The sequence below is a fragment of the Amblyomma maculatum genome, chromosome 9, assembly GCF_055883805.1.
Source record: "Amblyomma maculatum isolate TAMU_Amacu chromosome 9, ASM5588380v1, whole genome shotgun sequence".
Lineage (NCBI taxonomy): Eukaryota > Metazoa > Arthropoda > Arachnida > Ixodida > Ixodidae > Amblyomma > Amblyomma maculatum.
The window spans coordinates 93702722-93846900 of record NC_139352.1 but is presented as its reverse complement, the minus strand read 5'-3'; the positions used below and the strand labels follow the sequence as shown (position 1 = coordinate 93846900).

General features: G+C 46.1%; 2 protein-coding genes across 2 annotated transcripts; one reads left to right on the top strand and one right to left on the bottom strand.

Moving 5' to 3' along the window:
- Window positions 1-27162: 27162 nt before the first annotated feature.
- LOC146179756 (ATP-binding cassette sub-family C member 3-like) lies at window positions 27163-136325 on the top strand. Its single transcript, XM_084579330.1, has 21 exons — window positions 27163-27284; window positions 28929-29060; window positions 32739-32901; window positions 33029-33286; window positions 37280-37483; window positions 38858-39004; window positions 50087-50183; window positions 54501-54703; window positions 55658-55834; window positions 61700-61867; window positions 64368-64543; window positions 65915-65990; window positions 68763-68979; window positions 69818-70128; window positions 74259-74591; window positions 84951-85052; window positions 86094-86261; window positions 89246-89404; window positions 118391-118557; window positions 131781-131975; window positions 135812-136325. Exons 1-21 carry the CDS (start codon window positions 27235-27237, stop codon window positions 135960-135962), a joined length of 3654 nt encoding a protein of 1217 aa, XP_084435456.1. The 5' UTR covers window positions 27163-27234; the 3' UTR covers window positions 135963-136325.
- On the bottom strand, window positions 42348-44673 carry LOC146179757 (uncharacterized). The gene has a single exon (XM_084579613.1). It carries the CDS (start codon window positions 44671-44673, stop codon window positions 43042-43044), a length of 1632 nt encoding a protein of 543 aa, XP_084435739.1. The 3' UTR covers window positions 42348-43041.
- Window positions 136326-144179: the final 7854 nt, after the last annotated feature.

Here is a 144179-nt window from a genome sequence, read left to right as displayed (position 1 = left end):
CCACCTATTGCGGGTTCTATTGTACTATTCGTTGGTTTAATATTTATCGTTGTATGTCTCCTTTACCTAATGGCATTTTATACCTTTACTGATTTCTTAATAAATGAAAAAGAAGGCAGAAGTCTATTTTATATCTAAGGCACTCGGCAAAAAAAAAAAGCTTTTGTTTGCTTGGGGGTTATACAATAGCTTGCACGCTTTGCTTAGGAGCCACGAAGGAGCCACGAGGTCTGCAACATTTTTACTCAATTGCTGCTCGAACTTAAGCTAAAAATGTACTAGAAAACGCTGACGACCAATTGGTGTAATGGTCTGAACATGCGCTTAAATGCAAAGTTTATAGAAAATAATGAATGGATTGACGATAATTCTGCATGGATACACTCGGAATGCAGGAGTTTCGAAGAGTGACATTGCAGATGGACGCCCTGGTTTCAGAGTACAAGCTCTTTCTGGGCAACAATTTCTGCCTAACGCTGCTTGAAAATGCGCAGACTTAATTTTTGGGGGTGATATGGCTATAAACAACCTCAGTCAACACGGCAGTGAGCTGAAAGGTCAGTGAGATAGGCAGCTTTGTGCGTGGAAACAAAATAATTAGATTTTTTTTATTCTCGTAATGAAATTAGTTTACATCTACGGCGGGTCTAACAAACTTCAGGTTACATGACAATGAGAATGCTGCTGCAGTTTTATTTGTGTGTATGAGAGACTACATTTCTATTTGAATTAAGCCTAAATGGGAAACAGTCAAAGGATTTCAAATCTAATTTTGGATACAACCGCACATTGCGTGATTATGTAGGCAACAAGCGCGGTTGGGCAAACACGCTGCCCAGCCACAACAAATACCTATGACCAACTTGGAATCATCCATTTGGTTTATTCGCTTTAACGTCACAAATCAAATCAGGATAGGAGACATGCGGTGGCGGAGGCTTTCGGAAAATTTTCACCCCCTGGGGTTCTTTAAGCTTTTCTGGCTTCAGACGATGACACTTGGCGTTTTAAATTACGCCGAAAACATCTCATCTATCACAAACCGTAGCTATTTCGGATGTACACACTCCCCGCTATGCAATGTTCAGCTTTCGTATCTTTCATTGTGTTCTTGAATAGAAATGTGCAGTCTTTCCCAAACGTACCGAGTGAAGCAATGTCGTTTTGTAACGTATCGCAGGGCTCAGTGACTTTAAGCGCCAAAACCAAATCTTTCCATTTTAACTCCCATCTTCCTCCCTTCCCTTATGGCGCGGTTCAGGTGTCCACAGACTCAAGTGTGACAGATACTGCGCCTTTCCCTTCCTGTGAACCAATTATTATTATTATTATTACTAATTATCATACTGTTTAGAACTGATCACTTCATTAAATATTCGCGCTCTCTCCGACAAAATTAGCGCCGGCTGAAGCGAAGACGGCATCTGCACTGCGGGAAGTAAACGGGGCACTAGCTCGAGTGATGTTTTGCAACAGATATTGCTTTCCCCAGGAAGCAAAGGTCGACAGGTGGCGACCTCATTCATTTTACGCGGACTGCTATGGCGTTTACAAGGGGAAAAGCTGATTTTTTTACTCTGCAGGAGGCCTCAACCACCTTGAGTACAGAGTTGTAAAACACGGCTAGGGGCGGAAAAAGAAGTGTTCGGCGACACCGATAGAGAAAAGGGTTAATGCCTTGACCCTGTTCGGTACGCTAGATCAAAATGTGTCCTTTATGACACATTAGGTTCATTTCAAAGTGGCTGAAATGGAAACATACTGGATCCGGACAAAGGAGGTATTTTGCAGCAAAAGTAGGCATACGTGGCGTTTAGAAAGAAGACGCTGAACGTGCTATTAAAGTGCACTTTTTTCAGAAGACAATCGGTAAATGGTTGGTTTGTGGGGATTAACGTCTCAAAGCAACTCAGGCTATGAGAGACGCCGTAGTGGAGCGCTCCGGAAATTTCGACCACCTGGGGTTCTTTAACGTGCACTGACATCGCACAGCACACGGACGCCTTGCTTTTCGCCTCCATCGAAAAGCTGCCGCCGAGGCCGGTATTCGATCCTGCGTCCTTGGGAACAGTTGTCGAGCGTCATAACCACCGTGCCACCCCGGCGGGGTGACAATCGGTAAATAAACGTAGGCTGCCAGGTTTGTCTAACAGTCTATATCGCACCCTCTAAGCATTGTTTGCCCGCCGATTGAAATGCTTGCGTGAAGTTATTGCACGTAAAACGCCATTTTCCTCGAATAATGAAAATTACAGTTCATCGCATATCTCGATCGTTTATCTACGGGTTAGTTATTTGTGTAGCCTTAAGAGATCCAACACCAAAACAGAGCGCACACAGTAAGACAGGGCAGGCGCAACTTGCAGCTGTTTATTCACAGCGGAGGAAAGTGAATATAAGGAAAAAAATCCAGAGAGGAGGAACCAAAACATGCACGCGAAGGGCACGTAATATGATCAGCGCACAAAATTTTTGCACGCACGTGTCTCACCACGTTTTATCAAGAACGCCCTTTCATTATTATACTGTATATTGGAGTACGCAGATGGTTTTGCTTGCACAATCAATACCTTTTGCATTGATATAGCATGCCTCCAGCTGTTACCGGGCTGTCTAATACCTACTCCTTTTTAATATTTTGTTTCCATCAGTCTTGCTTCGCGCAAGTTCTTTTCCCCCGTAGGCTTTACAACGGCGCTGTGAATGGGATTCTATCCTATTCTTCAAATCGCTGTTATGCTTTGCTAAGCCACTATTAATACATCGAACAGTCTGGTCATTGTAAACTGAAGCAGTTAGTATTAGACACCTTTAGCAAAAGACCATGCTGCGCTTTGCCTTCTGCGTTACTGCATTTACAGGATCCCTGCCACCGGAAATGCGTGCACGCTCTTCATTGGTCCCGAAGCATGGCAGCGAACCTTGAGGGCGCCAGATGGCGCTAGTTGCCCGCCAGCTTAGCCATGACCACTCCGTCGGGACCAATCAGTGCGGGAGCATTGCTGGTGGGAGGGATCTCGCAACTACAATAACGCAGACGGTAACACGCAACACGGTCTGCTAAAGGTGTCTGTTGTTATTACAATGCTGTTAAATTTTTACATGAAAGTGCCCACTCCGCTAAAAAAATTGGCATGGCGTTGTAATTGGAGTGAGCAAAAAAATTATCAACGTGCCTCGGCAGGCGGTATTTGGCAAAATGTTACATGGGCAATGATTGGTCGACGGGGTTTGTGACGTCCCGAGACTGCGTGAAGTATGTCACCGAGGTGGCAGGAGGTGCAACTTGGGCAGCTGCTTTGAGATGTAAATTGAAACCTTAGAAACCCACAAATCCTGAGTCACGCACGTTCTGAAATGCCACGCAAGGACGTTCGCACGGATCGGTTAAGGCAAGGCGTCATATTTTTTACCAAATGGTCTTGCACCCAACGTGATTGCTTGGACCGAGCATTGGTGACCCTCAAATGCTCGCTCACGACAGTTCGACGTGTTTGGCACTCTACATTGAGTTGAGTACCTTCTGAAGTAGAGACAATCGGCGATAGCGCTCGATAACATGACGGATGTGAAGCATTTCAGCATGCTCAGAGCATGTTGACATATTCAAGTAAAGACCAGGCCAGATATTGAGGCTACGATAAAAACTTGTTTTTGGAAAGTGTAATTTAAAACTTCAAAATTTGTTATTTAAATGAACACGCCTAATCTGTGGATAAAAAGATGACGTCAAGTGTAGTGATATGCAGGCGCAATGACGCTGAAAATGTCGAGCGTTTCATTCTTATCTTGTGAAGCGCAAGTTTTATTTATTGTTGAGGGGCATAATGATTGAAGTAAAATGTAATCTCTGTTTTTATTTCATTCTTTCAGGATATAACGCTATCAGTAATCCCGCTTGAAAACAGCAGAATGATTGTGACTCTTCTCGTCGCTGCTACTCTGGCTGGAAACTTCGCTGCAGCTGAGCTGCAAGACTTAGTCTTAAAGAAGCCGGCTCCGAGAGCGGTGAGTTGCTGCTAGAACACAACGTTTTACTGCACACAAAAGATAGGGTTTTATGAGTATTTTGGGGCAGTTTTTAAATATGAAAAGTCCAATTCTAAAATTTAGCTATAAGGCGTGACTGAGGCAGACTGGTATACGAAATTGTGCTGTGCCAAACGACGGTGTGATGGGTTATCTTTTATATAATAGCATAATAGGCCTCGTAAAGCTGTAGCCGTATCAAAATAGCGGCACAACCGTTCTTGGTGCAGCGTTCAGGATGGCGTCACAGCATTTCGATTGCTAGTTAGCAACCTCCTAGTAAAATTGGAGGCTAGGTTGCTTTACAGATTCGAACCGACAAAAATGTACCTTAAAATGTTTGCGATTCATTTTAAGGCGTCACCTAGAAGTGAGGCATATACTTCGTGTTCATTTCCCCAACAATCAAACCGACTAAAAAAAAAAAGATCACTGTATGAAAAGTCAGTGTTGAATCCGCTATCACGTCTATAGTCTTAAGCGAAACTTAAGCGCCCTCTTAATTTTAAGACGAAATCCTTTACATTCTCATGAGTCTGCGCTGAAGTGTCCGTCCGCAGAGGGTTTCACACCGTCCTTGTCGAAGAATGACGTGATTTTATTACTAAAAAATGGCTGTATGAGGTAGAGCGTGAAAATATATCTATATATGCAAAATTTCTCTGATGTGGAATAATTAGGTAATTAAAGCTAAAACGTCAATTGTGCATCGAAATATCCATGGATGTCGATATAGTGTGCAGACGTCAAAAGAAGCACGAACGTCAAAATTGCGTAAAAAACACGCAAAATTGTCGCAAAGCTTTAATGTCAGGCCTCGTCAAAAGTAGAAAGAGTAAAGCAGAAAAACGAGAACAACAGAAGGAAAAGAAAACAGCGAGAAAGAATTAAGAAAGCAAATGAGTGAAAAAGCGGCAAATGATTGCATAGAGCCGCAGGGAAGGCTTCTCCCTTACCGCACGTAATAGAGATTGAAGTGACACCAACGCATTTTTTTTTACCATCTCGACCTGAACGTAAACAGCTGTTTCTGACAAAATTTTTTGTAATGGGACTAATAAAGTAGCAAGAGTAAAATGAGTCATAGAAAACAGTACAGAGCGTGTTTGACTTGGTGAGCTACCGATTGTATGTAGCCAAAAGAACAGCAAAGCGATAAGCCCAGCGCTGCCTTCTAGCATACACTCCTCAAGGTTTTGTTTACGCTTCAGTAACGCAGCGACGGGAACCAAGGTAGAAACTTTTCCGCATACATTTCTAGTGCTGTGCAATAACAGCAAGTAACTTGTAGGCGAATATGTCCACTTAGTACAGGTGGTATCCGCAGATCCGGACCATGAAAGGGAAATAACAAGAAGAATAAGATTGGGATGGAGCGCATTTGGCAAGCACTCGCAGATTATGACTAGCAGCTTACCGGTATCGCTCAAGAGGAAAGTATACAACAGTTGCATCTTGCCTGTACTCACCTATGGGGCTCAAACGTGGAGGCTAACCAAGAGAGTTCTACTTAAGATGAGGGCAATCCAGAGGGCTATGGAACGAAAAATGGTAGGGGTAATATTAAGAGATAGGAAGCGTGCAGACTGGGTCAGAGAAATAACTCAGGTTACCGACATTCTAGTGGAAATTAAGAAGAAGAAATGGGCATGGGCAGGACATGTAGTGCGAAGAGAGGATAACCGATGGTCGCGTAGGGTAATAAACTGGATTCCAAAAGAAGGAAAGCGTATCAGGGGGCGGCAGAAAGTTAGGTGGGCGGATGAGGTTAAGAAGTTCGCAGGGGTCAAGTGGATGCAGCTAGCACAGAACCGGGTTAAGTGGAGAAATATGGGAGAGGCCTTCGCCCTGCAGTGGGTATAATCAGGCTGATGATGATGATGAACTTGTTTTTATCAACGTACACACTTCCAAACTTGTACCAATGTCATATGTTGCATCGCTACACACATGTATAATATTATGCAATTTATACAGGTTGCTTGCCTTTACAAGTGTTGAACGCATGACGTGGTACATCTCTTTACTGTAATAGCATATACGGTGGAGTAGGTAACTGCTCGAGCTAGTAAACTGATGATTAAAATCGGAATCCTCTGCAGTGACAGAGTTTTCATTCATCTGGCTTACTCTTGGCAAACGACAGCACTAAAGGGCTAGTGGCGGTGACTTCCTTGAAGGAGAACGTCGTTCAGAGCTGATAGGCCTCAAAAATCAGTTTGGCGTATGCTGCTTTTTGGATTTTTGACGCAGTATACTATGAATATTTTTAAATGTTTTATCACTGAAGTTTTATCACTGAATCAGGCAAGTTTCATGATAATATAGGAAAGAGATCATTCGGTGCCACGTCATGCGTTAAAAAACTGCACGAGTTAGCAAACGGTGTAGCTGAGGGAAGCAATTCATACGCTGCATTTAAAATCAGCACCTGATGTTTATAATTAAAAAAAGCCTTAGAAACGCTTATTCTCTAAGAGTTCATACAATACGTAAGAATTTTGTTCTATTTTCATTTTTAATATTCATTTTTATTCAGTTCTTTACCTGTACGCACCACTGTAAGTTGACGGGTGCGGAATCGAATTCCGCCTCGGCGGCCGCTTTTCGATGGAGGCGAAAAGCAAGGCGCCCGTGTGCTGTGCGATGTCAGTGCACGTTAAAGAACCCCAGGTGGTCGAATTTTCCGGAGCTCTCCACTACGGCGTCTCTCATAGCCTGAGCCGCTTTGGGACGGTAAACCCCACAAACCAAACCAAACCGTCTGACAATATTGGTACCAACTACCCTTCCTAAGTGCAAAATGCCGGGCTAGTTGGTACTGCATAATGAAATAAAACAGCGCAAAGAACGGGACGTAACACGAAGAAAGGATAGACAAAGACACAGTTGTTAGTCAGCGCCTGTGTCTTTGTCTCCCTTTCTTCGTGTTACGTCCCGTTCGTTGCGCTGTTTTATTTCATTACCCTTCGTAGCCTATTTGTAGGGCTGAATTACTGGTATACGGCGACCTCAAGTTATGCAGCCAGGCGATTTGAGGCATGGACCCTTAGGGTTTTTTTGGGGAGACTCTCCTGGCCAGCTCCACTGCCACAGAGTAGCGCTGGGTCATCACCAACACCCTGAATCGAATAGTCCTCCAAGGGCTGTCTTTTGGTCTGTAAATGCGGCCACCCAAGTAATAGGTTTCACTGCCACCACCCTTCGGGTTTCTATTTACGATAGTTTTCGCATGCAATACATAAAAAAAAATAGACGTCTCTTAGATGTCTCTCAAGAGGGTGGTGGTGGTAAAAACATTTATTGTACACTTTGAAGGAGGTTTGTTTGGCGCGGAGCATTAAGGGCCTCGGCCTTACAATACTGGGTGTAGTCCCTAGTCAGGAACTCCATTGGCAGTTGCCGCCGCCCGCGCACACCGCGTTAAGGCCCTTTGGGCCTTTAGGTCGCAGCAGCCGAGCAGGGTCGCCTCGTGGGAAGGGTTAGGGATGGGGGAAGGGATGGGTTTTGTTGGCAGGCCCATACCATGTGGTAGGTGTCAGCCACCTCCCCACAGTACTGGCACTGGCCAGTGAATTGGGAGTCAAAATGTTGAAGTACTGCCGGGTACAGCATCGTGTTGGTGAAGAGGCTGCTCGCTTTTCCTAACCCTTTGCAGGGGTAAGGGTAGTTGCGATGCGAGTTTTGATAGAAAATTACAATGTCTTTGAATGAGTAAGCCGGATGGAATCGATGTCCAATTCGAGTTCCCAGGAAACTGGCCGGAGAGGAAGCGTGCGGGCGGCCGCGTCAGCTGCCTCGTTCCCTGCAAGACCGTGGTGGCTAGGAGCTCACAGGAGATATCGGCACGCGGTTTCCGTGTCCCGACTGCAATTTTGATATATTCTATAGGCTAAAGGGGTAGTCAGCCCTTGCCCGACGTTCCGACAAGCCCCTCGTGAGTCGGTGACGATATAGAGGCAGCGAGTGTAATTACTACCTCTTCAGCGTGTGTTATAGATTTGGCCTTGTTTCCGCTGTGTTTCCGTTGTGAACGACTGCGGCCGTATGCCAACCCCTTGGATGGGGGCCCGAGGCATCCACGTAGAACACATCTGATTTGTTGCCATAATGGCGGGCCAAGCCTGCCGCCCGCGCCGGGCGCCGCCCATTATTGTCTTTTCTTGACATGTTGGCAGGGAGAGGCCGCACTCTGAGGGCGCGTCTCCAGAGTTATGGGATGTGAAACTTCTCCTGTGTCAACTGTTTATGTTGAGTGTCTAGCCGGACAAGGAGGCGGTGACCCGACACTGTCTGTGTGAGGTGGGTATATTGGTTCATCAAATGTGCTTCCCGAAGCTTCCTTAAGGTGTTCACCAATCCTAGGGCCATGAGCCGACAGTTAGAGGTGGAGATTGGGAGGTCGAAGGCACGTTCATGATTTTGCGGAGGATCACCTCGAGGGTTTCCTCCTGGTGCTTCCGCAAGTGAAGGTAAGGAGTCGAATACAGGATTCGACTGGTTACGAAGGCGTTTCCCAGCCACCAGGCATCCTTATTTCGTAGCCCCCCGCGTTTGGTATACACCCGGTGGAACATAAGAGCCACCTGGTCCCCCACCTGCCGGATCTTGGCTAGTGTTGTGCCAGGACGTCTTTGCTGATGGATGAAGAGACAGAGTACTCTGATCTCTTTTGATCTATGAATGAGACCGCTCGCAGGCGAGAGCGAGATTTGTGTGGTTCATCTTGGAGAGAGGTGGAGACGCTTAAACTGCCCTTTCTGGGAGGAACATTGAAGAACACTACGCCGGGCATAGCGGTCCACTATGCTTGCCGCTGTTTGCAGGCAGGTTTCAATGTCGCCCACGTTTCCCTGCATGTCGTCGGCGTAGAGCGCGTGCTGCACGCCTTCGACCTCATAGCTGGGCTGGCAGACGCATCATGGCAATTTTAAAAAGCAGTGGGGAGAGAACTGCGCCTTGAGGTGTGCCCCGCATTCCGAGCATGAATGGTCTGTGCTCCTTGTCTTGTATTTTGATGTAGGATTGTGTCTGTAAGGAATTGTCTTATATAATTCAACGTATTGCTGGCACAGTGGGTTTGACTTAGCTGGGCCAGTATGACTTCGTGTGTGTGACGTTATCGAAAGCGCCTTAAAAGTCTCGGATGAGTACAACCCGGTCATTGGGGGGGGGGGGGGGGTTCGAATGGGTTTAGAATTTCTCTGTTAAGTTGGAGGACAGCTTGTGCGGATCTCTGAGGGCGAAATCCGAACATGGTGTCCGCGGAAGTGTGCCTGTGTTCAAGGTACTCGGATAGCCGGTTGCACACCGTAGTCTCCATAAGTTTGCTAATACAGGAGGTGAGAGAGATGCGGCGGAGGTTATCCGTACCGATTGGTTTGCCAGTTTTCGGGATGAAAGTCACAAGTGCCGTTTTCCAATCAATGGGTAACAGGGATTCCCCTGTCCAGATTGCGTTAATGTATTCGAGTAGGCATTGGTATGAAGAGTCAGACAGGTTCGCCAAAAGTTTGACGGTGACTTTGTCCCGACCCGGTGCGGTGCCTCTCTTCATTTTGACTAGACTGGCCCGAAGATCATGAAGCTGGAAAGGTTTGTCCACCTCCGAGTTCTCCTTGCCTGTCTAGGAGTAGACCGATCCTCAGGGGTCTTGAGCTCTCCACAAGTAGCGGTCCCGAAGCGATTGTGCCAGCTTTATAGTGTTGCCTTTAAAGGAATGGAATGCTCGGGTTAATGTTTTTAGGTTTCGCGGCGGCTGCCTTGGATTGATGAGAGCTCGGAAGAGCCTCCATGTATTACGGCTAGACATTTGTCGGGCCGCTGCATTGCAACGATCCATCCAGTTCGAGTCCGCGAGCTGGGCCGCGTACTCGGCGGCTCGGTGGCTGATGTCGGCAATACGTTCCTTACGGTTGTGTTTTTGGTGGCGCCAGCGGCGTGTAAGGCTGCGGCGAGCTTCCCAGAGGTAAATCAGATGGTTATCCACGTCCGTTATCAACTCTGTGAGTTGGATCTGCATTTCATGTGTGCGAAGGTGTGACATAGTGATCGGGACCAGTTGGTGCACCCTTGCTCTGCTATGAGCGAGTTGGTAGTGGCGGGAAAAATTTGCCGCAAGGCAATCCAACTAGAGATGTGGGCTTGCGTGGTAGGACGCTTGAGGGGGCGTGTGTAGATCGGGGTATGGAGAAGGCAGTGGTCGCTGTCGAGGGTTTCCTAGAGTTAACCCAGTCTGCGTGTCGTATGTTGCGAGTGAAGGTAAGATCCGGACATGTGCCCGGAGTTACCTACGCGTGTTGGGTAAATGGGGTCGGTGTGGAGGGTGAGGCCCAGTATGGACACAAGCTCTGCCAGTTTGCGTCCTCGCGCCTCCTCGTTACGATACCCACACAGCTGACTGGGGATTGAAGTCACCCGAAGTCAGGAGGGATGTCGACCCGCTGTCTTCAGCGCGCGGCTAAAGATGTCTGCGAACGTCACTCGCTTTAGTTTGAGGGAGTAGTATATGTTCAGTATGTGCATGGGAGGATCTGAGTGGCGGAGGGGTAAGATCGTCACCATGACATACGAATAGGGGAGTATTAGGTCTAGATCCACTTCTGTAGCCGTGTATGATTTGTGTACGAACAGACAGGACGAGGGGTCTTGCTGGTACGTCGTGTAGTCTGTTAATTTGGCCGCCGCTCCTGGCTCCTGGAGGGCGACCACGCCGGGCAAGGTTTCGAATGGTTCTGAGTAGAGGCGCAGATTCGAGCGTTTTTGGCGGCTCCTGGAGTCCCTAGAATTTCATTGCGTTACCAATATTTAATGACATGATTTGGGAGAGGGACGGCTGGTTAGGCTGTCCCGCCATGAGTGATATTTAGGGAGACTGGTGCAGACGCCGCCCAGACGCAGTTTCAGCGCACTCTCCGTGGTGTCTACGCTCTGAAGACTCGACGCGGCTGTGAGTTTAGCTTCCGAAGTTTGAATTTTAGCGTGAAAATACTCGTTCTGCGCCCTGAGCAGCTCGATTTGTTTGCGGCTCTCGCTGTCTACGCCGGGGACCGCGGGAGGGAAGGGAGGTGAGAAGGGTATAGGAAAGGAGGTAACCTCTGCCTAGCTACTCACTTACTTATGTTGCGGCGCGGAGGCATGGGCACCGGCAGCGCCGTCTGTCTGATGAAGCAAGGAGGTTGTCTGAAGGGCCGGGAAGTATCTGTCATCCTTGCCGCTTGGAGGCGGTGGAGTGCCTTCTTCTTGTCTTTCGATCACGTCAGGTTGCGGAAGGAAGAATCGTTGACGTCACTGTCACGTGAGCTGGCGGCGCGTTTGCCGCGTTCCGCGCTATCATTGGCTCCGCGAGTCCGCAGATTACATACGATGGTTTACATTCATGTGGAGCTGGGCCTACTGGAGTTAGTTCCACACATTGCCCACACAGGCCGCACTTTGAGGGGTACGGGGCAGGACACGTGTCCTCCCGATGCCCGTTAGTACCGCATCTCACACACGCCGGAACAGTAGCCTTGTATTCACGCACGACAGATTGTTTCGAATAGTAATGCACAAAACGCGGCACCACCTTCCCCACAAAAGTGAGAACCGAACGTCTTTCCCAGCTTGCGTACTACTGCGAGCTCGCCAGCCCACCACTGCAATTTGTCTTTCAGGATGGTGCTTTCCCTTGATTGGCCACAGAGATCACACCTCGGCAGATTTCGCCGGTCTGTTTCAAATGTCGGCGGTCGGCGGAATTATGCGGTCCACTGTGGGTGGGTCCTGGGTGCCTACTACGACAAGGGTTTGGTCCCATGCTGGGATGATGTTGAGAGGGGCTGCCGCCTGCTTGCCAAGGTAGGCGGTGAGAGCCGCTCCCAGTTCATGTTGGAACACACTCCGCAAGTTCGCCATGACGCGGGGCTTGAGGATTACAATAATGTCTTGGGGTGCGGGTGTGGCATGAGTCGTGGACGCCATTGCTAGCCTGCTGCAGTTTTTGTTGGTCGGTTGTTTGGACAAGACGGGCGTGGGGCTGCGCGGCAGCTTCCTTGTTGGCTTGAGGTTGGGAGGCCGCTGACGTGTGGGCCGCCACCTTGCATCCGCTTCTGGACTGGAAGCGGCGTTGTACACGTTTGAAAAAGTTCTCGTTCTCAAGGGGCAGTGTGACCGAAGAACCATATCTTGGGCCGTCGAAATGGTGGACCATGTCATTTCGGGCAGGTCATAGCCGCGTTGCAAAGTACAAGTCATATTGGATCAAGAGGGGTGAGCAACCAAACGGTGGGTAGCGGCGCAGTGGTTAGGCTTAGCGCCGCTGCCGCGATGCGTCGGTGAAACTCAGTCCCTAATCGGTAAAATTCGGGCCCATCAGGATAGACCTAATAGTTCCAGATGTTTTGTCACTTGCGTTATGCAGTAGCTCTGGTTTCGTCGAGGTTCGAGTTGATGTGACACGATCACGAAACACGCCACGCCTGAGTCCCTGCTGCCCCAAACGTCTCTAAAGAGGAGATCGGCGGAAGCCTACCCTTCCTCTCCTATTGTTTGCCTCTCATCGCTTGCCTCCTATCGGCGTTCGTTGCAGTGATAAATATAATTATAATCGGTTTAGAGGAAAGGAAAGGCCCAGTACCTATCAGTTTTTTTCTCGACAGGTGTGTTTGGACGGTACACCATGGCTCCTTTCGCATGGCTTTCCTTGGCGCGCGTTCAAGTGGGGCATTGCAGATGGCAGGAGCGCTACACAAGAACTAATCCCTTGCACCTTAACCTGACTAGCCCGCAAGGTCTCGTACAAAAACAGACTATACCGCCCGGATGGTCAGACTCGTTCATAGCCAATCCCCTACCCCGCAATATGCATCCTCTGTTCCACCAAGGGCGCCGGAAGGCGCGGGCCAAATACATCCAGGAAAAGTACGGGACGGACACTGAATCCTACTACGTAGACGCAGCAAAGTCAGAAGCGGGGTACACGGTAGCGGTTGTGATTCACCAACAACAACTGGTTGATGCCCTCACCATCTGCGATGACAATATAGAAATGGCGGAGGAGGTGGCGATTGCTTTAGCCGCCACGCATACCACCTGCGCCTATATAATAACAGACTCTATGGCTGCCTACCGCAACTACATCAAAGGGCGAATATGTCCCCAGGCTGCCAGAATATTGAAAAATTATGGACACCCCGAACAAGACAAATGCTTCGTCTGGACACCGGGACATCAAGGCGTGGAAGGGAACGAGTGCGCCCATGCCGCTGCCCGAGCTCTCCTCCCCCGGGACTCGACCCCTCTATCCTCCACACCGCCCTATCCCGGCCCTCTGGCGGCGTATGCGGAGAGGTTACAGCACTGCAGACTCTCTCGCAGAAAATATCCACCCCCAGCCAAGGGGCTCTCCAAAGCGGAGGAAGTCAGATGGCGACGCCTACAGACAGGTACATATAACACACCAGCCCGTTTAAACACAATACACCCCGGGTTCTGCGACCCCAAATGCAAATGTTGCGGGGAAAAGGCAGGCCTGCACCACATGGTGTGGACCTGCCCACACAATCCCCCAGATGATCCGAATGCAGTGCCAACAATTGAGGGGTGGGAGGCTGCCCTATCCAGCTCTGGACTAGAGGCCCAACGGGCCCTCGTGACACGTGCGCGGGTAGCAGCGGCAGCCGCTGGAGTCCCGGACTAGGGACCCCACCTACACATCCCACTTCCTTAAATATACTTAATAAAGTTTTTCACTCCCTCACTCCCTTGCAATCTCGCGGGGTATGACAGATCTCGCGCACAACTCTCGCGCACGGGATTTCGTTCCATGAGCCTGGTAAGGTTCTCGCCTTAAAAAGACCACTCGAGGCCTATGACATCGTTGCCCACGTGACAAGCATAAGGTCTGTGCTCAAACCCCGCTGAAATGTAATCGAGTTTATCGACTTACAGGGTTTCTATGAATTATCACCATCAGAGAAACCTCCTCGTCAATTTTGGCTTTGTTCGGACTTTCTCCAAAGTTACTAGCTCTATTTGGATGTGCGATGTTTCAAATTCTCACGCAAGGTCATGTGGCTGTGAGGTCATTATATTGCCACACCGCTGACCATCTTCTGGCGCCACCAAGTGGCCGAATGTCTTGGCACGTGGCTAAGCGTCATCCTCGTCTCTCTCGAGTTTTCGCTTGATTAAAAAGGGCCAGCTCGGTTGTTGTGCTGCTTGCTACATGTGTTAGTGACATTTGGTGGAGGTGCGGGGTAAGATCCCATGTACGTTGCCCCCGAAGACGTCAGTGACGCTGCTCATCAACGCGTGGACGCGACTTCTGTCCATAAAGCCAGCCGTCGCCTGCGAGGCCTACAACCTGAGTTTGGACCGCTGTCCACCCCGCTACGAACCATGACATCCACGACGAGCAGCCAGACAAGTCAGCCTTCCAGCAACGCCCCACCGTTCGTCATTCTCGCACCGCGATCACCGCCATCATTTCATGGTGACCGGTTAGAGGATGTGGAAGACTGGTTGGCCAGTTTTGACCGTGTGGCTGCATTTAACCAATGAGACGACGAGCGGAAGCTAATGAATGTGTACTTCGCGCTGCAAGACTCGGCCAAGACGTGGTTTGAGAACCACGAGGCGTCCTTTGTCAACTGGGCAGCCTTTCGCCGTGAGTTACAACATTCAGCTCGAGTGCGCGCAAAGAAAATTCAGGGATTGCAATTTGTTCAAGGTCTCAACAGTCAAATGAGAGTGTGGCCATGTTTATCGAGGACATGACGCGGCTTTTCAATCGGGCCGACCCTACCATGCCTGAGGCAACGAAGGTACGGCACCTCATGCGCGGGGTGAAGGAGCAGTTGTTCGCTGGCCTCATTCGCGATCCCCCAAGAACTGTCGCAGATTTCGCGAGAGAGGCGACCAGCATGGAACGTTCCCTGCAGGAACAGAGTGCCCAATACGGCCGCCAGGCAAGCGTAGCGGCCAAACCCTGCTGCGCGTCCGTGCCAACAGCCAGGGACGATGCGTTGAGGGAGCTTGTGAGGAGCATTGTCCGCGAAGAGCTGCAAAACCTCCACTTGAATGCTCCCTCTGCAAAGAATTGTTTTACCGTGGACGTCATCCGTGATGAAATTCGGCGAGCGGTGCAGCCACCACCACCACCAGCACCACAACCGGAGCCATGCATCATGACTTATAGTGATGTCTTACGTCGACCTGCTCCCGAGCCAAATCCATTCCGTTACGTTGTCGGACCACCGCCTCGCTACATGCGCCCCGTCGAGCAGCAACAAGATCTGCGCCCCGTCGACCCACCGCAATACCAGCGTCCCGCTATCAGCAAGGCGCACTTATGGCGCACGCCCAACAGACGGCCGCTTTGTTATCACTGCGGCGAACCTGGTCACATTCTTCGCAATTGCCCATACCGGAGAATAGGCTTGAGAGGATTTCCACCAAACGCGCCTCGACTCCGCTATGGCCAAATACCACAGGAGATTGAGGAGTACCTGGCTGCTAACGAGATGCAGCCAACGTCACCACAACGGCGGTCGCGATCGACATCTCCGAAGCGTTTTGTTTCGCCCCCTCGGTACTCTTCCTCTGGGCAATTCAGAGGCACGTCCCCTCACCGGGAAAACTAAACACGGCGACCTCCGGGGGTGGGGCCGCCGCTACGTTTCAGATTAAGCAGCCTCCACCCAACGATTTGATGCGACGGCCCGAGCGGCGACGACCGGATCCGATGAACTTACCGACGTGCTGCGAACGCATTGTTTCCGGGGAAATTTTTGTAACCGCCGACAGTTGTGATGTGACCGCACTTGTGGATACCGGCGCCGATTTCTCCGTCATGAGCAGGCAGCTAGCCACGGCACTCCGTAAGGTTCTGACGCCTTGGTCTGGGCCAATGATGCGTACCGCCGGTGGTCATGTAAAAACGCCGATTGGCATGTGCACTTGCCGCATAGAGATCTGCGGTTTTACTTTCACTGGCACATTTGCCGTATTACAAGAGTGCTGCAAAGATCTGATTCTCGGCATGGATTTTCTTCAAGAGTATGGTGCGGTCATAGACCTTCGGGAGCAGCTCATGGTATCGTTTTCAACCAAGCGAGCCGTTGATAGCAACACGGACTTCCGGAAAACGATGTTGCGCGTCTGTGACGACCACATAACGATCCCTCCGCGTGCGAGCAAGTTCGTCACAGTCGAATGTGATCACAGCACCGGCACGTGTGGCATTGCTGAAGCTAACATGTCACTGCTTCTAACTCGACAAGTTTGTGTAGCTCGGGGCCTTGTCAAACTTGTCTGTGGCCAAGCCAACGTGCTAGTGACAAACTTCACATGTGAACCCCAACATTTGACGGCGAACACGACGGTCGCTTATTTTGAAGAACTTGGAGAATGTACAGGCCAGTACTCTTTATCCAACACGTCAGACCCCGACAATGCGACGCCTACAGCCATTCAGACTGATGTGAACCCGCACCTCTTGCCCAGTGAGAAACGCTGCATAGAGAATCTTGTCAATTCGTTCCGAGATTGTTTTGCATCAACCTCCAAGGTCCGACAGACGCCACTAACCAAGCACCGAATTATAGTTGCCGATGACCAACGTCCACTATGTCAGCGTCCTTACCGGGTGTCTTCAAAAGAACGTGATGCCATCCGCCGCCAAGTAACAGAAATGCTCCAGGACGACGTTATCCAACCGTCGACGAGCCCCTGGTCTTCGCCTGTTGTCCTCGTCGCAAAGAAGGATGGAACCTTGAGGTTTTGCGTGGATTACAGACGCCTCAACAACGTCACGAAAAAGGATGTGTACCCCCTGCCACGCATTGACGATTCCCTCGATCGCCTTCGCCATGCCACTTACTTTTCGTCCCTTGACCACCGCAGTGGATATTGGCAAATAGAGGTTGACGAGCGAGACCGTGAGAAGACCGCTTTTATTACGCCGGACGGTTTGTATGAATTTAAAGTGCTCCCGTTTGGCCTGTGTTCGGCCCCTGCCACATTTCAGCGAATGATGGACACTGTACTCTCTGGTCTGAAGTGGCAGTCATGCCTCGCATATCTCGACGACGTTGTGATTTTCTCGGACACGTTCGACGAGCACCTGAAACGTTTGCGCGCTGTCTTCGAGGCCATCCGATCTGCCGGTCTCTCTCTAAAACCCGAAAAATGCCACTTTGCTTTTAACGAGCTGAAATTTCTCGGCCACATTGTCAGCGCTCGAGGTGTTAGCCCGGACCCAGAGAAGACGGCCGCTGTCTCTTCATTCCCCAAACCAGCGGATAAACGAAGCTTGCGTCGATTTCTCGGCCTCTGCGCGTACTATCGTCGCTTTGTTAACCGCGTTTTGTAGGCAAGTGATTAAAGGAGTATAGACACGTACATTTTCTGTTCCGGTAATTTTGCTTTAATCGATCCACAGTGATCCAAAACAGAGGGACTGCGACCCAAAAAGCCCTAGCACAGATCAATGAATTTGTTATCAGTGCATTTATCAGGGCCAGTTTCGGTTTCGATCTCTCCGGACACGAGCGCGCGATGACGTCAAAGGTACGAGAACGCCACACGAGCGCCCCCTACTGGCAAGGTTGGTAATCGCGTAAACACAAAATCTGATGACGCATTCGGGTCGCGTTTTTGGTCTGCTTGCTGTCGCACGTGCAAGAAAATATCGTCGTCGAGCAGCGCTTCAGCGTAGCATAATTAGTACTGCGACGTTGTTTCGCCCAATAGCGTGGATGTTACTAACATTGATTACTAACAGTGGATGTTACTAACATCAAGCAGGGTTTCGGAAACGCTACTCTACTATCGATCATATCCATACCATCAATCAGGTGATAGAAAAATGCTCGGAATATAACCAGCCCTTATACGTAGCATTCATTGATTACGAAAAAGCATTTGACTCAGTTGAAACCTCGGCGGTGATGCAGGCATTGCGAAATCAGGGAGTAGACGAGCCGTACGTGAAAGTGCTGGAAGATATATATAGTGGCTGCACAGCAACTATAGTTCCGCATAAAGAAAGTAACAAAATTCCCATAAAGAAAGGTGTTAGGCAAGGAGACACAATCTCCCCAGTACTATTCACAGCTTGCTTAGAGGAAGTATTCAGAGACTTGGAATGGGAGCAGTTAGTGATAAGGGTAGATGGAGAATACCTCAGTAATCTGCGATTTGCTGATGACATTGCCTTGCTAAGCAACTCAGGAGATGAACTGCAAATAATGATTGATGATCTAGACAGGAAAAGTAGAAAGGTAGGCATGAAAATTAATATGCAGAAGACTAAGGTAATGTTCAACAGCCTCGGGAAGGAACAGCAGTTTACATTAGGTAGCGAAATACTGGAAGTAGTAGGCGAATATGTCTACTTAGGCCAGGTAGTAACCGCAGATCCGGACCATGAAACGGAAATAACAAGAAGAATAAGATTGGGATGGAGCGCATTTGGCAAGCACTCGCAGATTATGTCTAGCAGCTAACCGGTATCGCTAAAGAGGAAAGTATATAACAGTTGCATCTTACCTGTACTCACCTATGGCGCTGAAACGTGGAGGCTAACCAAGAGAGTTCTACTTAAGTTGAGGACAACCCAGAGGGCTATGGAACGAAAAATGGTAGGGGTAACATTAAGAGATAGGAAGCGTGCAGAGTGAGTCGAGAAATAACTCAAGTTACCGACATTCTAGTGGAAATTAAGACGAGGAAATGGACATGGGCAAGACATGTTGTGCGAAGAGAGGATAACCGATGGTCGCTTAGGGTAACAAACTGGATTCCAAGGGAAGGAAAGCGTAGCAGGGGGCGGCAGAAAGTTAGGTGGGCGGATGAGATTAAGAAGTTCGCAGGGGTCAAGTGGATGCAGCTAGCACAGAACCGGGTTAAGTGGAGAAATATGGGAGAGGCCTTTGCCCTGCAGTGGGTATAGTCAGGCTGATGATGATACTAACATTGCCGGGCACTTTCATACCGACCTGTTAGCCTGCGACTCAAGCGACGAAGCAGAAATCAGCAGCAGCCAAGAAAGCTTGGTGGGTTGACGCGCAGGAAATGTCAACTGGTAGGAATGTTGAACAAAGGAACCGTGAAGATGCTGCTTTATTAGTCCGGTTGGCCAACGCTGTGAGCCAAGCTGTTCTAAAAAAATGTTTTAGTAATGACACGATCAGCCATCGTAACCCGTAAGCTCTCCCAATGGCTCCCGTGCTCACGCCTGTTCACGCGCTGATTGGTCTCGACGCGGCAGACCTGCGTGCCGCTGTCCAAGCATGTGCGCCATCTGGCGCAGTCAAGGAAATCTGGGTGCGTAAAGCCATGGCCTCCGAGATCACGCGTGGAGGTGATCTCGGAGGCAATGGTAAAGCCGTGGCTGGCGCGACCGCTCCCAAGTCATAGCTGCCTCACAGCATCCGCTATCGGTAATCTAGCTATCGCCTATCGCTGTTGATTCGCTTACATAGCTATTTGTACAAAGGACTATCAGTCACGATTAAATTGCGAGGATTATTCGGCCAATACGGAGGTCCTGGTAGAAGTAATTGCAGTGATATAAGCGTTTTTTTTTTCCTACAGCTGCTGCCCGGTGCGACGCACTGGATGTCTACTAGTTCCGCTGCTGAAGGCGTCGCGCAAAGCAAGAAATTATTTTACGAGATGGGCTTGCCAGTACAGCGGCGCTAAACTCCGACGTTTATTGCAGCGTCAGCCCGTTCCGAAGCGCCTTTCGCTGGCGCTTCGATGTGAAACCAGCTAGGGCTAGCGACGTCTAAGGTAGGCGGGGAGCGGCGCAGTATGTTCCCGGCGCGCCATCGACAGGCACCGTTGCCGTAAGCCCTGCACTTGTGCAGGCATGCTGTTGGGGCCTGAGTTTAGCAGGCAGTCTCCATACGTACACCGGTGAGGTAATTGTAACATGCACCAACGAAGAAGCCATCGAGAAAAGCGAGCAGAAGCGGAGTTCTTTCTTAGGGCACGGCCGGAAGCTGCGGCGGCGCTGTTCGAGTCCGGCCATCTGTCGTCACTGCTCTTTGCTTTGCCGACTCACGTCACAGTTATTTGAAGACGTCATGTTGTTTTACCTATGTACACGTTTTCGTCACAGAGATGTCGATGCCAATGGGTTTTGAAAAACGGAGTACTTGCCTGGCTTGTTTTTCAAATCAAATTAAAATATCTTCGCGGAAACGTGCGAGGTTGGGATTGCTTGGGGAGTATCTCTGTATAACCAGGAAAGCAATCGTATTCCTTCCGACGCTTCAAAAAATGGTGTCTATACTCCTTTAAGAAAACGTATATTAGCAAGACAGACAGGTTTAGATTCCAGTAAAAAATTTTGAATTGCAAAACAGTCTTTCGACAGTGCCCAATCATGTTGGTGTCAAATGACAAAAACATCGGGGTGCTCAAACTAAGACACATTTATTATTACATATTTACTAGCACCGCTCATTTTGCGTACACTAGCGTGGCTTCTTCGTCATCGGCGGGCGCCATACTAAGTACACCGCGAGGGACGCTATAGGCTTCAGCATCACGTCCGCGACGTGTAAAGGACGCACAAGACACTCTTAATGTTCAGTAGAACGTGATACCTGATTCTGCATGCATAAAAAGTAAAAACGAACATCGATGTCACAAAGAAACAGAAAAGGGACGCACTCTTTCGTTTCCATGCCAGTGTAGCGCCCACTCGAAAAAAAAAAAAACAAACACTACACAACCATGTAAAAAATACAACATATTCTGTAGTTCCGTCGTAAACGCAAGGTTTTTCTTTAGTTCTGTAGCAATTTTGTGTAGTTCTGTAGTAGTTTTTTGCTTGTTGTTCTGTAGTACTTTTCTGTTGTAGCTACAGAGAAGCCTTATGCTATACTACAGAAATTTCTGTTATCACAACAGGTGTCCTTGCAAAAACCACACAGAAGTTCTGTTGCAACAACAGAAAGCTTTCTGTAGTTTTTCGCGACTAGATGCGCCTTTCTTCTTTCAAGCTTATTATGTTACTGAAGACATTTTCTCCACCACAGCATTGAAACGCTTCTGTTGATTGTATTGAAGTACTATTGGCATAAGAACGAGATGTGGTGGGTGGGGAATACGCTCATATTACGTACTGCTGCGGCAAGTCCACATTTCTCTTAGAAAAGTGTTGTGCGTTAAAGAAAGACCTGATTGTGCAACTCACCAAATATTTTAGGTGGCAGAAAGTGCAATGTACTAAATGCTGCATTCGAAGAATGTAGGCACTATTCAATGTTGCATCGTTGTTAAATTTTTACTAATAGTTATTATTGCGTGCTCGCAATGTCGGAAGTTGTTGGTTGGCTTCGATTCAAGAGGCCTGTTGTGGCTCAAAAAGCCGACAGAGCAGCTTTTGACATTTTATTGTATGTGCCGATAATTAATAGATTGTGTAATCATCTTCAGAAACATAGGTTGGGAAATATTGCGTAAGGGAACGTTAGAGATAAATTTATTCCTTCAATAGCTGTACGGTATCTTGTTTACGTTAATGCACATTGGCTATCTCTGCAATACAAGATTCGCTTTTCGAGCCACTCAAGTACGGGATGATTGAGTGTGCTCTGCGATCAGTCTACTTGAAGAAATAATTTAAATCTTTGAAGGATGTGTAGCGACATTTAAATACAACTATCTTCATTTCTTTTACAGGCGTTAGTCGACGAAGACTCATCTTCATTGCTTGCCAGACAAGCCTGCACGGTTCTCATGCCGTACGTACAATGATCGTATTTCTTCCACATAACAGAGGTTTTACAAAAGTTAGCGCCATCTAGTGAAAGAAACAGAAACTGTGCGTGGCGGCCATGTTTTGCTCAGTCCGCCCGCGCCTCCCATCGAGTACGCTGTCAACGTGCGCCTTCGTAGAACCCGTGCATGCACCGAAAGGTGCATTGGAATGCTCACAAGCGATTGTTTCATTTTTTAACATCACAGCAGTCGCTATTAGCTCCAAGATCTATTCGGAATGATGCCAGCATGTTGTTGCGTGCCCTTCTGCAGCCAGCGCACCGTCGTAGACGCGCACGGAATCAAGGTATACGCGTGTATGCGACCGTTCGTTTGCAGTCCTAATCGGCTTTACAAGGGTCATGTCACGTCCCTCTGACTGGGAGCTAGCTCACAGAATGTGCTATCACCTAAAACAGCAAGGTTGTTTTGCGCGCTATGGAGCCTTGTGAACTTGAAGGATAAGCTTATGCTGCGATGGAAGACACGGGAGAAGGAGCAATCCATGTATAACGAACGCTATTGTGCAAATACGTTCTTTGAAACATTTTGTACGTAGGTGGCATTTACCATTGTGTATTGGATTTAAGACACGGGCATGATTACCGAAACTACTTTTCACAGTCGTACGAAATGGTAGAGCTTGATGCAGAGAACAATACGGTTGTCTAGTGTGCCCGATGTGCGTGTTTCACGCTGCAAAAGCAAGCGGCTGCCAAACCCGCGGCGTCTAGAAAAGCAGGAAAAGATGACATCCCACTAGTGTGTTGTAATATGCTCACGTGCAGCCCGTTTCGACCGGTCCACGTCCAGAGCGCGCAGCTCAGGTTTTGTACCTGCCAGCGCGGCCGATAAAATAACGAAGCGCGCGCTTCACTTTTGTGTAGCTACCTGAAATTCACTGGAATTTAAGAAGCGGGCAGTGGCGCGGGCAGGAGCGCTCGCGCTAGGCCAGCGAACATTCATTAAACGTCATCTACCATCGTCATCGGTCATGTTCTGTCTCCTGTCTTCATCGGCTTGCCGTATCGTAACATTTGGTTGGAGGTGCGGCGTACGACATCCCCATCCTCGCCTTGGAGCATCGAGGCCATCTTCAAGCCGGGACCATCACCGAGGGCCCAGGGACATCGCCGAGCAGCTTCGCCCCAGCCCTTCAAGCCCAGACCTGAACAACTACCACCGCCCAGCCCCCAGGCCGGACCTGAAGACAAGGAGAACAGACTAATCAGAACCGAGATGAAGGACCCGAAAGACCCGGATGACCCGAAGGAACCGATGGACACGAACGCGCAACCCCCGCCCAAGCTGCCCGACGTGACCTCGAGCCATCGGTCCCATGGACTCTGGTGACGGATGGTTGACAGCTCCAAGGGCGGCGGATCACCCACGCATCAGACATCGTACCGGCGAGCAGTTCTATTCTTCCTTCTTCCTCTTCTTCTTCAAGCATCCAGACACGCCCATCATCACGCCATAAAATCATTAACATCGCTAAACTTCCTCGTCCACGATCGGGACGATCGCTCGATGGCCCCGGGTCATGTTACGGACGACAAGGAAGAAGAAGCGGGCAGTGGCGCGGGCAGGAGCGCTCGCGCTAGGCCAGCGAACATTCATTAAACGTCATCTACCATCGTCATCGGTCATGTTCTGTCTCCTGTCTTCATCGGCTTGCCGTATCGTAACAATATGTAGATTTCTTGTTTATTCCTTCTGTCAGAAAGTAAACATTTGAAGCCGTAATCTCATATGAAAGCGCTGACATTGGAAGCTTCGAGGAACTCGGAGGATGAGGAACTCGGCTGAAACGAAAAGAAATTTGAAAAGTCAACTCACATTACTGCGAAGTGTTTGTGCCTTGTGCAACTGGCTGTGTTTATAAAATCAGATTTAAATTATATCATATCGTTATAGAAAAACTAGGGGGTCTCTTAAGCTCCGCCGTTAAAGGTATAACGCGATAGTGTCTCTCTCATACACACACACGCACGATGTTTTCTTTGTTGACGTGTTATATTTTAGCTCTCTTATTTATTTATTTTATTTACCAAATACTGCAGGTCCTAACTGACCCTAGCAGGAGGGGCGAAAAGAATACAATGCAGTGAAATATGAATTCATCAAAAGTAACATACTACACATAAGTGTAGTATGTTATATGTTGTTATGTATGCTATATTTCTATGTTATGTATGTTATGTTATATTTCAATCATTTCTTTCTTTATTTTTATTTTATTTGACGTTTTATATTTTTATACACCAATACGCATGTGTCAGTAACAATCGGCTTTCCATTCTGAGCAATTTGACACTTTTGAACACATTCTTCAATTATTTCAATTAATAAATTACACATTCTAAATTTTCTTCCTTAGCATCACCAAGCACTGGTTTTTCATTCTGTCACCTTTAAAGCGTTACTTTCCAATTTTTCCTTTCTTTGGTTTCTTTATTTCATCAATTAATCAATTATTTACAAATATTTTATTAACTCGTCATCGCCTATCGCACACCAATCAATATTCAATCACTGGAAGCACAAATTACCATGGCATTTTTTTTTTACGCAGACCCCGATTATTTCCGAGACTAATGCCAACTACTGCGTCGACGGCATTGGAAGGAAAGTGCTAAGCGCCAGTCCAACTTACGTCAAATTACGCACGATCCTTTTATCATAAAATAAAATGCATCCTCGCTCATTTCACCAACCAAGTATCTTCCAGTGGGATGAGCGACGGTGATTGCGCAAACAAAGCAAACATACTCGCGATGATCTCTCATAGGCGATTAAGTAAACAGCAAAGGCGCACAGATAAAAAAAAATCCACATTACAGAACTCTGGATACTGTACCTGGATAGGGATGACGCTGCGGATTGCCGAGGGGCTCATACACGACTCATAGAGCAATTTGTAACTGCGCTCGGCAGCGTGGCTGGTGGGTCCCGCCACGTCTCGGCTGTCAAAATACGCTTCTAGGCGTTGCTAACAGAAACCGAAGAGAGGTCCAAGCACAGCACACTAGGTTAAAACGTGAAAAGCGCGAACAGAATGGCGAGCGCTGACGGACGGACTAGAAGCGAACGGATGAAGCGAACAAAATATGGCGACCAGAGCGGGATCAGCGTGCCGCTCATGGTTGGCAGACGTACTTTTGTAAACCCTCTACTGCAGCGCGAAAAAAGAGAGCACAATGGAAGGAAAACAACACACACGACATGAAAATTCGCTGTGTGGAAACTAAGTAACCAAATTGGCCATAAGCTCGTTTTACTACAATATGATTGTATACTTTTTGCTGAATTTGTGAACTGGCTGTCGCTAGTTAGAAATGGACTGCCCAATCTTCAGAATCTCACATTCTACACACCCACACTAGCTCGTTCTTTCCTTATTCTGAAATCTGAAATGAGAATCTTGAGTTAGCAGCTACCGTCAATTCGGATAACTCCTTTTTGTAGAACATTTTGTACACAGTTTGTATAGATGCTTTTTGCACGACCACCCTGTTATTGCTAACACATTAATTCTACAGTTCACACGTTGATGACACTTCGTGTACGAGTGCACGTTCTCTTTTTATTTCGTTTTGTTCAGGTTATCACCGCGGCCAAAATAATAAAAGTAAACAAAAGCGTGCTTGTAAAAAAAAATCTAAGAACTTTTGTTCTGGTCGTGTTTACAAAGAGGACATTTATAGTGCACCAGGTTTTAGCACTAAAGATATCTTGTTGTAACGCGGTATGTTCTTCTCGAGCAGGAACAGGCATTACTTAAAATTGAGGAATCGACTGTGGGGTGTTTATGTCCTGATCCAAGTCAGGCTTTCAGCTGTCCATGCGGCCCCATCTGGAAAGCGCAGCGTCAAGTGGCAGAGGTTACACTGTGGCATCTGGCGCAACGACGTGCTTGATGATGGCTGCCATTGGTATACCTATCCCTACTTGTAGCGCGATGCGGCATAAGCTTCATGAAATGGGGGATGTTTAACCCCGCCTAAACAACGAGCGAAAGCACCCGTCGCAGTGGTTCAGCCATCACGGGGGGATGCGGTACTAAATCCAAGAATTACGTATACGCACAAAAAATTGTTTTGAAATGTCTGCTGTTTTGGATTCCGCCTGTATGAAAGAAGCTTATCACCAGGTTGCTTGTCGTGTCCGCAGCGGAAAAATTACAATTGATTTTTCTGTGAGATGGAATTCACTAACTACCGAAAGCGCCTATAAACGCTGATTTCAAGACGCAGCCTCATAGTGGGAAAGAAACTGGACGTGGAGTGTATCCCCAAGTTAGAATGCTTGTTTTTAGCGTTCTCATTTTTAAAGGCTTATATTTTTACTAAACTATCATTAGGAACACGCAACTGGCCTTATTCTGCACAACTAACTATCTAGAATTTATCTAAGCACAAAAAGTTGGTACATATTCATGACTTTTGAAATGATAGTTTTCCTAAGCTGACACACTTAATTACTTATTATCGCAGCTACATGTTTTTTCTTTTTGCGCTAAGGTGATGAAACTTAGAACATATTCTAATAAGAGGAAGATAAGAAATCTGTGAAGAGTTTATCGAAATGTGTGCAGCGGTTCAAACGTTGACTGTCCGCCCTTTTGACGCTAGTCTACTGAATCCAAGTCACCGGGTTCGCACCCGAGCATTTCGAATCCGCTTCGACTAGTTGCTTCGTGATGGGAAACTTACGGTACGAACAAGAAAGAATGGAACAAAAATTCTTGGTCGCCGGCGGTGAGCGTATTAGTGCTTAAACGCTAATACGGCCATCACGTCCGGGATCGAACCTGGGATATTTGGGTCAGGAGCCTAGTGTCAAAGGAACCAGTCGCATTTAGGATTTTTTTTCTTATGAGGGGTGGGGGGGGAGCTATGAAGGTAAAATATGCAAAATTCGAGCTCAACTCTCTAGTGGCGATTCACAGGCGGTACCACATATCCAGATAGCACTTACAGACGTCTGGGTCTTTTTATTTAAGGAAATACTAAAATATTGTTGCGAAAGCAACATTACGCCAGTCGTCGAGCCATTTCGCGTGGCACAGCGTGGGCCAAGCTGCGCATGCGCGAGGAGCCGTGTGATGTCAGAGGCAGCAGCTGGTGCGCCGGAGCTGCCGTCGCGGCAGCGCACTCCGCCGGTGCCGGAAGAGTGACATCATAACCACAGCCGGCGTTAGCTGCGCATCACTAAGCCTAAGCTATGCCTAAGCGTAGCTATGCAGCTGTTGCTTTCGCAACTCAAATAGATTTAACCGGAGCTAAACCACTGCTAAGTTTTCAGGCACCAATGTACACTAGCACCACCAATTGCATTATTACTTGCAATGCATTATTGCCGTTATTTCATGACTGCAGGTTGTTCAAAGAAACGTTTAATAAAGATGCATCAGCCACGGCTGAACTGCCAGTGCTGCGTAGAGGAATGCGTTGCAAGGAACTGGTCCGAACTCTCGCTACCTGCCTTTCAGCGAGGTAAGTATACTGCACAGACGGTATGGTCGTACCAAATAAGATCGCCATCATTTTATGTTTCAAATATTTTGACATGAGTGCTGCTGCTGTCACCTCATGTTTGCTGACAGCTTCGCTGAATTGTGCATCATTTTGGATAAACATGGCATCGCGTAGTCAAGCAACGCCTGTGACATCGCACGGTTATACTAGAAGACGCTGGCTAAATGAGATTACACAGATTTAGCCATTTAGATTGACGCTAATTATTATAGGCACTGATAGCAAATATGCATGGCTAGTCTCCCACGAGTTATAGTTAGGCTTTGAGCCTTTGAACTTTGTACCCTACTTGATCTTTAGCGACGACAGTGAATGAAGACTATCGCAAATGATTAACGCTAGAGAAATTAATCGTAACTTTAGCTCTAAAGATATTGTTACAGTAAACATTAACGAAGTTGGCAGGCAAAATAGGCCCTCAAGGCAAGGCAGCAGCGGAAATACCAAATGCGCGCTGCTGCGCTTTGCCGTTCTGATTTTTCAATCGTTGCTTTAGGCATTAAAATATACCTCATAACACAGTATTTAATTCGGAGTACGTAAAGCGCTTCTAGCCTGTTGTTTTGTCTACAAGTATTTTAGACAAAAGTTGTTTTGTCTAAAACAACTTTTGTCTACAAGTTGTTTTGTCTACAAGTATTTTCAGCAAGACAAGAAAACTATTTATTCCTCAGAACCTACAGTTGATAGTTCCTGTGTTCATACGATTCGGATTCTTGTACCCAGTTACGTCGGTTCACTCTCCTTGAGCATGGATTTATTCACTGGTTCGGATATTCACATTTCCTAGCCGGTTAGATTATCAATAACAAACGCAGGGGTGGAACAAAATATATGTAAATTTAGTTTAAGTTATTAATTACCCTCAGAACAAGCAGCAGCTGGCCACAGTAAACACATGTGATGCGTGACACGGAAAAACAGAGCGTAAACTTTCAATTGACGACCATTTGAAACGGTAACGACCAGGTTGTGTAACAAGATTAATAGAAAAACTCGGGAGGTGGTTCCTGCAGCGTTAAGAAATAATGACTAGTGCATATTAAACATTCAGTTTCCTTTCTGCAGAGGTTAAGAAATTCAACGCCTAATAATGACGAGTAAAAAAAGGCACGTCTTTATGAATCCTCTGATGTGTCCATATATTGTGTGATGTAGCATTTTCTTTCTTTCTTTCTTTCTTTCTTTCTTTCTTTCTTTCTTTCTTTCTTTCTTTCTTTCTTTCTTTCTTTCTTTCTTTCTTTCTTTCTTTCTTTCTTTCTTTCTTTCTTTCTTTCTTTCTTTCTTTCTTTCTCTGTGGTTATTTATGGTGTGGTTATTTCCCTATGTGGTTATTTCTCTCTTGTGCTAGGCGCAAAATCCCAGTATGTAAACTTTATTTGGCAAATGGCTGGAGAAATTCTGTAGTCACTTGCTCCGTGTCATTGCGCGGATCGTGTGTAGTTACGTAGTTTCGATTTCGTGCAGTGCTACAAATGAATGCCCCATAAAGGGTATTCTTTTTGAAGAATCACGTATTTTAAAACATAGGTGTCAAAGGCAGATGCCTCCTTAATAATGCCATAATGTATGTTGAGTCGAGTTTCAAATCGCTTTTCCAAGCCGAAGTGCACCAGGAAGCCGCACAGCGTTCATGCTCACCCTCTTCAAAGTACTCAGGATGGACATCTTGCGAATAGTGTTGTCAACTGTGGCATATTACGCCTGCCTGTTCGCAAAGATACCTGCGATCGAGTAAGTAAGCACTCTATGCTCGATTTCCCTTTTGCATCGCTTTGTAGCGTTCTTTGTCGCGGTCCTCTGAACTTCATGTGCCTCAGTAGTGGAAGCAGCCTGAGAGTTGATCATTCCACAAATGCTTTTACTCCTCCCTTCGTAAGCGATGACCGGTACGGTTTAAGTAGTGGAGGACTTTGCATATGTTGGTGACAGACAGTCGCCTTGCTTTATTTCTGTGGAGTTCCTCGAGAGTAAGTATAGGGAACGAGAGGAGCGGAAGAGAAGAGGAGCATAGGAGCTTATAGGAAGTATTCGGAGAGTTGGAATGAGAACAGTTAGAGCTAAGGGTTGATTGAGAGTACCTCAGTAATCTGCGATTCGCTCATGGCATTGCCTTGCTAGGTAAATCAAGGATGAAAAACAAACAATGATTGATGAACTAAACAGGAAAAGCAGACAGGTAGGCCTGAAATTAATATGCTGAAGGCTAAAGCAATGTTCATCAGCCTCGGGAAAGAGCAAAAATTTACAATAGTTAACTCACTGGAAGTAGTAACTGCGGATCAAAGGGAAATAACTAGGAAAACAAGATTGAGATGGAGCATATTTGGCAAATACTCGCACAATATGACTAGCAGCTAAACGGTATCGCCCAAGAGAATATTACAGCCGCATCTTACCTGTACGCACCTATGAGGTTGAAACGTGGAGGCTAACAGAAAGGGTTCTACTTAAGCTGAGTATAACGCACAGAGCAATGAAACGGAAAATTGCAGAATTAACTTTAGCGATGGGAAGCGTGCAGAGTGGGTCAGAGAAATAACTCGAGTTAATGACGTTCTACTGGACATCTAGAAGAAGAGATGGGCATAGGCAGGGCATGTAGCGCGAAGAAAGGTCGCGTAAGGTAACAAATTGAATTCCATGGGAAGGAAAGCGTAGCAGGGGACGGCAAAAGGTTAGGTGGGCGGATGAGGTTAAGAAGTTTGCAGGGGTCAAGTGGATGCATCTCGTTCTTTCATGTACTGTGTATTTCCAGAAAAGGACTCATTCTGAATGACACTTTTATTCCCTATATAACGCCGCACAAGAAATGTGGCGCTTCATGAAGGAAACTAAACTGATTTGGAAATGACATTAAATTTGCCCATTTTACCCCGTGATGATCGCGGAAAATGAGATCGTCAATAAAACATTGAGACAGCTTTTTCCGTGCTCGCTGTTACATCATAAGGCGATATTGGCTGAGGTAGCTACAAGGTAGACACTGCTGAGTTAATCAGATTAGGAATGAAAAACTCAAACTGGTTTACTTGTTTTCACTGCTATACCTGAATTTAGTGAGCACCAGGCTAGGTATATGGCACACACACCAATAAGTTAATCACAGCAATTGAGGTGAAGAATCGAACAATGAAGCAGTTTTTGTAGTGCTGGCTGCTGTACCTGAATGCAGTCGGAACTGAGCCAGAGATACGACATACATACGACGCTGAGCAAATGGGGTCAGGAATAAAACACAGAGCAGCATTTTTCGTGTTCAGTGCTCTATCTGAAGGCAATCTTGCAGAACCAGCTAGACATCACACACTACTGAATCAAGGACAGCAAATTAGAGCGATATTTTTTCAACAGTAAGACGATCAGCACTGGGACAATGGAGTTCCAGTACTTTTAGGACACTGGTGAATAGGTGCTAGCCTTACAAATCGTCTAGGGGCTCTACATCGAATGTACCACTCGGGAGAACATGTCATCTTCATCGAGACAGATGCTGATGGGCTGCACATGTGCACTGCCACTGCTCTCTTTCATAAACTCATTTTAATATCGATCACATGCCTTACAACACTTGTCGAGTGTTTTGCTGTCACCTTGGAGGCTTCTTTTCTCAGGGAAACTTGTAAATATGTCACGTTAAATGTGGCATTTCTGGCTTCCACTCCACGCTTATATGATAACCATGAATTGAGCTCACAGTGTTAAGGCGGAAGCGTCAGCATAATGCACCCTACTCATTCGTCTGTGATGTAAACACAATACTTTATGCATGGCGGCTTTACAGAAGCCACATGGTTCTGGAGATCCTTTTTCAGCATTTTTTGATGCTAAATAACCCATTTCGTTGTTAACCAGTCATGTACTATTTTCTTGCGAGAAGCCCGTCGTAGGCATTGCTTCTTCCAAGCGGTAATCTCTTCAGAACAGCATAAACGTACCTCTTGAAGCGGGTGCTGCCAATGCCCGCATGGTAGTCGCTGGTTGTTTTGCCGCCGAAGATGTCTAAGCAACCGTCGACGAGGCCGTCCTCGTTACCGTTGTGCAGCACAATCAGGCGGTTCCGCTTTGCTGACAGCTGCTTCAGATCCGTCGTCAGACCACGCGTGAAGGCGTCGTGGTGGGAAGCAACAGTCGTGTTCACCCGCACCGGCGTGAGAGTGTGTCTCGAAGTCACACACTTTTCGTCCAGGTAATAAAAAAATTGGCGATTATTATGGTACTTCCTAATGAGAAATTTGATCTTTTCGACAGGTTTAGACAAAGAATTCGAGCAAGAGATGTATGTACAATTACAGAAAACTACTTACTATGGACAACGGCGACGTAGACGACGACACGAAACCCAGGAACGGGCGCCAAACAGCTTATGCTGAAACGAGGCCATTCGAGACATTTTTTGAAAAGCTAATTTTTAGTGCGTAGCACTACTAGCCGCAATCACGGATTTCGCCGGTGTTTATCCGAAGCCGCTCACTCTCTCTCTCTCTTCGTGAACGTGAAGCGGAGAAAGAGAAGGTGGCTACGCGCGCGTCTCAGCATTGAGGAGGTGGAGCAGCCGCGGAGCTGTAGTAGAAGCTTTTCTCTTTTTTTGTCCATCCATCTCTCCGTGAACTTGAGAGGAGGAAGGGAAAGTGGCGAAGCCTACATCCCGCGATCTAACACTGAGGGGCCGGAGCGACAACATGATGCACCCAGTTAGAAAGTAAGACAGTGAGAAAGGGGCGTGTCAGTTGCGGTCGTGGCGGCCGTCCCAGGGCAGCATTGCACAAGCGTATGTTGCTTCGCGTCGCAAGAAGAGCAACGTCAAAACTTCCATTGCAGTGGTTAAACGCTTTCTATAATTACTAATTAAATGAAACAAATATTATTTGAGAATGAATATGGTTCTGTTTCCAAAGTATAGCATTCCGTATAGTAATTGGTGAAACTCTATCCGAGGGCTTGTGAGAACACCATGCCCCTGTTAAGAACTTCGCTAAATGACATGCTACTCCCTTTTTACTCCCTTATAGGCTTAATCGTGTTTATAGCGTGATCTCAGAATCAACATTCCACGACTCTTACCTTCTGTGTCAGGCACGCTGCTCTAGGGCTCAGAGGCACATTCATACGGTTTGGTTAGGCGATGCTTTATATCTACGCTAGGTGTCTTTCCCCAGACGACTGTGTGTTAAAGGTATGCGTGAGATATAAGCGAAGAAATTCTAGATCAGTAATTATATGTGTAGCAGGATACTAGCACGGAAAGAAGTATAAGAGAGGAGAGTTGGCAGTCCGGAGCAATGAACGCTGTCGCCTAAATGGCGCAGTATAATTGAAGACCAAATTGTTTTACTTCTTTTTTACTCCCAGAATTCCATGGTTAGAATGAAAGCTTGAACTTTCATTAGTTTTTTACCTCGTAATTTGCAGGTTGCTGATAGAGAGCAGCAGCAAAGCGGAAATAATGACCGCTGTGCTGCTGTTTTCTGCTACAAGTACCTTTGAGTTTCTGGTCTCGACCTACCAGATGGACCTACTGATCACCTTTGGAGCCCGAGCACGCGGTATGCTTCAGGGGCTTCTCTTCACAAAGGTTCGTAGTGATCGCGTATCGCTGGTGCGACGCTGCAGAGCAGCACGCGGACTTTGGCGTTTGGTTGCCCCTGACGAATCAGTTGTGCAGAATTCCCGAGAGATGAGAGTGTCACGGTGTGTTCCAGGTGACCACCATGTCGGCCCAAAGCAAAGCTCGTTATCCGGTTGGTCAGGTGACATCGTTGCTCAGCGTGGACTGCTGGATGATCTGCAGCTTTTGCTTCGTGTTTCCGGTGCCCCTCTTCGGAGTGCTGTCCCTTCCGTTCCTGTACTGGATGCTGGCCGTGCGCATCGGTACCGGGCCTGCCTTGTGCTGCGCCGCGTGGAATCTTGGTGTGCTCTTAATGCCCTTCTTAGCCTCGTTGCTTCAGAAGCACATTTGGGTAAGTTGAGCATGCGATCTCATTTATAGTAGGTAACTAGGAATATGGACCTCAGTTAAGAACGCAGGGAGAAATGTTCTGTAATCAAAATTGCACTTTCAAAAGGTGCTTTGTGTCTATATAGCTAACTACCCCCAGAAAGTTCTAAAAAGGGTACGTTCTGGCACTGATGCACCCTTTTTTCTGTCGTCAATAGATTGGTGCACGGATACCTCAATGCACCCTCTCTAGAGGGACGGAATTGTAGACACGGAAAGGGTGCGTTTTGGTTTCTCTGCGTATGCCCTGTGTTGCCCTCAGACCGTTTTCTATCTCCCGGCCTCACTATCATTTTGGAAAACGTACTGCCCTCTTTACACCAGCACTAAGCCTCAGCAATTTTACTATTCGCTATATTTTGACACCGACAAACATTGTCAACATTACCGACAGGTAGGTGCTTATACTTTGACTTCAACACGCTGTGTGGTTGTATTTTAAATGAAACGGGCAACAGTCTAACAGACATCTTTTTGTAGACTGATGAGACACATTTATTGATGGACCCCGCCGGGGTGGCGCAGTGGTTACGGCGCTCGACTACTGCTCCCAAGGACGCGAGATCGAATCCCGGCCTCGTTGGCCGCTTTTCGATGGAGGCGAAAAGCAAGGCGCCCGTGTGCTGTGCAATGTCAGTGCACGTTAAAGAACCCCAGATGGTCGAAATTTCCGGAGTCCTCCACTACGGCGTCTCTCATAGCCTGAGTCGCTTTGGGACGTTAAACCCCACAAACCAAACCAGACCAAACATTTATTGGTAGCGAGTGCAGCCATTGTACTGTCCGCCTCCTTTATTTCTTTTCATATGTGTCACTTTGCGTACATATGCATGAGAATAATTACAAATGAAGAAGCTGTCCCCGCATAAGTGCTGTCCTGCGCTTGCTGCCGAGATCAATTTCATTTCGCAACCGCACGACTGAGAGAGAATTTAGAAGGAACCTGCTTGGTGCTCCGGTTTAAATTTCCTTATGCGTTCCGACATAAGACTACCCTTGACATTACGATTCATTTATATTGGGCCCTTTTCAACTAACAGCTGAGAGGGAGAAAAAGAGTAAAAAGTGCTTAATTTCTAGCGCAATTAGGTTTTTGGGAACTTTTTTTGCGTGTCGGATTGTCGCCGGTTGATAATTCCGTTTAGCTGATGCAACCATGACACTGCAGACGGATGGGAACATAATAAAACTGAAAATTTAACGGGGACAGTCAGTCGGGGAGAATACTGCTCCACTTTAGGCTATTGAGAAAGTGTTTCGACGCTACAAGGGTGTGAACGAAGGCATTACAGAGATATGCTGGGGATATTATTGTTTTTGTCTAAATGTCTGGAGAAATTTGAGACTGTGGAACATCAAGTTCGGGATATGGTGCAGGCAGGTGAGTAAGGAGCTGGCAATAAGCTGCGTTTGCCGTAGCTCCGCTTTCAGTCCAATACAGAAGCCTACGCTTCAGCCGTGAATGATCTCAGATGCTTTTCAGAACTTGCGCTAGCCAATGCTGGTAGGAAAGGTTACTATAACGGAGTGATTGTCCTTCATCAAAAATAGAAGGAATAATACCTCGCACTCGATAGCCCATACGTTCAAAGCATAATTGCCTGTGAGGCGAAACCAGTGCTACATAGGGGCTGATAAGGGAGCTGAATAATGACGCCCGAATCAAAATCAAAAAGAAAACTTCACGTTATAAAGGTGTGTGGTTTCGCGGCGAAAAGTATGCTCGACTATTTCTACCTTCAGCGCAACATACCGGACAAGCAGGAAAAAGACACGACGAGTACCGAATACCTAGTCAGGTTTTAAGCCGTTAAATCAGTTTGCGTCTACTCTCCTCGCACTTTCATGTGCGGTGCTGAGTTGCGAAGCGTTAACGTGCCGGAGAGCCCAGCAGCCTGCCTTAATGTCGGAACGATATATCTGTAGATGAAAAACTATCGTTGGGACCGGAACAGCTAAATATTGCAGCAGTCAGCTGCGTCTGTATCTTGTTGATCAAGTTTCTCGCACACGAAAATAAAAACAACAGAAAATTTCCATTATAATAAATTGGCATTAAACATCGCAGAGCATAACTCAGGCTCAACTTGAAACAACAAGTTGATAACGTAGCGCCTGCGATTTGTAAAAGATCCACGCACGCTGAGCATAAGTAGGCTGTTACCTGTTCATAAATGACACTTCAGTGAGCAGCGCTGCCCTTTCATAGTGATATGAGGGCTCCTTTTTATCTCGTATGGAGGACGCATATTTTCACTATTACAATGCAAACCTAGGCATGCAAACAATGTAAATAAAATGATTTATTTATTTATTTATTAGAACTTCAAGGGCCCCCAGATGGGACATTACATGAGGGGTTACACAGGATTAGGAATACACAAAATGTATGGATAAATGAGGAAACCACAATATTCAGCTTGTTTGGTTTAGTTTGGTGGGTTGAACGTCCCAAAGCGACTCAGACTATGATAGACGCCGTAGGGGAGGACTCCGGAAATTTCGACCACCTGGGGTTCTTTAACGTGCACTGACATCGCACAGCACACGGGCGCCTTGCTTTTCGCCTCTATCGAAAAGCAGCAGCCGTGGCCGGGATTTGATCCCGCATCCTTGGGCACAGTAGTAGAGCGCCATAATCACTGCACCACCACGGCGGGGCGAATATCCAACGTGTATAGCCATGCAATGAATGTAGAGCAATGCACGGCAGTGCATTGATATAAGTGATATGTGTAGTTTATGTACAGCTTCGGCTTCTGCTTATGAGCCGCATAGTGACGCTGATTCAGCATTAGCGGAGGTCTTTCGCGTTGGAGAGGGTATGACAAAGATCATCCTACCATGAAGAGGTTAGAAACAGTGAAAATGCCTTCTAAGCCGCATGAAGGGGCTCAAAAGTAAACCCCGTGGCCGCTACACTTTTCACAAAGACTGAACATACATGATGCGACCATTATAAGAACTCTTGCATGTGCTAGGACTAACTATGTCAGTGGTGCGCGTGTGTGCAATTGTAATCCAGAGGCTTGCTTTTTGTTCTCTTGCATCAGCATGTGCAGCATATATCCGTAGATAATGCCCGCCATCATGAGAATATTGCTTGTCTACCGGTTCTCGTCTCGTTGAGACCTAACCAGTTATATAACATCGGACTAACAAAGGAAAAAAAGAAAGGCTTTATTCCCGAATACAAGTCCCAGTCCAAGCCTTTGAGGCTCTCGTGAAACGAGACTGACGTGCTAACAAGTCCAACTATCTAGAGACTCCTTACTGCGGGGTAACAGAGGTATATTGTGAGATACCGTCATGCACATGTTGATTGCCATGGTCTGAGCTTGCGGTGCTTAATAAAACTTTGGTTTTAAAGTATGGGCCTGTGCTCGTGCACAGTAGAGAAAGTTGGAAATCAGTACGAGCGGACAGCGTTCGAAAATTTTGAAAATAATTGTCGGGTACGTGGGGATTATCTATACTTTATTGAATTTTATATTTAAGAAGATGGCCTAAGTTTCCAAGAAACTGAAAAGTGTTCTCAAGTTTATTTGACATGCGCTCCTGAAGAGTAATTAAGACGGCCATAGAAAAGCAATGGGTGTGTTTTTTCAAAATAGCTACAAACTACAAACTTGATGCGGTTGGATTTTCTGACGTATTGTTGTTATGGAGCAGTTGTAGAATATGGGAAAATACTTTGTTCAAAGCCCTTTTCAAGAATTTTTTCAAAAAATCTTTATATCTTCACTGGCAGCGCAGCAAAGAGCCTATATTTTGTGCAGGAGCTGCACATAGGGTCGGTTGCAAATTACCTCTCGTGCATTATTTCTAATGGACTTGCTGCTACCGGAAGTAAAGCATAAAGACGCAATTTTGCGCTACTATTAAATGGCAATGCATGCAAGCCGATATAACAAACAGCACCGAATAGCGAAGAGCAAACTTAAATACCTTACAGGTGCACGCAGTTCAGGCTCGTGACGAACGTCTCAAGGCCACCACGGACCTGATTTCCACAATTCGCGTGGTGAAGATGTACGCCTGGGAAGACGCTCTGCTGAAGAACGTGATGCGTTACAGGGACCTGGAGCTGAAGTGGATTCTACGTGCCAACATGCTGGATGCCGTCATGGACTGCATCTACTCTTCTACAAGCTCAGTGGTTTGTTTCAAGCGCAGTCGGCGACTAATACGTATTCGATCCACGGCTGCTAATTTTTACACATTTTCTTTGCACGCTCGAAAAAAATTGTCCTCGAAAGAGATGAGTGGCACCGTTATGTATATATACGAAAGAAATCAAACAGTAATTAGTAAAGAACGAAGACCGCGACGCTTTTTTGTAATGCTCGAAAAATAGCGTAATCCCATACCGTCAAATATTCTTCGTATTCACTAAAAAGGAGAAACAAAACAAGCACATCGCCTGGAATCCATAGCCATGACATTCGCTCAACACCTACTATTACCCACTAATGTGCAGCAGCCGTAGCTTTGTCTCCCTGTACTTTATTAGACATGTGTATTGGATATCTAATATTAAGAGCCCTCACACCGCCAGATAAGCAGTAATCCAAGGAATTTATAAAAAGCTGCTGGAGTGGAAGGCGCGCCCATCGAATGAAACCTCCATGGTGCCATCTTAAAAGGGACGGGGGCATAAAAGCGAGCCAAGAGCCGCAGAGCACGCCTTTGAGTGCACGGAGAAGTGGAGCTTGTCCAAGTGCGCCGCATATAACATGATCGGGCAAACATTGTTGGCTCATGCGTTGCTTACGGTTGTCCAAACCATGTAAAAGTGACACTAGGAGTCACATTTTACAAATTGTGCTCGTTATTGGTCATTCCGAACTGGCCATGCTCATTGCAATGAAAGGTGGATGAGAGGGATTCTGGAGGATGAGCAGTGCATCAGCGGAAAAGGGCAGTACGGGAGCTTGAAGGGAGAGTGGCAGAAGAGCTTACGTCGGGGTTAGGTTAGAGGTATTGCGCTGCAGCTAGCGGCAGATGATGCAAATAAGCCGCGATGTGTAACGATCGCGCCGAAGAGAACTGTGAATGCGCGCCGCTCCAGACGAGGTCTACGTGCGCAAAGGAGGTGTTAGCAGGTGTCTTGCCGGCGTCTACTTTAGAGTTATAGCCATCAAGACCATGAAAAGGAGTGGAAGTTTTGGTTTCGGTTTCGTTTTGTAGGGTCTATACGTCCCGAAGCGACTCATGCTATTAGTGACGCAGAAGTGAAGAGCGCCGGATCATTTCGACCACCTGGGGCACCTCAACTTGCATTGACATTGCACAGCACATGGGTGTATTACTTTCTGCCTAGAGGCCGGGATCAAAACTGCGTCCTTGAGATCAGCATGCGTTCGCGTTACGTTCAAGCATTCGAAGCTGTCAGTATGCGCTAAACAGCACACCTGTAATAGTGCGGCGGGGTCATCGATTGCTAGCAGTGTTAGGTCATTCCGGTTGAAAATCAAAATGAAAGAAAGGTGAATTTTGGTATAAATCAAACATTATTGTTGCTTCTTCACAGCTCATGATCGTCATGTTCTCAACTCTGTCCTTGCTGGCACCCGACGTAATGCTGACACCGGTGCTATCATTCTCTTGCGTGTCGCTACTCTACATGACGGACCTACCTATGAGCACCAGTGCGTCGGCACTCAGGTTAGCAAGCCAGGTAAGGCGTACCTTTTCAGGGCGGGTGTACAACGAAGGGAGGGGGGAGGGGGGTAGAAATAAAAAAGACGTATCTTTCTTTGCTTTGGTGCGTTGCTGCATTTGAAGCGCACGTTTTTGTCTATAAAATATCCCGAAATAGTGATGCTATGGCGGCTGAACCGCCTGCAGGAATGATGGCCTATTTAGGGTGGTTAGGGCGAAATGAAAATTAGGTGCGGGAGCACTGGTTTTTCACTTCGGTACCGTTTTCGTGTCGTATACATGCAAATTAGCACACAGTCGCAATCTTCTACACCGCATAAAAACAACCCCACATATAGAAGAAGTGTCGTTTTATGTATGTATGTATAACTTTATTAGGGAGCCGGCAAACGACGGGTTAACGCGTCGTGACGCTGGCCAAGCGTCTACCCGGGGTTAAGCCCTACTCTGCACTACCTCATTTGACCCGTTTGTGGTGGGTGTGAGGCTTGTGCTTTTCGAGCGCACCCCGGGCCTGCTGGACGGCCCATAGTTGCATGTCCTTGTCTGTATTCTGCACAGCATCTTGAAGTTCCGGCGGGTATGTCCTGGATGCAGCTTCTGTCGGGAACCTGGCACAGTCCCACATGATGTGCCATTGGTCCGCCGGACCCACTTGACATACACTGCACATATCACTCGTGTAGATGTCTGGGTGGAGGACGTGTAGCATTGCCGGGGCTAGGAGTGACCCGGTTTGCATTTGCCTTAGGATGACCGCCTCCTCCCGACTAAGTGCCGGGTGAGGCGGCGGCATTGTCCGTCGAGCTAGGCGGTAAAATTTTGTCACTTCCTCGTAACTGGTCATTCTGTCTTTTGTTTCGAACCACCATTCGGAACGGTCCTTCTCGGGGGCGCGGAAGGTAAGCGCTCGCGCCGCCGAATGGGCCGTCTCGTTGTGATTCGGTAAGGATGCACAATCTCCCGCGTGCGCCGGGAACCACTTGATGCGGATAGTGTTGCCGCGGTCTTGAAGCTGGAGCTTACTGATGATGGCGGCCGCCGGCGCGCACACTCGCCCCTTGGCAAAGTTGCGCACAGCGTTCCTCGAGTCGCTGAGCACGGTGCGACACTCGGCCTCCGAGATCGCCAGAGCGATGGCAACCTCCTCGGCGTCTGTGGCGTCCGTGCACCGCACGCTCGCTGCCGTTGTTTTGATGCCGGTAGCCGCCGCGACGGCCACTGCCACGAATCCTTCTCGCTTGTATTCCGCAGCGTCCACGAACCGGGCGTGCGGGTCCTGGGCGTGTTGCTCGACGAGGACTTTGGCCCGCGCCTGCCGCCGTTCTTGGTTGTACTCGGGGTGCATGTTTTTCGGGATGGGGTCCACGTGGATGTGGGCCCACGCCTCATCGCTGATATCGCACGATTGCCGACTGGGAGCTCGGGGATTGTAACCCAGGGACGTCAGTATGCTGCGGCCTGTCTTGGTGGTAGAGAGGCGCTCCATTTGCGCCGTGAGCTGCGCCTCGGCTATTTCTTCTAAGGTGTTATGGACGCCGAGCTGCAGGAGCCGAGCCGTACTCGTGGTCCCCATTAATCCCAGCGCCGTCTTGTAAACCCGTCTGATCAGCGTGTTTATCTTTGTCCGGTCAGCGGCCTGCCAGTTGAGGTAGGCCGCAACGTAGGCGATGTGACTGATCACGAACGACTGGACGAGGCGCAGAAGACTGTCTTCACGCATGCCTGCCCATCGTGTCGAGACTCGGTGTATGAGCCGGATAGCGTCCATTGCCTTGGTGGTGATCTTGTTGATGGTCTCGTCGTTGCGGCCGTTCTTGTTTAGTAGCAGGCCCAGGACCCTGATCTTGGGAACTTCGGGGATGCGCTGCCCCGATGCAGCCACGATCTTTATGTGATCGCACTCCCGAGGGGGAGCGCGTTTCCGTCCCCGTTGTAATGGTGTGAGGACGAACAGCTGGGATTTGGCGGGCGAGCACACTATAGCCTGTGCCGTTAAGGTGTTGCTCGATGGCAGTAACAGCCTCTTGGAGCTGCTGCTCAATGCTGGCGTCGGTGCCGCCTGCCGCCCACAGGGTAATGTCGTCGGCGTAGATCGTATGCCGGACGCCGGTCCCCTCTACTGCCCTCGCTACCCCGATCATGACAAGGTTGAAGAGCAACGGCGAGATGACTGAACCTTGCGGGGTACCCGTGCTTCCGAGCTTGTGTTCGGGGAACTTAAGGTCTCCGGCGTGCAGTCCCACCGTGCGGTTGGTCAAGAAGTCTTGGATGTAATTGTAGCTCGCTACCCCCATGTTGAGTCTCGATACTTGTGCTAATATGGCTGAGTGTTTGACTTTGTCGAATGCGCTTTGTAAATCAAGTCCCAGAATTACTTTGCTGTCTCGTGTCTTGTTGTCGATTATTTCTTGTTTAAGTTGTAGCATGGCATCTTGTGTGCTGAGTCTGCGCCTGAAGCCGATCATCGTATCCGGATATAGGTTTTCCTTTTCCAGGTACTCCTGCCATCGGTTGGAAAGCACGTGCTCAAGCACCTTGCCCACGCAGGACGTGAGCGAGATGGGACGCAAGTTGCCGATATCCGATGGCTTGCCCGGTTTCGGGATTAGGATTGTTCTTGCCGTTTTCCACTGTCGGGGGAGCTTGCCCGAACGCCAGCATTCGTTATAGTAGCGGGTTAGGGCCTCGATCGATGCATAGTCAAGGTTACGTAGCATCTTGTTGGTAATAAGATCGGGGCCGGCTGCTGAGCGGGCGTTGAGCTCGTGCAGCGCTGCCCGTACCTCTGACATGGTAATGTCTCGGTCGAGCCACGCGTTCGGCAGCCCCCGTATGGCGGGTGGGTTTCCGTTGGCGTGTGTGGCAGATACTTGGCTTCCAGGGCCTTGATAACGGAGTCTTTTCCTCGTTGTTGTGTGGCGGTGTGTATGAGGCAGGCCAGGCGATCGCGCTGGTGTGACTTGGTCTTAGTTTCGTTTAGGAGGTGCCGAAATAGATTCCATGTGCAACCACGATGTAGTTGCCCGTCAGCTCGGTTGCAGACTTCGTTCCACTGCTGACGGCACAGGACCTTGCAGTGATGTTGAATGGCCCTGTTTAAGTCGGCCACCTTCTTTCTCAATTTGCGATTCAGCCGTTGCCGCTTCCAGCGCGCCTGTATCGAACGTTTGGCCTCGATGAGATGGGCCAGACGACTGTCCATAGCTATGATGTCCTCGTCCGTTTCAATGGTCTTGGTGGCCGAGTGCACTGCATCGCGGAGCTCTGCCGACCAGGTTTCAATGTTTGTGATGTCTTGCGGTGTGGTCGGTCGTCCCTTACGGAAACCGTCCCAATCCGTCAATTTGTGTGTAATGGTGTTGCCCCGGAATTGATTGGGAATCGTAATTTCGAGGATGTAGTGGTCACTGCCCAGGTCAACGCCGGTGTTGCGCCATGTTACTTTGCCAGTGTGGTCGTTCTTGATGAATGTAAGGTCTGGTGTGGTGTCTCGTGCTACGGAATTGCCGATTCGGGTAGGATGATTGGGATCCGTAATCAGGGTGCAGTCGTGGTCCAGGGTATCCTGTAGTAGGTCCCGTCCCTTTGCCGTGTCTTTCACGTAACCCCACGCTCGATGGGAGGCGTTGAAGTCTCCTCCAATCAGCAAAGTGTTGCCTTTAGCTTGGGTGCTGGCTGTGTGTAGCAGGGTCTTGAATTTTTGTGTTTGGTGCTTGGGGTTACTGTATATGTTAGCTATGAACAGGCTGTTTTTCCGTTGTTTGCTTGGAATGATTTCGGTGAAGGTGTATTCCACCCTGCTGCGGCCGTGTCCGAGCTGATGTTCAATGAACGGGAGCCCTTTGCGGACGAATGTGCAGACGCCTCGTCCCTCCGCTGGGCTAACGTGAGCGCGATACCCAGCGAGGGTTGGGTTCGCCGTCACCGTTTCTTGCAGCAGAATGATGTCAGGTTTCTTGGTTACCGTGGCGATGTGTTGTTGCAGCACTGCTCTCTTGTTGTTGTAACTGTGGCAGTTCCACTGCCAGACCGTAAGGCCCGGTAGCGATCCTATTGTGGCTTGGGGCTGGGACATGGTTGTGATGGAGTTGAGGCTTGCGTCTGTTTTTGGAGATATGGGTGGTTTGCGAATTGCGCAGCAAAGATGGGGCTGCATACTATGGGCTTGAGGGTTTGTTCAATGAAGTCGAAGCGCTCCTGTATGGTTCCGTAGGACGTGGTGATTAGCTCCTCCAGCCGCGCCAGGCGTTGGTCCGTGACGGCAGCCGTGTCGGCATAGGTGCTGGTGAGCGCTTCAATTTTGGTTTCGAGCTGAGTTTCCAATTGGGTTAGGTCCTTATGTTGTCGTGATGAGGTGCGCGCTCGTTTCTTGGGGGTTGGGTCAGTGATTTTCTCCCCTTCGGGCTCGTCTTGCGATATGTCCATTGATTGTGTACCACCTTGATGGGATGGCGTGTCGGTGTTCTCGGGGATAACGGAGGGTGTAAGTGTCTCGGGTGACTGAGCTGGGCCAATGGTTGGCTGAAATCGCTGTGCTTGTAGTTCTTTCTTGACGTCGGCTAGCTCTTGGGTAAGCCGGCGCGTGGTTTCCAACAGAGTCGCGTTGGCGACACGGAGTTGTTCGAGTTCCTTGTAGTAGGGGCTGGTAGTCCATTCCTGCCAGCTGCTCTGTGTGCTTCGGCCAGTAGTGGCGCTGTTAGAGCTTGCGTTGCTGCTTTTAACTTCGCCCTTTGCTGCGTCCGCCCAACTGATTCTGTCACGGGAGCGCGAACGCTTAGCGTCGCGTTTGTTCCTGTGAGATGAGTCACGGTCACGCGACGCGCTGCGCGACGCCCTTCGGGATCCGTTACGGTAAGCACTGCGCGAGTGAGAGCGTCCGAGACGAGGAAACGCGCTTGAGTCGAGTGCATGCTTGTGATGTTCTTCGGCGTTACTGCGTTCGACTGCTTCCTTTTGCTGTTCTTCGGCGTTACGGCGTTCCCATCTCCGTCGCCGCACGACATATGGAATTTTGTATTTGGCTTTGCAGACGCGGTCCCCGGTGGGGTGTTGCTCACCGCAGAGCTTGCATTTGGGGACACATGTGTGGCCCTCTCTTGGATTAGAAGCACCGCATGCAAGGCACACACGTGCGTTTGGTGTAGGACACACGTCGCGCCTATGGCCGATTTTGCCGCATACCTTGCAAACTTCTATTTGCTTTTTGTAGAGACTGCATGGGTACAGCGTGGATCCGTATCGCACATACTTAGGAACCTTGATACCATTGAACACTACGATGACTGTCGTCGTATTTCCGATACGCTTCGCACCCGCGGCGAGGGGGTTGTACTTGGTTACGACCTGCTGCATTATTTCAGCTTCGCTGTCTTTGAGTGATATGCCCCTGATCACGCCCTTGACTGTGTCGTGGGCGGCCGTTCCATAAGCACTCACTTGGTACGTGTTGCCTTGCACATTAATAGCTTGAATTCGAGCATACTTTTCCGCCCGCTCTTCGCTCGGAGTGCTGATCACCATTATGTTCTGTTGCGCATTGGGACACGCTGTATCCTCAGCTCGATGTGGCACCTCAATTCCTGCTGCCACCATGATGGCAGTAGTGACGCATGCAGCTCCTGCCTTGTAAATATCGAGCCCTCCGCGGGGACGCACGACGATCTTAATTTCTTCGGCTGGCATGGGGGGCATGCGAGCCGCCCGAATAACTGCGGCCCTAACGCTCTTGATGAATTTAGGGTTTTTCTGCGAGCTCGGTGTATCAGGTTGAGAAGAGCTCAATGTATCAGGTTGAGAAGCAGACTCACTCGGCGTTCCTTGCAGGCGTGGTCGGCTCCTGTGCCCGCCGATGTGCAGCCATCCGGGCGAGCGTTGAAATTCCTCGGGGGTAATTTCTTCTCCTGCTACTTGTACGCTCATCGGGGAAATCTGGATGTTATGCACCGAAGTGGTGGCGGAATCCTCCATGTCGTGGCTGAAGTACGGCCGGCTAGGCCTAGCGAGTCCTGGGTTCGCTTCGGCCTAGCGTCTCCTCTTGGCGCTGAATCAGGAAGTCCGCTAATTCGAAAATGACGCACCTTTGATAAAAGTCAGGTATCGGATGATGGCGGATACCTTCACGAACACGGTGGTATTAAAAGCTTCTCGATCCAAACTAATTAGCACTGCGAAAGCGGGAATTAACGACGGAGCTAATATGAGCAGGTCTGTCCTCCATGACGATCGCAGCGCCCTCCAAGTGTCGTTTTAACCAGGCCACATTAAGATGCCGGCGTTGTCTAGGTGTAGCGCATTTGACTCAGTAAAGAAGGGTCCCCGTGGGTTCGAATCTCATCACAAAAGTGCTGCCCAATTTGGCAGATCTAGTTGATTCAGTATTGAAATGTGTTCTGGTAATTTTTCTCAAATTATCAACTAATCGTTGCCCGACCATGTAGCCACCTGGTCACTAGCATTTTTCTAGTAGCATAACTATAAAAATGACCTCACGCACAGCGTCGAAATGTGAAAGTGAGGGTCTTAAAGGTAAGCTGTCGCACTAGACCAGCAGTTAATATTGCCGCATTCCTAATCAATCTCGTAGCACCGTAATGCAGCCAGACTCCATTACCGGACGTTTTAGCTAGCCTTTGTCATGCTAGTCAACCCGGCGTTCTTCGTCTTCCTCTCTCGAGCCCCCGGCCACCTTGCCCACGTACGTTCGCTCATTAACCCCACATTCTGGGTGAACCTACTTTGGCTGTTCTGGCTGTTTGACGGTGACAATATGAACGGGAAGACTATGCGGCTTTCGCGTAAACTGTTAGTGCGCTTAAGGTAGATATGTGCAACACCAAGTCATCCTGTCCAACCGCTTTTCTCTGGCCTCAGTTTCTACTCACAGGCGTAAGGAAAGAACTGCAATGATACTGGTCATTGCAAAGTACGAGAATAACATTGCCGAGAATGGGCTCTCTGAAATTTTAGAGTTCAAATTTAGTAGGCAGCATTGCTTGAGAGAACAAACGTAAATCGTGGGGTTGCTTCGCGCAGCAATATAGTAGCGGAATGTCTTGTAATAGAGTGATATATAAATCACCAGAACACTTATGTACTAGACGAAGTAATCGAATTCAGTGTGAGTATGTTGCAGGCGCCCCCCCCCCCCCCCTCTAAAAAAAAAAGAAAACGTTGACCTCGGAATGGTGGAATATGCTACTGCGCTGATGCAATCCTATTCCTGCGTATGGCCGAATTCTTTAAAAGTGGTAAAATGAACCACACAATGTGGCCAAGAACCGATGTGGAATGTGCGCAGCACCTCAACTATGCACATGGCTGAAGAGGCATTCGATGCCAGTTTCCAAAGACAATATTTTTTTTTCTGCGAGAACGGTTGCTTAGAGATGTCAGCCAAATGAGGACCGGCCTGTAAGAGCCGTCGGATAAAGCCTAATTTTGTTTTTTGCTCCTAGCACAGCACTCTACCGCTCTGCTTTGGTGACATGCATTCTATACAGAATAGTATGTGTCACTCGAGCTGAATTCAAACGAAGAAGAGGGGCTAAGGTAGGCTGTACTGCTAGGCTAATAACAGAGGATTTGGGAAAGTAATCATTTAAACTAAAATTAAACGATCAAATCAAAATGATGTGCGCGTGTGCAGCCATTGCAGATTACTTTTTTCCGTTCTGCAATATTTATTTGCGCAAGTTGAAGAGCAATGAATCACGACAAGGACCAGTAGTCAGGAAAGAATTACTTTCTACCACAAAATAAAGTTTGAGGACAATCGAGGTCCACATTTCAGCTTACGAAGCGACGAGGTCAGTAACAAGGCATATCTAAGTGTAAGAAAGCTCCCGTTTGCATAACTGGGCTTAGCCGAGCCAGACCGCTGCCGTTTTTGTTTGTTTTTTTTTTGCCCATAACGCCGATGCCAGATTTTCTGGAGAGCAGGTTTTAACGCACTCGTGTTAATTATACCGAAAATTACTTATGCGAAGTATTTTGACGGAGAAAAAGATCCTTCCTTTCCCCTGTAAAAAGCTTTTATAACATCTTGCAGGATGCACAACTTTTAGTATTGATTTCATGACCCTTTAAATCATGCAAATTCTCGGTAGTCATGTTTTTGAATACCTTATGAGTCAATTTTATAATAACAAACCCCGACTTCATCAACTAAATGCAACTTTAGCGCGCTAGTATAATTATTTCGCTTAAGTTTGAGTAGCTTCTTTAATACCGGTGTTCGTGGTCCCGGACCTTACGCCGCAACAAGCGCGTACCAAATTTCTTATAATACGTTACGTTTCTGAATCACTTTTAGAAAAACCAATCCCAACTTTGTCAAGTAATTGCAACTTAGGCAGGCTGGTAAATCAGCTTGTTCATCTTTGCGTTGCTTGCGTAACGTAGCTGTTTTACATTAACTCAAGCATTTAAATCTGTTATTCTTTCACTGAGGTGCAAGTTAAGACCGTGAGGCCAGAGCTTGCTCAAGTGTGTTGTTCTCAAGCGCTATTGAGTTAGCTTCGCCGCACTTGAAAGCCGTGTGAAAGGCGCCGTCCATGGCGCTCGTTGCAATTCATGAAGCCGTCATTGTCGCCCGGCGCCAAATTGTCGGGTGTTAGCGAGGCCTTTTTGTTCACTTGCTAGGAGTGTGAAAGAAATTAAGGAGAAAGAAATGGGCTAGGCGGGCGAATCAAAGCTTTTGTAGCGTACTCTGCCACACCGGTGTATATACACACGAACGCGCCCACTGTAGGCACCGTCACCGTTGCTGCGTGCTATCTCGTTTGCTTCGGTTTTTAGGGCTTAATGTACAATCACGACTAAGGCTATGAGGGACACCGTAGTGGAGGGCTCTGACAATCTCGACCAACCGGAGTTATTTAACGCGCACTGAAATCGCACAGAACACCGGCGCCTTGTTTTTTTTTTTCTTTCGTCCCGTCGAAAGCAGCCGCCGTGGTCGGTATCAAGCCTCCATCCTTGTGTTCAGCAGCCGAGCGTCGGAAGCCCCGAGTCACCACAGCGGGGCTGCCGCGTCCTGAGACACCTTTCGCACTTAGTTTCTGACTCCATGTTTGACACTGAGTGAAAGTTGTCTAGTTGCTTGTTCATCTCGGTGGAAGCCACCGGTGAGACCACCGTTGGGGCTGCTGCCCGCTGGTAGCGAGACGCCTCGCTTCCGCCCCCGAACCTGACAGACTGGGAAAGCACCCTGGTGGCATGAGCAGTCTCAACGCTGAGTTCTGAACAAGTTGGCATAAGCGCTTGCTTTATCCTTATATTCTTTCTGTGTTCGCGTTTATGCGCTCTTTTTAGATTCGTGAACATTCTAACCTAGTTTCCACTTGGCTGCACATGGCCTGCACAAGTTTGCCGCGAAACCTGCATTCCCTTTTCTAACTTTGCTTTATTTGGTTCTCCGCGGCCTACATACACGAGCTGGGCGGCTTTTTTATAGCGTGAGCTCTACTAGTTGAGTTTCTCATTGTAATATTTTCCAAAATCAAAGGCCTTATGAGTCGTAGATTTAAGATGGCAATCCAGCGTGGCCTTCGCATTGCAACAACGCATATGCACCACTAAACTACACGACAACTGCATAAATTCAGACCTGTACTTTTGATTAGCTATTTGTAACCGAATTATATTTGTCGCTTGGCCACCCGATTGGCGAAGAAGGTATACGGTGGTGATATCAAACGATTCGGCTGTTCACGGGGCACAAAACTGCCAGTTGAGTCGGAGTCTACTCATCGCGCTGTGTTCTCAACGGCAACCTTTGCTCTCCCAAGCATCGAACGCGCTGAACTTTCGCAGGACGTTCCGGATTGTGTCAAACGATTCGTCGTCTTGTGATGAGCACATTACGGTGTAGATTTGACTCGCAGCGTTTATTTCGGATACAAAGACTATACCTTATTTAACGAAGGTGGATGTAAGCCGTATGATTCTGTAATATGTAAAGTTGGTATGCCAGATTACAGCAGAATCTATTCACTACATGGCGCTACTTGCATTCCAACAGATGACGTTGTGTGGGTATATCGAGTCATGATGAACAAAACTCTTTACAACGTTGCTAAAATTATGCAACCAGGAAAAAAAAACAAAGAATATTTCTAGAGCAAGCAGAGACTTCTATTCTCGATAATCGATCGCTGCCTCAGTGTCAGATGATTTGCTTTGCTAGTGAGTCATCTAGTGGTAGCACACAAGATGTGCAGCGATGCTTGTTCTCCTTAGTCTCAGAGAAGCCGAAATCTTTAACCGACGCAGTTAAAAGCGGAGAGTGACGACCGTGAATAAAATGAGAGAAGTGAAGCGTGATCCTCGGTCTGAAGACTCAGAGCTCCTGTGGTTACCTCACAGCATCACGTGGAGTGGACTAGCGCTGACTGGTCGATGTGTTGCGGGATAGTAATATATCACGTGACGTGGTGGATGCACCGGAAGGTGGCGGTCAGACTTCGAAAAAAATTGTCAGTCATTGGCATTGCTTTTCTGGCTGAAGCCTCACATTGCAGTGCGGAGCACAACGCCGTGGATTAGGGGGGGGGGGGGGGGAGGAAACGCGGTGGTTGGAGTCAGTGAAGGGTGAGTGGAGAGAAAGAGACAGTGAAAGGGAGAGACGGCCAATTAAGTCTCAGTTGGTAGCAGGAGGAACGAGGAAGAGAAAAGGAGTTGAGAACTTAGTCTAGGGAGAGAGGGAGAGAGCAAGCGCAAGTGATATGCGGTGGCCGCATTGATACAGCGATGCAGTGCCCGCTCTTCGGACTTCATTTGATTTTGCTTGACGTTTCACGTCTGGTTACGTACACTGTCACGTACTGACGTAGCGGGCTGTAAAAAGGTAATGCTAATGCGCATAATCCGCATTAATCTCACTGATCATCTGGGAAAGAAAGAGCCCCTTAATTAAAGCTTAAGTCTCCTGTCAAGAAGCGAAAGAGCGTGCGTATATGAAATGTTCACTACGGCCGGCCACCTCATTAACATGCTGAAAACGTAAATTGATGAAACTGTTCTTTTTTTTTTTTACTGAATACAGCAGGGTGTCTTGATTCGCTGGCTGACAGTATTTTTCGGTTGTTAATTTCAGACTTCTCTGGCCCTTAGGAGAATTGCTGACTTCTGTACTGGAGGGGAGCAACCGCAAAACAAGAATGACTTGGATAAATATGATTCAACGAAGAAAGGTATTTCCGAGCAACTACGCCCCATTGCATGCCAACTGGTGACTGATTAGATAATGTAAGAGAACGCCACAACCTAAGCCAAATCGGAGCCTTCATGGATTGTATAACAATGTCAATTTTACACCAACACGGAGGCACCAGGAAGATTTATTTTCGGCTGGAAATGATGACTTTTCCGAAATGCCGTACAATGTTTTGAAAGCAAAATGGAGATTGTGCCCGCTATTAAAAACGCTGCAAGATTAAATGACTAGGCGAATGAAGACCATTATGTAAAGCTCAAGATCTCCAATCTCGACTTTATCGCAGGTGCAATGATGACCATGCCTTAAGCCTTTAGCGAGTACAGCGGGCTTGTCATGACTTGCCAAGGGTCTTTTACTGAACAATATGAATTCCAACAGGCTTATGTTTGTCTTAGCGTAATAATAGCGAGGCAGAAATGCAGCGCGACACAAAAATCACCTGAAGGTATTCAAGAAGAAAACAATGGCGGGGGTTCAGGCATGGTACCCAGGAAAGATGGCGGAACGATGACAACACAAAGCGGCATATATAATTCTGTATATATATAATATATATATATTTCTGTATATAATATATACGTCTCCGCAATCTGTTATTCTAGGTTGAAACGTGGTTGCAACCTAACCATATGAGCGAAAGCTCTGTTGAGTAAGCATAGTTTTGCACTGTTTAGCAAAATTGTGCACGGCTTCATAGTTTCAGTCAGTTAGGGGACGCTGAAGCTTCACCGTCAGAGCGGATGCCATAGCTCTTTTAACATCATCTTTTCATTCCGCGATTAATTTATATATGCAGTTGAAAAGGGTAGCAACACTTAGACACTCATTGAATACGTCGGCAATAAATGTGTGTCTACAAAGTGCTTACCTTCTTCAACTCTCTAATGCGGAAGCCAACGGAAACTATATCGTAGCATACGTATATGTATATGCATACATACATACATACATACATACATACATACATACATACATACATACATACATACATACATACATACATACATACATACATACATACATACATACATACATACATACATACATACATACATACATACATACATACATACATACATACATACATACATACATACAAGCATGCATGCATGCATGCATGCATGCATGCATACATACATACATACATACATACATACATACATACATACATACATACATACATACATACATACATACATACATACATACATACATACATACATACATACATACATACATACATACATACATACATACATACATACATACATACATACCGGCCGCGGCGGCAGCTTTTCAATGGAGGTGAAAAGCAAGGCGCCCGTGTGCTGTGCGATGTCAGTGCACGTTAAAGAACCCCAGGTGGTCGAAATTTCCGGAGTCCTCCACTACGGCGTCTCTCATAGCCTGAGCCGCTTTGGGACGTTAAACCCCACAACCCAACCCAACATACATACATACATACATACATACATACATACATACATACATACATACATACATACATACATACATACATACATACATACATACATACATACATGCATGCATGCATGCATGCATGCATACATACATACATACATACATACATACATACATACATACATACATACATACATACATACATACATACATACATACATACATACATACATACATACATACATACATACATACATATTGACGTTTCGGCCGGGGACCGACCTTCGTCTGAAGATCTTTCGTATATATATATATATATATATATATATATATAAATATATATATATATATATATATATATATATATATATATATATATATATATATATATATATAAGCATGAAATTAAAAAAAAACCGTTTTGGTAATTGACGTACATTAACACTACTAATTTAGGGAGAAATATACTTAAACACAACGTAGAAGTAAAAAACGCCCCTCTGATTAGAAACAAAGCCCCGACCTTTGAAGATGGCGTCCGATGCTGTGAGATCAGTGGTAGCACCTTCTTAATTTTCCGACAGCTGAACGCATCTTAGGGCGGCAGTGTGGTAGACGTGTAAATGAATCCATTCCACACAGTTGGATGCTGGTGAGGACGAAGTACAATGCACAGCGCAAGAGGGGCAGGGAAACTCGTCGCAAGATCACAAATAAAAAAAAGGCGGCGATAACATAACCAACACAATTACAAATAATTATTTGAGCGTCAACATCAACTTTACAAAGCCTGTGATGATACAGTTGCGGTATTAGAAAGCCTTCAAACGGTTCAAAAAGGCAAGCAGCCCGTTTTTAAAGCAGTAAAGCAGTGGACAACATGTTACAAAACAAGCGAAATCTATTATGCGTATAGCGACGACTCTATATATGTATGAGAGTGCATTTAATAATAGGACTAATATTGAGGGTGCAGTATTGCTTGAACAATTGTGCATAGACTATGATATGGGGTAGTTGGACGGCTCAGTAGAAGAATTAAGAGTCTGTGGCAGTACGTACTTCAACAATTGGCGGCCATTGTACGGGTGTAGGGAAACTTCCAGCATTGAGAGTATATATTCGTTTCTCACGGTAAATGTGTGATTCCGAATCCTCTTCGACAGATATGTTTTTCTGAAAAGGTTAAAGGTCGATCCCGCCTAATACATCCCTGCTTCCCTAAATAAGCCATGACGTAGTGATTTCTCAGTGAGATTACAAGCCTAACTTGTGGGATCTGGAGATATAATGGCCATTATGAGGGATTGCTGTACGGGAAAACAGTACGTTCATATGTGCAGCTTCCAAGAATTTATTCAGAATTTCTGCAAATGGCAACAATGCATGCATAATGAGAGAATTCACATGTAGTGACTCCTTGGAGAGAGGTGGCAAGAACAATGTACCGGGCCGAATAGCTAGATACATTTAAGACACTATTAGAAATGGGAATTTTGAGCGCTAAATGGCGAGACGTTTTTATTGGAGAAATTTTTTTCTCTCAAGAACGCAGTAGCTAAAACGTGGAATCCGATAAAAGATTCTGAGTGCAGCGCCTCTTTTACTGGTATACTCAATATTGTCATTTGAACCACTTACTCAGACGGGTACATATGTGCGCTAATATAAAGAGATGAAAAACTTGTAAACTTACATCATCACAGGTGGGTAATGTCCTGCTGTTGCAGTGATTCTGGCTGTGGAAATGAAAAATGCATAATTATCCATCATTGTTTATCTCTCAAAAAACGGCCAACACTTGTTTTGGCGTTCAAAGGCAAATCTGGCGATGTCGGCGTGAGACGAAGGACATAAGAAGAATGCGATATCAGTATAAAAATCGTCCCCTATGGGCTCTTGTGCGTGCGGCTTCTCCAATGCTGGCTTGCACCACTTGGAAAGGGTGAAGCCCATTGTTTGGTAAGATCACATTTGGCAGCATATCGCTCTCATGGGTGATACAAATGCGCAGCATTTTCCTTGGGCAGCTGCGACGCACATATTCTGCTGGCTGTGAGCCTATTCGCTTCGTAGAAAGGCGCTAAGTATTTATGTCTGTGAAGGCAAATGTTTAAAAGCCCATTGCCACTAAAACGGCCGCCATTAGCGTTGATATGTGGAGCCTCAGTACACAGGAGGCGAAGTAGAGACACCCGGACTAGTATGGAAAGAGAACCCCTGGTGAAGGCAAGTGGGAGGGGAAACTGTGACCGTGGGTGGGAGTCGAACAGTTGCGAAAGGAAGACCGCAGTTACCCAGTCGACGAGTGCGTACCTCACATTCCCTTGTACGAGGTGTCACACCGCGACTGCTAGATTTAATTATAAGAGTGGAGAGAGGTTAGATACTGTCATATGGTTTCTAATCGACTGCATCACGCCAGCCGCTCGCACGCCCGAAGAAGGTCCGCTGAGGAGACGCTAATGCCGAAGCATTTCACGCCTGTATAAATATAATTGATTAGGGATTTACTTAAGCGCGAGAACCACTGTTAACACTGCACCTCCTGTGGTCTTGAGGCACTGCGAATTTGATCGTGACCCAAAAGACGTCGTAGTGGAGGGCTTGGAAAATTCAGACCTCTTGCAGTTCTTTAACGTTCACTGATTAATTGGTTAAGGGGGGGGGGGGGGGGTTAGAAGCTGCTTCGGCAGCACTTAACTCACCTTTGCCAAGGATGGGCACGTGCCGATCCGAGTTTGTCAAAGCTTCAGCGCAGGCGTGAGACTGGTATAGGTAGCTATGCTTAACAGAGTTTACACTCGAATAATTAGGTTTTACTGGGATGAACATCCGGATATTTTTTTCATGCGCTTTGCGCTTTCAGGTGCCGTAACAATAAAAAAAGGCTACTTCTCATGGGCCCTATCATCTGGAAAGAAATCTGAAGTCCAACTAACAGACATTAACCTAGAGATACAGCCCAAGTCCCTTGTTGGTATCGTGGGCTTTGTTGGAAGCGGCAAGTCATCGCTGCTGGCTGCTATGCTGGGAGACATGGACGTTATCGGAGGACAAGTTAGTATATCTGTGAGTACAGCTGGAGTCTATATTTGCGATCGGTTTATTTTTCTACTAGCTCACCCTTAAAACACAATGTGCAAAACTAAGCTGCACGAGATAGAAGTATTCCATAAGTCGTTTAGATCAGAATTCAGCGTGTTAGTAAGCCTGTTATGCTTACTTAAAAATGGACAGGATAGTTTATTTTCATATTTTTAATGGGTCTAAACATACTAAAACGCAGGGAAAGGACACCAAATTCAAAATTCGAGTACTTTTGTAGGCATGTCTGCATAAAAATGCTCTCACTTCCATACTGTGCATACTGCAGAATGGCGTGTGACATGACGACCGATAGTCAGAGGTGTAATTCTACCTAAATCTCTGCACTTTTCATTTACCTCGCTTTTGGTTTTCCTATAGTTACCAAGATGGATTACCGACACGAATTAAACAGCAATTTGTCATTATATATTCGATTTTAGCTTCTACTTAGAACTTCACTGGGAAGGATTATGACGTTTTGAACAAGCTGCTGAACGCATCTTGTTTTATTGACATAGATGTGCTCATGGATTGCACGCAATATAGCGAAGTTACCCGTTGCGATATCGATGCCTCCGCACATTTTTGTTATGAGGAAAAGCTTGACAAGGAAATTATAAAACAACAATCAATGGGCTGAGCTAGCTCCCCTTGCCAAGTCTTCCCTGCTGATGTACAGCTTACAACGTGAAGAAATATGATGCAGTCCTATTTGGAATACGATGAGGGGTATGTCGCAGTGACGCTGTTTCGTAATACATGTGTCCCGGTGAGAGGCCGCAGGCTTATCTTATCGCGTTTCCACATGCATTGCTCAAGTTGTGATCTGCACCACAAGATGGCGCTCCTAATGTTATCTGAATCTCTGCTATAGAAGTGGGTGGGGGGGGGGGAGAGAAGCTGTAGCCATTTCATTTTTTTTTGTTTTTTTTCCAGGGACGTGTAGCTTTAGCCCCGCAGCTCCCAATCGTGCATAATATGACGATAAGAGACAATATTCTTTACGGTAAACCGATGGATCCTGCTTTCTACGAGCTCGTTATACGCTGCTGTCAACTCGTGGACGACATGAAAAAGCTTAAGTATGGTGATATGACTGAAGTTGGTGAAAAGGTACGATTACATTTTTTTTTATCACGAATACTTTTGCGAGTGGCTACCAATTTGGTTGTCCTCACTGCATACTGCTGTTTCCATCCGCACATTGCTGTATTCAAAATGCTGCAGTCAAGTCTGTTTCAATTACGACGATCAACGAATGAACAGCATCAAAAAAGCTTACGTGAGCTGTTGTCCTTTACTTTTGTGTTTACAGTGTCCATGCGCATGACGCAACGCAAAAAGACGACATAAGAAGCTATCCCGTAAGGAATAGTTTCAAGCTCTTGCAAAACCACGTGATTGCGAGAGCTTTTGAAGTTAGGCGACGTAGTTAGAAATCGACTGGCATTTGTGCTGTCGTCGCTCTAAAAAGCTTGCCCGCTCGTTGATGACCGAAGGAATCGGAGACAGGTAACTAAATACCTGACGGACGGTATTCTGCAGTACCTCGAAGCTGTTAAGAGAACACAACCATGGTCTACCAACAATTTCTGAAGACTGTAGAATCTACGACCTACAATACTCAGAAATGCGGGCACCTTGTAACCTTGAGGAGCCTGGTTTACGATCGAGGATGATGCTGAACTTCCTTTGCATTGCTGCACTATCGCTAGCGGAGGCATCGAACGGTTCTATCGAGACCAGTAGGTCAGATGACAGCTTCGAAACTGCACCTGGCTGCGATAGACTCGCTTTGAGTTATCCCTCGTTGCACAGGCAGCGTTCTTCAATATGCCGAATTCAATCAGTGGTAGATGCTGACTGGGGCGACCGCTTCTCTATGGTGGCGAAAAGCAAGACGCCCATGTGCTGTCCGTTGTCAGTGAACGTTAAAGAGCCCCAGGTGGCGGAAATTGCCGGAGAGATCCAGTATGGCCTCTCATAGCCCGAGTCTCTTTAGGACGTCGCACCCTATAAGCCTAAACCTAAACGCAAACGAAATAGAGGCTGAAATCTGGGAACACTTGCGCACTTGTCGAGTTGCTATGCTTCGTTATTCCTTCCTCGTTGCCCTTTGTTGCGTGTCCGACGACCATGACAAGAGACAAGTTCCTGAGTAAAAATGTTTGTCATGGGTTGATGGCTCGAATGAAACAGCGGAGTCTAACCAAGCGATGCTCAGTTTTTGACCCTTCAATGTGTACGCTCACTTTTCACGTTTCCTTACGAGTGGCGCGCACAAACACCATAGTTAATATGCAAGGCTATATATGAAATTGCCGCCCATTACGTAATATGAAATCGTAACATTACCAGCACTATCGCCGAGTGCGGAAGGCAGTTGTTGACACAAATTTTGAGCAACAATTTGGGGCCTAATATGGGAATTACGTTTGTTCGATGTCGCGTAAAAATATTGCTATGTGCTTTCACGAAACTCATACACACGGTATAGTGCGGCAGAACGAAGTATAGACAAAAACATGAAAAACCTGTTTTCTCACTAGTGCATGCAAAGTGCTTAAACAAATAATGCTCTAGCAGTCTGATCCTTGTGCCCGAAAAAAACAAATCGCTAAATTTTAGCCTTGACGCTTACATTGCATCCGCGTCGCATCGCATAAGTGTTGCTTACATTGATTAAATACAGTACGGTCTACTGTTAAAGGGAACATGAGGCCATGTTGTTGCCGCGCTTTACAAAACACTCCCGAGAGAGCCAGCGACAAACGATCGTACAAGATGCATGCGCAGTAAGCACCGTAGACTGCTCTTGCCGAATATGCACTTGGTGCCGTTCATTCTTGCCAGTAGTCTGCGGCAGCGTTTTGCAAAGTGTTTAGGCCACGCGATCTCATGTTTCCTGAGGGAAAAAGCAGGCAGATCGCTGTTCTCTTCAACGCGCCATGGCGTCTTTGGACGCCATGGCAGCACATCGGAGCAAAGTAGCGTGGACACGGAAGGACTCAGAAGTGGTGCTTTGCGTGACTTCTTGTTTCAGTTTGATGCTCAGACGGCTCAGGCATAATGATGCCATGGAAAAGAGCGGCCAAGAGCTGGCGTGTTCATGTCAAGATTGGACGATCCTGTAAATACACGACCGTGCTTCTAAGCTAAGAGACGCGGGCTGTCGGCTCCTTGTGATAGTAGCATGTTCCGAAAGAGTGCTTCCGATAACTAAATCAGTAATAGGGCAGGTGCTTGAGAAAAGCGAATGTTAAAACGTTCAAGAGACTGGCTTTACTCACTGACAGTAACCTGATGACGCAGCTACAAATTTCTGAGCGGTTGTCCCTAACTACTGTCGGATCGACCTTGTCGAAACTTGCAGCAGATCTGCGCCACCGCATATGCACTTACACTTCGATAATAATTAAAGTTAGGAATCAAAGTCTCCATGTATTCAATCCCTAAGCCTAGGCAACTGCTGCCGCCATCATTTTGAGTCATTATCAATGTCCTGTTGGAATTTTAGAAGAGGAGAAGCATCCGTTCCTACACAAGCCATAAGTACAATGCTGACATAGTCACTCTTACAGAAAGCGAGATAATACTTGCAGCAGAGTGCGATGGAGGCGACAGCCGAACTTAAGAAAGTGAGCAGGAGATGGCTGTATTTGGACGCAAGGTTGATGCCAGATTACATAAAACTAGTTGCCTTGCGAATAAAAGGCTATTGCGGAGCATAATATGATAGTCAGACAGGTGGTTGTTTAGGGCGTATTTATTTACTGCGTTAAGTGGCCGAATAAATCTTCATTCCTCACTCTCAAAAAGGCACACGGAAGTGTACAAAAGTGCTGCAAAAAAATCCTGCCATCTACAAAGTCAAGGATCAGACTGCATGAGAGTTATTGAAGCGTATTGCATATATAAAGGGGATCACACAAGCATGAGGAAATAGTTATTATCGCTAAGAAGCCGAAGTTTAGCAGCCTTGAGAACATGCATTTATAAATGCAGTGTTATAAAGTTGAATAGTGCATTTATTTCTTTCTTTTGTATTTTTGTTGGCACGAATAGTTAAGATTTTGTGCCTGCTTAATACACAGTTAACTGTCTGAGCTGGCGTCGTTTATATTGTCGTTTTGACATTCGTGTTTGTGAGTTGTTTTTAATTGGTTTCCTTATTTATTATAGAGTATTGCTTAGAATTATTGATCAATAGGTTCAAATAAATACTGCCAATACATCGACGTCGCTTCAGCATTCTCTGGCGACCAGGGCGTAACTCAATTGAATGTGCGTTTTCTTTATTTACATGGGCATATAAGGAGAGATGGGTGCGTGATATTGATGCCGGCTACTGCTTCTGAGAATAATACGGGGCCACTGCACAGATGTTATTCAGCTTGGCAAAGCAACGCAACTGCAACACAGAGTGCACAACTTAGTACACACTTCAGAAGATAAAAAAAAAAAATGAGCGGTCATATTCAATGAGCACAATCGTAAACAACACAAAACCAAGCACCTATAACGGGGACACGAGCGCTGGAATAAGATACCAAAATGGACGAGAACTCGTGAACACAAGAATGACTTTAACACAGGCAGAAGGATATGAATAGTTATGATCTACAAATAATATTAGGAATGGTAAGCAGGGAAGAAAAATATTAGTAACACTGACGAGATAACGATCAGGGGAAGTAGTAGTTCTAACACTAAGTAATTTAATTGAAGTATTAGCTGGTACTTCCCAAGGAAGCGGCTGTCATTAAGTATAATGATGTCATGGAGTATCATGAACTCCTGTTTCTGCAGGGCACATGTGAGCCACAACCTAACAGCTTTTTGAAGGCAGAGCAGCATTTTTTCTATAGCGTTCATGTCTCTCTTGAATCATGTTCTGTGATTACCGTGCTGTGGGCAATCCTATAGCAGCTAATGTATATCCTCATCTTCACGGCCACACACACATTGTAGAGCTGTCCTCGTGGCCCATGTTGTGTACATAGTGTTTCGTCAAGGTCGTTCTCAAAAGCAAGCGTTGAGCTACAGTGTTTCAGAATTTATAGTGGAGGAAAATATCAAACGTAACATGAAATTGATCAAGTAAAATTTTTGAACATGTATATGCTCACTTATATGCTTAGAGGAAGTATTCAGAGACGTCGAATGGGAGCAGTTAGGAATAAGGGTAGATGGAGAATACCTCAGTAATCTGCGATTTGCTGATGACATTGCCTTGCTAAGCAACTCGGGGGATGAACTGCAAATAATGATTGATGACCTAGGCAGGAAAAGTAGAAAGGTAAGCTTGAAAATCAATATGCAAAAGACTAAGGTAAAGGTAATGTTCAACAGCCTCGGGAAGGAACAGCAGTTTACATTTGGTAGCTAAGTACTGGAAGTAGTAGGCGAATATGTCTACTTAGGACAGGTATTAACCGCAGATCCGGACCATGAAAAGGAAATAACAAGAAGAATAAGATTGGGACGGAAGCGCATTTGGCAAGCACCCGCAGATTATGACTAGCAGCTTACCGGTATCGCTCAAGAGGAAAATATACAACAGTTGCATCTTACCTGTACTCACCTACGGGGCTGAAACGTGGAGGCGAACCAAGAGAGTTCTACTTAAGTTGAGGACAACCCAGAGGGCTATGGAACGAAAAATAGTAGGGATAACATTAAGAGACAGGAAGCGTGTAGAGTGGGTCAGAGAAATAACTCAAGTTACCGACATTCTAGTGGAAATTAAGAAGAAGAAATGGACATGGGCAGGGCATGTAGTACGAAGAGAGAATTACCGATGGTCGCTTAGGGTAACAAACTGGATTCCAAGGGAAGGAAATCGTAGCAGGAGGCGGTAGAAAGTTAGGTGGGCGGATGAGATTAAGAAGTTCGCAGGGGTCAAGTGAATGCAGCTAGCACAGTACCGGGTTAAGTGGAGAAATATGAGAGAGGCCTTCGCCCTGCAGTGGGTATAGTCAGGCTGCTGCTGCTGCTGATGATGATGACGCTCATTTAAACTACAACTTTGGCTCATTTCAATGCGCATGTCAAACGCTGCATAATGGACACTTCGAGAACGGAGTGCCAGAAGAGGAGATATTTGTGTATGCTTGCCTAGTCGAGGCACCCGCCTATGATTTTCCGGGAATAAATCAATGCTCAGGTATCCGCTGAAATACTTCAGTGTACTGCTTTTTGGCAACTGTTACAAAACTTATGTGCTTCATATACCAGCTTATCATTTAAAGCGGTTGAGCTTGCGCCAGTTAAGGATTTCAGGGCGGGCTGGTACTCGCTGAAGGTCCCCCACACATACGTGGGTCAGGAATCGATGATACAATTGGAGGGCCAAAGAAATATTTCAACTCTAAGAACGTTTATCAGTTTAAATGACCATTTCTCATCCAGCTGTGGAATCATAAACGCGATAGAGCAAATAAGTGTTGAAGCTCATGAGGGGTCAGTATATACATTCATGTAACCACGATACCGCATTCAGTTCAGTTCAGTTCAGGCGTTCAGTCGTGTCCGACTCTTCGTGACCCTATGGACCATGTCACGCCATGCTTTCCGGTCTCTCACTATCTTCTTAACATCACATAGCTTCATCTGCAATGCCTCGAGAATGCCATCTAACCATCGCGTTCGCTGCCAACCCCTTCTCCGGCGACCCTCAACCTTTCCCAACATCAAATCTTTCTCCAGCGACTCCTCTCTTCTCATCAGATGACCAAAGTAGTTGAGCTTTAACTTTAGAATTTGACCCTAAAATGAGCAGTCAACGATACCGCATAGAATGAGCTAACTGTTGAGCCACAAACACGATACGGCCACGCGTTTTCTCTATCCTTTTAACACAGAATCCAAACACTGGGATAAAGAGATGTTATGGTCTTTTTTTAAATTCACAACTTTGTAAACGGCAGGTAGGTATGCGTGTGCTTACGGTAGTCTTACCTCTGCACGTACCGCCAGGGCACTAACCTGAGCGGTGGCCAGAAGCAGCGCATCTCCATCGCCCGTGCTGTGTACAGCCGGAGCGACGTCTACCTCCTAGATGACCCCCTCAGCGCCTTGGACCCAGTAGTGGCCAGCCGTGTTTTCAGGGACGTCTTTGGGAAACAAGGACTCCTGCGCCACAAGGTGGGTGTTCGTGGCGTGTCCAGTGTGTCCATCTGATGCTGTTTCTATTCTTGTCTAGGATACGCCGACAGTTTTGAAGCGTCAATTTTGCACACAAATGTGATATTATGCATTTTATGATTTGTTCTACCTTAACACTATTCTATTTTTGTGAAGAAGAGTTAATCTTTTTCTGCGTTCCAGACGAAACACATTACGTGGTTATAACTACACACTGTTTGCACGTGTGGAAATTTCCTCTCAAACCTAATTTTGTCGAATGGAATTTTTCGTATTATGATAAAGCATTACTTTTTCATAAAAAGACTTGGGAATCTATGCCTGCTTGCTAGATGGCCACAAAAATCCCAACGTTAACAAAAAAAAAGATAGCGTGATGTCACCAGTAGGACGCATGATGCACAAAGCAATCCGAGCAACTACGATGAACCACGTGATGCACTATGACCAATGCGCGACTGAGGCCACAGCAAAAAAAAAAATTGATATGGATCAAATCCTTAGATGCCCTAAATATATCGTCATCAAAAGCATTAATTCATTTATAAATTATTTACTTTTGCGAAACTTTCTACAAACATTCGTACACTGATATGGCTGCGGAGTCGCATTTATGGTACGGCATTGCACTCCACCAGACAGGGTGTAACTCAAGAAGATAAATTACATAATGACAGGTTCAGCTGTCCCCCTTAGGTATGATCCCAGTGTCGCGCAGTGACAGAAGGTAATCTTTCGTTGGCACACTGAAAGACGTCTCAAAAGAATACTGCATTATTTCAATGCTTGTAAATGTGTTCAACAGTCTGAACATAATTACAAAATAAGCAGTTCTTGCCCACGGTACAAATATTTCATTTTGGCTAGGCGATGTTGTGGCCGTAGTTCATCAAACTCTCCTCACATAGGCAATTTCTGAGAGTGTATAAGAATTGTGACGGAACCGCTGGTCTTTACGCCATCCTGTAGTACCATCTGATTTGCTGTTGAATATAGCATGCACGCATTTATGCCGTATGCTACCAGCAGATGGCAGTCAATTTGGAAGCGACTCGCTATATCGAATCGAACCGACTACGTATGTACAGGGGTAGTCAAAAGTTCTCAGGCCGCAGGTTTTGCTTCTGCTAGGGATATTCTGGCACGTGAGATCCCATTAAAGATATATCAGTTATTTAGGAGGTTAGAATAATGCTTCTTCTACACTCCATAGGTATTTTTGAGATTTGGGGCCGTCGCAGCTGCCTGATTATACTGCCCAGAAAGAGACCCTGTGGCCTGGGAACCTTTGACTGCCCCTGTACTTCTCATTGCAAGCGTTTCTAAACTTTTATATCGAAATTTCGATGCAGCTATTCGTCATATATCATTCCGGATAGTGTCATACCAGTTCTCGTCGCATATAACATGCATTTGCTCATAAAGGTGGAGGCCGTTTGGCTATCATGATTCAAACACACAATATTCATGCCTTAAACACCTGCCTTCAAAGCGAGTTTTCAACAATTACGCACCCACGGAAAGCGAGATGTATGGTAGCCCACGAGGAGAGAAATTGAATGATGGCATTATTGATTATGTAATTGAGTTATCGATAGTCGTCTGGGGAGAATAATATTGCTTTTGGTTTGTTTAAACTAATCTTCTCCGCCATCCGCTGCGACAGTGACTGCGATTTAAATTTTCCATGCCTTTATGGGCATGATGACTTCAAAAGCAGCAGTAAATAATACGGACATTTGCAAATTTTCTGATGCATGATTTGATGCCACGATTTAAGTAACATACAGAAGGAAATCCAACGGTCAAAGCACGGAGCCCCTGAGGGACAGAATGACAGAATGACCGATTGTGGTAGAATAAATCTGGTTGTTCGTTTCGCGGATGAAATTGTTTCACTGGGTCAGGGGGACAAGTTGTATTAATTTTTTAGATGACAAAGACATACAGGCTGACAGTGAAACATTCAGATTTTTTTTTTACCGATATGTCCAAAAATTGAATCATCACCTTATTATCAGCCCGCCTATAGTACAGCGGGCAAATACATCTTTCATAATCCTTCAATTAACCAGGTCCTGTGCTAGTGGCATATTGAAGCTGCAAGCTGAAGGTGACAATGATGATGGCTTCTCCTAAAGGTTTAACTTTAAGCCTTACCTAGCTTTGCTTATCTTGATTTCGTCCCTGGAAGACCAGTTTAAGCGTTCTTCCTTTATGGATCGCCGTAACTCGCTTGTCAATAAAAGATTAATGTAGTAATGCCCTGACCGGTGAAACATGTTTCGCGAAATTTTAATGATTTATAAGGAATGCCCTCGCCCTCCGTACTCCTAAGCATTGCACATTGAAATTTTATGGTGCGGTCCTTAAAAGTGTTTCTGTGCTCTTCGCTAAAGAAGGTCATCCTTGTTGAATGTGTTTGCAGTGCGTGTGTTGTAGCTATTGTTTCACGACATCTCAGCTTGAGGATGTACGCCATCACCCGCATCTGTTTCAGACTCGCATTATGGTGTGCAACCAAGGTCGCTATTTGTACCACATGGACAAACTTGTCCTGGTGAATGACAAGCGTATCAGGGTGTACGATAGATTGGAAGACCTCCTCAGGGACCCAGAATCGCCCAATAATTTTCACGAAGTTCTGGAGCGGCGAGACTCCTTGAATAAAACCGGGTAAGAGTCTTGTTTTTAAGTCCTCATGCCCTGCTTTCAGGAGGGAACGCTGAAAATGTAGGAAAATATTGCTTCTCTGTAAACGTTGCGGGAATGTTCGATAAAAGGCCCACATGAGCATCTATTCAACCTAGGCTGCTGTATGGTTTCTAAAACAAATTGTTTCCCTCTATTTTCTTTCCATTACGCCAAATACTGCTTTTCTTGTGTCCTGTGGTTTTATAATTTCGCTGACATCAATCACGGAAACCACGCTTCAATTCAATAATTTTCCGCGAGAAGTGTCACACCTCATCGCGAGATTCCACAGGATACCGCGAGATTGTGACGTCATCAACTCGCGACGTCATCACCCATAACCGGATGTGAAGTCATGGCCGGATGTGATGTCACATCCGGTCACAACTTCACATCACGTTGCCTTCATCACGCGATTCATACGTATACAAAACTGATACAGCCAGGCGTTCGATCCAGGCGTTCGTGCTGCGCCTTTCATTAGCCACTTCCTCGAATGCCGCACTCACAGCATACAGAAGCAGACGCAGTAAAGCAGTAATCAGTGGCCTTTCAAACAAAGGCTTTCGCCTAATCGCACTTTAGTGGGCTGAAGTCCCTCCTAAAATGTTGTTAGCCATGCTTTGAGTGAAAATAATTTGTGCGAGTTGAAAAAAAAGCATCAATAGCTATTTTGTACAAATCCGAGATTTGCTAACATTCGTTATTCGTTGCTCGTAATTCGATTCTAGTCAGGTGCCCTCTAAGCACCAGGTCCCTAGGGGAACTTGGCTTTGTACACGACAATAAATGAAACTACCTTGCCCGTGTAGAAACCAGAGCAGTAAGTATATAAAAAATTTGAGTCAACTTCTGATATTATATTTCGAAGAGAGTCTCACATAACATGTGTGCGCTCTAAACAATCCCGCTCTATTTCGATGAACACAAGGGCTCATTTGCAAGGTTTCATCCCTCAAGCTGGACATTTCGAAAGCAATCTGGCACTGCTGCCCTGCTTGCATGCCCAACGACTCTCACTTTGCCGCTCTCAGATCGTGTTTGCGATGTCGTTAGGATCCGCGAATTAGGGCTGTTGGCCAGAGTGTCACCTCAGTGAAACCATATGAAGCGACAATTTCCAGCAATTGCTGACAGACTTCGGTCTCAGTGGATCATATGGTGTTTAACAGCGGTGCCTGCATTAAATATTAAATAGCCTTGCTATACCATATATCTGCCGGAAAAACAGCATTAGACCGAGTTTGGTTACTCAGAAATGGGGCCGATAAGAAAAACTTTTTTCACCAACCCAATGGTCCTGCTGCTCAACTAAGTCGTTGGTTGGAAATTGACACAACGCAATGGTTGCAGTTTTGGCTCGGAGGAAATCGAAGAGAATGACATCGTTGGGAGGATTACTGAAGAAGAGTACGGCAAATCCACAAAGGTGAGTCTTCGTCACATTTTTGGTTTTAATGAGCCGATTACACTTCGGAATGAGGTGTTTTTAAGCACTGCGGTAGCGTTGCCAGAAATGTAGTGGATAATCTTTTTTAGCTAACTGGGCTAGCTCATCGATACATTGTTCCAGTGCGCAATGTCCACTGGAGGCAAGTATCAATCACGTGGTCTCGCGTGTTTTTGGTGATCCTGAAACATATATGGGCGATTGAAGGATGCAACTGGCGAGGCAGGAAGGGATGGTTAGGAAGAAAATCAAAGCCTAATTACGAAACTTAATAAAAACCAGCTGCTTCTGAATACGAATGGGTACATGGAATAGAAAAGTGATTGAGGTTATGACGCGGTTTGCTTTTTCGTAAGGTTAGGACGGTTGTAGGAAATAACAAAAAAAAAACATTTTTTTATCGACACAAGAAAATGCGTACGTATTACAACCGAAATATTCGAGTTTTTTCAAGGAAGGAAGGAAGGAAGGAAGGAAGGAAGGAAGGAAGAAAGGAAGGAAGGAAGGAAGGAAGGAAGGAAGGAAGGAAGGAAGGAAGAAAGGAAGAAAGGAAGGAAGGAAGGAAGGAAGGAAGGAAGGAAGGAAGGAAGGAAGGAAGGAAGGAAGGAAGGAAGGAAGGAAGGAAGGAAGGAAGGAAGGAAGGAAGGAAGGAAGGAAAAACCTTATTCAGCCCTATGTTATTTTTGGGCGGTTTTTGAGGCGTCTTCGAGCTCCTTTTTGCATCCCCAGGAGTCTCCTCCGTCGATCTAGTCCACTTCCTCCCAATGGTCGGTTGCCCTCAGTCCAGGGCTCCGCTGGCCATTGCCACCCGTTGAGCTCGCTGCACCAGACCTTGCTGGTCTTCGCAGCGGTCGGTGGACAGCAGAGTTTCCTATTGCTCCGCATTCGGGTTTCAAATCTTGGGGACCACGTCTATGTTTTGACAGGCCCATGTGATGTGATATAGTTTGGGCTTTTCGTCGCACCACGGACATCTGTCCGCGTATATAGTATGGTGCATTTTGTTTAGTATGTTAGGTTTGGATATGAATCTGTCTGTAGTTGTCTCTAAATGACCGCTTCCGCTTTGTTGAGAGGACTGTGCGGTGGGGGATATCGCATTCTTCCTCCTCTATAGTTTTCTAGTATGGCCGAGTATATCATAGGTGCTGGTAAAAGTCCCATGGACTCGTCGGATACTCGGCAAGTAGTGTATGCTCGAGCTATCCTGTAGGCCTTCTTGTTCCCTGCCACTCCCATGTGCGGGTGGTCTATAGCCGAGTGTGCGTCAGATTTTAGTAACTATTTGTGTTGTGCGCAGCAGTCACTTCTACAAGCATTGAGCAGAACGATGATTTTGGTAGACAGACGGCCCTAGGTGCGAACAGCTCAAAACATTAACTCGCGGTGGGTATGATGCGCGTGCATGCCGTTAAAAAACCATGGGAAATTTGCATTCAATTCAATTTGCATCAAAAATTGATTCTCTGGCATTTTGCTTATTTATTATTGGTGTTTGCCCGTTGGCAAAGGACGCATTTATCGGCCAAAACGTTGAATTTAAAAGCTTTTCTACCAAACGGTTCAAACTCATGACAAACTCAGTGAGGAAAACGGGTTGCCTACATATTGAAAGTATTGGCTGGGTAGCATTCCCCCTGAATCCACGCTGAAAAAAAAAAAATGTGTTGACGCACGCATATTTTCAAAAAAGAGCGATGACGGCACCAACTATAATTAGATTCATGGTACTCTTTGTAGCCAACCGATACTGGTCGACTTCGCTTTCTGCTCAGTGTCTCTTTACGTGGAGTTATCGACAGTGTAATACTGCGGGGAAGAATGTGCTTTTACGTCGAATGCCTTTCTAGGCTCATGTAGCGAAAATCAACGCGCGGTAGCTGTGCGCACGATTTGTGCGCTGATGTGTCACTCGCAAATAGCGGACGTGTGAGGAAGGAGATCACGAATGTAGACGATTTATGATTATAGGTAATAAATGAAAGTTATAAATAGACATTAATAAATTTATTGACTAATGTTAATGACTAATAATGATGATTAATAATGACTAAAAATAACGTATAATTAACAATATTTCAAAGTATGGCTTGTAATGACCGCAGGTTTTTGGAAATGAGTAAAATGCTTAGCGATGAGTGGTAACCACTACAATGACTAGGCGTGACTCATCATGACTGCTGATGACTACGAAACAACCAAAATATCAAACAGCGACTTGTAATGACTGCAACTGATTGGAATTGAGTAAGAATGCTTAGCAATGAGTGGTAATGATTACAATGGATAGGCATGACTCATCATGACTGCTGATGACTACGAAATAACCAAAATATCAAACAGTGACTTGTAATGACGGCAATGATTGGCTTTGAGTAAAAATGGTTAGCGATGAGTGGTAATGATTGCAATGGCTAGACATGACTCATCATAATTGCTAATGACTACGAAAGGACCAAGCGTCAAACGGCGTCTTGTACTGACACTGCTGCAACGGATTGAAAATGAGTAAAAATGCTTAGCGATGAGTGATGATGACTACAATGACTAGGCATTATTCATCACGATTACGAAAATAGGCTTTCGATGACTAAGCTTTCGCCGTTCACCTCTTAAGAGTCATTTAAGAGACCTTCCATTTTATTTATTTTTTGCTTCGGAATTAGCCTCACATTCCAGGATGCTAAAGAAAGTTGTTTAAGAAACGTAAGAGATACGGACTAAAGAACACCGCGCTTTTCCTCTCGCCAGACAGGCTGTCAGCTGTTCCGCGCCCTGCTGCGGCTGGCGCAGTGGCCGGCGCCCGTCTGTGTGCTCGTATTCATGGCGGCTGGATGCGCATTCACATTGGGACAGCTTTGGATCAAGCGCTGGACAGACGCCACGACTGCCGGCGCCGGTGGAGGGAGCTCATCTGAGCAATCAACGCCATGGGTGGAGGTCCTGGTGTCGCTGTGCGTTCTAGACGGTATGACATCGGACGTGAAACGTAGCTTCAGCTCGAGGAGGATTGCGGTTATTGGGCTGTTTGCTGGATATAGGTTAGAAACATATGCACGTGAATACCAAATCTGAGATCTGCTTTAACTAGGTGAGAAATATGCTCACGAAGTGCCTGCTGTCGATGCTTAGTGAGCCTGTGACCAGCACGAACTGCGCGGGTTCGGATTCAAACAGGCGGTTTATTTGAAGCCATATAAAAGGGCGTTGCTATTGTAGTGGAGGATAGGCCCTCACACGTATAATATGGTCCTTTTAAGAAGGCGGGCAGCATATTAACAAAGCGCTACGTGTCCGTAGTTTATTCTCACTCATATTCCCAATGCTAGATTTTAGGGAAGCCTATTGGCATGTATCCTGATCACTGACCACGGTTAATGGGTACTCCAAGTGGGTCGTGAGAAGGTTTTCCTAGAAGGTCCACGCTGCAATGTAGTCTTCGCCGGTCTCTTGTTTGCACTTCACTAAGGGAGTAAGGTTATAAGTGATGTCTTAGTGACTCCAGAAATTTTTATCAGCTGATGTTTCTTAGCGTGCACTGACACCTTAGTGTACTATGACACGCTGCGTTTTTGCCCCTATCGCAATGCGACCGCCTTGGCCGGGATGAAGCCCGCCTCGTAGAGATCAGAAGCTCAGTGTTCTTACTACTGAGCCATCGTGTCAGGATAAATGAAGCTGGGGATTCTATAATACAAATAATGGCAAATTGGGAGAGACTATTTCACTGAATCTGTGCAAGCTGGCGCAGGTATAAATTAACAACGTTTTTAAAGAGCTTTGCCTGAACGTCACTTCCTTTTCAGTTGGCTTGCGCATCGTGGGCAGCGTGCTTATCGCCGTTAGTGGAAAATGCCTGGCAAAGTCACTGCACGACGAGATGCTGAGCCACATTCTACACAGTCCGGTGTCCTTCTTTGACGCATCCCCTCGAGGTCGTATCCTGAACCGCTTCTCGTCGGATATGGATTACATCGACACGCGTGCCTTCCTCAGCGGGAAGCAGAGCGTCCAGAACACCTTCGTCACCATCGCCAAGGTGGCCGTCGTCGGAACGCAGTCTCCTATCGTGGTCGGCATCACGGTGTTCGTGGCCTTGTTGGCTGGATACGGAATGGTGGGCGTGCTGCACTATTTACAAACGCCAAAAAACAAACTAACCCTTTCTTTTGGCCAAACAAACTGCTGATATATCTTTGCACAGTGTTCGGTTTGCTTTTATTTGTTGCGATTTAATGCTTATGGCGCGAAAGAGGGATTGATTACAAGTCGGCATTTCAGCCAGGCTGTTACATGTTTCTTTCTGTCTTCCTTTTATGCAAAGCAGAAATCGTCCCGGAAACGGACGTATTATCTTAGATGCACAGAACATGGAAATATTACATAGTGTTTCAGGAAAAACTAAGTAAATTAAAAGTTGTGGATCTATAAATAAACCAAAAATACTTGCAAGAACAAACTCGCTCCCGCGGCAGGCGCATTATACTGCGAAACGCCTGTAATTATTCAGGTCAGTAAAACCTGCTAAATTTTTTAATTATTGCAGTTGAATGGTTGATTCAAATGGGGAGTTCGAAGCCGTGATCAAGGCAATGTCATATCAGGTTTTGAAAAGAAAATAACCTTATTTTTGAAAGCAAAGAAATAGGTTTTTTTTCGGCAGAAAACTAAACCTGACCGCCAGAGGCAAGCTGAAAGCTGGGTAAAGACGCGACGTCCTGTGATGACTTGATGGAGCAGCAAGGACGCCAAATTCTAACTGCCTACTGTGACATGACATGTCATGGACTTTGCTTCTCTCAGTCGCTCCTAAAATATAATGACCACGTAGTTGGCAATGACTGACTTTTCCCATGTACCAAGCTGCGATGCAGGAGAATGTACATGATGTGGCGCATTGCCTCTCATTTTGAATTGGGTGCAGTTGCTACTGCTGAAATTATCACCTCACGTGGCATCACGTGGCGCATCTTTTATGATAAGTTTCGCTTCCGTACTTAAAAAAGCTTAGGATTTTCACACGCTACAAGGCGTTAGAATATGAGCATTTCTTTTTCTCAAAAATACATGTGGCATATTCTTGTTTGTGGCTTAGAACTTGTGCCAACTGCTCAACTGGATAATGAAAGATGTTGATCAGTAGGCTTTAACTAATTAGCGAAATAATTATAAGCTTCCTACAAAATTTTGTCCGCCACGTTAGAGAGAATATACAACTGGAATGTTATATTTTATCTTTACAATATACGGGCCTAAGTTAGGCATAACTGCGTTATCAGAAATCTTTCTCGTCTGGATGCTCTCATGGATGGGTGCCATTAATGTTTTCGCCTGGACGTGTCTACTGCAGGAATGCAGTACTGCGTTGTGTGTTGCTTCCCCAACTGTTCACATAGAGTTGCCGTCAAATATTTAGCGCCTGCCACTGAGAACATGTCACCAGAAGGGGTGGTATCAAAAGTCACACTTCGAAACAGTACGTCATGAGTCAGAAGTTAGCTGCGTCAATTAGGCATAAAGTAGATGACGGCGTAGTATGTTTTAACGAGAGCTAATGGAGGAGGGACATAACGTCGTGCCCTACTGCTCGCTCAGCATCCGTCATGGCTCGCTTGCGTCTTAGTTGGCATGGGCACTGTGACGTCCGCCTTTTTTGAGCCACCGAAGCGGCGAGTGTGACGACGGTATGCACGACAGATACTCTTTCACATTCCCTCTTCCTTTCTATCGAATTGCTTTCTTTGCCACCCTTAACAGTAATAGGGGTGTGGCGCTTTGATCGTTGTTCTACCCAATCCAGGCGGTAGATTGAAGTCCAAGGACAGACTTTGCCCACACCACTGTTGTATCGCGAGTAGATAAAGATTAGGTCAATTGAAAAATGAACATATTGGCCCGCCCAGAAAAGTATTTTTGATTTAAAGGTGGGAAAATAAAAAAGGAAAACTACTACAGCGGCCATCAGCTGGGGGAGCGGGCCCGGGGAGACTTCCCTAATCTCCGCTGGGAAGTATAGTGGGAGGGGGTCAAACTAAGTAAAAAGGATGGGTTGATGGCAAAGGGTTATGAGAGTGGGAATGACTGGAGACAGCGAAAAAATTGGCCAAAAAATTAATCCAAATGATTCAAGCTTCCTTTCGGACATCCTGAAAGGGTGAGCACTCGTCTTAGCGGAATATGTGGCCCTCGACCTCCAAGAGCATTCCAACCACTGCAAGGCGTTTGCTGAGTTTCAGACTTCCGAGACAAGTCCCTTTCGTGAGGCCGCTTTTGAGGTTCCAAGTCACCCGTGGTAGGTATCGCATCCCTTACGATCTCTAGATACCAGAGATGGGGATTTCGTCATCGTTGAAATTTTCATCTCTACTCTAAGGTACTAAGCGTGTGGTCACAATTACCGACTCTGACGCGCACTGGTGGATTCTCTTCCCGGGTTTGACGTTGTCATAGTACATAGTATGGCATACCGTTCATTCTTCAGGGTGACCAGATCTGAAGTCCCATTAGTGTCAGTTTGTTCTGACCTATGTGTCAATCACTGCGCCATACCTAAAACGAAAATCCATTCCAAAAATATTATCCTTTGAGCAATGCTCTAAATTAACAAATTTTGTGGGGTGCGTCTCATTGCAAATATTGATTTGGGTGGTGCATTTGACAATAGGATATACGAGGTCACCTCTTGCTGTTCGTATTCAAGGGCCACCCCACTTAGTACTCAATTTCGCAGTCGCCGACAAAATTTTCAGCTGAATACTGACTAATAAGCACCGGTGTCAACGAGCGTAGCTAGCTCGTGATCATTGTAACTATATTAACGTCGCTTGAAACTGCAAAACTGTGTCCAGAGGGGGCACAGTTTTGCCCCCTCTGGACACAGTTTTGCCGACGAGGAAGATAATGCTTACACGTGAGACCCGCGAGGAAAGGAAACTTAGCGACGTGATGATGATTCACATGATTTAGATCTTGTACCTGTGATAGAGGACGTCGAAGATAGTCCTGGATCTCCTGTGGCTGTTCTCCGTAACGGGGCCGCGGATCATGTCTGTTAAATCCACGTAGGCCGAGTTCTCGATATAGGAAGCGAGGGTACATGTTACCCGGCTCACCGCCCATCCTTGCTATGGGACTTGAAGACTGGTCTCTCTGGACGATATACCATCCTATATACTATTTTGGCGTGAAAAACAACCGGTTTAAGAGTATTCCCCACAGTGCGGTAGAGTCCGTACTCGTGACGACTTGCTTAGTACATTGGAGTAGCGATGAAAACTACTCACGGCGGCGAAATCCATCTCTCTGATATCTTGAGTAGGAACGGGGTGGACGAACCGGCGGGGGGGATGGAGACTCTCAAATGCGGCCTAGAGTAGGGGATTTGTCTCAGATGTCGGAGATCCGGAAAATGACTTGCGGTTGTTGAAATGCGCTTGGAGGCCGAAGACCATACGTTCGGCTCAGGCGAGTATGCGCCTTCTAAGGAAGCCCAAAGCTAAAGTCACCTTTAAATGCAGGACGCGATAGATTTCAGGGCGCCTTTAGGAAATAACCACTCTCATTTACAAGATTATTTGAGCCTTCTGTGTTTCAGATGGCCGTGGTGGGTTTCAGGGGGGGGGGGGGGGGCGATAAAAGTCTTGCGCTCCATGTCGGTCAGTGGCAACTATGAGAAGGTGACGTCCTGGGTCATCGTATCACAGTTATAGAGTGGCCCCTGGGACAGCTTATAGCTGCTCAAGACTTACGCCAGAGCCGACGCTGCTCAATGGATAAATGAGTACTTGGAGCTGCACTCTAGAACCCACAAACGTTAGAAAACAACTTCAAGAATATTGTCACGTAGTGGTGACAAGATCGATGACAGAAATGAAGAATCTTATAGTGCAGGGAAGGAACTCTTTATTGGGCTGACTTGCGCCCGCAAAAGAACTAAGCAACAAACGTGCTCGTCGATCGTCGAACAAGGAATGCCCGTCACACTCGTCAACGCTCAATTTAAAGGCTGCTCAAAAGAATCTAGATAACGTCGAAAACTGCCACTAGCACAACCAGGAACATTGTCGAAACATACGCGAGTGATCGGAATCTTCGAGACGGATCTCGGCGCATCTTGCGCCACAACGAAACTGATAAAGGTTCATCTCGCGACACCAAGCATTAGACTACTGCATTCCGTTACTGCCAAAATGAGTGGACTACTTTGGTAGTGGTCTTTCTTTGAGACGACATTGCTTTCTCTTGCAGAGCCTCGCAGTCAAGGCTTCTCACAGCGCTCGCTACTACGAGAGCCTGGCCACATCGGAAATTCTACAGCACACGACAGAAACCCTGGACGCACTGAGCAGCGTGCGTGCGTATGGAGTGAGCGAGTGGTTCCGCGCTCGTTTCTGCTTCCTGACGGACAAAGCCGTGTGCGGATTCCAGTGCTTCGGCACCGTGTATCGATTCACACGCACACTGACATCCACCTGTGGGTTCGTGATAGTGATGTCCACCCTTCTGGCCAACACAGCATTATCCGGTCCTGAAGGTCCCGACCCCAGCAGCCTAGGTCTGGCTGTTAGCTCCGCTGGAGCGGTGAGAGAATCGTCGATATTACACTGCACATTCATGGAAAGCAAATGAGTTAAAACATGCCGTTCTTAAAATTTGGCATAGGCGTCTGCGTCAGCATTGTGAACGAAAATAGACGGTAGACTCTGGCGAGTAGTAGCTGGCAGGCGATATAGGCGGGTATTAATTGCTCAACTGATTCTGCGGTGAACAGCACAAGTCATAGTGGACTTAGATGGCTCTGCTCGGGTAACTTCTTTCAGATAAAAGAAAGATATGGGAATCAAAGTCTCAAAGACCGTGGCATCCCCCTGTCAAGCAGACTTATTCAAGACCAGATAGGTCCGGTCGGACGGCTTGGTAAAACGTGGCTTTGCTTACCTTTGGTGATATTTGAAATAATGTGAGAAATTACTGCTACATGCTGAATGTTCGTGAGAGAACAGATGTACAGATGATTGTATTGGTAATTAGGCAAGTAACGTAGTTCCTGTACTGAGTGCGAATTCGGAATTGGAGCTGCCGATGGGCGTTTTTGACGTTTCTTGGTCGCACTCCTAAAAAGATAACTCTAATTACGCTCAAGAGTTTTAAGTTTGGGAAACAAAATCGCGTTAGAGCGGCTAGATAATGAAAACGAACAGACAGTTTGCACACAAAAAGTGTTGTTGCGTCTGCAAAATGCGGCGCCTGTGGTGTTTTAGAGGCTATGCAGTTCGGCAGCTAAGCCCAGCGACCTAGGATGTTGGGATGATCAGCTGCGGCAATGGCAACGATGATGTCTTCGGATTTCGAGATAAATATTTTTGTTGGAAACCGCTGCGCTTCGATGTTCTTTTTTTTTTTTTTTTGCTATGCTCGGTTTCCTAGGTCCAGCCATGGCCATCGAAGGCATGGAATTGGCGAGCAACAGCAGCATTGATTAAGGCTTTCATTCTAAAAAAAGACCTTTGTCGTCAATCAAAAGAATAGATGAGCTAGAAGCGCCTTGGCTGGTAGCGGTGCATAAGGTTGAAACTGCCAAAGCTATTCAGGTTACGAGGAATGCCGTAGTAGGGAGCTCCATGAAATTTCGACCACCAGGGCTTCTCAACTTGTGCTGACACCGCGCAGTATAAAGGCACCTTGCATTTCGCCTCCATTGATATACGGCCTCCGCGGTCATGATATACCTGGATCCCTGAGCTTAGAGTCAAAAGCCCTAAATATTGAGTTTTAGTTTTGGGGTTATGAAAAAGTTTCATAAACATAAAAACTGCCACGCCCTTACAGAGCATAATGGGAGGATCGATGCCCCCTCAGGCGAAAGAACGTCATGATTATCGCGCCTAGGATGGACAGCGCTGAATTATGCAGATGGCGTTGCCTTTTATAAGTTCTGCATAATTGGTAGATTATAAGTCTAAACGGAAACCTTACCTCGGAAAAAACCCTTGATTGTAGAGTGACACTGGACGAAGACATTGGTAAGTGGGTGGCATTCACAAGCTATACAATGCTGGTCAGGCCTGTGGTGCTGTGCATCAAAAGATGCGGCATAATCCATCTATCTTTCATTGACACGACAATTTACATAGTTGCAATGTCCCTCTGGGTTGTTGCCGTGTTCTACATAGCGCTAGCAGGTCACCGCTTCAATGAGAGAGTAGGAAAATAGGCTGCTTTTTTTAATTACATCAAGACAGCAATTAGTATAAGCAGGGTGAATATTACGAATGACAGTAGGTTTGTGCAGAAAAAATAGACATTGGCCAATGAACATCGCAGCTAGTCAAAGAAATCTATGAGGGATAGTTTGTTCACAATGCCGCGAAACCTTCAAAACCTCGTTGTTATTAGCAGCCGCCGGCATGCGGCCTTATCACTCTGATTCTGGCACTCATATCAATTTCGTATCCTTTGTTTGTTAATGCTCGGTGTCGCGAGATGCTCCTTTATCAGTTCCTCTGTCGCGAAAGAAGCGCCGAGGCCACTCGCGCATGTTTCTACAATGTTCCAGGTTGTGCTAGTAAGTATGCAACTTTATCTAGATGGTTCTGAGCCGCTTTTAAATTGAGATTGGACGTGTGCGACAGGCATTCTTTGTTCGACGATCGACGAGCACGATTGTTGCTATCGTCACCACGTGACAATAAGATCGAAAATAATAATTTCGTCAAGGACATATTGACTGTTCCGCAGTAAAAATATTAGTTGTTTTATTCAGTTTATTGTAGGCAATAATCTCTTGGATATCATGAGACATTCCATTACAATCGCGAGACATTTCGTCCCTCAAACGTACTTTTCATTACAGTTGTTCAGTTTTAAATTAGCTCTCGTCCTACGTCAGTGTCTATAGTCATTGTTTCTCCTCCCGTTAAGCCTCCTTTCTTTTACGAAGTATAGACCGTTTTCGCGGCGAAGAGGAAAATAGCCTCGAACCGGAACGCGCTGCGCGGCTCCTCCTGTCGGGTATGTGGGGACGCGGGGATGGCAGCGAGGGCGGCAGGGCATTCTACGGAGAAAGGGCACACGTTGCAGTCTTTTGCACACAGAGTGTCTTGAATAGCCGCAAAGTATATAAGCCGATCAGCTCATGTGAGCGATGTGCTTTCTTTTTCTTCTTTCGCCCCTTGCTTTCCTTCATTTCCCTGATCGTTTCATTTCCGCCGGCCGCAGTTTAGCTGCTATAAGAGCTGCCGCGGTTAGCACAATCTTTTTTTTACTCAGTTGTTCGCATTAACAAAAAATAACGACCAAAAGGAGATGATTAACAGAAGATGAAAGATTAACAGCGGTGGTATGCGCGTGTGTCGCTCTACACTGTTCCTCTTGCAACTTACTCAATTGGGCGAAGACGAGCAGCTTCTGAATTTCAAGCCCCAACCGAAAATGTTTCGCTTTGGCAGCCTTTCGTTCGAGTTCCGAACACTGTGTTTGTAGAGTAGGGACCGGAAAAACTGAGCACCCGTGCAACAATGGCAGTATTTGGGCAACAAGCGAATGATATTCCTTGCGGCAAATATTTACGAGATGCCGCCAGGTAGAGAAGAACTATTTCGATTCAGTCACCTGAGGTTAATGCAAGCATGAAAGAACATGTCCCAATTGAAGGCAACGATATACCAATAAATTGGTTGTCAACCTATTTAGTGAAACAGCGCTAATATATATATATATATATATATATATATATATATATATATATATATATATATATATATATATATATATATATATATATATATATATATATATATATTGTAATGGGGCGTTTATTGACGCTCAGATGGAGAGCTGTGAGGAGAGGACCTTGCAACGGCGAGCCCAGCGTACTTCTTCTTTGTCTTCGTCGCACAACGCACTGGTGCATGTCGATGGCTGAAGTGCTGACTATCACAGTACATTTTCCCCCCGGGTAAAAAAAAGGAGCCATCCTGGCGAATTATGGCGCGGAAAGCACAGCGGGGTCATAGAACGGCTTCAATCGGTTCACGTGAACTGTTTCACGACCACGGCGACGCAAGTCCGCAGAGGGCGTGATGGGCTCAACTACGTAGTTGACTGCAGATGTTTGCTGGAGGACCATATATGGCCCGTGGTAGCGAGCAAGAAATTTCTTTGAAAGGCCAGGGGTTGTGAGGGCACCCAGAGCCACACCAGAGAGTTCGGGAGATATGACGAAGCTTCGACGGTATCACGGAGGTATTTTTGTTGCTACTGATTTTCTGTTGTGAGAGAGCGGGCGAGCTGACGGCATTCTTCTGCGTACGTGACGGCATCGGATAGCGGGGAAGATTCGGAAACGTCAGGGCGGTAGGGAAAAAGTGTGTCCATAGTACAGGGTGGCTCGCGCCCGTAAAGGAGAAAGAATGGAGAGAATCCAGTAGTGGTCTGTGCCGCGGTGTTATATGCGTAAGTAACAAACGGTAGAACTTGGTCCCAATTAGAATGGTCGGTGTTCACGTACATAGCCAGCATGTCACCGAGAGTGCGGTTGAAACGTTCTGTCAGTCCATTCGTCTGAGGGTGGTACGAGGTAGCGGTGCGGTGTATGGTGCGGCATTCTTTCAGGAGATCCTCAAGAGCACCTGATAAGAAAACGCGTCCGCGGTCACTGAGCAGTTCGCGAGGGGCACCATGGCGAAGAACCAGGTTTTTCAGAATAAAGGCAGCCACGTCGCGTGCGGAAGCAGAGGGCAATGATGATATCTCAGTGTAGCGGGTCAGATGATCCACTGCCACGATAATCCAGCGGTTGCCAGCTGAAGTTGTAGGAAGGGGACCGTATAGATCTATGACGACACGATCAAACGGACGGGCAGGACAGGGCAACGGCTGCAACGAAGCAGGAGACTTGAGAGAAGTTTTTCGGCGTTGGCAAAACTGGCAAGAACGGACAAAATGGCGGACAAAGCGGTACATTCCACGCCAGAAGAAGCGTAGACGCAAGCGCGTGTAGGTTTTCAACACTCCGCCGTGGGCGCACTGAGGATCAGTATGGAAAGCAGCACAAATTTCGGGGCGGAGATGACGGGGGATGATTAAAAGCCACTTCCTTCAGTCGGGAAGATAATTGCGGCGATAGAGCAGCCCGTCACGAATTGAAAAATGGTGAGCTTGGCGGGCAAGCGCCCTAGACAAACGACCTGGAGAAGTGACTTGAAAGAAAGTCCAGAAGTGTAGATATCCACGGGTCGCGCCGCTGTTCCGTGGCCATGTCGATAGTGGCAAGCGAAGACAAATCGTAGGCGCAGATCTCATCAGACAACGAAGAGGGAGGCAGCGGTGAGGGTGAAAGAGCGTCCGCGTCAGTATGCTTGAGGCCTGAGCGATATATGACACGAATGTCATACTCTTGGAGGCGAAGAGCCCAGCGAGCAAGGCGGCCGGACGGGTCTTTGAGGTACGCCAGCCAGCACAGAGCGTGATGATCAGTGACCACATAAAATGATCGGCCATAGACATACGGACGGAATTTACCGATGGCCCAAATAATGGCCAAGCATTCTCTTTCCGTAACAGAATAATTAGACTCTGCCTTGGTCAAGGTGAGGCTTGCATACGCCACCACATAGTCTCGAATACCAGGTTTGCGTTGAGTGAGAACGGCGCCTATCGCAATACCGCTAGTGTCAGTGTGAATCTCAGTTGGCGCATTCAGGTCGAAGTGGCGGAGGATGGGAGGCGAAACCAAGAAACGGCGTAAAGTGTTGAAGGCGTCATCACAAGCAGGTGTCCATGCGGAGAGGTCGGAGCTGCCGGAGAGGAGCTGGATAAGAGGAGCAATAATAGATGCGAAATTTAAGATGAAGCGGGGAAAGTAGGAGCACAGGCCGATGAAACTTCGTAGCTGCTTCAGTGATTTTGGGCGTGGGAATTGGGCAACTGCACGAAGTTTGGTGGGATCGGGAAGAATGCCATCCTTAGAAACGACATGACCTAGAATAGTTAGTCGGCGAGCAGCAAAGCGGCACTTCTTCAGATTCAGTTGGAGGCCGGCAGTAGCGAGACAAGTGAGAACGTCCTTCAGTCGGAGCAGGTGGGATTGAAAATCGGTAGAAAAGACTACGATATCATCGAGATAGCAAAGACAGGTTCGCCACTTGAATCCATGAAGCACAGTGTCCATGAGGCGTTCAAATGTGGCCGGGGTGTTGCAAAGCCCAAAGGGCATGACGCTGAATTCATATAATCCATCTGGTGTGATGAAGGCAGTTTTAGAGCGGTCAGCGTCATCTATTGGCACCTGACAGTAGCCAGATCGTAAATCCAACGAGGAGAAAAACTCGGCGCCCTGCAAGCAGTCCAGTGCGTCATCGATGCGTGGCAGAGGATAGACGTCCTTGCGCGTGATCTTGTTGAGCCGGCGGTAGTCGACACAAAACCGAAAGGAACCATCTTTTTTAGGTACCAACACAACTGGAGGCGCCCAGGGACTGTGGGATGGCCGAATGACACCACGACGGAGCATGTCGTCTACATGATCAGCAATTACTTGGCGCTCCGAAGCCGACACGCGATAGGGGCGCTGGCGCAAAGGTGCGGTTTTACCGGTGTCAATGGTGTGCTCTACGACAGACGTGCGGCCCAAGTCAGTTTGAGGAAGGTCGAATGAAGAAGCGAAGTTCTGCAAGAGGGCGACAAGTTGATCACGTTGCGCAAGTGGAAGATCAGCATCAATAGCATGTTGGAAAACGTCGGAGGGCGTCGAAGCCGTCGCAACATCGTAAGAGCACAGACTAACGTCGAAGGAGGGGGTTGAGTCAGCAAGAGTGGTGATATGACCAGGATCAAGCTCTTCAAGACGTCCAATGCATTCGCCACGGAGCAGGACTGCTGGGCAAGAAAATGGGTTCGAGGCGTAAAGTGCACTCTTGCCGTCTTGAATTTCGAGAACTGCGAACGGAAAAAGGAGGCAGGGATGACGGGAGGTGGCTTCGGAAGGTGTAAAAATCGCAGTCAAAGGAGTTACCCACTCACAAGACAGTGGTACGAGGGCACCAGAGAACGGAGGAATGTCGGTGTCATGGGCGACGAGAAGTTTTGCTGTGCGGGGAGGGGTATCACAGAAGGGGGCATCACAGAGGGGGGCGGAGGCAATTTGCGCACGAGCACAGTCAATAACGGCTTGATGAGTCGATAGAAAATCTATCCGAGGGTGATATCATGCGAGCAGTTCGGCAGAACAATAAACTCGATGGGGTACAAGACGTCTTGAATGAGCACACGGGCTGTGCAAGATGCGGAGGGGTGAATGTGCTGTGATGAGGCGGTGCGGAGCGAAAAGTCGGAAATCGGAGTGGTCACTTTGCGAATTCGACGGCAGAGCGCTTCACTGATGACGGAGACGGCTGCACCGGTATCGACGAGAGCGAGAACTGTGGCGCCTTCTACAGAAACTTTGATAACATTAGCGGGACGACACGGAGGACTTGAGGAATTCAAGCGCAGTTCTTGCCCCCGGAACTGCGACTGTTAGTTTCCCTCAACGGTGTTGTTAGAACGTCGCAGCACTGGAGAAAGCGATCGGCGCCGAGGAGAATGTGATCGACGAGTGGCATAGGTTTGGCGATCTTGTGAGACAAATTGAGAACCGGGCGGAATCATTTGCGAGCGTGAATCGGTATTGTACGGGTAAAGTCGAATGTCAGGAGGCGCTTGCGACAAAGGCGTGCAACATGGCCCGGCCGACCGCAGGCATAGCAAATCGGAAGGTTGTCCGTAGTACGCCAAGGTTTCATAGGATGTGGGCGGAACCTTGAGGGTGGGGCTTGGAAGGAAGGCTCAGCATGCGGCGGTGAACGGTAGGCAGGGACCTGCACATAGGAGCCAGACGTGGTCGAAGGTGGTGGCCTAGCCGTTATTTGGGCATACGTGAGAGGTGCCGTCACAGGCGGCAGCACGGGGTTGGACGGCAAGACATCAGCGACGTGTTCTTGCACGACACGGCGTATAGTAGGGGCCAAAGATGGAGCCAGTTCAGGAACGAGGCGGGCCGAGTCTTGAAAATGGGGAAGCAGTGAGATTTGACGTGCGACCTCTTCACGAATAAAATCATTGATCTGTTGATTCAGCGGGCTCCCTTCAGAAGTTGGCGAACCACCCAGGGCTAATGCGGCTACGCCTTCGTCGCACACACCGGAGCGGCGCCTAGAAGCGCGGCGCTTGCGGAGCTGATCGTAGCTCTGGCAAAGCTTCACGAGTTCACTAACGCTGGTGGGATCTTTCGCTACCAGCATCTGGAAGGCGTCCTCAGAAATTCCCTCGAGGATGTAGCGGATTTTGTTCGCTTCCGGCATGGCCGGGTCGACTCGTTTGCAGAGATCAACGATGTCTTCTATGTAGCTGGTAAAGGTCTCATCGGCGCGCTGAACACGATCGTGTAAACGTTGTTCGGCACGAAGCTTACGCACTGCCGGGCGGCCGAACACTTCCGCGAAATTCTTTTTAAAGTCGACCAAGATGACAGGTCAGCGTCATGGTTGCGAAACCAGAGGTTCGCCACGTCCGTCAGATAGAATATGACGTTACTGAGCTTATATGAGTCATCCCATTTGTTGTAGCTGCTTACTCTTTCATACGATGACAGCCAGTCGTCGACATCTTGGTCGGCCGTGCCACTGAAGAGGCAAGGGTCACGCTGGCGCACGACGCCAGAACACATGATCGTGGGTGGAACGGCCGGCAGCGTCGAAGTGGACTCGTCTTGCATGGCGGTCGTAGAGGGCAGTGTACGGGTGTACGGCTTCGCAGTTCCAGTATGAATGGGATCGTTTCCGGCACCTCCGCCATTGTAATGGGGCATTTATTGACGCTCAGATGGAGAGCTGTGAGGAGAGGACCTTGCAACGGCGAGCCCAGCGTACTTCTTCTTTGTCTTCGTCGCACAACGCACTGGTGCATGTCGATGGCTGAAGTGCTGACTATCACAGTACAGTACAATATATATATATATATATATATATATATATATATATATATATATATATATATATATATATATATATATATGTGTGTGTATGTTTTTTTGAAAACACGCATCTCGTAAGATTTTGCTGCCGATAATAAATGAAAATATGATCATAGGAATAGCAGAAATCGCTTGCAATAAGCAAACCTTGCGACGAAAAATTAACTATATAATTGTTGACAAAAGCAACTTTATTTGAGGTCATTATGGGACATAATTTAAGTTCACTATTCCATAGGTATCAATTGTCCATTTTATCTTGTATTCGGATGTCAGCATGACGGCAGCGTCAGACAAACGCAACTAACGCCCAGTTAGAGAAATTGCAGGATAGCAGCTTCCGCCGTTGACAAGTCATCACCACTCCCCGCTCATATCGGCAAACAGGTGGTTGAGTTATGTAGGCAATGCTGAAATGTGATTGCCTGGTAGTGGAAGCTTGAACACCCTGCCTGATTATCACCCAACAAAAGTAGCCAGGGTAGAGTAAATGGATCCAAATTGGATAATGGATACTTAAGAATAGAACCCCAGTGGAGGTGTGGGAACTTCCGCAGTAGCCGCTCAAGCAGTAAAGAGTATATGAATGATCGGTTGACCCATCAAATGTAGCGCGATTAACATTGCTCCTAAACGTGACAAGAAACGGCTACATTCGCTTTCTTTCTTTCCTCAAATTGTTACGGTAAGCCGTCTCTAGAAGTCATTAAGAATTAAACGTAGATCGAAAGCTGCCCTCGCGGCCAGTGGTGCGCTGCCGCCTCTCTGTTCCACACAAAAGTTACACACTAATTGTAATCAGGCTTGTAGCCTTCAGCCGACCTGATCAAAAGCATAATGTTTTGTAATTTCTGACCGAATGGCTTCGCTGCTACTGATTTTTTTTTCTTTCAGCTAGATTCTTTCAGAAAGCAAATTTTTGCATGCGAAAGCTCCAAAATGCCGATTTGCGCTACTTGTCGCCTGTTCCGCGGATGAGACCCCACATACCAGCATGGCGGTTGTTCATACTCGGCCGCTTGATGGCGCCTCATACACAAAATGGCAGCGCCCATGATAAAACAGTTTATATGATCTGCCTACTTCTTCGGTAATGTCATCAGCGCCATTATTGGGCTTCACAATAGACTGTGAGGCGTTAAAATACACAGATATAATTCGTCGGTATACAGTTGGGATAGAACCACGCGAACATATTCAACGCAGGTTGCTTCAATAGAACGCGTCCTTCCGAATGTAGAAACCCGAGCGGGATGGAAACAGGATGAATTTTTCTTCGTTCAGCTTCGAACAACACTGTCCGCACAAGACTAGGTATTGTCACTCTGCGCCTTGTAAGGCAAAAGCGTTTTTTAAGCTCATGAGCGTAGACAGGATTTGTGGTCCGCGGAGGATCGCTGTCGAAAAATGAATTGATTAATGAGTTGTAAGAATTTTTGAGGGAGATAGAGGGCAAAAACTGTCTGTATGCAAAATTTCTTTGATGTGGAGTAATTAGGTCATTATTCAGAGCAAAAAAACTCGATTAGACGTGAAATTTGCCAATGGCCTCGATATAGTGTACAGGCCTCAAAACAGCCACGGACTCGAAATTTCGCAAAAAAATATGCAAAAGCATTTAAAGCTGTAATGTCAGGCCTTATCATTGCGTTACAACACTGAAAACAGCCAACCATTAGTAAAAGAGAACAAAAGAACTAAAAAATGAAAACAGTAAAACAATAAAAACGAAAAGAAACAACCAAGAGAGACAATGGTACAAAGAGTAAAAAAAAAAAAGCAAAATAGAGGAAAAGCTACGGAAAAGAAAGCAGAAAAAGTGAAAAGCGGCCAATGAATGCAGAATCGCAGGAAAGGCTTTCCACGTATACCGCACATAAGAGTGATTTAAGTGCCTCCAGCGTATTTTTCTTTGCTATATTTTTCAGGTCCCACTTTCTCTGATGTCGCTGGGAGTGACACTATTCACCGTGCTGCAAATGATCGTGGCCTTGGAGCGTTGTATTCATTACGCAGAGCTTCCACCCGAGGCAAGATGGCTAATTTTCTTGCACATAATTCAAATAACTTTGCTCTCACGAAAGCGCTTGCCCTAACAAAATTTATTAAGTAATCAGAAATTAATGAACACATGCAAATACCATTCTACAGTGTTGGCAATTACATCCGCGAGAGAATAGCCCACTGTGCGTATGGAACGTGGGAGCACAATGTTGATGAGAGAAATAACGAAATGTACTCAATATTGTGGAAAATCTATTTATGCGTCATATAGCAATTATAAGCAATGAGGATAGCTGCTTGCGAAATTTAAAAAGTGTAAAATTTGCCGACACAAGTTGGAAAGTGGGCGGCTCGCAGTGAGGCACGCATGAAGAAAGCGAACAGACCCTGAAACCAAGGGAATGCCAAAATGACATTTCTGCTTTTTTAATTGTGATGTGACCGTATCTTATACAAAAAGCATACAAAGTAGAAAGTATGAAAGCATGACATGAGTGGGATAGGAAGCAAGTACCTCCATATATCTTTCACTTTGGGAGCATACCTGTTTAGTCTAGTGTCAACTGCAGGCTGGTTTGGTTTTGGGGTTTAACGTCCCCAAGCGACTCAGGCTATGAGAGACGCCGTAGGGAGAACTCCGGAAATTTCGACCACTTGGGGTTCTTTAACGTGCACTGACATCGCACAGCACACGGGCGCCTAGCTTTTCGCCTCCATCGAAAAGCGGCCACCGAGGCCGGGATTCGATCGCACGTCATTGGGCACAGTAGTCGAGCACCCTAACCACTGCGCCACCCAGGCGGGGTGTCAACTGCAGAGTATTCACAAGTGCCACGAGAGCAGATGATGAGGGATGGACTCGGGCAGAACCGGCAACCAGGCCCGTCCTTCGCACATCGCCAGCCTCCTCTTCCAACCACACAGTCGCTCATGATGACACCGCCCATGTTAGGAAGGAATGCATTGAGTACACGCGGAAACAGTTTGTTTGCAACCAAAAAGTGCAGAATCGACAGCGTCACGCTGTATCGCACTTGTGGTCACTGTAATCTCAATTCCCAACGCAGAGCGACGTTGCAGACGCCAAGAGCGCAAACAACACATCAGCGGATTCACTGTCCACTTGGCCGAGCAATGGAAAGGTTGAGTTCCAGAACTACTCAGCCTCCTACCGGCCCGGTATTCTGCCAAATGTTCTCAACGACATCACATTTGTTGTCGAGCCCATGGAAAAGGTGGGTAACAAATCGAAACCTCACCCTATCGTATTGAAGTGAATTTCGACAAATTATTTTGTTCAGGGCAAATGCGTTTGTTGTTTAATGCCGCAGATGAGCAACTTGTAAATGCCTTCACCCACAGCCATATTTTTTCTTCAAAATATACAGACATAAGGTTTCCGCTACGATACCTTTCATTACACGGGCTGGAAAAAATTACGCTGTTTATTTTTCGTGTCGGGTAAAGTAGGTTAAAGTAAACCTGTGCTTTTTTATCACTGCTGTTACACTCAGGGTTACATTCATAAATTTATTAATATTATTGAGACACCATCTATATTACGGAGGGTGCTGCCGCTTGTGTATTTGGACCTGACGTCTAGTGCTGGACTCTTTCCCCAAAAATGATTTTAGGTAAAACCACTTTAGTGCATGCTAAAATGGAACAGTATTTTACTCCTTTTTGGCCGGCTCGTGTCTCGGTGCACGGTAGTCGACTCGAGGGACCCGTTTCTCGTGGCCGTCGTGCTGGCCGCGTTCATATAGAGGCGAAAAGCAAAGTGCCAGTGTCAGTGTTCGGTAAAGAAGCCGAGAGGGTTGAACAATATCTTAAATCAGTCCAGAAAGTTAAATGACAGACAAAACCAAGTTGTATTCTTCGCAGCGCCTAATATATGGGTCAAGTCGCATTCGTTGCTCGTTTTTCACCACTCGCAGAGAACTAAAACGTACGGTTTTCACTTTTACGACACCTGTGTTAGGATCTTAGTAAAAAAAAGATACAGAAGATTTTTGGTGGTGGCAAAAGACTTTCTGTGCGGTTTTTGACAGCGAACCTGTTGTGACAACAGAAATTTCCGCAGTAACGTCAGAAATTTCTGTAGTAACGACAGAAAAGTCCTACAGAACTACAGTACAGAAACGTATGCCAGAAAGAAGTGCGGACCTATAGATAGTTGCATAGGGCGAGGAGGATGTCAAAACATCTCCTCTCTGGACTGTTGCGAACCGGGTCCGCTGCCGCTTCCACGGTGCTAGCATCATGCGCACACAACAGCTCAGCGCCCAATATGGCGACACCCGGAGAGCCCTTGTTGAAAAGGTACTACGAAGCTACATAAAATTCTGCCATTTACAGCAGAATTATGAAATGTTTTGTCGTATTTTTGACACAAGTCTGTAGTGTTTTCGACCGGGGTCCTTGCTGCTATGTGACATGTATTTGTATGTTTTTTAAACTGCCCATTTTGCGGAGGATAAATACGAAAAATAATTCATTGCCAACATTTACGCTCAAAGAGAACCATATTGCTGGACAGCTGAGTGTATCAAGAAGCATTAGTGCTGTAACAATGAAGTAAGAATGAACCGCTCATCCGATTAGCATGTGCTCTTAAAATACACGTGCTATCTATGTTCTAATATTGATATGAACATATTTCTTTCTTAAGTACACTTCTTAGAAATGGAAGCTGAAGTCAGGCAGGGACATTACGTTAAGGGTTCGAAGTACCACCACCACCATCGAAACATCTTTGCCATTGCCGTACCGTAGTGATGAAAAAAATGTCGTAAAAACATTCACGTGTTTTTGGATTGCAAATGTGACGCAAACAGTGTTCAGGATGACGCCTTCAAATTTCGATTCCTAAGTAGCATCCGTCTCTTAGTCAAGTAAAAGGTCATTTTGCGAAGGGGATTCTAAACGACGACTTATGTCCCTCCACTTGTATGATATGTCCACAGAGACGTGTGAGAGGTTGCGCCTTCGTTCCCTTCCTTGAACCAAACCAACTGAAGATTACAAAAAACGCGAACCCCTTTTACAACCAAAGCGGTCAAAAATATTCCGGTGCCCTCTATTACGGCACCTAATTCTCTCTTTCTTCTGTCACTCCCACCTTTCTCCTCCATTCTATTCTGGGGTGGGTCAGGTGCCCACCAAGAAATGTTAGAGATGCAGCGCATTTCCGTTCCTGCAAACAAATTTGCAATTTCGCTTAAGGTGTTTAACACTGCCAAACTTTAAGGCAGACTCTCAATTACAAATATACGCGGAATGTAAAGACGGTGGTAAGGGCCCCATCCAACTTGCTCTGGAAGTTTTGCTTTTCAGCCATTCGCTGAGCCTGCTGCTCTTATTGCTTCCAGTGTAAAATGTAAAAGTAAAATGGCGAGAATTGGGCATAGTTCGCGATTCATAGTGGTTCGCCGCGCTGACAACTAGAACAACAAGAAACACAACAACACTGAGCGCGAACTTACAACGGTTTTTTAATGATAGAAATGGAAGTTCTTTTGTGCACAGAAATGTGATCGTCATCAGTGCAACATAATGAAACGAGGCAACCTGAAGGAATCAATCATCATAGGCATCAAAAGCACACTGCTGGAAACACCCATCACGACAGTCTAAGCAAGCCAACTTCTTTCTCAGACAACGACAAAGATACATTGCTGATACACATTTCGGCTTCTGCAAGTTCTCCTTCTTTCGGTTCTTTCGAACGCATAATAATTAATGCTTACGACGAATAATTTCTTCAGGTGCCCTCGTTTCTTTATGTTGCACTGATGACGATTACGGTTTCGTGTATAAAAGAACCGTTTCTTTCATTAAAAACTAGTTTTAAATGCGCGATTTGTGTTGTTGTGCCTATTTTTGTTCGAAGTGTTAGCGCGGTGAACCAGCTTCTTAGAAGTAGAATGTCCGAAGAACGCGTCGAATTACTATTATCAATGTGGAACCGCTGGAAATTAGAAAATGCAGCATATTGAATGATAGCTTGACTGAAGTCCCATTGACATTCATTCTGAATTTCTCACAAATCCGCATGCTTCTCCTTGTGCCCTCTAGGACGTATTTAGCCATGCCTTATGGCACTGGCTAGAGAACGGGCCAGCATTTTACGAAGCGTCCGTCTAGTGGTCCTATATTCGCACACTGCAGCCGGATCACAGGGATGTGACGGTGGTATTGCTTTACTTCCCCATTTCAGATTGGAGTGGTGGGCCGCACTGGAGCAGGGAAGTCGTCACTTGTTCTGGCACTTCTGCGCATGCTCAGAGCGTCCGAAGGTCGAATCCTTATTGACGGCGTGGACATTGCTCAGGTGCCCCTCCGGAAACTTCGCAGCAGCATCACCGTCATTCCGCAGGTGAGAATGCGCAATTGAGTGAAGGTGTTTTGCTGTAGCTCGAATATTCGCTTTCTTGAGCAAAAAGTGTGCTTTTTGATGGCAAGCTTTCGTTGTAGCCTAAGGTTCCTAGCGCGCTCTAGAAATGCAGAGGCCAAAAAAATCTTCCCCTCAACACTCGTTTTAAAAAGAAGCGTGTTCACGCTTCTCATGAAGACTATAAGGAAGCTGTGTATAGCTCCCTTACTGCTATGTGCAGGATTAAAATAACTGCGACACAAAGCGACTACTAAATCGTTCGATATGAAGCCAGTGGAGGCCCTGACTCAGCTGCATGCAGATATTAGACGCGGATATCGATTCTTACCTAGCGATTATTTTCTATTTAGGCTGATATCATCGTTGCTCTCAACGTTGTTTATTTCTTCTTAATACTTCTTTTGTTAACATTATTTTATTGTGAAAACTTTCCATTTTTTGCGGACATTGTAAGATAGTATGCATATTTCGGTCAGTGCAGTGACCATTTTTCGGTGGCATACCCGCCGTCTCTGCACGAGCATAATTAGGCTGTCTTGAAGTTGAAAAATAATTAAATAAATAAACTGATTGGACCTGAAATGGGCGGGGTGCCGTAATATCAGACGTAAGCAAGAGAAACTTCACTATCGATAATACGCAAATCGCAAGTGCTCTGAGGGAATGAATTCTGGATTGAAACATTTCCCAGCTAGAACATTTTTGTTCCACCGACTGCGGCCTGCCAACACAGAAAGGTTATTGGGAATGTGATTCACACAAATCAACGAGTACCGATGTTATCAGCTGCGTTATTTGGCGAATTCACCCTACCGAACAAGTGTCGGAAAAATATTTAAGTGCAAGAAACGTAGAGGAATCAGTTCAGCTGGAAAACTTAATATTCTCTTTTTTATACCACCGTTTAGCAGCGGCTGGACTCTTCTTCTCTGCATCCATGTGACATTTTGTGACACAGTCGCCTATTTCGTATGCGTCTTTTATAGACTAGGCTTTTACCCACTCCCGGGCGCTGCCATTGTTCGCCGATTAGCGCGCCGCCTCGCGGGCGCTTCCTTGGAAACTGCGGGGCCACGTACGTTATCGCCGCGGCCGCGCCTGCATGGTAGCTACGTTTACTTAACCTTCGGGCCCTGGAGAACATTGCCAAAAAGTATCTTCACAGCACGGTTGTGTTCGGGCGAGTTTGTTTGAATTCTCGTAGAGTTAAAATCGACTTGTTATTTATGGGGTTCAGTTTGACGTCCAAGTTAACTGTGCTGGTGGTCATCGCGCACCTGTTCTAATAATATGCCAACTCGGCCCCTTATTGACAATAAAATATTCGTGAACAATTGCAAACATCACTCTTCAGTATGACTCGCATATAATTCCCCTTCCAATGCGCTCTTTTTTCTTCCTGCCAGCTATTTCGTACCTCCCCGATTAGTATGTGTTGTCTTTTGCGTGCTTTATGGAAGTCACATCAACAAATTATCGCTGTGTTCATCTGAGTTGACAAGCTAACGGCAAGCATATTTTGTTGCGCTTTATTTATCAACACGGCCGCATTATGATTATTTCTTTTTATCTCTGGAACTCTGTTGCGCCAGCATGTCAAGCATAATGCACCTTTAATTTATATCCTACACGTACATTATCATACATGCCAAAGAAGCAGCAGCAAATAAATGCTATCTGGAGCATAACAACTCAGTTTTAATATGGCATATGAAGTTTAGCATACAACCGTGGCATCCGGCATATGAGATACGCCGCGGAGTGCTCTAGAAATTTATCGACTGTCTGGGGTACTCTGATATCCCACACCACACAAGACCTTCATATTCGTCTTCATCGAAGCGCGGCCGTCGCTTCTGTGATCGACCCTATGTCTCCGGGCTCAGCAGTCAAGAGCCCTAACCGTGCACAGAGCCACCGCTGGAGGGCACAACCCCGTTTCGCTATTTGTAGTATTCCTTGAACAAATAATAAAACAGGAGCCAGCTCTCGTTTGTTTTGCAGCGACAAGGCGAGTATATTTAATTTCGGTGTTACCGGTGTGTGTGAAACCACTGCTTAGCCGTTTGTTCCAGGTCATATCAAATAATGAAATCGAGTTTAGTGAATCCGAGGTAGATACTAACCGCAAAAAGCTACTACGCTCAACTGGTTAGCACGCCGAATTCTCTCTGAAATAAGGAAATAACAATTTGGAGTCCTGGTAGTCGTACTTAAATTCCTTTAAAGGAAAAATGAAAGCCAAAGACAACCACTGTTGGCCGAAAAACCACGTTTTGCCTACAAAGCTTGTGCGTGAAGCTCGTCGATCCGGTTAAATCTCATACCATGGAGTCATGTCCAAAACTTTACATCCTTGTACGCAAAATCAACAAATAAAAACATGTGGACTTATCCCCCCCCCTCAAAAAAAAAAAGCGTCATTGCTGCACATAAACGGCGATTTACAGTTCGCAACCATGCATAGTAGACTACCTTCGTATATTGCGTCACCGAGAGAACATCGCGCATCATATTGCTGTAGCACTCTGTGGAACAGGGAGAAATGTGAGTAGAGATACACAGCTCGCACCTACATTCGTAGGCAGTAATGTGCGTTAATGGCCCACGCGACCCGCGGTGCCCTGGCCGCGCGCGCCCGACAGATGGCGCCTGGTGTCGAAAGTAGGAGCGCGATAGCAGCCTGCGTGTGAGGGTAAAAAAATCTGGTAATGCTGCAAATGCGACGCTCGGTTCGAGTGACTGAGCTCCGTGCGGCGAGGCGGAGCCAAAATTCGCGGCCTACCTGTGGGGTCTTCTGGTTACGCATGCGCATGTGAGTACCGACGCATCCACACAACTGTTGTTGTTGTTGTTAAGATTTTTATTTTTCCACCGATTTAGGAGGTACACTACTCCCCGCCCCCGACACGCAGGCCTATGGGACGGAGGCCGGGGCCTCCACGACTACAGACTGGCGAAGCGACAGTCTTTCTTCGCGGTTTCAGCAGCCAGGCGGATAGCTTGCTGCTGGTTGGCGGGCCGGGCAGCCGTAGAGCCGCCTGATGGCAATGGGATGGACAAGAGGCTGCATACGTATAAGGAAATCTTAGAACTTTATAGACTGAGCAGAAGGTCCCTGACACCACCGGACCGAACGCTTAATAACAAGGAGGCCGTCGCTTGGCGGCGCCTGCAAGCTGGGAATTTTTCAAGTCCCGTATTACTGTTTCACACGCAAGTGGAGGAAAAGGCGGACGATAAAGGCGAAACCTGCGGAGAAAGGGGTACTCTGGATTATATAATCTTGCAATGCACACAACTGCTCATACGCGTGACGCCACGCGCGGCCCCTGCGGGAGAGCGGCCACGGCGAACCGGACCCCGCACCTGCTGCTCCTCTTATGCCCAGCTTTTTGGGACATGTACTACTCACGCCATCTACCGGCAGGTGGCGGCGACAAAGCGCGTTACTTAATGGGAACGGGTACAAAAAAATACGTAAAACGTGAACAAAAGCACGTACGCAAAATGATTCCGGGATTTATATAATATAGAGTTAGTCGAAGATTGTGCCGAAGTTTCAAATCTCTGCTCTTATTACACGAGCTTCCCAGCGCGTCTGAATATTATGCATTGCTTCCTATGGCAAGGCACCAAAATTTCCCTCTTTTTCAGACTTTGAAACTGTATAGCGTCGTAACGCGGATAGATATCGAAAATGATTCCCGGTTTTAGGTACCCTGACATATGCTGATTAAAATGGTTTGCGTCGATCTGGCATAGATTTAATCATGCAGCTTCCTGGGGCCGTTTTATGTGCAACCTGATGTCGCCTCGCATATGAAACACGGCGCCTGCAGTGGGCAGTTACACAGAAGAGATGGTTGGGTGATTCCACATCAGATGGATCAAAGCGTGGCTTGTCGAAATTTTTATGTGATGTTTCCTGATGTTTAAATAAAAAAAATATCTGCAACTGGTTTTAATCCATTTTTGTTTTCTATAACCACCGGATATAATTAATGGCCAAGAGGTCTAGCGCCGCGATTAAATGCTCTGCTGTTTGGCTAAGTTTTTATGAATGACATAAAATGTTAAAGTTATGTAAATAAAATCGTTTGACTACATATCAAAATGTTTTTATTTCCGCTCAATTATTTTTATTTTTGTTTTTTATAGCGAAATTTTTAACGAAACGTCAACCCAAGGAAACGACTTTTTTTTGCTATTTTGCGTATCTAAAAAAAAGGTTACTACAAAGCAACAGAAATGCGCATTATGTTTCATGTTAACTTATCTATCAAACTGCCAGCGCTCCTATCTAACGTTTCCGATTAAGCGTTATGATCGGGCTAACTTCAAGAAACGCTGCGCAATGGAAAGTTCGGGCAACAATGAAAATACTTTGTATTTCTTAAAATTTGTCCACGTATTATCCTCTACATCAACTTTCATAATCACTAAAAAACTTATTGCGTAATTTCATTGCACTAATAGTTACGGCTTCTTTAATGAGGTCCCTCTGCAAGGCTCAGCGCGCAATGCGGATTGTAGAGTCTACGGGGTCATTCCAAGCCAACGCATCCAGACATTGCACTTGATCATCTTCGATTTCTTTTTAAAAGATTATGGCCTGTTGTATTACTGTGATGAATATTATCCTGGCCTTGTTTTAGCAGAAAAAAATTTTCCAACGTGGCCGCCGTTTGCAAACGGAGCGAAACCTAGCCGCAGAATCAAATTTGTAAAAATTAAAGTTCTTGACGCACAACTTTTAATCATTTTCATGCAAACAAAACAAACATGTTTAAAATGAGTGCACATATAGATTATTTATTGTAAATAAAACGCGCATAATTATGATTTACAAACATTTCAAGCTCTGAATGTTACATTTCGTTCTACTGTATACCCTTTAGAGGAGGCACTCGAAGCAGTGGAATAGGTCTCTGTCCATGCCGTCGCAGTCAACCGCATCGCCCCTGTTACGCTAGATGCTAGTTTCACTAAAAAAAGGCAGTTCGTTTTGAAAATGGCAATATAGTGCGAACATAAAATATTTCAATACACACTGTCCTACGCAACAATTCGAAACAAAATTTGTGCAGTCAGAATCACCGCGTCATTACAATGTATTGCTGTTACATATACAACATAAACAGTCCACTACAGATGTCGCTATAATATGAATGTAGCTATAAACATTTCACAACAGACAGGACACATAAAAGAAGCCATGCTTTAAGAAAAAAAAGGAAGGCAAACTTCTCGTCGGTTAGCAAGGAATATCAGTCAGCAAAAGTTGACATAATTTGAATATAAATATGCTCACGGTTTATACAGATGCAGCTTATGTCGGACAATGTAGCAATATCCTTGAGAGTTTCAAATGTTGTGGCTCGAGCTCCCCAGATGGTGCAGAAACAACGGCACAGAACGGCAGACTATCACATGCAGGAATAAGCGGACGAAGGAGTCAGGCCCTCTTAAATAACCTCGGGCGTAGTTTTGGCGCCTTTTTTGCCTGACAGGAGTGCTTTCTTCTATATATCTTCAGTCCTGCTGTACCTGATTGGTGTATTTTCCCTCGCCGGAGACGTCTCCGCAGTCTCACTGACTTTAGATATTTAGCTTTCGGCATCGCAAGTGTGTGTGCGTGCGTGTGTGTGTGTGTGTGTGTGTGTGTGTGTGTGTGTGTGTGTGTGTGTGTGTGTGTGTGTGTGTGTGTGTGTGTGTGTGTGTGTGTGTGTGTGTGTGTGTGTGTGAGAGAGAGAGTTTTCTTCTTGGTCTCAAATCGCCGCCTGTGCTACGCTATGAGCAAGGAGGGCAGGCGTGTGTAGCTTAGAAGGCTTCTTTAGAGGATCTAAATATACACACTGCACGTTCGCTACTCCCAAAAGCACGATTCAGCCCCATGTCCCATTTCGTTTCTTCGTATGTGTACATGAAGCGCCCCTCTCCACCCATAAAAACTGGGCAGTAAATCGTGCCTACTTAAAGCACTCGAACGCTGCACTCTTCGTTCTCTTCGCGCATTTATCCTGACTCTTGGTGTCATAGATCAATATGTCATCGGGAAGGCCAAGTCAGGCAGCCATGTCAGTCACATAGAACTGACAAAACGAATGGCGATGCAGGGAAGAAAAAAGGGACAGTATGGTGCTCTTTGTTCTGGTGCCTGTGACAGGCGTAGCCGGGTTTTAAAGCGAAAAAAAAAAAAAGAATAAACCAAGACCCGAGGATAAGCCCCTTTACCATGCGTTCAGCAGGGTATCTCACAATGTGCGAATACACGCTTCCAAGAAAAAAGCAATTCCCCTGCCCGCAGTGGCCCAAGTGTCCGAACCCCAGTTTGCGGAGACAGACATCTCCGTTTTTTTTTGTGTGTGTCTTTTTTTAATATAGCCTTCGTAAACTTAAGGAAATGCAGGCGACCTCTTCCTGCAGCTGGTCGCGTGCTCGAATTCTTGTTAGCTGCAAGGAGGAAGTTTGTACACCAGTTCTGTAGCTTCAGATCAAGCGCAGACGTTTCGGCCCCACATTCTTTACTTGGGCTTCCGATGTTTCCGACTCGTCAGGCGAGCAATAAGCTGGGCTTTAAATCAAGAGATGTCAGTTTTATTGCCTGTCTCGGCTGCAAATGCTTTCTTCCTTTGTAGGACACACGAGGGGCGCAGGCCAGCGGAAAGGAGTCAGTGGCGAAAGCTTGGTTCCGCACAGAGCCAACGGGCACAAAAAATACAGGCAGCAAAGCTTCTTTAGTAAGAAGACTCCCCATTTCTTTCTCTTTCAGTCCCCCTCTTCACACTAAGCGGGCGACGGGGGTCTGGGGTCCCACAAGAGCAAAAAATAGTCAGGCAGAAAGAGGGTGCGACCGTTTGGAGAGAGCGGCCGGCCTGCATGAACAATGGGAGATTGTGTTTGTTCAGTAGCAGTCGCGACAACCCAAAGAGGACCGGTCCGAACGTTCGCTTTTTACAAGCGGAAAGCAGAGTACATTTTCAGGGGAAAGCTTTATTTAGAACAGGAGCTTAATTGGTGACTGACAGTCATTGCGCCGGCAATTCACTCACGGCACTGAAAGCCTCAGGAACCGCTACAGATTCTGAAGCGGCTGTTACACAGAAGGATAAACACGAAAAAAAAAATGTGTTTGTCGACCGTAGAAGCTGCTGTTTTACTCCGCAAGCACCTGAGCTGCGGTCAATGGTAAATAAGAGAATGAAGAGGTTAGTAGGGGAATAACACGGAAAAAAGCAAGCGCAGAACTACATATGCACTAATTACGTTATTCAAAACTATGTGCAAGAAACAAGAACAAGCGAAGAATGCCACCCGCACACTGTGTTCGCATCCCTGTTCCGCGCGGATGGGGGGTTTCGAGCTCTGCACATGCTCGGACTTACCCGAAAGCCAGAGCCCGCCAGGAACGTATCTTCAGGTAACAGCGCAAAAAACATGGATGGAACACAAGAGCAAGAACACACAGCAGATCTCGTTGTGTGTTCTTGCTCTTGTGTCCCGTCTATGTTTTTTTTTTTGCGCTGTTACCTGATTCTATAGCAAGTACAAAACTTTTTTTGGCATAAGAACTTTCGCCTTGAATGGAGCGCGTGAATGTTGTTGGATGCCATCAGAGCAGATATGGAATCTGTACGACGGTATACAGAGTGCATAAATGTTGATTTTCCAAGAATTCGATAATTTCTGCCTCGAACGCGATATTCAGAGCTCACTCAGAGCTCATTCATACCCTTAAAGAATGAGCTTAAGCGTCCCCAATAATGTAGCACCTTACACTTACAGATCGTGATAGGCAAATAATGTAGAAAGAAGCTTCCGCCGTTGCTTTCGCAATTCAACTAGGGTTAAAGAGAGCTAAACCGCAATTTCTTTTTTTTTTTTTATTGGAGCTGCCTATTAGGACGTACTGTAGATGTTGTGTCCGCTAGATAGAAGAACAAATACAGCGGGAATGAAATACGTTGCATTTCAGTATAAACTACAATCTATCCGGTAAATGCGAAGAAAGCGATCAGCTGGTGCTGCTGACGTAAACAAACCATTGGTCTAGAAAGCAAGAAATAGCAAAGCCAAGACCAAAACAAACAACATATCAGAAGTGGTTCTGTTCTAGCCAAGACAAATAAACTTCTCTGATTGCTATACAAACATGGTTTGAACTTCACTCAGAAACGCCCTGTTGGCGTTTCATTTATTTTTCGTCTCAGTAGCGACATTCACAAGTTTGTTACTCAAAGCCGATGTCACCTTTTGACAAAAATGCAAAACTTTCCGAGTGATATTTCTTCTGGTGATGTTTTATAGTTCCGGCTGCTTCTAGCACCTTCGGGGTAAGCTGGCTACATCCACAATATCGTGGCGCTTTTTTTTTTACTTGAGTTCGTGTAGTGTTACGAGACACATAGCTTTACCGTAGTTAGGAATCGCTAGCTGCGGTGCCACGTCACATCGTGATGGCACTTTGCAATCGCTGCAAACGCCGTTCGCAAATATATAAGAAAATTGCGAAGTGTGTTCAGTGTGCGGTGGTCCATTAAGGAAATGCAGTATCTGAATGAAAGCGATAATAACGCTTATGCTAAAGGATATACATTTCATTTTTGCGCATTTTACCCGTAGGATGCCTAGGTCGAAATAAGGTCTGGTTAGAAAATGGGACTGTATATTCTTCTTATAAGGGACCCTCTGATATTGGAGATAAAAAACCTGCTCCCCAGTGCACGTATCTTATAAAACGGTTCACCTGTAGTCGTAAGATTTGCAAAATGAGTCACCAGGAGGTTGAGAAGTGATGCACCCAGGGAAAAAAGGGCGCAGTGACACACAGTGGGACATGTCTCTCCACGTAGGGCTGTATATTTTCGTTGCGTAATACCAACTAGCCCAAAGCGCCACCTTAGTAAACTCAGATTTACACCCCTGATCAGAAGCCAAATTAAAGTTTATTAAAAGATTTACGCAGTCAATGATGCTGAAAGCAGGGATACCGGGGGTTTGGAGAAGCATCTTTTCGTGAAGGCAATTAAAGCGTCTAACGGACCAATGTCAAAAATCATTCAGGGGAGCTGCAGGCTGCCGCTAAGATTTTATAATTGTTTTCGCCTCCCTTTGCTGCGGCTGAGTGACCCAGCTGTTTCATCGACGTAATGCTAGTACGAGGTTTGTGTCCGAAACTTAACTTTTCTGACATGAACCAACCATCACGGATAGCTGCGCTCTTCACGAATTTTGTGACGGGTGTGAGACACTCCGGTACAAGCTGAGGAAACAACGTTTTGTTAAACGACGTCTCTCGCTTCGTGCACGCTGAGCGTTCGTGAAATGAGCGGCCAGCAGTGACAAAAAACACTCTCGAAGTTTTTCGGAAACTTTGGCTTTAGCGGACTGTGCTAGAAACACGACCTTCAAGTTTAAGTACTCAATTCGCGGAATAGCCGACGAACCAGAGTAAGGATAATCCCCCCCCCATAGACACCACCACCACTGCTTTCGCAAAAAGCTGCACAGAGCACGAGTAGGATTATTCCTTAGTTCTTCTACATAGTTTCAAACAGATGCATGTACCCTTGCTTGCATTCAATTGTTCAATTTTAATTTAACGGTTCCAATGACAACATAAGCATGTAAACTTAATTCAGTTTTCCCCTACGACATTACGTCATTACTATGTTCCGCTGAATCAAAGCATGTCGCTTGTATAAATGTAGGCTGCACTTTTCATGACTCCAGTGGTATGTAGTCCTAAATTTACAATACAAGGTCACAGTGAAGTTAATCCCAAAGCTGCGTGAGGCTAAAGAAGTAATTTTCCCTCTCTTCAAGTGTCGTCCGGGGGTGCCTTGTTTCTGGGAAAAGTAGGGGGAGCTACTGGGGTCGGAGTACAAAGCCCTTTTCTTCCGAGCGCGCTGTCATTCTTGGCTTGCTAGCGCCTTGTTCCTGCCGGGTCGGTCTATAGATGCTCAGGCTTTGTGCGCGAGAGGCATCCCCAGAGGGGGCGAAAAAAAAAGAGAGGGAAACCTGCGAGCAGCAGTTCGGAATATGCGCATGTTGGGAAGGGCACGTTTTCAAGCGAATCCTACAGTTGGGTGTAAACTTGTTGGGCGAGGGTCGGTTTTTTCCTTATTTTACTTTTGTTCTTTTTTGTAGAGTCTTGCTCTTCAGTAAGCGCACAGTAGGCGTTCAGTTGGCTGCTACTTTCAATATCTAGAGTACTGTTCGAATTTTGTTTGTGATGGCTGGCGCCGGTCTCACCTTGCCCCAGGGCTTGCGCACGTGCTACTTGCATGATGTGCAGTGCGTGCTGGACGAGGTTGGTGCAATGGCTGTACTGCGTGGCTGAGAACGATTCCATCATATATATAACGTAGCCCCGACGGACTTTTCTTGAAGTTTGACGCTGGTCACCTTTCATGAGCTTCTGGTCTTGCGCGAGTCCGACACTGTCAGAGCTTGACTTCGGCTTTGCATATACAATTAGATTGTTTAGTTCTCGTTTTCGATCCACGCGGTTCTATTTTGAATAATCCTCTCATGTTATCAACATGTTGGCAGTGCTTTAAGGCCTGAGGTGCTGGTTACGTAGTGTTTTGTAAATGCTAGCACTAAGTCGAAATAAGTGCCAAGAGGGTGTGATTGAGAACGGGTAACAGGCTAGGCGGCAAGACTCATTGCTGCATCCATGTGCAGCGAGTGCAGCGACTGTCGTGCTATCTTTAATGACCGTCGCTGTGATTGCTAACTCGCAGATATATTAAAACATGGAGCGTGCGGACATTGTCCGCTTGATTGAGAGCGTAAGTGCGTGGAGAATTCTGACTGTGTGTCTTGGGCAAGCTCCACCCCGAACCTGCGCTGCGTGAGTAAAAAGCACTTACACCTGCGAGGCGCTCATCATCAACATCAAGACGGTGTATTCTCAATATAATAGTATCTTGTTCTTGACCAGTGGGGTTCATGCAGTAAGGAAGTGTCCGATGGCCGTGCTACTTTTCTAGCAAGAAACGGCAAAAATAATGGCGAAAAAAGAAAGAAGCAAACTTTTCTAGTGCATTGTGGTTGGCAGTCGGGCCGCACAGAAGAGGCGAACTGAGGACTGCATGCCGACCTATCTTTGGTATCCAAGTGGATGTTGGCTGTCCACATGGATTTGTTGGCGCGGCGCCCAGAGATATCTTCAGCGGGAAGCTTTGTTTCATTTTTTTCGTCATTATTACTCACAGCCTACCCTGCGTGACTCGTTTAAACGGTGGTCCCAGCGCGTCATTTCTACAGTTGTCTTTCCTGACAATTACCACAATGAAAAACCACGCCATTTTCAAGCGTAAGCAACGTAAGCTGAAAACAAATGCCTTCATAATACAACTCATCAGAGTGCTATTGTTATTTACTGAGCTCTACCGATCTATACAATCTAGAAAGCATCACCAATGACGCATCACGGAGAAATGGACGCTTAATTGAAATGAATGCAAATATGTTCCACTGACTAAAAAACGTAATCCAAGAAGCTCGGCATACTGTTTAAATTCCAATGTTTTGGAAAAATTTTCCGAATTTAAATGCCCTAGAGTGTATATTAGAGAGTACATTTCATGGAGAACTCATATAGAATATGCAACTAGCAAAGCACACATGGTATTGAATACCTTAATGAAAATTTCACACCGCCTTACATGTAAAATATTGGCTGCACCTCACACATATATTACATCGATTGTTGAATATGTCAGCGCCGTGTGGGATTCATGTATGGCTACATTATCAGATATCTTAGAACGCGTAAACCGCGTAACCGGCTTTGTTCTACAATTTTCAGCAAAGCATTTCAGAAGTTTGGCTGGGAGTTTAATTCTTGGTAGATCTAGTAGCAGCCTACACAGCTTTATCAATCCCAGTTTTATCAAAACACAACAAATCCGCCTACTAATAGCAGTGCTATAAAATTCCCAGCCAAAAGATTCCATCACTGCTGAAACGTTGTGTTGAAAATTGTAGCCATTAAGAAAAAAAAAAAACGGCTACACGGTTCTGTGTGCGTTCTGAGAGTCTGATAATGTTACCGTACGCGGATGTTGCACTGTGCTGACACTATTAAGAATTGGTGTAATAAGTGGGAGGTACAGCAGCTCTTTTACAGCTCAGGCTGTGTGAAATTTTTTGCCGAGAAATTCAATATCCTGTATGCTTTGCTAGTTAAATATTCGACATTAGTTCTTCATGAAATGTCATAATTCAGTATGCACGCCCATTATTTAGATTCGGAAGCTTTTTCCAAAGGATTGGAATTTAAACCGTATGTTGAGCTTCTTGATATACGTTTTCTAGTCAGTTGAGTATATTTGCATTTATTTCAATTGGATGTCCATTTCCCCATAACGCGTCAATTGGTGGAAGCTGTCTAGATCGTTTACTGTATGCCGCAAATGTTTTATTCGTTGAGTGTCGGGCTGCACATGGTGCAGTCTTGTGCGTACAAGCGAATTTTCCGTGAAACTTTATGAACAATAGTGTTGCTATGTATTAATAAAAATAAAGATGCCAGAAAAGACCCCTGAGGTGGACTGTATGTAGCATCTTTTAAGGCGTAATGAGATCTACTAGACCGGTAGAGCTCACTAAGTAATAACAGCACTCTGACGAGCTGTATTATGGAGGTATTTGCGTTCAGATTACGGTGCTTACGCTTGAAAATGGCTGGTTTTTCGCCATGGTAATTGTCAGGAAAGACAGCCCTGAAAAATTACGCGTGATAACCATCGTATAAGGGAGTCTGTCAGGGCAGGCTGTAACGAATAATGAACAGAATGGAAGCTTCCCGCTGAAGCGGTCCCTGAGCGCCACACCGAAAAATCTACGTAGACGGCCAACATCCACTTGGCGGCCAAAAATAGGCCGGCAGTCCTCAGTTTGCCTTTCCTGTGCCTGCCGAGCTCACAGCACCGCACTAGAAAGCTTTACTTTTTCCTTTTTCACTATTATTTTTTCCGTTTGATTCTCGGAAAGCAGCATGGGCATCCGTCACTTTGCGACTACATGAATCTCGTTGGTCAGGAATAAGACCCCTTTAGATTGGGAATGCACCGGCCTGATGGCAATGAGCGCGCACGCAGGTGTAAGTGCTTTTTACCCACACCGCGAGAGTTGAGGGCGGGGAGCAAGCTCAAGGCACACGTTCAGAATTCACCACGCACTTACGCTCTCAATCAAGCAGAATATGATCTCATGCTCCACTTCGTAAATTCTTCGTGTGTTAATAAGCACAGCAACGGCCGTTAAAGACCAGCACAACACTCACTGCACTACATGCAGCAATGAGCCTTGCCGCCTTGCCTCCGTTCTCAATGACACTCGCATGACAGTTACTTCGACTAACATTCACAAAACTTTATGCAACCATCACTTCAAGCTGTACAACATTGTCAACATAACGATAACATGACAGGAATGACTCAAAATAGGACCATGTGCAACTAAACATTCCAACTCGTGCATGCAAAGCCGAATTCAAGCTTGTATACTGTTAGACTCGCGCAAAACCAGAAGCTCATGTAAGGTGACCAACGTCAAAGCTCAAGAAATGTTCGTCAGGGATACGTTATCTATCTGACGGAATCGTTCTCGGCCACGCAGTACAGCCATTGCACCAACCTCGCCCAGAACGCAATACATACCCCGGAGACCGTGCGCAAAGCCTGAGGCAAACAGGCACTGAGACCAGCGACAGCCATAACAAACAATATTCGAACAAGATTCTAAATATTGAAATTAGAAGTCAATTCGCCGCCCACTGTGAACCCGCTGAAAGGTGAGACTCCACTTTACAAAAAAAGGACAAAAATAAAACTACGAAAACACTAACCCTCCTCCCACCAGGCTTACGCCCAACAGTTAGGATCCGCGAGAAAACAAACTAGCATTTGCCAGCGAGCGTACATTCCGAAACACTGCACGCAGGTTTCCGTCTATGTGTGTTGTTGTTTTTTTCTGTTCGCCCCCTTTGTTGGATGCTTCTCGCGCTCAAGGACGGAACATCTGCAGACCGATTAGACAGGGATGAGGCGCTCATAAACACAGAGAAGGGGAAGAAAGACGGCGCGCGCGGAAGGAAAGACATTTGTACCCCGACGCCAGAAGTTTCCCCTCCTTTTCCCTCAACCGAGGGATCCGCGGACGGCACATGGCGACATAGTGCCAAAATTACTTCTAGCACCACGCAGCATTGCGGTTAACTTCAGAAAAACATTGTATTGTAAATTTAAGACTACACAGCACTGGAGTTATGAAAAGTGCAGCTTTTATTTTAAACAGACGACATGTTTTGTTTCAGCGGAACAGAGTAATGACGTAATGTCTGTCGTACGGGAATAGTGAATTAAGTTTACATGCTTATGTTGTCGTTGGAGCAATTAAATTAAAATTGATCAATCGAACTCAAGCAATGGTACATGTGTCTGCTTGACAACTAGTAAAAGAACCAAGAAATAATCCTACTCGTGCTGTGTGTAGCTTTTTGCGAGAGCAGTGGTGGTGGTGTCTATGGGGGGATTATCCTTACTCTGGTCTGTCGGCAATTCCGCAACCTGAGTTCTTAAACTTAAAGATAGTGTTTCTACCACAGTCCGCTAAAGCCAATGTTCACGAAAAACTTCGAGAGTGTTTTTTGTCACTGCTGGCCGCTCATTTCACGAACGCTCAGCGTGCACAAAGCGAGAGACATCGTCTAACAAAAAGTTGTTTCTTCAGCTTGTACCGGAGTGTCTCACCCCCGTCACAAAATTCGTGAAGAGCGCAGCTATCCGTCATGGTTGGTTCATATCAGGTAAGTTCCAGACACGAAACCCGTGCTAGCATTACGTCGATAAAACAGCTAGTTCACTCAGCCACCGCAAAGGCAGGTGAAAGCAATTACAGGATATTAGTGGCAACCTGCAGCTCCTCTGAATTATTTTTGATTTTGGTCCGTTAGACGTCCCCATTTCCTTCACCCAAAGATGCTTCCCCAAACACTCGGTATCCCTGCTTTCAGCATCATTGACTGCATAATTCATTTTATAAACTTTAATTTGGCTTCTGATCACGGGCGTTAATCTGAGTTTACTAAAGTGGCGCTTTTGGGCTAGTTGGTATTACAGAACGAAAATATACGGCCCTGCGTGAAGAGACATGGCACACTGTTTGTCACTGTGCCCTTCTTTCCCGGGGTGCATCACTTCTCAACCTCTTGGAGACTCCTTTTGCAAATCTTACAACTAGAGTTGAACCCTTTTATAAGATACGTGCACTGGGGAGCAGTATTTTTATCTCCAATATCAGAGGTCCCTTATAAGCTGGGTATACAATCCCATTTTCTAACCAGACCTTATTTTGACCTAGGCATCCTACGGGTAAAATGGCAAAAAGGAAATATATATCCTTTAGCATAAGCTTTATTATCGCTTTCATTTACATACTGCATTTCCCTGATGGACCACCACACACTGAATACACCTCGCAACTTTCTTGTATTATTTGCGAACGGCGTTTGCAGCGATTGCAAAGTGCCATCACGATGTGACGTGGCACCGCAGCTAGCGATTCCCAACTCTGGAAAAAGTTCTGTGTCTCGTAACACTACACGAACTCGAGTGAAAAAAAAAAAAAAACGCGCCACGTTATTGTGAATGCAGCCAGCTTACCACCAAGGTGCTAGAAGTAGCCAGAACTATAAAACATCACCAGCAGAAATATCACTCGGAAAGTTTTGCTTGTTTGTCAACGGGTAACATCGGCTGTGAGTAACAAACTTATGAATGTTGCTACTGAGATGAAAAATAAATAAAAAGCTAACAGGACATTTCTGAGTGAAGTTGAAACCATGGTGGAATAGTAACCAGAGCAGTTTATTTTTCTTGTTTATTTATTTATTGTTTATTTGGCTTGGCTATGTCTTGCTTTCTAGTCACAATGGTGTGTCTACGTCAGCAGCACCAGCTGATCGCTTTCTTCGCATTTACCGGATAGATTGTTCATATTGGAAAGGTACATCGCAAAAAGACACAAGACGAACTGTCGCAGCTGTGTAAAAGATGAAAAGAGCAAGAAAACAAAAAACTGCCGCCCTTTAGTTGCGAACACTAAAATTTTATTTCGACACCGAGATAAAACAACAAGAGAGCTGATGGAAGCCTACTTGATCCGAAAAAGACAGTCGCAATGTTTAAGCCAGCCTTCGGTTATATTAGTAGATAAGGAGGAGTCGTTTCTGGATAATTCATAATCTTGGCTTCAGTTTTCACGGGAGATGGAAGGAAAACATCCCCCAGAAATCTATCATCCGGTGTTTATGACGTATGATATGTTTTGACCCCTTGCAATGGGCTTTGCGCAAGTGCTATAGGCTTCTTGTAATCGCTTGAAAGACGTATAAAATGTGTTTCTTTCCAATAAATTTAGTTGCGAGTCAGCGTACGTCTATCCGTCTTCTTTTCGCCTTGTGTCTTTTTGCGCTGCACATTTCCAATGTGAACCAATACCCAATTGTCTATCCTTCTTCGGATAGATTGTTGTTTATACTGAAAGTCAACGTAATTGACAATTCCCGCTGTATTCTTCTAACTAGCGGACACAACATCTACGGTATATCCCTGATAGGAAGCTCCAATAATTGGAGAACCCAACGGAACTCTCGGTAAGCTCGCGCAGAAGCTCGCATGTGCAATCGCGCTTGTGCTCCTCGCGGCAAGCTTGAGGAGCTCATCTACGTTGCATTCCCACTGCAGGTGCTCCTTTTAGTCATTTGATAGACGACTGACTTGCTTTTTTTTTTTTTTTTACTGAAGTTGTAATTATTCGTCATGACGCAAGCGTGTCTCTCTTTTTTTGTTTTCACTATAGCTGTAACTGAACCTGGCGATCGATGGTGCCGCACCTAATGTAAAAATGTCTGTTACAAGCGAGACTGAGTATACTAAAATTCAAGGCTAACTTGTCCTTTATAGCCGACTGTCTTCTACATCGAATGTCTAATAAAGCAAAGATCAAATTAATAAATTTCATATGGGTGCCATTCATTTGGGTGAACGGTGTTTCTTATATCCGACTACCTGTTATATCCATGCCTTTTATGACGGGGTTCGACTTTGTAAAATCAACATTATGTGAACGATGACGTCAACAATTATCTGCCTCTCCCATAATCGACAGTAAATGTAGGCATGAAATGGTTAGGGGCTCCGGGATGGGCTCAGTGCCTTCTTGAGACTATCAGTTTGGGCTTGCTTTTAATATATGACATGGAATCATAAGCGCACATCCAGGTGATGACCAGGAAGGACAGGATACACACGAGCGCTAACTCGCAACAATTTGTTTCAGGTCACAGAGGCATATAGCATACCTATATATTGTGGAAAAAGTGTGTACAGCAAATTGAAAGGTGTCCTAATGATCGCCTCGATGAACACAGCAGGAATGTGTGTGCACACACATCCGCCGTGCGCCCTTCGTGTGTTGATGGCCGCCCAAACAGTTTCGTTTCTTCTGTACTTTTTCTCTTTTTTTTTCCCACGCGCACTCCGCGTGCGAGGCGTCCGCTTCTCTTCCTTGCTTAATTGTTCGTTTTTCGTTTGTTTGCCTACGTTCTCTACCCCCCTCCCACCCCTTTTCGCCCTGCGGTTATCTTCGCGGGGCGTACTGACAAGGAGTTCTGCGTACGCGACTCAACTTGTTTCGTTTGTTTGCTGGTTCGCTAGGTTGTGCTCCAAACAGGCACGCTATGTGCTCGGCCTGGTCCGCAGCACTCTAGGCCTATGGCTCAAAGTTGGAAAAAAAAAAAAAAGTAGTGCGCAGCGCTCAGATACCAGCGGTTCACGATAAAGGGCAGCAAAATTAAACGAGAACCCACAGCTCATATAGTATCCCAACAAAAAGTGTCATGGCAGTTCGGTTCCAGGTGGAGCTCCAGACTGAGCCGGTTGGTTTGTATGCAATGGTGCGCCGATGAAAATTAAAGCACAATGAGGGGCTCGCAATGAGATACATAAAAGAGGAGACAACAGCCACTACCCACACAAATGAAAACAAGTGGTGTGTGTGTGTGTGCGTGTGTGTGTGTGTGTGTGTGTGTGTGTGTGTGTGTGTGTGTGTGTGTGTGTGTGTGTGTGTGTGTGTGTGTGTGTGTGTGTGTGTGTGTGTGTGTGTGTGTGTGTGTGTGTGTGTGTGTGTGTGTGTGTGTGTGTGTGTGTGTGTGTGTGTGTGTTGGGGGGGGTGAGTTCATCAAGGCGAAATAAATAATGCAGCGTCATTGGAAAACTTATTATAAATAAGAAGAGAAAATAAAACGTATGGAAGGTGTGGAATTCGAAACAGTGAGCTCTAAATTTCAAGCTAGAAGTAGAAATTAGACGAATTTTTGGGACATCGAGCGGCATTATTGAATTGGCATTACATTTTTAATATTGCGGCGCAGTATGGATTCGGCGGCTCGTTGCCGTTACGGAAAATATCTTGCTGCAGTTTACACACCTCACGCACGTTTTAAAAGCCTCTACTGTGCTTTTCTTAAATAAAGTGGTAATAAATGCGATTTGGAGAGTGGTTGTAGTTTCGTTCACTTAGTTTTCGTTTTGGTTTTTTATGTATAACTGGAACGTAATCTTAGACTAAGTGAATTACATATCGGAAGTAATTGTAATTTAATGTGAATAATTTCGGAGTGGTAAGTGGTATTTTTTTTATTCCTTTTTAAACGCAATTTTTCCGTGTATGCATCGGCGGCATGTACTAACATATGCAATTGTATACCTCCTAATACTCGCTAGGTTACGCGTGGCGAGAGTTTTTATCACCGAGGCATGCTCCATATTATTATGGCTGGGACTGTACATACAACGCGCCAGTGCAGCGCTGACGTGATTGTCGTTGTGCCAGCCTTCTTGCCGACTCGACTTCCTCGCGGCTCCGCTCGGACAGTGGAGACTGCTGCGACGAGCAAGCGCGCGACGATGCCAGTGGCGAGAAAGCGAGGGACTGGTGCCCGCGCGTGAGCTTCGTCTCCCCGTGCCACCACCCCCTGTGGTGTTGGTGGTCGGTGGTCGAGCGTCCAAAGAAAAAAAAAAGGGGGGGGGGGGGCGCGAAAAAAAAAATAAGTGCGTGGTGCAGTCTCTTTTTATTCTCCACACCCTCCCGTCTGCGAAGCGACGTAAAAAAGCTCACCGCTGAGCCCGGCAGCTCTGGCCGCTACTCGTGTCCTTCCTTAGGCGAGAGAGGGAAGGGCAGAAGAAAATGGAAAGGAGGAGTTCACGGTGGTACACCGCGTGGTGCCAGTTTTCCGAACTAAAGACCCGTGTCCCGGAAAGCTGGGCATTAATGGCGCATGCTTACAACTGGCCTATACCGACCAGCGCGAAATTATTAACTACAATAAAAAGCAGCTGCATACTGCCCGGAGATACTTATAAAAGTGTGGAAGAGACCAGCGGTGTAAATTGTTTGTGATCGAATTGCTGTGTACGACGGCGCCGTTTACATGTCAATGTTGTGTGATACGGAGTACTCTTTATTGTAATCGTGCAACCATAGTATCTTGGGCAACCTCAGCGGGAGCGCTGACTACATCCCTGTTGATCGAGTCGAGATGTGCAAACGCATAGCTGTTAATGATGGCGTCCCTGTCGATGGGAGCATTGTTTTAAAGTGATAACATTACATTTGAGAATTCAATTTGGCAATTTGATTTAGTCACAAAATGTGCTTCTTGGTAGAAGGGCCGATAACTTCATCAGTTCAGAGGGCCACGACGCGAAGTTCTACAACTACGAAACAAGGTAGAGTGTGCAACAAGGAAAGACCAACAGTCTGAAACATGTTCGTGCGGCCCCGTTGGCAAGGCTTTAGTCTGCACCTGGTGGTCATTGAGCTTTGGAAATCCGTCAAACCGCTTAAGGAGGCATGGGCCCACAGTGTAAAATAGAAGAATTTAATAATATAAAGATTATAGAGTAGGAGAGTAGGATACTCACCGCCTAAGTACATCAAGAGCAGTGGCGGCTTCAACAAGACGAATGTGATTGCCGGAAGAGAGATATGAACTGGAAGTAGACATAGCGCTGTTAAGGTTGCCCAGCTAGTATTCACAGAGATGCGCCAGGTGTTCACGAGCCATCAAGCGGGCGTCGACCTGCTGCCAACACCTAAAGCGTCGACGCCACGACGAAGGGAGGGGTAATTATCTTTTGGCAGAAAGAGTGTGCTGCAGCCAGCAGCTTTAATAGGGCGACAGAAGGCGACTAAGCATAGCTTAATTGCACAGCTGCAACAACAATGAGTTCCATCCTTGTTGCCCTCGGGATAAGAAACGTGCCGGCCAGCAGCCTTGACGGGGTGGACAGGGGCAGAACAACGCCTCTCACCTGAAGTTTTTGTAAGGCGAAAGAGTTTCTTGCTGCGTGAGTGGCGTCATCAGAGTGTGTCACTGCAAGGTCTCGACAGGATGTATGGACAGAGTTTGCTCACATTCTGTTGTTATACATTATTAAGAAAAGTAATCGCGTTTAGGCATGAGCCCGAGACACCATCCTTCCGTTCATATTTCTCTTTGCTTAGAGTAAGCACTCTGGATGACGCTGAAGTCTGACAAAAAAATTAATGTAACAGGTGCGTAAAAATAAAAATAAACAGCAACAAAAACAGAAAATATAATATAGAACACTCAGAAATGAAAACAGCAAAATAAAGAATACTGAACTAAAACTAAAACAAAATCACAAGTAATAAAAAGTAACACATATAAAGTAAAAGCACACTTGTACACTCGCAGAATCAACCAAATTCAGAGAGCTGACGACGGAACTAGGCCAGGAGTTCGCAATGGTTTCACATTTAGGATTTAAGCAGCTAAGAGAATTTAAGCACAACTCTGTAAATATTTGAGCATAGCAATCCTTGCAGAATAAAATGGGTTTCGCAAAAGAAAGTTAAGCCGACCAGCGGTGTTTTCTAAGGATGCTTTACCCTCGATGTCGAAACTCCGCCGCCATCGGAAAGAGCGAGATCGTGATCGTGATAGCGAGAATCGACCAGCGCAACCGGAAGATCGGTGAGGAGGTGAAATATGCGTTTGGTCGTGGGTGTTTCTTCAAGTCCTTTGGTGTACTCCATTGACTGAACCGTACCAAATGAACTATATAAACCATTTTGGTTGTTTTATCGGTTTTAGTTTGCGACGGCATGTTTTACTTTCTTTTTAGATCTGGCTTGGCTTTGCCACAGAAATGCGTTTTTACGTTGTTACGTGTGCTTGTCTATTTGTGTGTTTGTGTGTGCATTTGTGAGTGTGTGTTGGTTGTTTGAGCGCGCGCGCGCAGTCCTGCATGTGGTTATGTCTGTCTGCATTTGCTGGTACAACTTTGTCCTCATCACTCGGCTTTCGTAGTACTGCAAGCGACATTTGGCCTCAGTGACAATCTGAGATTTAAGCAGTTTTTGCCCCGCTTGGTAGTGGATCTTCGCTGGTTGTGTGAACACGTGTTTAATCTTGGATCGCTGTGATAAGATTTCACTTTTGTATATATGTAGGTACAGTTGCCCAAATAAAACCAGTTGGAAGTTAGCGCTCTCTCCTGTCGTCAAGTCTCTTTCTTCTTTTACTTTTTAGCGCGTTTTTTCCTTTTGCTAACGAGATCCGGGCACAAATTTTGAGGCTTGAGGCGGTGAAAGAACTTTGAAAAGAGAGGTCACATGCGGGTAAAGGATAAAAATTTAACCAGAGTTCACAGTGTCCTCTTTCGTGATCACCAACCGCCGCAGCCACACCCGCGCAACGGATGAGAAGTGACGTTACTATGAAGTACCTTTGTGTTTTCGGGCTCAAAGCTGTTGACAGCAGTTCTTACTCGCAGATATCACTGCAAAAGCAAGCATTATTCTGAATATGATGTGTCTGAATCTGTGTAGACAGGACAGCAACCAAATGGCAAGAAAACATGCAGAGTAATCAAAATTAAACTTTATGTTTTTTTTTTACAGAAACGCTGAACGATCCGCGGGCACGGCTTTTTGTGAGAGTTTGTGACATTATGTACGCTAATTGAGTGGATACTTTTCATCATCAGTCTAAGAACACATATAACTAATGATGGTGGTCATTGAGGGGTGGTGGGTATGGATGGTGTGCAGCTGCCAAAGTATGTCATTGATCGTAAGTGCAGTGCGTACGAAACAGTACAGGTACTCCTGACGTTTATTCGATTTTACTTGCCTGAAGTGAGAGTGAAACAGTTATCCTTTACAGTTTCTGATGCATGCTATGCTGAATCACATGAAGTCATCTGGATATTCGGACAAGAAAACGTGGGAACTCTGACGCGGTGCAAGAAGTGGGCAGGATGGAATGTGATGTGCAGTTCGACTGCTCCGAAATATGCACCACAAACTTGCTTCCAAACCAAAGTGCGCGATTTGTTCATTGCAGCATCTTAAGAAAATTATGCTCTCCCTTCGTGTCCAATGAGTGCTCGAAACGCTTCTTGTATCCTATATCTCGTTTTAAATAATCTAGAAAGATTGCTATGAACGCTGCGTAGATCATGAAGTGATAAAGTATTGCAAGCCGATGGCATGCTTTTCGTATGAGTAACATTCGATAATTGCTATCTCGCATATCATTCATCATTAGGCAAAATGTTTTATTTACAAACGCACAAAAAAAATTTCTCGACGTGAGAGTTAAATTGGTTCACAGGAAGGGAAAGGCGCAGTAACTGTCACACTTGCTCTGTGGGCACCCGAACCGCGCCGTAAGGGAAGGGAGGAGGGTGGGAATGAAGGGGGAAAGAGAGAAAGAGGGGCCGTAGTGGAGGGCTACGGAGTAATTTCGACCACCTGGGGATCTTTAACGTGCGCTGACATCGCACAGCACACGGACGCCACTTCGTTTCGCCTCCATCGAAACGCAGCCGCCGCTTCCCATCGAAACGCAGCCGCCGCTTCGATGGAGGCGAAACGAAGAGGCGTCCGTGTGCTGTAGATCAAGAAACCGAAACAATGGAAATATGCCACAGCAAGCCAATTTGTACATCTTATTCCTGAAAAACTAAGATCTAATGAGGGCTCGCAACGCCTAAACCTCATGCGTATGAGGTCTATTTCAAATGAAAAACGACAAAAAAACTTGTGTATGTACGAATCAAAATGAGTCATATCCTCTCAGCATTGTCTTCCTTGCTGCTTTGAACATTATAGCTAGGATGTATCGAAACGGGGCACCATTTATTTATTCTCCAGCACTATTATCACAATTGCACGATGAATATTAAGCGATCGACTCAAGGTCTCAGTATTAAACACAACTAGAGCAACGGGATCATTAGTTTCGTCAGCGAGGATGTGCCTCTGGTACTTCGAAATTCAAAGCGTATGTTTGGGCTTTCAGGTACTGCCTCCCTGCCTCCCAGTGTCATTTCGCAGAACAAAACGTAGCCCTCCACTATGGCTCCTCTTTCTCTCCTTTCACTTTAATTCCCACTTTCCACCCTTCCCTTACGGCGCGGTTCAGGTGTCCACAGACACAAGTGTGACAGATACAGCGCCTTTCCCTTCCTGTGAACCAAATATTATTATGAACTTCGCTCCTTGTTTCGTTGCTCATTTGACGCATAAATGTTTCTAATAATGATATTTATAAACTGGGCTCGTATTTCTTGTGCAGAAATAAAGCATTCCAAATAATTAGCCTGCATCACATACACGGGTTCACATAGCAAAGAGGCAAATCCAAATTTTGTATAATAAAAAATTCGGCGGCAGTACAGTTCGGCGGCAGTACACCTAGGGCACCTAACCTAAAGATATCTGCTCTTGCAGGAACGCGCTACATCACGGATCACGAAACCGACGGCCGCCAAGTGATCGATAGCAAGTTTGTCTTCACCCGACTGTCAAGACTGCGCAGCTGTCCTGCGACTCAAGAGGGCGTCAACAACAGCAGCTGCTGGCTTTATAAGCTGTGATCGGACGGGCAGTGGCAGCAGTTCGGCGGCAGTACACCTAGGGCACCTAACCTAAAGATATCTGCTCTTGCAGGAACGCGCTACATCACGGATCACGAAACCGACGGCCGCCAAGTGATCGATAGCAAGTTTGTCTTCACCCGACTGTCAAGACTGCGCAGCTGTCCTGCGACTCAAGAGGGCGTCAACAACAGCAGCTGCTGGCTCTATAAGCCGTGATCGGACGGGCAGTGGCAGCAGTTCGGCGGCAGTACACCTAGGGCACCTAACCTAAAGATATCTGCTCTTGCAGGTAAGAAGAATTGCATATGTACTAACTAAAGGATTTCGTGTGTACTGCTGCCGAACGACTGCTCTAGAGTGTATTTGGCTGCTTGAGTGTATTTGGCCCTGTTTTGAATCGCTTAAAATACAGAATGACGAAGAATACGCGAAGCAACACGAAGGCTGCCGAGGAAGCCTTGCAGAACAATTGTACTTGCAGTGAACTGAAAGAGGAACTGAAAGCCATTAGGTTAGCGTTGGAGGAGCTCAGAGAAGCAAGACAAGATCTAGCAGATCTCAAAGCCTTGAAAGAGGAAATTCAAGACATCGTTCAGCAAAACAAGGATCTTAAAAGCCAGAATGCTGGACTCGTTCGAAGGCTAGAGGAGTTGGAACAATATCAGCGTTCCAATAACATCGAACTCAAAGGTGTCCCTCTTGAAGGTGAACCAATAACTGTCGTAAAAAAAATCGGGCATCTTGTTGCAGAAGAGGTTGACGAAAGTGACATTGATATATGCCACAGAGTTCCAACTTCCAAGCATAACGAGTCTAACATAATTGTCCGTTTTGTGCGGAGAAGTAAAAAGAACGCCTTACTTGCAAAGGCAAGAAAAATGCGACTGGACACAAAAATGCTTGGCTTTGATGAGAGCACTTATGACACTCGGCCTGTGTTTGTCAACGAACACTTAACAAGGTACGGCAAACAGCTTCTTGGAGCTGCCACCAAGAAAAAGAAAGAGGTTAATTGGAAGTTTGTGTGGACTAATGGAGGCAAAATATTTGCCCGACAAAATGAGACATCTACAGTCCTGCGCATTTTTTCTGCCGATGACCTTGACAGCATGACCGCGTAAAAAGAAAAAAAAAACATGCCGCTGAAAAAAAAACAATCAGAACAAGTAATGGCTGAGCATGCCACCACGACCATGCCTTGTGATGGCATGTGCAGATATTACGACTATCATTCCTTTAACGACACATATGCAAATCTTCATGAGTGTTTTTCAATATTGCATCTAAATATGCGCAGCATCAGAAACAAACACGAAAAACTACTCGATTTATTCGAAAACACTGTAGTTGAGTTTGATCTCGTGCTTATTTCAGAAACCTGGTTGACAGCAAATGATAACCCACCACATCTTGATAACTACGTGTGTCATGGCCTTGAACGAAATTCTGGGCGTGGTGGGGGAGTCGCTATCTACGTCCGAAAGCATCTATCGCATGAAGTAGTGTCTGAATTTTCTTTTATCGACCAACATGTTGAGTGTCTAACCGTGCGTCTCAAATCGGTTATCGTCGCAGTGGTGTACCGACCACCATGCGGAAATAAAACAAATTTCTTTTCTTTTGCCGATGATATGTTAAACCACTTAAGTAACACCGGGACTAAGTTTGTTGTTATGGGTGACATGAATGTAAACCTAATGGCGGGGGATGTGAATTCCAGAACTCTTAGCGATATAGTGAATTCCTATGCATGTTCTAATCTTGTCTCCTTAGCCACGCGCATTACGGAGCACAGTGCTACATTATTAGACGTCTGCATCACAAACGTGGACCCGTTGCACGCTTCGTCTGGCGTGTTATCACTTGCCATAAGTGATCATCTGCCCATTTTCTGTTTTATACCGATCGTACACAAAGAAAAAATTAAAATCGATTCACCTTCATGTCGTAACATATCTAGCAAGGCACTAAAGCATTTTCGCCGTTTGATAGAAGACACTGATTGGGAATCTGTTTTCAATGAATCAAACCCGAACATTGCGTACGCTCTATTTGCCGAGAAACTGAAACACTGCTACAATAAAGCATTTCCGTTGAGTGCAAGGAGCATAAAATACAAAAACAAAATTAGGAAACCATGGATAGATGCAGTACTCTTAGACAGGATTAAACAAAAACACAAATTGTACCATTCCTTTATAAAAACTCGTGATGTCAGTAAGCTTGTAGAATTCAAAAAATATCGCAACCGACTTAATAAAGAACTTAAGCAAGCAAAGTTAGATTACTATGAAAAGTTGTTTACCCGTGTTTCCGATAACCCTAGGAAAATTTGGCAAGAGGTCAGAAACCTTACGCACTGCAGTCCTCGTAAGGAAACTATTCAGGTTTCCTCGCCACACGGAAATCTTAGTGACACAACAGCTGCTGATACCCTCAACAACCATTTCATACAAAGCGGAAAATACACTTCCACTTGCCCACCTGTACAAGAGCTTGTCTTACCGAAACCTGCTATTCTGAACTCATTGGCACTGTCGCCAACCACACCACTTGAAATTGAGCGACTGATAGAAAATCTTAAAAATAGCACTGCGGCCGGCATTGATGATATTAAGGCAATTCCTATAAAATATATTTCCGATCTAATTTCTGTTGTTCTTACCCATATTGTTAATAGTATGCTGGAGACTGGAATATTTCCTGATCAACTCAAAATAGCAAGGGTGAGTCCAATTCATAAAGGCGGGAGTGATTACTCAGTTAACAACTTCCGTCCCATATCAGTGCTCCTCCTTTTGTCAAAAGTTTTTGAGGGTGTTATAAACGTCAGAATGGAAGATTTCATAAGAAAACATAACATAATCTATGAGACACAATACGGATTCCAAAAGAATAAGTCAACTGAACAGGCTTTACTGAACATTAAAAACGAAATAATACGCAATATTGAACAAAGACTCTACACAGTAGGTATATTTCTGGATCTACAGAAGGCTTTCGATTCGGTGGACCATGAAATATTATTAATGAAGCTTTACGACTACGGTATACGAGGTGTCGCATTAGATCTAATAAGAAATTATTTGACTAATCGTTCCCAATATGTTACAATAAATAATGCGCATTCATCATTATTAAATGTACTGTACGGCGTACCGCAAGGATCAATTCTAGGACCGATATTGTTCAATTTATACATTAATGACATCTGCAATATACCAAGTTCGCCAAAATTAATTATGTACGCAGATGACACTAATCTTTTCTTCGCAGGCAGATCGCTCATTTCGCTCCAGGACACAGTGAATAACTACCTCAACTCACTATCCCTCTGGCTCGATGTTAATAAATTAAGGTTAAACATACACAAAACCAAATATATAATCTTTGCACCAATAAATAAGCCTCTATGTTGCAAAATCGCCATCAATTTCCGTAATAAACTGCTAGATCAGGTATCGACACAAAAATTTTTGGGTGTGTGGTTTCAGAATAACTTATCTTGGAATACGCATGTTAGTCGTCTAGCAGGGGACTTAAGTCGAGCTGTTGGGTGTCTGTATAAGATTAAGAACCTCTTTCCACTTTGGCTGAAAAAAATGTTGTATTATACCCTCTTCTACTCTCGACTGTCTTACTGCGCACTCGTCTGCGGAACTACGACAGCCCAAAATTATAAGAATTTAATTTTATTGCAGAAGAAAATACTGAGAATATTTGAAAACTTTTATGGCAAGCCCCATCTTCTCCCAACGCATCCGCTTTTTTCACAACATTTAATAATCAAAGCAAACCAGGTCTACTACTACAAGCTCATACAGTACATTAACAATAATAAGTTATATAAAGCTTCTGATTCAAACCCAAGTTCACAGTATTCTTTTCGCCGAGTACTCAGAAGGACACCTGTCACAAGAACAAACTACGGCCGGCAACATACAGACTACCAGATACCGTTTCTGTTGAATCGTGTAGATACGCTCGTAAACTTTAACAAACCTGTCACCAAAAAGTTTCTTAAAGCCCTATTACTCAAGCATGACATCGCAATTGCATAGTTTAATTTTTTGTTTTGTGTTTTTTTGTATCAGAGGTTACATGTGCTTTTCTTTATTATTTCGCAAGTGTTCTATACTGTATCACTAAGTTCAACAAACGGTTTTATTGATATCGTCTACAGCGGTATGTTTCATCTGTTTCATTAATTGCAGTTGGTTTATTACATAGCAATCCGCAATAAAATGCCAATCTTTTGTATTTCTTTTTTTCCTATCCATAGTTATTTGGAGTGACTCAGTTTCATGCAATCAAATTTCTGTATTTGCGCGTTGTGTTTATGATTCGAAGTGCTCTTTTGTATGTTTTGTATACGTTTTTCAAACTGCACGCTGAACGTCATCCGGAGCGGAAGCCTTTGTCAGGCTCTGTAGCCTTTAGCTTTCGCTCCGGCTTTCTGTAATAGAAAGGAACAAATAAAGAAAGAAAGAAAGAAAATTACACGCACAATTTTTCATTGAAATATTGTGCACAGTTAGTATAGAACAAACATAGTTTAGATAGTGTTACCATATGTGTGGTTAAAAACATGAATATTTTTTCAATTCGTATTCAAGGCTTATTTCGAAATTATTAAAGTGAAACGTGCCCGTCATTCTGCCAGACGAGATAGTGTAATAGGACATATTTTATCTTATTTTAACGCAACATGGAGTTGCGCTTCCTTAAAGAACCACTAAATCAAGGCTCATCTCGGAAGTGCGTGTCTAAATTTCCCGCCAGAATAAAAAGGAAAAAAGTTAGTGAGCTCTGAGCGTCAGATGGTTTATAACTGTTTTTGTACCTTTCATCACAGTTTTTCAACGCATATTTTGAGTAGGGCTACTACGTACCTAGCACAAGCATTCTTAGTCCACCGACGCAGTGTTTCGTGTTTAAAGCATGCTTTGAAGCACTAGCCCCGTTCAACTTCCAGGACCCAAGCCTGGTACGAGGAACTTTGCGAATGAACCTGGATCCGACTAATTCCCACTCGGACAAAGAGATCTGGCAGGCACTGGAACAGTCCTACCTCACGAAGATGGTCTCCAGTGACTCCAAAGGCCTGCTGCTCGAAGTAACGGATGGCGGGGGCAATCTCAGGTAGGCTGAAGTTTTAGTAACTTGTTTTGGCGTCTCTTTTACCTTTGTCAGTATGCGAGTCATTCATTTCTTTTTTTAAATAATTAAAGTTATTAATTTCTTTTAATGCCAGATAGTTCATAGTAGCGACGTGCGATTTTCAACATTCGTATGTCCTGACGTTGCTGCACTTTCATTTATGATAACTTGTATTTAATAGCATTCTCGTCTAAACGTTCCAGTGGCGGCCAGCTGGCCTTTTTTGCACAATGCGCAGCAAGCTTGTCCCATGAATTGTATTGGTGAATACAAAATGCTTAATTTCGTTCGTGTGCGTGCCAGGCTGACTTAGGCGCCAAACGAAGGCGAACCGAATTAGGAAATGAAGGTGAACATAAAATAAAAATAAAAAAAGAACATTCCGTCTGCACAGCGGGTCCAACGCATGTCGCGGGAACAACAGATGTGGCAACAGATGAGCCATCCCGATTTCGCGGATCGCGGCGCGTTGTAGGTCATGGTTGGTGCTACAGTACGAGAGGCGCAAGCACTTTCTTCGTGACGGCCGAACGAAGCGAGAGCACCGAGCTTGTTTTGGTAGAGCATCCAGCTCGCTTTCGGGAGGTACCAGGTTCGATACCTTGTGCCGCCGTGGAAGCCACGGGTTTCCAACGGGTGAAATATATCATCCGGCCTGGTGCTCAGCTCTTCTGGGGTGAAATGCTGGGAAAAAGGGTCATCGACAAAGAGAGTTGCGCTCATGGTTTAGTGATTCGTTCCATCATCAGACAGTCATAAGTCCGCCTTTTGCAGCAGAAGCTCTCGTGGCTCTCGATGTTCTTTGTGAGGAAATTCATCTTCCAACAGTACCGGATGAGGGGTGTGCACTAAAAGGCATGCTGGGAGGCCTTTTAGAATCTCTGAGGCATGTGCCAGAGATGGTACAGGTAGTCGCTGGGACAGTCTGGCTGAGGGGTCTCCTGGCCAGGGTAGTCACAGCAGCTGGCTGCCTCGCTGTCCTCGTACCTCTTGCCGCACCTTTGGATCCTGCCAGCCATCCTCGCAAAACTGGAGCCATGCCTTATGCGACCTGTGCTCCCCGTGACACGCAAGCTTATGGAACGCGCTAGGGTGTGTTGAGGAGGAGGACAAAACATCTTTATTTCTTTCGTCAGCGGGAAAGGGGGGGGGGGGGGGGGAGGGAGGGCGCAGTCCAGGGTCCCGTTGGCCGTGGCTGCAGTAACAGCACGGTGAGCCAGCCATCCAGCCATTGCTGGCGCTCCGGGCAGAGGTCCTGCAGGGCGGCCTCCCAATCTCCATGCAGGGGTGGGGGAGTGAGCTTAGAGAAGGGGTAAATTGGCACGCCCAAACCATGTGGTATACAGCGTTGCCCACTCACCACGAGGTAGGCAGTCAGGGGAATAAAAGGAGGCGTACCAAGAGGTTTAGGAGAAATTGTGTAATAATGTTCGCCCCCTCGATGGGATGGTGCACGAGAGCTGACCACGTTTAGGGCTGCATGTGCCACACAAAATGGTCGATCTCTACAAATACTTCAGCTTCTCGTTTTTCCTTATGGACTTGCATCTCTTTTGTGACATATTACGGCCAGAAATGCACTGCCGTTTGAAGAACATTATTTGATATTGATCGCCGATAATTGTGAGCAAATTGCGCTTTCGGTCGTCATGACTCACCGCAAATGTGAGCGGCTTTTAATGGCAAAGCATGATCCATATTTTTATCACCATGGCGACAGTTGTCAGAAAGTGAGAGATTTTGTTGCGTAGAAGCCCGCATTAATGTTACCTGAAGTATAAGTCCTCCGCGGTTCTTTGATAATGCGGGACATCTCTCGCTTGGGCATCGATTTTAAAAGGCATTTTCTTGCGACAAGTGGTCTGGAATCGCACTAACCATAAACGGCAGTGATACGCTGCACCGATATTCTTTTGTGAAAATTAATTTGTGGGCAAAGACAATGGTGAGGCGGGCTGTTTGCTATATATATATATATATATATATATATATATATATATATATATATATATATATATATATATATATATATATATATATATATATATTAAACGACTGGTGCGAAGAAAACAGTTCCGAGCCATCCGTTACCAGCTAATCATCTTTCTCATTATTATTGCTAGCGCTCGCGAAAAAAAGCAGCAACAAATTTCACACATCCCTGCAAGAAATGGAAAGCTTAGAACGGAGAACATACGGTGAGTTCGTCGCACGGATAACTGCTGCGGCACGGAACCTCCAAATAGAGTGAGAAGAATGCGCTTACTCAGGTTGCAGAGTTGCAAATTTGGTCGCCAGCCTTATTAGATGGTCGGGGGCTGGTTCACATTCGAGCGATAGCCCTCAAATCATGCTGGATTGAAAAGGTGGCCTTGCATGGCCTACGCGTGTCAACACCTGGCGTGAAGAAATAAATATGTATTTGTCCCAGGGATAACGAACGAGTGTAAGCAACCAGAGACAGCGGAACACGTAATTTTTAGGTTAATGGGACATGAGATGTAACTGGGACATCCTACTACGAACAATACATAAAGAATTACCACCAGACTATAATGATATATGTTTCAACACTAGGGTAAAAAGATACGCTCTATACATATTTAACTTGTTTATGCGTCTTGAGCTCCACGGTGTGTCGAAAACACGCAGGCGTTTAAGGCCTAATGCTTTTAACACTCTACGGTGTATACGTGCATATTTTGTTCAAAAACCTTTTGTCTATTCGATGGGAGCACACTAATCCACCACTGTTGGCAGGACCTCTGAATTACATCCTGAAAATAACGGTATATCAGCTTCACATGGATCAGCTGAAGCTTAGCTGTGGCGTGCAATTAATCGTGATCTCTTGTTTTCAGGATACTTGCGAAAATAAAGGAAAGAAAAAAAAAAAGCCGAGCTTTGCTTAGTCGATAGCGATGCTGGCTCCCAACAAGAGAATTGTGGGTTCCAACCCCATCTTAAATCTGAATGCCTTTTAATTTTTTCAGATAAAAATGGTTTTCTTAAGGGTGAACTACTTGAGAAAAATGGCAAATTTGTTTGCTATTAGTGATGAAATGTTATCCACTGTCCATACTTGGCATAACGTATGTTTCGGGTATTCAATAAGAGCGTCGTAAGGTGCTTAAAATTTCCGCGTGGGTTGATCCGGCTGTGACGTCATGATACTGTGGACAAATCTGGATTTCTGCGGAAGGATTGAAGACGCCAACGCAACCACACCGGTTTCTGTGGTCAAAGGGATCTTCAACGAAAGGTTTGAAGGATCGTTCCACTCGTTGGGGAAAAACAGAAACAGCATGATCGAGGGACACGTTGCTATCATATCCCTTGATCGCAGCAAACTATACACGGTATGCGATGGCTGTACACGTGATTGGCGAATGAATTTGTCCCATAACCAGCCGATGCTTTAAAATGAATTCATGGGGGATATTTGATGCAGGCATTTCAGGCACTTTCAGACTAAGGACTCACAGAAATTAACGGCCTTCTCATTCCGTGAAGTTTAGGCATAGTAAAAGTGGAATAGAGTTAGGCAAAGGGCTAAATGTATTCAGTTGGTTTGCTTTCTCGATAAAAGAAGGCGCGGTAGCTGTCTCTGCGTAATCTTGAAAAGCTCTAGCTATTCGCACGGAATGAACACAAACACGAACACAAAGAAGCGCTGTGTCTTTAAATTAGCTGCCTCACTTATCAGTGAACACTTGCGCTTAAATGAGTGGCATACAATTAGAGGTATATATATCCTCGGTTCAAATCTCTCTCGCAAACTGCCCCGCTACGGTGGTGCACTGGTTAGGGCGCTTGATTCTGCGTCCGTGAATGCGGGATCGATTCTCGGGAAGGCGGTAGCCTTGCGATAGATACGAAAAGCAAAGGCGCCCGTGTGATGTGCGATGTCAGTGCACGTTAAAGAACCCCAGGTGGTCGAAAGTTAAGGAGCGCTCCACTATGGCGTCTTTCATAGCCTGGGTCGCTTTGCGACGTTACGCCGCATAAAACCAAACCATCTCTCACGGAAACTAGACTGAAAGTTGACTAACAACTGGATGCTAAATAGGCAGCAACGTGACATGACACCACCCCGAAAGTGGCAGAGAAAACAATTGCGTCACAATGATGATATTGTTACGGTACGCAGTGAAAGAGACGATGACGAAGTGCTGGGCCAGTGAAGAAAGACAACGCTGCAGCTACGTCTGGTTCTCCTGTGAGGGTGTCCCTGACGGTGAACTGTTGCAGCTACGACGTACCATCGTCTCCTAACATCTCGATGTGCCTCGTAACATCTTGGTGGAGGTGCGGTGTAAGACACCAATACCACAAGCTGGATCTCCGTAGTGGCCGCCAACTTGGTGCTAGCGCTATGCAGTCCGACGCAGCTACCTCTACAGCGGCACAACCAGCGCCCACTGTCGTCGTTGCGAAGCCTCGTGATCCGGGAACCTTTTGTGGCACCGATGACATCGACGTCGAAGACTGGCTCGCTATGTACGAGCGAGTCAGTAAGCACAACCGATGGGACGCGACGTTGATGCTTGCAAATGTCATTTTCTACCTGGCTGGTACGGCGCGCGTCTGGTTCAACACGCACGAAGAAGATCTAATATCCTGGGACATGTGCAAAGAGAAGCTTCGGGATCTCTTTGGCAAGCCGATCGGACGCAAGCTCGGCGCTAAAAAGGACCTGGCATCGCGAGCACAGTCGTCGACCGAATCATATCTGTCGTACATACAAGACGTACTAGCTCTAACAGGAGCTGTTGGCGGGCTAGTTGGTGAATGTCTGCTGTAGTCATCGTGAAATGCGCAACACACACGACACAAAAGTAAGAGGGACACGTAGCACGGGACGAGCGCAAACTACCAACTATTTATTGAAGGAAAAAGGGAACAAATTTATACTCTCGGCCACTCAAGCGCTCATAGCTCAATCGCTTGACCGACTGCGTTTGCTAAGGTTCTTATCAGTTATTTTTAGTTAACCTTGTTTTAAGGTGTTTAGTCATACGTGCTGAGCCATGTCATTCATGAATTCTGATGGCGGAGGGCTGGTAAGCGATTCAGCTATGAGCGCTTGAGTGGCCGAGAGTATAAATATGTTCCCTTTTTCCTTCAATAAATAGTTGGTAGTTTGCGCTCGTCCCGTGCTACGTGTCCCTCTCACTTTTGTGTCGTATGTGTTGCGCATTTCACCATGACTACGTACTAGCTCTATGCCTCAAAGTGAACAGCGCCATGCCCGAGTGTAACAAGGTGGGCCACATCTTGAAGGGCATTGCTGACAACGCTTTTAACCTTCTATTTTGCAAAGATTGTACGACGGTCGACTCCGTCCTCGAGGTATGCTGGCGGTTTGAGCAAGCTAAACATCGTCGTATTGCTCCCCGCTTCGACCGCTTGCCAAGCGTAAGCCTCAGCTCTGGTCAGCCGTCCGCACAGCCATCTGCCCAGCCCACCGTTCCGGTGGTAGCTGCTGCGGCTCCGACTGCGCCCTTCCCGACGCGATACCCCGAATCTACCCGACGCTACCGCAACCCAGAAGAATGGCGGACCTTGGACAACCGACCCATCTGCTTCAACTGCTCACGTGCCGGCCACATTTCTTGCAATTGCCGCAGCCGTAGTGTTCCGCCACCTCGACCTCGCTACTATCATGATCGCAGCACCGTCTACGGACCACACCCAACCTCTCTCCGTGATACGCCCTCTCGTGACTTTAACCCGCCTACCCCGCGCATGTCCAGCCGATCGCTGTCTCCCCAGACCCGCCATTCTCGCTCGCCCATACCTCACCGTTCCTCGTCCTCTAACTTCTCTGGACCGCTCCCGGAAAACTGATCAATGCAGCTCCCGGAGGTGAAGCTGCATTGACGACCCGGCCCGAAAATCCTCTGCTGATCCTCGCTCATCGCCGCAATCTTCTAGATATCTGTGTAGATGGTGTGCCTGTTACCGCCCTCATTGACACTGGTGCCCATATTTCCGCCCTCAGCTCTTCGTTTCGCCGCCGACTCAAAAACGTTGTCACACCCGCCTCTTCGTTAGCCGTTCGTGTCGCCGATGAAGGTGTCGCTGCCGTCGTGGGACTTTGCACTGCGCGCGTGAGCATTTGTGGTCGAACTACCCCTGTGCTCTTCACTGTAATCGATCGCTGCCCCCACGATGTGATCCTCGGCATCGATTTTTTAACGGTGCACTCTGCCCTGATTGATTGTTCAAGTGGCCTCCTTCGCTTAGACCTGCCTTTCTGCTCCGACCGCACAGATATCCAGCCACGCCTCTGCTCCGTCGAGTTTGTTCGTCTACCGCCCGAAGCTGCCATGTATGTTCCTTTGGCCCCGTTTCCTGCTATTCCTGATGGTACATACGTCACTTGTCCAATCACCGATGTTGTTCTCCACCGTAACGTCATACTCCCTCACACTGTCCTGACCGTCACGGATAACAGAACCTATCTTCCCGTCCTTAACTTTAGCCGCTCTGTCCAAGTTTTGCTCCAAGGCATTGCACTCGCTGACTTGCTTCCGTTGGCTGACTGCGAAGTCTCTGCCCTCAAGCCTGTGCCTCTGTCTGAACCCCCCGTATCAGCTTCTCGTTCGCCCCTTTTTTGCTCCCATGATAGCACCGGATTTGACACCTCAGCAAGCCAGTGCTCTCTTCGACCTTTTGTTTACCTACAGCGACATTTTTTATTTTGGCGACCGACCTTTGGCCCAGACATCTGTAGTTACCCATCGCATCAATACTGGTGATGCCAGCCCTATTCACAGAAGGCCTTATCGAGTCTCCCTTGCTGAGCGCCACGTGATACAGAAGGAGGTCGACAAGATGTTGACAAGTAATATTATTGAGCCTTCCTGCAGTTCCTGGGCGTCTCCTGTCGTTTTAGTCAAAAAGAAAGATCAAACTTGGAGATTCTGTGTAGATTACCTCTACCTCAATCAGATCACTAAAAATGACGTTTATCCGCTCCCGAGAATTGACGACGCCCTCGACTGCTTGCATGGTGCCAGCTATTTTTCCTCGATCGACATGCGTTCCGGCTACTGGAAAATAGCTGTCGACGAACGGGATCGAGAGAAAACCGCATTTGTCACCCCTGACGGACTATACCAATTCAAGGTCATGTCATTTGGCCTCTGTAACGCACCTGCGACCTTCGAGCGCATGATGGACTCGCTTCTCCGTGGCTTCAAGTGGAAAACGTGCTTATGCTACTTAGATGACGTTGTCGTTTTCTCTCCCACGTTCACAAGTCACCTTGAACGGCTTTCTACGATACTGGCAGTCTTTCGCCGCGCCGGTCTTCAACTCAACGCAAAAAAATGCAGCTTCGGCCGCCGCCAGATCAAAATCCTGGGACATGTGGTTGACGAAAATGGTGTGCAGCCCGACCCTGATAAAGTTCGTGCAGTCCGCGAGTTCCCTACACCACGTAATACAAGTGATGTGCGAAGTTTTCTCGGGCTCTGCTCCTACTTCCGTCGCTTCATTCGGAACTTCGCTGACCTAGCACGTCCCCTTACCTCCCTTTTGCAGAAAAACGTGAATTTCTCGTGGAGCCGTGAACAAGCTCAGGCTTTCACAACGCTCATTTCCGCGCTCACCGCTCCTCCTGTACTGGCGCACTTCGACCAGTCTGCGCCTACAGAACTGCGCACCGACGCTAGCGGACGTGGTATTGGCGCCATCCTTGCCCAGTACCAGCACGGCCACTATCGTGTGATTGCCTATGCCAGCCGCCTTCTTTCCCAGTCCGAGCGCAATTATTCCATTACGGAGCGCGAATGCCTTGCACTTGTTTTGGCGTTGACTAAATTCCGCCCTTATTTGTTTGGGCGGCCCTTCAGCGTAGTGACGGACCATCATGCCTTGTGTTGGTTGTCATCACTTAAGGACCCTACTGGCCGCTTAGGTCGCTGGGCCTTGCGATTACAAGAATACACGTTTACTGTTGTGTACAAGTCAGGCCGCCTACATCAAGACGCCGACTGCTTGTCCCGCCACCCCGTTGACCCTCCTGAACTTTCTGACAATACTGCTGACGACTGCGTTTTGTCCATTTCGAACTTTCTCCACATCGGCGTCGAACAGAGTCGTGATCCTTCCCTGCGCCCCATTATTGATCACCTGCGCAACGACAGCACCGATCCGTCCATCAGTATGCTTGTGCTGCTTAATAACACATTATACCGACGCAATGTGCGCACAGATGGTGTAGACCTTTTGCTTGTTGTCATGACACATCTACGTTCTGCTGTTCTTGCGCACCTTCATGATGCTCCTACAGCAGGGCACCTAGGAGTGTCCCGCACATACGACAATGTTCAACGGCGATTCTACTGGCCTGGCCTCTACCGCTCTGTTCGTCGCTACGTCGCCGCCTGTGAGCTGTGCCAGCGCAGGAAGACCCCGTCTCTTCACCCTAGTGGGCCCCTGCAACCACTCGCAGTTCCAACTGAGCCCTTTTCTCGAGTTGGTCTCGACCTACTTGGGCCATTTCCCACATCCGCTTCAGGGAACAAATGGGTTGCCGTAGCGACCGATTACACCACCCGGTATGCCATAACCAGAGCTATCCCCACCAGCTGTGCCTCTGACGTTGCAGACTTTCTTTTGCATGACGTTATCTTGCTTCATGGTGCTCCTCGTCAACTGCTCACCGATCGCGGTCGCTGCTTCCTTTCTAAAGTTGTTAATGACCTTCTGCGCTCATGCGCTACGCGCCACAACTTCACAACGGCCTACCATCCACAAATGAATGGTCTTACTGAGCGCCTTAATCGTACCCTGACCGATATGATGTCAATGTATGTTTCTGACCATCACCGTGGCTGGGACATCTCTTTACCTTTCATAACATTCGCTTATAACTCCTCCCGGCATGATACCGCCGGATACTCTCCCTTTTATCTACTCTTCGGCCGCGACCCTCTACTTCCCTTCGACACCTTACTGCCTCTTGACGATTCCTCCTGCAGTTACGCTTGTGATGCCATCGCCCGCGCTGATGCCGCCCGTCATATTGCTCGAGACCGGCTTCGTGCATCCCAGCGTTCTCAAAAGCACCGTTACGATCTCCAGCACCGTGACGCATACTACCCTCCTGGCTCCCTCGTACTCCTCTGGCTCCCTGCTCGACATGTAGGCATGTGCGAGAAACTTCTGCCCCGCTACGTGGGCCCTTACCAGGTCTTGCGGCAACTTACCGACGTGACGTACGAGATTATCCCTGTGAACCGCCACTCTCCTGCAAACCATCATCCAGAAGTCGTGCATGTCGCCCGTCTCAAACCTTATATCTCGCGCTCACCTGTGTAATCTACGCACCGGGACCGTGCTTCTTTCGCGGAAGGGGGGGGGGGGGGTATTGTTACGGTACGCAGTGAAAGAGACGATGACGAAGTGCTGGGCTAGTAGAGAAAGACGACGCTGCAGCTACGTCTGGTTCTCCTGTGAGTGTGTCCCTGACGGTGAACTGTTGCGGCTACGACGTACCATCGCCTCCTAACATCTCTACGTGCCTCGTAACAATATGAAGTTATGTTCTTATTATTTCTAACACATGGTTGTCTACTCTCCATTACGACGACGTCGCTTCGACAGAACGAGCTGTATGCTTTATCGCGTGCACTTGTTTCGCTATAGATAATGTGGTTTATCACAGTCGTATTGGCAAATCAAAAACAAAAAACCTGCAACAGGAAGCCCCAAAACCCGCTCAAAACCGGTAAATGCAAACTTTTACTCCTTTAATTTAGTTTGTCTGTGAACAATGTAACCAATATTATAAAATATTACAGCACTTTTTTATTTTGGCTACAAACTGTGGTCTACGAAACTTTTGTTCTGAGGAATATACCGCTGCGTCGTGGAGATTGAAGAGATGGCACCGGCGATCTAAGGAGAAAACTCCGGTTTGGAATAAAACTTTTGTTGTGGCATGGAAAGCGGCGGAACTTCATAATACTTGAATTGCGATAAAACTACAGCTAGAGGGAAGTAGAAATCGAGCCCCTGACCACTGGGTCTTGAGTGGGACACGCTACACCTACAAGTGACTGAGGCCCCGTTCGCGCGGCTCGGTTAAAAGCGTTTTTATATCCATGTCAAGTGGTCTTTCACATATTGTCGTAGCTTAAGGCTGTATGCTAAAGCGTAGATGTGAGCGAGGAGGGCACGGATTGAGGGATTGTGGATAAAGGTGGTAGAAAAATACGTTCAGATAACACCTGTACAGCAAGCACGCATTACCATCAACCAGTGCTTGAGAAGCAATGTTGATATCCTTTGTCAGCTAATATTACACAGTCTCCCGAGAACATTCGCTTCAGCCACATTTTCCTGCTAGTTGGGGAGTACTGGTAATCTGGCGATACTGGTGGAGTACTGCTAATACGTTGGGAGTACTGGTGTACTGGTGGTTCAGCATATACAAAATAGATGCAGTATAGTGTTCTACGGAGTGCAGTAGTCACTATTTGAGTAAAGCTTGAAGCCATCAGATGTTAGGTTTTATTAGGACTGAGTACCCTCTATCAGCCCAACAGTAATATCGTATATTCTCTTTTCTAAGCTCCTTTTGTGGCAACAGCATTGCTGTTCATATATAACATTTCGATAGCAACAGCAAGAAGAATGACTGTGCAGCCAGCGAAAAATTGTTAGCATGACTGTGCGTTTGAGCTTTGAGCTTGCATGCTAAAATATTTCCTAAACAGAAGCCCTACCTACAGTAAATGCTCAACTCATCACGCATGGCCACGCATTCATGTGTCACCCGGCAAACTGAATGCAATTAGTGCCGTGATTTGCGTTTTCTTTAAATTTGTATATTCCTTATAGTGTAAGATACTGGTAGTAGACATCAACAAAACATTTACAACTTTCAGGCGTAAAACTATGTTAACTTATATTATATTAGAACAAAACATTTACAACTTTCAGGCGTAAAACAATGTTAATTTATATTATATTAGAGATTCTTTCAGCATAAAAAAAAGAAAGGGGAGTGCACGTGACACATTCAGAACCATACTTAATCGAAGAAATTTGGCTTGGTTTCGGTTTATGGGGTGTAACGTTCCAAAGCGACTCTGCCTATCAGAGAAGACATAGTTGAATCTCCTGAAATGCTGAAAATTTGGGGATCTTTAATGTGTGCTGACATCGAGCAGCACACGGGCGATTTTCTTTTCACCTCCATCAAAAAGTTACCACCGCGGCCGGGATTCGATCCCACATCGTCGGGCCCAGTATATTGAGTGCCTTAAACAATGTGTCACCTCGGCGGGGTGCACTCTGCGATAATTGCGCGCCTAAGTATTTCTGGGCCTCTAAATGGTGGAGTGGCATTAGGAGCAACATTTTCTCTTATAGCGCGTAGGGGAAAGACGCTTTGGAGCGTAGTCCTCTATTAAAGCGCGAATTTTCCTCACTGGGCTAGGTAGCCTTGTATTTCGTAGTGCTGAAAACAGCTTCTAAGGATTATAGAGGACTGACCAAAGCCTGACATTTCTTTCTGATTAAATTTCTCATTACAGCTCCTCCTCAGGAACCTTTATGAAGGGCAAGAGGCCACAGTCAGAACTGGGCATGGTCTTACTGATTGGTTTCCGATTGAGAAAGGGGTGAGGCAAGGCTGCATACTGTCGCCCTGCCTATTTAACCTATATGCAGAGTGCATCATGAGAAAGGCCGGTCTGGACGAGTCTTCAGCTGGAGTGAAGATTGCTGGAAAACGTATCAACAACCTTAGATATGCGGATGATACCACTTTAATGGCAGAAAGTGAAGTGGAACTCAAGAGACTTCTGATGCGCGTACAAGTAGAGAGTGAGAAGTTTGGGCTTAAACTGAACATTAAAAAGACGAAGATCATGGCGTCTTGCCCTTTCAAGTCCTGGAGCATCAATGGACAAGAAGTGGAAGCTGTGACAGATTTTCTGTTCTTGGGCGCCAAGGTTACCTCGGAAGGAGACTGCAGCCATGAAATTAGGAGACGCCTGCTTCTGGGAAAGAGAGCAATGGTTAGCCTTGACCGCCTAGTAAAGAGCAGAGACATTAGTCTGCCAACCAAGATCCGTATAACCCGTGCTATGGTCTTTCCAGTTGTGATGTATGGATGCGAGTGTTGGACTGTGAAAAAGGCTGACCGCCGAAGAATTGATGCGTTTGAATTGTGGTGCTGGCGAAGACTCTTAAGAGTTCCTTGGACTGCCAGAAGATCAAATCAGTCGATATTGTCGACCATAAACCCTGACTGCTCATTGGAGGGTCAAATTCTAAAGTTAAAGCTCAGCTACTTTGGTCATCTGATGAGAAGAGAGGAGTCGCTGGAGAAAGATTTGATGTTGGGAAAGGTTGAGGGTCGCCGGGGAAGGGGTAGGCAGCGAACGCGATGGTTAGATGGCATTCTCGAGGCATTGCAGATGAAGCTATGTGATGTTAAGAAGATAGTGAGAGACCGGAAAGCGTGGCGTGACATGGTCCATAGGGTCACGAAGAGTCGGACACGACTGAACGCCTGAACTGAACTGCATCCAGATATAACTTTGTATAACCTACTGAAAAAAAAAAAAGGCTGAGTGAAGTAATCTCATGTTTGCTTATCATACACTGTCATACGTTAGCTTCCGTTTGTCCTATCGTAATCCATAAACACTCCTTAGTTCGATGATACCGCAGGTGTTTTAATAGGTTTGCACTCGTTATATGCAGAGGCATGCACGAATATGGAGCAATCGTAAAACCCACCTTATGAAATTCTGCAATTTTTCAATGAGATTGAGCAAGGCTTACGACCTAGGTGTGCTATTAAGGAGGAATAAATAAACAAATGTAAGCATATTCTGCTCGCTCATGTGTTGGCACCTCTTGCTCTAGCACCTGTGGGTTTAGTACTTGCACATGTTACCGCATAACGTATTATAATCTACTGGAAAAGAACGGCATATTGAGACAACCTCATGTATGTTTTATAACACAGCGTCCTAAATATATAATACAAATAGTATGCGTTGTCCTGCAGATATTGTACAAAACGAATGAAAAGGTAGACGTTTTATGACATTGGGATAATGTGTGTGCGGAATTAGATGATATGAAGTTTTTTTCGTAAGAGCACTCCAGAACCAAGTAAACATTTTTATCTTTGAGGTAATACATATGCTCTTCTGGACGTTCCATCGCAGTGTAGGCCAGCGACAGCTCGTGTGCCTGGTCCGAGCCCTGCTTCGCGGAACGAGGATCCTCCTCCTGGACGAGGCTACGTCACAGATGGACGGCGACACAGACCGCCTTATCCAGACTGCGCTTAGGAGGGCGTTCGCGAAGTGCACCCTGTTCACCATCGCCCACCGCATTCACACAGTCCTCGACTACGATCGGTAAGCTTGGAACTTAAACCACTATGCGTTCATTGTGAAGAAAAGCATAAGAGGCAGAGAAGACAAGAAAGAGGAAAGGCGGCTGGAAAGAGGAAACAATTATAGATGATCCTGCTGCGGGTCATCGCCGCAAATAGATGAGTTGAGGCCTACTGGTTAAGCGGAAAAAGCAACCGCTGTGCCATGCTGCACTGGAAGAAAACGAATGAAGACAGGAATACAAAGATGAGAAGGAAATAATAGCAAAAGGGCAAAAGTTGCGAGTAGGCGAAAACCACGCTAGAAAGTCACAGTTTCTCGTGCAGGTCGTACAGGTCCGACAAAAAACGGAGTACCTGTAGGTTTCCCCCGCAGATGATTACCATGGTCACCGTTCGATGATCTTCACCTTCGTCATCGGATGTGGGTTACGGTTCTCTAGTCATGTTGTAAGGCTTGTGTTATATACAAAAAGTATAAAGGGTACATGACTAATCATAATGTCTTTTCATGTGCCAGTGCAGAGGCCCGACTATGAGAAGCACCCTACCGCTGTAATAGAATACAGTTTTGCGTAAGGTGAGCATAAAGGCCTGAATACATCACAGTTTTTGTGTCTCTGCTGTAGAAATGTGTTTGATGACGGCAGGGGATCAAGCTCGCGACATCGCCATCAATACTAGAGCGCCTTAGAGGCTCAGCCAAGGTGATGGGTGCGCTAGGTAACTAGGAGTTCTTTCATAATAGTGACAGGAACCAGGTTAAGCCAAAATATGTTTGTTGGTATGACAATGTATAGTGCGTGTGGTCGTGAAGGCATTTAGTTAATCCGCAGCCACGTCCGAGTTTCGCATCCACACTTGAGTATAGCGCTCTACTTGTGTTACGACACTCCACATGCCATTGCGTTCCGCGACAACTGAGTTAAACTGCGAAAGTGTCCTGACCGGGAATGCACATGCACATTGCAGCTATCATTACACGGAGTTTTCAATCAGCGGTTACTAAGACATCCATGTGGTCGTCAAAAGGGAGTTGATGAGCCGCCGTTATGACAAATAATTTTGGTTTGCAATGCTGAAAAAACGGCGGGGTTTTTAACATGTCTAAATACAGTGCTGGGAACGAGACGAAGCACGAAGAACGGAGAAGCACAGACACAGGCGTCGTATCCAGTCGAAGGTGCGAACCCACAAAACATGGCAACATCAGGTGGCACTATTTTGTTCGGGATGCAAAAGGAGAGTGGCCGGGACCGGAAGATCGCACTGGCCGCGAGGGAGATGAGAAGGTTAAGGTCCCAGGTAAAACAATTAACAGAGCCCAAAGAACAACAAATGAAGCTCACGAGAGGGAGGTGTCGGGCCAGCTGGTATTGTATATGAAAATAACAGCGCTGGAAACGAGACGAAACTAGAAGAACGAAGAAACACAGACACAGGCGCTTCTTTGTTCTTCGTCTCGTCTCTTTCCCAGCGCTGTTATTTAGATATGCAATACCAACTAGCCCGACTCTGTTGCGATTGAAAGAAGAATGAAAAGAAAATGCACGGGCCTGCTACTGGCTCTGTAGCTGAGCCACCTCCGCTGCCTCGTGCGGACAGAAGAGAAAATATAGAAGAAAAAGAAGAGGGAGCGAAAACCGCGCCCCGCCACAGTCGTCATCTACCACCTAAGCGGTAGCGGATGCAATGACGGCCTACATTTTTTTAATTGGTTCACAGGAAGGAAACGGCGCAGTATCTGTCACACTTGTTTCTGTGCACACCTGCACCACGCGGTAAGGGAAGGGAGGAAGGTGGGAGCGAAAGTGGATAGAGAGAAAGAGGAGCCGCAGTGGAGGTCTACGGAGTAATGTCGACCACCTGGGGATCTTTAACGTGCGCTGACATCGCACAGCCACGGACGCCTCTTCGTTTCGCCTCCATCGAAACGCAGCCGCCGTGGTCGGGATCGAACCCGTGTGCTCCGACACAGTAGTCGGGCGTCTTACAACTGCACCACCCAGGCGGGGATGATGGCCTACAATAGATAAACATTCGGTGGCAGGATAGCCCCTGCGTCATGCGGTGGTGACCTACCTGTCCCAGCCCCATCAGGACCAGGAGCTGACCGCTCCAATGAACACCTCACTCTCGTTTTAACACGGCTGAACCTAGTGCTAGAGCGAAAGCTGCGAGCGTTGCAGTGACAGCCTCTATAACACTAACTTTTCAATAATAATAATAATAATAATAATAATAATAATAATAATAATAATAATAATAATAATAATAATAATAATAATAATAATAATAATAATAATAATAATAATAATAATAATAATAATAAATATAATAATAATAATAAATATAATAATAATAATAATAATAATAATAATAATAATAATAATAATAATAATAATAATAATAATAATAATAATTATAATAATAATAATAAATGGTTCACAGGAAGGGAAAGACGCAGTATCTGTCACACTTGGCCTGTGGAAACCTGAACCGCGCCGTAAGGGAAGCTGATTGATTTACAGGAAGGGAAAGGCGCGGAAACTGTCTCAATGTGTTTCTGTGGACACCTCAACTGCGCCGTAAGGGAAGGGAGGAAGGTGCGAGTGAAACTGGAAAGAAAGATTTGGTTTGGTTTGTGGGGTTTAACGTCCCAAAGCAAGTCAGGCTAGTGGAGGACTCCGGAAATTTCGACCACGTAGGGTTCTTCAAAGTGCACTGACATTGCACAGCACTAGGGCAATCGCCCGTGTGCTGTGCGATGTCAGTTGCGCAACGTTGCTCAGTTAGACGCAAAAATCAATTTGTGCCCTGTAAGGAAGGTGTTGTTTATTCCATTTCGCTTTCTTGCGGGAAACAATATATCGGGCAGACGGGACGTTGCCTCAATGAACGCCTCAAAGAGCATCACTACAATGTGCAAGAAGAAGTGAAAAGGCACCTCGGCATTCACTGCAGGGACTGTGATAATTGCACGCCACAATTCGAACATACGCGAATGATAAACACCGCAATCATCTAATCCGTGACATTCTAGAATCCGTTGAAATCGCGAGGGTAGATGATGATTGTGTTAATAGTGCTTTGGTAGCTCTAACAGCGAAGGAATTGAGGTTTCTGAACGCAAGGCAATGACGCCGCTGTTGTCATCCGCAGCTGGAGATATTATGTATCTATGTATATCAGTGTCATTACGTTTTCTTTTGTTGATTGTTCCCAGTATATATTTTTGTGGCACAAGCAATAAAGCATCAGTTGAAAGTCAGCGCTCGTTTGTGCACTTCTTATCTCCTCGTTTTCTTTGCGCTGTTTACCCTCAATGGATTACCAACTTGCCGAAGCGTCTGTTTTAGCCTGTAAAAGGTAAATGCTTCCAACGTGATGTACTTGTAATGAAATGATGTAATGAAAGAAATAACGTGATCCTCGAGAGCTATTAGTTTTTTCCCATCTCTACACTAATTATATACAAGCACTGAACGCTGATTGCGAATTGAAGTCTAATTGCAGTTGCGCGAATGTATTTAAACGAATTGGAAAGCAAAAAGAAAACGCAGCAACAAAATCGTTGAAAGGAAACAAAAGAAAACTGTTCCGCAGCTACGACAATGGGAGGAAGCCTTTGCGTAGAAGTGCATGCTTGTTTTCTTAACACGTTACTTGGCGTAAACTTTATGTCAGCGCCTTATTGGCACGGTTTTTAACCTTCTCCAATCATCACTCACTCTGCATTATCACAAAATTTGTGCATAGGCGCTTCACTTTTGTCCGTCCAGTAAAACTTATACAATTCTCCGTTTAGCAGTTATTCGTTTCCATTCATTTACTGCATGCTTATGCATCTGATTTCAGGATACTTGTGATGGAAGACGGCAGAGTCAGGGAGTTCGACACCGTGCAGACGCTGCTGTCTGACGCATCGTCCCTGTTCTACAGCATGGCCATTGAAGCTGGAATTAACAGTCGACGAAATCAGGTCGAATCCCTCATCACCGCTTTGTAGCAGATGCTTCCTTCGACGCACTGCGAGTCATCAGCGTGATGAATTACTCTCATGATGAGAAGCCTGTGGCGGCATCAAATTTAAACACACACAACGAATACAGATAAAATCAAGTTGCCCATCTGGCGCCCACGGGGTGCCAGGCGATATTTCGGATGTCTGGCTTTTTGTTGCGCAGATCAGCCCATTGTTATTTATCTTGAAATTATTTGTGTGGCTGTTGCTCGTTGTTTGTACTTTTTGTTGTACTAATTTTGTTCATATTTTCAAACACATAGCGCTCCACCGTTCTCGTTTTCTTGCAGGATGATAATTATTGCTGTGCTCGATTGCTGTTATTTGCAGGATTTTAAAAGGCTACGTTCGAACTGGATGTTTCTGGACATCATCAATAAACATCTCACTTTTTGTCGAACTACTTACTTAAAGAGACATCCTTGTTTAGGCCAGAAACTCTGGCCAGAAGCCCTAGATTATTTACATTTCCCGATATATGCTTCCTCCAAATAGGAGTCAAGGTTTCTATGGTCAGCTGCTGTGAAATACACAAAAATAACAACGGGAGTTTCGCCCGAAACCAAAAATGGAAGGCTAAACGTCCGCGTAGAGCACTTTGGATGCAAAATATATGTTCCATGATTGCCCATTTCTTTTTACTGGTTCTAACTACAGTGTTCTAGAAGTAGTTCTAACTATGCAGACACCCTTCATAGTATTAAAAAATAATAGAATAATAGATTAGATTAGGAATAATAGAGTATTACATTTTCGAACAAATGCGCTTAAGCTACATTTCTGCCTTGACAATGCGTACGCATGACACGAAGCATTGGCTTAAAATTTTTCTTGGTTCTTCTCGAATTCATTGCAATGGGCTAAGCATACCCGCAAATGTAGACACAAAGGATCTAGTTTTTCCTAACTTATTGCGCTTTCTTATCTGTTCCGAACAATTCTCATTGCTTGTCTTTCGCAATGAAAACTGTTACCTATTATAGTATAAATGTGGTATCGTTAAGGAATATTTAGCAAGCCAGTTGCAGTCGCGTTTGACTGAAATTCATAATCTTCTACACACGTTTCCCACAGACAGTTTTAAAGTGGTTTTAATTTAGAAAGCAGTAATGGTCCAAAATATCTTTAACATACGTCTTTAACATAAAACAACTTCGATTACAGCTGAGAGTTTCCAAGATGTGCCGCAATATTTTGGGCGCAGTAGTGACTAGCGACGATCTCGCGATGACGAGCACAGATACGACAGTGTAGAGCTACCGACAACAATGTATATTGTTAGACAGCATGCTTTCAAGGGGCACGAAAGGAGTGAAGCTGATTTTGTACTAGCGCGGAAATAGCAAATTTTTATCCTGGTTAAACCTGGCATCCGAGCTCAAGCTTTTTTCGCATGACTACACGTCTGCCTGGCGTCTGTGCCGAAGCGTTGACGCACTCGGCCTGGCATGCACCTCATACATAACAAGACTGGGCAACCAAGCGCCGGCGAATTCCTTGTTAATCTTCCGCCTAGTCACGCGGTATCACAGCGGAGAGCCCCTGGGACTTAAATCGGGAGATCACTTTGTGGAACCAGGCTAATGGTACGGAGGAGGACGACGAAGCAGTTTCCAGGGCAGAGATGCCAGGGCAGGATATGCCAGGGGAAGTTGCCAGGGCCAGGATAGAAAAGAAAGAAAAGGGAGAGCAAGACGCGTGCCGCAACAACAGCCATCGTTCACCACCGAAGCAGTGGCGGGAGCAATGACGGCCTACAACAGATAAAATCCGAAGAACTAGCGGTGACGGAGGCAGTTCACCCAGCTCTCTGCTCAGCGCTGATGCGCTCCTCTTACACACAGCTCCCTCTCTCCTATCATCGCTGAAATGAAAAGTCGCCGGCGGCAGACGGCACACTTCTCAACAATATAGTAAAGCGCTCAGCTGGGGATATAATTCCTAGAGTATATTCTAGGTATTGTACTGGAGATCCTAGGGTTGGAGGTTTGATTCCCGGTGGAGACAAGGTTAATTATTGTTTTTTAACTATACCTCCTCGAAAGTGTGATACCCTCTGCCAACAGCTCCTGCTGACAACAATGACGCATTAAAGGCTTTTGCCTTAATAAGCAGCCGCCGCGGCCGAGATTCGAACCCGCATCTTTGGCACAGCCGTGGAGCGCCCTCATTGCACTGCCGCGACGGTGGCTACTGTTTTGTTGCGTTAGACGAGCGTTATCTCAGTTAACGTTCGGTTTTACATGGTGTCTGCGTAGTTTACTTTGGTTTTGGACCATACTGGTGGGGTAGACATTTCAAGCGGTACACCAGGGGACAGAAGTGGCGTACTCCCCGCGAACCACAACAATTGCATTTTTTCAGTATAAAAAAAATGTGTCAAACAAAATTGCTTGGACAAGATGGCAAGTATATCAAGGAGGGTACGTTATGCATATCTCAGAAATAACTGCTTCTCTGCCGGAAAAATCTGGCGGGCAGTTTTCTCGCCGCTCATGGAGTATGCCACTTTTGTCCACAGGTGAACATGGTTTGACATTCTAGCCTAAAGTTCAATTGCTTTTAAGAAATAATATTTTGTAGGCATATTTCGACACAGTGCTCATGATCCCAGTAAAGCTACGCATTGAAAATATAGCGACAGGTGAGCTCCGCCTTAAGAGCATGATGCGACATCGGTCTGTAATCCAGACTTACAGCAAAAAATAGCGTAAAGTGGTAATGCATCTTTGTCCCATGCATAGCTTGCAATAACTTCGCTCTCCGACCACACGGAAGGCCGCTGAGTGGCATAGCTTAAGGCTATCGTAAAGTCGTAATGCATCTCTTGTCCCATTGCGTAACTTCCATATAACTTCCACTTGCTCTTCGACCACATGGAAGGCCGTTGAGTGGCATAGCTTAAGGCTATAAGGCGGAGGTGGTGAAGGGTGGCTGATCCTCGCCCTGATGGGGCTGGGACAAGTAGATCACCGCCGCTTGCGGCAGGGGCTAGCCTGCCACCGATTTGTATCGGTTGTAGGCCGTCATTGCACCCGCCACTGCCTCGGTGGTTGACGACGGCTATGGTTGCGGCGCGCGTCTTTCTCTCCCTCTTATTTTTCTTTCTTCTCTATTTTCTCTTCTGTCTGCATGAGGCAGCGGAAGTGGCTCAGCTACAGAGCCAGTAGCAGGCCCGTGCATTTCCTTTTCCTTCTTCCTACAGGCACAACAACAACAGCAACGCTTTAAGGCAGCCCACAGATTGGCTGGCACTTTTTGAAGAACTGCCTGCCATAGAGTGCTTTTAGACAGGAAGGGTGGCAGTTCCCTGCCCTACGGGGCTGGGACGGTAGGTCAACGCCGCTTGCTGCGGGGCTAGCCAACCACCAAATTTTATCTGTTGTAGACCGTCATTGCACCCGTCACTGCTTCGGTGGTGGACGACGGCTGTTGTTGCGGCGCGCGTCTTGCTCTCCCTCTATCTTTTTCCTTTCTTCCCTATTTTTCTTCTGTCTGCACGAGTCAGCGGAGGCGGCTCAGCTACAGAGCCAGTAACAGGTTCGTGCGTTTTTTTTCTTCCTACAGCCACAACAATTACAACTTTTAGACACGCGCCCCGCTATAGTGGTGCAGTCTTAATAAAACACTTCAGCTGCCCTTGAGCTGACGCGTGTGAGGTTAAAATTTCTTCAATTTTACCAGGTCATCCAGAACTTCTGCCCACTGTGGTGGGTCGGGGAGCGCGCAGATACATTCCCGTAGATAAACAGCACTTGCAACAAAATTTTCACGTACACTGCGAATGTTAATATCTTCATGCCTTACTTGCATCCGTGTTTTCCACAAGCTGTGGAGGCCCAGAAGCATTATTAAATCATATGGTACGTCTTCGTTCTCCACCGGTAAAAACCGGATGCCATAAGGGTTTAGTGGTAGCTCTTTTTTATTTGTTCTTTGTAGCACGTCCCAATGAAATACTGCTGGCAGTTTGTCGACTAAGGGACATAGATTCCTTTTTCGTGAAGCCAGGTTTTGACGGGTAGAGTGTTCGAGTGCAACTTAAAAAGAACGTTTTCGCAGCTGGTCGAACTGGCATCCTCTTCACTCGTTTTAAAATATCCTGCCCTGGGCCTCCACGGTAGGGCTCTCGATTCAAAGGTGCCGGCAGCATTATTTCCACTAGGTCCTTATGCACCGTTTTCTTGCCAACACTGTACAAATATTCACGGCAAAAACGCACTTCTAACAACTTGTAAGAGAGAACTAACTCGTGCAGATATCTTGTGACAGCACCACGCATGTTTTCACTTGAGGAGACAACAAATTCGGGTAACAGCCTTTGCAGCCGCACTTGCATGACTGTTCTTAAAAAGGTGTCATTTTGGTCGCGAAGAAAAAAAAAGCGCGATACCACTTGGCGCAGAAACAAATGAATCAAACCGACTCCTCAGCTTTTTAAAGAAAAAAATAAATTCGTTCGCCTCGTATTTTCCCAGGTCGAAGTCCAAAGAAAAACCGCAAACACACGATGAATTTTTTGAATGGCAGTTCGTGACGCACATAGAACATTCATTACATACCATATCTTTGAAATCAAAAACACATTGCAGATGAACGCGCGTGAAAAGATTGACAGTTGCCTTCCCTGCCATGCTTCCGCTTTCTCTATTAAGTGTGACAATTTGTTGTTCATGTATACTTCGGAAATAAAGAAAAAAGAAACTATAGTGGTGCAGTGGTCAGGGCAATCGAATGCGGTGCCTAAGGTTGCGGGATCGAATCCCGGCTGTGGCAGCCGCTTTTCGATGGAAACGAAAAGCAAGGCGCCCGTGTGCTGTGCGATCTCAGTGTACGTTAAAGAACTCCAGGGGGTCGAAATTTCTGGAGCCCTCCACTACGGCGTCTCTCATAGCCTGAGTTGCTTTGGGATGTTAAACCCCTTCTACCAAGCAAACCAAACCTTTCAGACAGGCAACATGGCCTCAGAGCAGCCGCCCTTTTAGAAATATACTTCGGTTCACTTCAAAGCGTTGCATTTGTGACCACTGATCATGCATGTATTTATTGATCAGGCACTGGAGAAATATAAAGCAAATCCCTCTCGTCGCCTAGTTTGGTAGCATCTCGCTAACAACACAAGATTTGTGGGTTCGAATGCCTCCTGACACCATAGTCACCTGGTATTTCGCAGTGAGAGCTATATTGGCCACAGTCTTGCCATTTCACCATGCCTGTCCATGCCTGCAAAAAGGTTGAAGAAAAAAGAAAAACAAAGAAGGAAAAGACGAAAAAGAAGAAGAGAGATAACTGGGTAGTTAGTAGGTGCGAACAGCAGCGATTTGCTAGGATAAAGGTTCGTTCGAACGTTGGGACGGCGGTGTGCCCCGGAATTCGACGTAGAGATGGCGTCATACCTCTAGAAGTCTTCTACACCCGAATGAGAATGGTCAACGACGAGAGGCGTGGGGTGCTCATACGTGGAGCGATTCTCCTATGACAAAAATAATGTTGAAACTCTAGAGTAAACTACTCTGCGCAAAAGCCATGTCTTTACTTTCAAGCCGAACCTAAGCATAGCCATGCAGATTGCTCTCGCAAACTCGAGGTTTAACCACCACCTAAAACACAGCTAATTTGTTTTTAAAGATTAAAACAATTCTTTATAACGTTATATAATTTCAGACATATGTTTCATATGAGCATGGTGCAATCTTATAGATTATGTGAGATCATGTGACTATAATGTCGTGACCCTCGCAACCACTCATGACTTTCGTGACACGACGCAGAACTCTGACGGTGACAACGCTGGGTTTTCCACTGATTGGCGGCTGTAATTTTGAAGTTTGCCATATGATGCATCATTGGGCGATCAGAGTTGCATACAAGCTGCTTTAACGACGCATTTTATATGTAATTTGCTATTACGCTGGCCCTCAAGACAAAGCAGTTGCAATGCAGCTGCTGACTGAGTGCCAGCATCGCACCAAGGTGCTGATATCCAAAGGGCAGAGGCACCGATGATGAAGGACTTTTTTCTCAAATAAATTATGTTTGTGAAATGACCAGTGAAATCCGAAATTGTTTTGGGGCATGTTTTGCCACAAGGAAATTTCCGCTTCAACAGAACCTTTCACGCACCCGTTTCGTTGAAGCGAGGTTCGACTGTATATCTCTTTCAGAATCGAATCAAATAAAGTTTATTTGTTCTCTCAAGGAGAAAAGGGGGTGACGGGTAAAAGCCACTCAATTGTGTTTGACAAAGCCACGACTCAGTTCGGCAGCAGTTCTGACATAACACATAAAACAGCTTACTGGGCTAAAATTGTACACTGCACTTTATATACAGATACCAACATTTTACAGAACACAAACACTGCACATGAAAACAACGAGTTTAAAATACATTACAAAGATAGTCATATAAGACACACTCTGTTCTAAACATAATACGAATAGAAAAAAACATTCAGTTTGAAATAAAATTCAGTATCAAAAAACTACAAATATTTAGTATAAATACTGAAAATTTAGAATGTCATCAAAATAAGCGTGATATAATGTTGGTATCAAAAACATAAAACCCCACAAACCAAACTAAAAACAAAATAAAAAAGGCAATGCACACGGGACGAGATGCTGCTCATAAAGAATGGGAATAAATTGATCGCACGAGGATTACTTCCGGGTTTATATCAATAAGCGGTAGGTTATTTAGAATAGCAGCATAAGAAATGGATTGGCGACCATAATCTGTATGGCAATGAGGCACCACAATGCGTCACTATGACGTGTATAGTAGATGTAAGTGTGCCTGGGGAGGTTTATCAAATTCAGGATGCTGCGATTATGTGCCAGAACTGACGAGCGATATGTATATGTTAAACGGAAAGGGTAAATGGCTTCATGGTGGGAAGTTTATACTGAAAGAAATAAGAAGTATGGGCATGACAAGAAATATTTGTAAAGGCACGCAAGGCGTGCTTGAGACAGATTTTCAGGTTCACTGTATTTTATTTTTATTTATTTATTTTATTTATCTAGCATACTGCAGGCCACAATTTTGGCCCAGGCAAGAGGGGCATTACAACAATATGACAAAGTGAACAGGCTATGCAACGATAAGAACAAGCATCGACACAAGATGACATAAAAACAAACACACATCCAGAAAAAGTCGGAAACACTGTACAAAGGCTATATAATGTACACTATACAAAGCTACACGATGAGAAAACAAAGATCGAAACTGTATATTTCATTCTAGTAGTTTTTCATTCTATTCATATTCCAAATTTCATTCTAGCAAAAACAAAAAATCAATAATCAAGAACATAATGCAACTCAGGGCACCTGTGATTTACTCAAAGGACGTTTTAGTTCTTTTGGAAATCGTTGGATTCAAAGACAATTGGAGGTGATTCGTTTCATTTTTTCACTGTCTTGGGTAAAAAACTATTCCTATAGGAGCTTCTTTTTGCAAACTCGGAGTCAGTGCATGATGTGTAGTATGCCTTGTTCGCCTAGTATTAGCTTGCTGAAAACAATTTTTCCTTTATAAATTTCTAAAGAAGCGTCTTTCCTTCATAAATTTATTTCATAACTTTATGAAGGAAAATTTATGAAGGAAAGATGCAGTATACTGTAGCAATGGGCGACTTCAAAGCAGAGATAGGGAAAAAATTTTTGTGTTTCAACTCCGCTTAACCCTAGTTGAATTGCGATAGCAACGGCGGAAGCTTTGTTTGCCTGCTACAATATTCCCCTATCACGCCCTGTCAGTGTAAGGTGCTATATTATTGGGTACAATTAGGCTCATCCTTTAAGAGTATGACGCGAGAGCGTAAGCTACCAGCCCAGATATAAATGAGAAGGGTTTTTTTGTTTTTTTAGTCGAAATTTATTGCCTCAGGGCATCAGTAGGTTATGAGATGAAGGATGAATAAATGAATGGAAAAAGGTTGGCTGATTTTATGAAGTCCAGAAGTGAGCGATGATGAGGTGCCTGCGTCCAAGTGACGTATGAGGCAGGATTGGTTGCTAATAGGCCAGCTATGCTCAGCTGCCGGATTCGTGTTGGCTTGAGTGCTGGGCAGTCCCACAGCAAGTGGTGGATGTCGGCCTCGACATCTTCGTTGTTACAGATCGGGCATCCTGGGCGAGGATATAAGTGTTGGAAGTATGACCACGTCCTGGTGACAGCTGTTGTAAGGGCAACAC

Excerpts from the sequence above, each read along its gene's own strand:
- LOC146179756 (XM_084579330.1), top strand. The coding sequence starts at position 27,235 with ATGCGTTGCAAGGAACTGGTCCGAACTCTCGCTACCTGCCTTTCAGCG. Across the intron at positions 61,868-64,367 it reads AAGGACTCCTGCGCCACAAG|ACTCGCATTATGGTGTGCAA; the intron begins GTGGGTGTTCGT and ends CATCTGTTTCAG. Across the intron at positions 64,544-65,914 it reads GACTCCTTGAATAAAACCGG|TTTTGGCTCGGAGGAAATCG; the intron begins GTAAGAGTCTTG and ends CAATGGTTGCAG.
- LOC146179757 (XM_084579613.1), bottom strand. The coding sequence starts at position 44,673 with ATGCCAGCCGAAGAAATTAAGATCGTCGTGCGTCCCCGCGGAGGGCTC.